Source organism: Sardina pilchardus, chromosome 16 (genome assembly GCF_963854185.1).
Source record: "Sardina pilchardus chromosome 16, fSarPil1.1, whole genome shotgun sequence".
In the NCBI taxonomy this organism is placed as follows: domain Eukaryota; kingdom Metazoa; phylum Chordata; class Actinopteri; order Clupeiformes; family Clupeidae; genus Sardina; species Sardina pilchardus.
This window is the reverse complement of record NC_085009.1, coordinates 11,675,341-11,793,608: the sequence shown is the minus strand read 5'-3', so window position 1 is coordinate 11,793,608 and position 118,268 is coordinate 11,675,341. Positions and strand designations below refer to the sequence as shown.

Genomic DNA, 118,268 nt, shown 5'->3' with positions numbered 1-118,268 from the left:
CAGCGTGGAGAAATATAATGAGGATGAATAGGCTATGTCTCAAAGCTACTGCAGTAGAATTAAGCACACATTAGTTAAGACTATAATTCAGGAATAAGCCATCACTCATACAGTGGGGTTCAAACGTCTGGGGTCAAAAATCGTAGGGGGTGCACAAATATCCATATTTCTGACCATGCATGACATGAGAACAATAAAACAATAGCCTACAGTAGGCCTAGCCTTGAAATACTAAAATCAGCAATCAACAGGCATTGCAGGAAGATACGTTAAAACATGTTAACCTGCTTACTGCAGGTTGTCAGATCAGTTAAAGCACTAGTATGATTATGAAAACTACTTTAGCATAATAAAATTAAGTGTTTAAAATAAGCATTTATGCATTATGATTTGTATATCATAGTATTTTATCTATTTTCATTGGACTATTGATTAAACTGACAGTAATTATCATTTATGTTCTCCTTGGTGCAGTCTAACCAACTTTTTTAATTGTTTGTTGTTATATTTCACTATAACATTGTTATTTGTATGTCACTTTGGACAAAAGTTATTTTACCATAAAAGGAACTGGGAGACACACTGCTATGGCCCAGGCAATCAAATGCACAATGTGGCATAGACTATATTACTCTTTTGTGCAAGGTCATACTGTATCTCCCTGAGTTTTGACTCCATTTAACCCTTGCAAGGTGTTTGGGTCTGTAGGATCCGTTTTCGATGTTTGCTAGAAAAATAATATTTATAAATATAAAAGAAAAAAAAAACTATTGCTTCTGCAAACTCAGACACATTAGCCTTGGCTCATTTTCTGTGAAGAACATAACAATAACTTGATTTCAATGACTTTGCATGGTACACCCCCCCTACACATTACTATTATATAATGTGATGTTCAGGTCTACTTGGACCCGAGTGTAATAACTTTAGGTGCTACAGTATGTACCTTAATTGTGTCCTCCTCCTAACTGGGCCTTCTGAGTGTGTGTGTGTGTGTGTGTGTGTGTGTGTGTGTGTGTGTGTGTGTGTGTGTGTGTGTGTCTGTGTGTGTCTGTATGTGTGTGTTTGCTTGCAGGAATGTTGTCTTTCTGCACCTGCTATTCCAACACATTGCTACAATCCAAGCACTTGCACCTGTTCTGATTAAGTTCTAAGAAATACGCATCAAGTAATAATAAAAAAATCTTTTCCCCACCCTTACAATACCTTGTTTATGATTGAATTGAACAAAATAATTAATATTATCATAAATGCACTTTCACAGGGGTAAATGGCAAATATGAACCATAAATGATGTTTTACATCAATTGCTATGGCTGTATTGATTTAAAAACCTAATAATGTGGTGTATCCATCAGACCCAGGAACATTGGCTGAGTAACAAAAATGTGAACACCTTACCATACCAGGGTAAGGCCTGCATTCTGGTGATATTCTTGTGGGCTACTTTATTGTGAGAGGCTCATTAAGTATTATCATATAGTTTATAGCATATGGTTCAAGTTTTGAATACGGCTATGGCTAAAGTTTACAGAATATTACATAGGCTAAGAACTTGTTTAAAGTCCCTTTCATATTCTGGCAAGCAGTAGTCTGACTATCACAATACTATGCTCAATCTTTTAAGTTACAATTGACCAAGAACTTCTACTCAATAGTCACATAAAGCAGATCACAAAAACCTCATTTTTCCATTTAAGGAACATTTCAAAGATAAGGAAGTCCTTATCCTTACCAGACGCTGAAAAATTAATCCACGCTTTTGTCACTTCCAGGCTAGACTATTGTAATGCGCTATACGCCGGCTACAATAATACCTGTCTAAAAAGCCTACAGCTTATACAAAACGCAGCTGCTCGCACACTCACTAGGACCAAAAAATATGAACATATTTCCCCCATCCTAGCATCTCTACATTGGTTACCTGTTAAAAGTCGCATTGACTTCAAAATTCTACTTCTCACATACAAAGCCATAAATGGCAGAGCACCCGAATATATTAAAGATCTTCTAGTCCCATATAATCCACCTAGACCCTTACGATCACAAAATACTGGACTTCTTGTAATTCCAAGAATTTCAAAAACTACAGTAGGAGGCAGAGCCTTTTGTTACCGCGCACCCCTCCTCTGGAATAATCTTCCTCCCTCAATTCGATTAGCAGACACCCTCCCTATTTTTAAGTCTAGACTTAAAACATATCTCTTTAGTGCTTCCTATAGTTAGGTATGGTGCAGTGTGGAACTTCAACCACCTCAGGGTCTTACTGGAACGGACCACCTCTGCTGTGGGCTTGTGTGACTGGTGCCCCAGTCATGCATCCCATGGTGGCTACTGACCACACCTGAGCTGGTGCTGACCACCCTCCACCATGCCTTAGTTATGCTGCTTTAGCATTGCGCTGTCATGGACTTCTTATGTGGCATGCCGTACAACTCCTCTTCTCCCCTCTCCCTCTGTCTCTCTCAACTCTCCCTCTTTCCTTCCCTCCCTGTCCTGTCCTCTATAGTGTAGCTTGGGGGGGAGGGTCCCGCGTGCTGTCTGTTGCGCGTGCGGGCATTTGTTCATTCACTGCGCATGCGGGCTTTTGTCCAATTGCGCCGTTTCGGTCATGGGCCTTCCCCGGGTGGGCTTGCGCATCATGTCTGGGCTGCGCGCCCGGGTGGTGTGGCTGGGTGCTCTGGGCCGGTCGGGGTCCGTTCGCGGGTGGCGTTGCTCGTCCGCGGGGGGCCTCCCGTCGCCGTCTGTAGATGGGGGGGGGTGGGGTTCGTGTCGGCTCCATTCGGCAGTGGCTCTGCGTGGACGTATATTGGCGGTCTGGCTGGGGCATGCGGTCTGATCAGATGTGCACGGCTGTGCATTTTGTGGGATGGGGGGGACGGGGGAGGTGGGATTGCTGGGAGTGGATGGCGGAGGGGAGGGCTATGTTGCGGCATTGTATTGGGCTTGCGGCCCGGGCCTTCTTGGGGTGGTGTTTCTAGAGTGAAAGTCCAATGGTTTTAACGATTTTAATTACAATACACCAATGTCCAATGATTTTAACGATTTTAATTACACTACATCGCCTCCCTACGCCTCCCGACCCTGTCAACAGGATGACAGGATGACACGTCCAAAGACATGAAGCATTCTGGACTTTTGCTCTGGGGGCGCTGCTACCAGGGGGCCTGGGCGGCGGGGCGGATCAGATTGTGTGTCCTGGTCGGGCCGTGGTGTGTGTTCGCGCGGTGTTGTGGTTGGGGTGGGGCTGGCGCGGGCCCCGTTCTCTCTGCTCGCGGATGGTGGTGGGGGGTTGTCTGCGGATGGGTGGCGCCGCCTGTGGGCGGACTCTGGCTGGCCATGCTCAGCCATGCTGCTCCGACGCGCGGTTCGGGGGTGGTGTGTGGGTTCGCCTGGGGGGGAGGCATTGGGGGGGGCATTGTGGGTGGGTGGATGTTGCGTGCGTGGTGGATGGGTGGATGTTTGCATGCGTGGTGGATGGGTGGATGTTTGCATGCGTGGTGGACGATGTGCGGGATGCCTCTTCGGGTTTAACTGGGTAACCTATTCCTACGCACCTGTCCCCACAAAAGAGGTGTGTAAAAGCGTTTTGTAAACCCTCTATAGTATAACCATTTATATCACCATTGATATACTTATTAATACTTAATATGACTTACAGTAATACTAACACACTCTATTTCTCTTCCCTTTCCCCTATACCTCAGCTGTGAGGTAAACCATTACCAGCCATCAACCATCTCTGTGCCTGTCCCTCATCACACCTGAAGTCACATCCCTATGACTGCCCTACCATCGCCTGCTGTGGTTCCCTGCCCGAATCTTTGGCCCTCGGATCTCAGCGACCCATCACCTTCCGAAATAACTAATGGATTACTAATGGACAATTTATTCCCTACACTGGACTATTTGAACGTTCATTCTCATTGTAACTTTCAAACTACAAATGACTGTACTGTAACTGACCCAAGGCAGATGGGTTGGGCCCTTGAGTCGTGGGTCTGTCTGAGGTTTCTTCCTATATGTATCTCCAATTCTAGGGAGTTTTTCCTTGCCCCTGTTACTCATGGGCTCTCTTTGAATGTCTAACACTCTGTAAAGCGCCTTGAGACATGTGTAATGTATTGGCGCTCTATAAGCGACATTAAATTGAAAATTGAAATCATTAGTCTGGGGAGTCTGCACTTTATCTCTACTGCACAAGAGGCATAATCAATGCATGACTGTACGCTTTTGGATAGTTCTTCAACCAATCAGACCAACAATCCAGGTGCACATTTTGGATAAGCTAGTTTGTGGTTGGACCCAGAAGATGTGGACAGGAGGCAGGAGAGATAGATGTGCAGATTTCCAGCCTGAGCTGCAGGGCGAAATGCAAATTGCCGGCAGATCAGATAGGGTTCACCCAGCCTTGTAAGCGGCGCTTTCTAGTGTCAGGTCATGGCTAGATGTAGGGGTCAAGGGCAGGCACTCAGTAATGTGGTAAGTCAGTGATAAGAGTAGGCCTACCAGTAGAGCTGAAGCTTACTGAGTTTTTAAAAATGTAGACGTTGATGAAAGATTGATTGATTGATTGATTGATTGATTCATTGATTGATGATGGACAAGGAAATATTGTCCATACCAGTTTATGATCTCCTCAGTTGGCTATGTGAAACCAACATAGTGTGCTCTCTCCCATGCCTGAGTGCACTATAATTCCTTGTATTAAAAGTCCGGCCTTCCTCACATAATAACTGAGTACCTTGGACCAAATCGATGGCTTTGCCTTGGACTAGGAACAGAGATGGTTGGAAAAGATGTTCTCCAAACAGTGAAAAGATACAGTGTTTCGAATGGTATTTTTATGACGCGAAGTTTATTTGAGGTGCAGTGACAAACATGCTCATTTTGGCGGGCTTACAGTAGCTCACTATTACTTCAGTGACCTGACCTCATTGAAGACATACTTTTCTCTCTCAAAAAAGGAAAGAGAAACGCAGGAATGAGTGAATCTGATCACATAAGCGATTCCGAAAATGAGGAAACGGGCGATAATATTTACCAGAAGAGGTAACAGTTGTGACAGGGATAAAGTTAACTTCAGTTAGGTTGAAGGTGGTAGGCTAGCGCAAAATATTTGTATTGACAGAAAATTAATAACGACAGAGTTTGCCTTTATTGTACTGACACTGTAAAGAATAAATTACAAATTTGTATTTATCGCAGCGGTAATAATATTCGTTTCAAATGTTAACATTCATGCTAATACAGTTGACCCTTTAGCTAATTTCTTAGGTTACCTATTGCTTGTAAGCTAATGCTAGCTACATTACCGCTATGTACCAAATTGAACAAATGGGTGAAAAGACACAGGTTTTGTCACTTTTAAAAAGAACATTTGAGCACCTAATCGTTGACATTAGGCATCCACATAAAGTTTAAGTGTGCAGCAGCTGTTGTCACTTTGCTCATTAACTTACCAGTATTTCCCATTTGCAGGTTAATGCTAGGTCAAAACTCACCCCTTCTTAACTCCTGTGTCAGCTTCATGTTTAACGGTAGGATGCTATGCAAAACCTGACTGGGTTTTTTTTTTTCGAGTAAATGTTTTCCGAAGTAATGTTAAAGTCTTTATTGATGTGTTTTCTTAATTCTCTGGGGATATTTTCGCCGTTTGTCCACCAGAACCTTCTCCCCTGATTGGACTCTTGAATTCCCACATGTTGAAAATGAAAATCCCTGGTGCTCCACCTGCAGTAAGTCGAGGTTACTGCTTTTGGCACCTACACTTTTTTTCCAGTCATGAAAACGGTATTCAATTCTCGGTCTTTATTATTAATACTGAAAATGCTGTTGGTCTATCCTACTTAAAGCATACACTTACTATAGACACACAAGTGCCAAGTCTCTAAAAAGCGTCTGCTAAAGAAGGAACACCTGTAATGTAAATGTCTCACCAAGAAGGAACTCACCCCTCAATCTATAGCAGATTTCTATAAATTCCCATTCAGATTATCACCATTTTACTTCTTAATCTATCAAACACCTTGTGTCTCAGGCCAGGTTCTCGAGAACTTCAATTCTGTCAATCTGAAACCCATGTCAATCTGTATAGTTTCTGTAAAATGTTATTAAAGTTGGCGGTTCAGGGACGTTTTACCCACAGCCTAGACTGGTTTTACCACCTCGAAGATGCATTTATTTCTGTGAGCCAAATGCCGTGTCGTCCATTATCCCTAATTCAGTTAAGATGGTATATAATTTAGAAATGTTAAGAATTTTGAATGACAATCACTAATATTCTGTCGCAGCAAAATTAATCTCTGGATATTCACGTGTTTCATCAGGTCCCTTTCCACAGGTGTGTTAATCAAGCACCATGCAGTCTGCATTCATAATCTACAGTAGGTGCTTGGTTTACACACCTGTGGGGACCTGGGACCTGATGAAACCAGTCAGCTGTTGCGCTAACTTCACCTTGAACTTTGCTTGGCCTTGAAAAAGAGTGTGTTCTATTGGGTAAAACTGAGTAGTTTACAAACCTCTATGGAGGCATATTAATGTATTGTGTTTGATTTGTTACCCAAGGTCAACCAGATGGCTTCAGTTTTCCACAGGTACTGTATAAGTCCAATTACACAGTATTAACAATGTAATATTAGATTGATAGTATTTGAGATACAGTTTGTATGTAATATTATAAAATGGCTTCATTTTTTTTCTGTCTGCGAGCTAGGTCTGCAGAGACCTCACTTTGGAAGGATAAACTGAAGGATGATATGGGTAAGCTGAACCAGTGATTACTGCAATACCTGATTAAAGAACAAGAAAACATGAGCATATCATTCAGTAGTCAAGGTCAAATATTTCTCCTTCTGAAACCTTTAAGAACCTTGGTTTGTTCCAAAGCACAAAGTCCTCTATCACATTTCATGTTTCCCTTAAGGTCAAAACATCTGTTTTGCCAAATCCAATTGCCACAAAATGCAATTGACCATGTTGGGCTTTGAAAAGATTTGTGTAGTTGAAAGTTCACTCAGAAAAAGTGAGATTCTTTTAAATGTCATCTGTCAACAGTGCTGAACAGATTTAATCAAAACAGGTTTGTGCGGAATAGAATGACAGTGACATCTCAAACAGAAATACTTTGGAAGTGACTGCCACCTACTGACAGTTTTTAACATTACACTGTTTGCCCCATGGTGTGTTTTGGCCTGCCAGCCGAATTAATTACATTTATTAGACTAAGCCTTTTCAAACTAGCTAAATGAACTAATTTAATATAGTATGTAGAGTGTGATAAAAGCTATTGTTGCAGTACTGAAAAAAAAACTAATGTGTGTGACCTAATTACGGTAAGACTGCTGTTGTTGAACTTGATGCATTTGAGGTAAGTGTCAATTTCCATATAAAATCACATAATTTTGGTAGTTGAGAATAGTACAGTTTTATGCATTGACTTAACGTATTAGCACAGGGAAAAGCAAGACAGCAAGTGACCTTGTTGTACTGCCCAGTGTTTGAACAAAGCTTTCGTTGTGAACTCTGAATGTTTTGGCAAGATGGAGACAGCGGACAAGCGCTGAAGTGTCAGCAGCCTGTCATGAAAAGACGAGCCTCAGAGAGAACCAGGGCCGTAGAGAGCCAGACGACCTCCAGACAGGCCTCTCCAGGGACGCGCCAGTCTGACGAGTCTCCCACCACACCAAGACAGGCAGCACAGTGCGCAGGGCTCTCTCCTCCAGCGTCTGGCTCCAGCCAGTCAAATCCATCCACAACAAGACGCTCTTTGAGGAAGAGAGCGGCTGCCAACACTGAAGTCAACCACCGTGTGGCGCCAGAGGCCAACACCCCCCCTGGCCAAAAGAGCAGTCAATATAACAGGTTCGTAGTTAGAACTAGGAAAGTTCTGGGTTGTTCATTACACCATACAGCATCTTTCAGTGAATATATGGTACACCACAGTATGTTTACTGTATGACAATAGTTCAATAGTCTCAAAACTGATGTAATTCAGTTGGTACTTTATACTTTCCTAGGACATGGGTTGATGGAATATCTGTGAGAGAGGCCTTTCAAGCCTCAGTCTCTCATACGTACTTCATACTGAAAGCCCAGGCCAAGAGAGCTGCCAGTATAACAGGTTTATAGTTATGTAAGGGATAATGTATAGATTATCGGAAAATAATTCCCGACAGGACGGACAGAACCCCGACGCGCAGCGGAGGGGTTTTGCTTCGTACTGAAGGGAATTATTTTCAGATAATGACCGGCGTTCTATACATTATCGCGCTTATTATATGGCTACTTGCCAAAACGAGAAAATCAACTTATCTCAATGTGTCTTTAGCAATAACTTGGCTACCGTTTCGTGGCTTCCGCAACAACTAGCGGAGTGAACCCGTTGCTATTGGCAGCGGTCATTATACCTTCGGAGCGGTCAATATGCAGATATAACGGACCGGTAGAACGTTGAGAGGCCCATTCAAAGTGAATGGGAGCTCCCTCAACATTCTAGAGAGCCATATAATAAATAGTTATAGTTTATAGTTGTCCATTAGTGCATACAGCATCTTTCAGTGAATATATGGTGCATCAGAGTATGTTTACTGTATGACAATAGTTCAGCAGTCTCAATAATTCAGTGTAATTCAGTTGGTACTTTATACTTTCCTAGGACATGGGTAGATGGAATGTCTGTGGGAGAGGCCTTCCAAGCCTCAGTCTGTCATCGGTCTGAAAGCCAGCAGACCCCCGCCACAGCACAACGCCACACCAGGTTCACAGGCAAGTACACACAATATGTATTAATAATTCATAGTTCATCTCTCCTGTGTAGCACAAGTGCAAACAAAATTGTTCAAACAGCGTGGGGATATTTGACATTTAATAAAGGCATTACATCTGATACCTTAGTTGTGACCAGACAACTTAGGACACCCATGGGTTCATCTCAAAGCTCTGTTCGCATACAGCCTCTCTCCTCGGTCCTTAGTCCTCCAGCTCGTGCCCTGGAAATCGCTCAAAGCTCAGCATCATTGAGGATGCCTCATTTATCTAACTGCAACCAGAGGTTGCAGTTAGATAACTATCTATCTATCTATCTACTGGAGAAATATCAATGCAAACTAATGCAGAGGCCTATATGTGTTGACTAAAGCATGATGTGATTAGCCTCAAAGGAGTAAAGATAAGCATGTCCTTTAGACATTTGTTTTGACGTCATAATTACAAGTAAGAAAAGGGAGCTAGAGAGAAATTAGACAGTGGTATGGTAGAATACAGAGGCAGACATCCCGGGTTCAGAAAGTAAAAGTCCTGCCAAGTATTTGATCCAACCATTTAGTAAACCAGCCCATCCTAATTAGCTGTCGGGTAGATCAGATAATTAGTGATATCACCTGTGTTAAGTGCACAGGTAGAAATCATATATGGCAGGGCTTTTACTCTCTGGAACCAGGAATGTCCACCTCTGGGACTGAAGCACCAACCAGAGTGGAGGAAAAAAACTTAACTGGAATGCCAGGAGAGGGCGCTATTTTGCTTGACCTGTGAGTGAGTGATCACAGACTTGGATGTTCACTGACAAATACTTGGATTGAGGCCAAGTAATTTATGTTTTTTTGTTCAGAATTTATGTTTAATTAAGTAGTAGCATGATCACAACAATCTACCATGAAATATGGTATTTTTTTACAAAGAAAAAAATAATAGTGTTAGAGCAGAGCAGAGCATAGCATAGCTTTGTTGGCTGACATCTGCTCATGATTGTGCATAGTCATGCAAATGTGGAATTCCATGCCACTGTGTCAACAAGAATGGCAGCCTATCCAGACGTCTTGGTGCTTGGTAACAGTATGTTCTCTTGCCGTGTGTCCTGCGTTGAGTAGCAGTGTATTGTCGTGTAGGAGTGGGCAGATGGGATGAATTCTGAGTGTAACATATAGGCAGAGGAAACAGTGCTCTGTTTATAGCCTAGCCTGGGCAGTGGTCTCAGAAATGTCCGTAGTGGCATACAACTGCCTGGGGTCCTTTACTCAGCAGAACAAGTCCCCATACAGCACAGTGTCACTCTCCTTTTCTATAAATCTTCTTAAGTAAAGAAAAGCTAGACGTGCGTGCACAAGCAGGACATTGTCCCGTGACAAATGCGTGTTAGGTTGCAAATTGTTCATTGTTCAGCGTAAAATGTGAGGTGTTGTTTTGGCTGTCTAATTCAAATAGGGCATGAACATGACAGCATCTTACAGTGACAACAAAGAGGTTAAGAGCTCCACTCAAAAGTATGCTGTTAAGTAAATAAAGAGGGTTAAGAGTGGGAGTATCATGGAAATTCCACTTTGTTCAAGCATATACTGTACATGCCAAGCGTATACCGTATACATGCCATACGAATACTGTATACAGTGATTTCCTGTGTATTAGCCGCATTGTACAGTATACCATGTTAACTGCCCTCGCGTATTAACTTCATAGAAGAAATGTATAAGCTGTAGCTAATAGTTGAGAAATTATGGTACATGCCAGACAAATACTGTATACATTACATGCCAACATTACATGCCAAATGTATACATGGTGTCTAATGATCAAACATGGTCAATGTTTTCAATGTGAGCATCATCATTTTTCAGTGTATCTACATGTAAATATCAGTGCATCATTTTTTTTTAATGTGCGTTTGGTACTTGAGTGATATTCAGATCAATGTGCTGTGTGTCTGGTGTGGGTGCGTCAGAATCAGCTTTATCGGCCAGGTTTGTGTAAACACAGAATACAGAACAGTAAAGAATAGAATTTAGGGCAGTCGTGGACACCTCAAGAGGCATACAGGCAACAGGCGTCATACTTTTTCTTCCCCCTTCATCCTCGTCCTTGAGGATGTTGCTACTCTACAGTTGACAGGAAGGGTGGAGGCCAACGGAGAGGTGCCAGCACCTGCAACGCGTCATTGGGGCCTCTGAAAATGATGGCGCTGGGTGTTTCTCAAATATTTCAGCGATTCAGTGGCGTATACTCCCAATGACTTCAGCACTTTCACTTGTGTGGTCTGGTGCTGAATCCAACAGAGATTTCACTTCTTTAAAGAGTCGCATGAGTTTCTAAACTTAAGTAATAGATGCTGTATGTATCACAAAAAATAACTTAACCAACAAAGACTCAATGCTTGATGTCTTATCTTAACATGTGAAAGCTGCCTGCCACAAATTAATATTGCTCAATAATGAGTTATTCCACCAGAGGCCAGTAATTCTTGATTTTTTTAAAATGACAAGGCTTTGCCCCCACCCCCACCCACCAAAAAATATATTTATTATATCATATAATAGATAAGTGCAAGTAAAATTTTTATAATAACATAATAAAGTGTATATCTTAGTCATCTTCTAATAATTATGGTCAAATATTCAGTTTTGTTGTTGTTGTTGTTTGAAGACAAATAACATTGATGAAATTATATTATTGATATAATAAATGACACAAATGACTTTTTGTTGCTGATTTCAGTCTGTATCTGACAGCCTTCCTAAAGTAATCCCAAAGTGCCACATTCAATCGTTTGTTTGTCCGCTTCTGTAGGAGCACGAAGCAGCCAAAGTGAGAGCAAGACTAAACTGGAATCTAAGGAGAAAAAGATGTTGGCCGTCAGTCAGATCAAGAGGAACCGTTTCGAAGAGACAAAATTACATTTAGCAGTGATGAGGCAACATGAGAAAGAAGTCCGAGACATCATGAGGTTGGGGACCTCCATCAACATCCAAGATTATGCAGGTAAGAGGGGTCCAGCCCTTTTCCTGTTGCCATATGGGTGTCAGAGTCTTCCTCAGTGACGCAGTTGGGAAAAGATTTTTAGGAGTTTCTGTGAGGTACATTAACATTTCTAGATGTTTCTTTGTTGGCTCTCACTGAATCAAAGTCCACGGGTTTGAGCAAAAAAAGTATTTCTAGGCTGACGCATGCTTTTGAATTCTGATACGCATGGCTTGGCTTCTGGATTAATTAGTGATGTATTGGAAAGAGCCATGACTCCAGAGACGCTGCTTCGGGCCTTGGGCAGCATGACCGCTGTTGGACTCACTGTGTTTCAGGCTGGACTCCTCTCCATGAGGCTGTGCTCACAAAACAAGTGTCCATAGTGCGCCTCTTACTTAGAGGAGGAGCCATGGTTAACATCCCAGCCCACAATGATGTCACTCCACTACATGATGCGGTACAGCTTGGAGCATATGAGGTGACTTTTTTATATATATATATATATATATATATATATATATATATATACAGTATATATATATGAAAATCATTCAGGGTCATAGGTACCTATTTTATTACACCACGGCACCAATGCAGTAGATCTGAGGGGAAGGCGAAGATACTACTAATTAAAATGTGCTCTATAAATGATGAAAACAAAACTAGTATACGTTTTTAAACATTTCCCAGTTATATCTTTTAGGGTTGCAGCTATTCATTGGCAGCTATTTTGGTAATCAATGAAATAAATGGTTCTCCTTCCAGCTTCCTAAATAAAATGGCTCCCTCAAATAAAATTTGACAGTGTCATCTTGGAACTTGGGAAACCCTGGTCAACATTGACAGATTAACAGTCTATGAAAATGATCATTAGTTGCAACCCTAATATCTTTCTGTCATAGTTGTTTGAAAATAATTTCAGTTGCAGATAACTGTCAGTAAAAAGTAAGCACTCGTAAATGTACATTTTTGCACCCATTTCTCAGATGGTTGATCTTCTGCTAAAGCATGGTGCTGACCCAAAGCTGAAAGATGCAAGGGGCATAACACCTATAGACCTGGTGACAACAGCTCCTATTGCAAAACTGTTAGGTGAGAATGTTTTCCACACTGTGGCACCTGTTGAGGAAATTAAACTGTTGAGGGGCTTAGGCCTGAGGCCCGCTGTGAGCCCTCAGAAATGACACCCAGCCTTCAGATATCACACACTGGCCTGACACACCCAATCAAACCCACAAACGGAAAGCATAGCAAAACCACACACCTCAGAGGTCTCTCTGGTGGCTCTGAAACACAAACACACACAACTTGTGCTTTGAATAGCCCCATAAATGTTTGCTCTTGTAATACCTCTGAGAAACAAAAGATTCAGTGTTTCATCCTGTTGTACTTCCTCAAGTAGTCGCTTTCTCTCTGTCAACTAACTGATAAAGCATGAACATGCCACGAATTCAGTATGTACTGTAAGGATTCTGTCAGCTCTTCAGCGTATCATGTTGTGTTGTAGTGCGGTTATTTGTGCTTTTGTTCTGTCTTGCTGCACTGGTTACTTTTCACAGGTGCAGTACATTTACCTCTGAATCTCTGGTATGTAAGCTATTTGTATTTCAATCTCCAGGCCATCCTGATATGAAAATCTGCCCGCAAGGAGATGTGGTAAGTTCCGGTAGATGAAGTGAGCTGGAGAATGCAACCTACTTCACAACCTACTTCCCTGCTTATGTTAGTATATTAGTAGCAATCTTATAACCTGACTTTCGCCAGATCCTGTAGTTCGCTGTCTGCTTCACACAAGGATCTGGGACTTCTCGATAGGAGATGTATTTCTGAAGGCGGGTCCTTGTAAAACATCCTCGCATGTGATTCGATAAACCACTTGCCTGTTATCTTGAATGACGTGCTAGGCTTCTTCAAGCTCTTGCCAAACCCGGTCGGAAGAAGAGTAAAAACATCCTTGCCACCAATAAATGTCTTCAAAACTATTCTCTGTTAATCTTTTAAAGAATGAATACTCGATAGATTCGACAAAACGGTTGAAATAGCAGAATCAATGTCAGCACAAGACTCCTCGCTGCGTGCCGCCATTGTTATTTGAATCAAACACTCGCTTCGGCGCTCCTGATTGGTTGCTTATTTTTTGAGCACTGGCCCAGGGGTTTGGATTGCCCTCGCGTCCAGACCCTTGTGTGGAGCTCAGCGAAACGCCTCTGGTGGAGCATGGCGAAACTACAAGGGTCTGGCGAGAGTCAGGCTAGCAATCTTAGGCCCTGGTTTACTAAGATTACAAATAAAGAGTACAAACATAACAGCGGCAGCAGTATTTTTGCTTGTTTTAACCATCTGACAGCAGAATTAAAGGTCAAGAATTATTACAGCTGAGTGGAGAATGCTGTGACAGTTTTAGTTTCATTTGGCTACAAACTAGTATAATCAAATGTGCCTATTACTTTTAGAGAACCATGCAGTTGTAATATAAGCCGTGCTTTCGTTCATTCAGTTTGTACCGAGTATGTGGAAACCTTGTGTAGTCTGCGTGCCATGCCCATCCTGCATAAGCATTAAGGAATTAGGATAGCACACCTGAAAACCTGCTTTGGGTGACAGACCCCATGCAGGAGACACAGCTGCAGTACAGCTGCAGTAAGGAAATGTAGACGTTCGAGGGATTCGATGTCATGTATTGCATGACCCCTTCTCAACACTGGCTCCAAATCAGCCATTAGATCATCCAACCGCTCCAACAGAGTCACATGTCTGAATTATGTTACTTGCAGCAATTCAAAAATATTAACAGGAACAGAAATCTCCCTTATCAGCATTGTCTTTCATTATACAGATGTCTCCTTGCAAAAATAACAGCAACCATGTATGCTGAGCAGAGAGCTTGGCCAGTTACTGTAATTTCCTGACTATTATCCGCGGCTTATACATTGATTTTGCTAAATTTCCTCAGCTATGAGGTTAATATAGGGGGCCAGTTAATATGGTGTTAATATGGTTTCGTTTCTGTCAACTTCTGTCAAGCATAAAACACTGTCCTGCGGCTTATACACAATGCAGCTTATATGCGGGAAATTACTGTAGCACCTTACTTTCAAACATTCAATATACTGTAGATGCAGTCAATCAACTGCCTCAGGACTTGGTAAATCAGAATGCGTGTGCTAAATTCATTCATTTGGATGTTGACCTCCTAATATTTTTGCAGTCAGTAGAAAATCCCCAAACTTTATTGATTGAGGCAAACGTATTGAATTGACAATGTGAGTAAAGTTGTTCATTTAAAAGAAGTAATCCTCAGTGTGCACTGAAAGTAGATCATATTACACATTCATGTTTTTTTATACATGCAAACCGTAGTAAAGCCTTTTGCGTCCTCTACATTCAATGTCCAAATTCAAGAGGCAGGCAAAGTGCAAAGACTTAAAAGTCTAAGCGAGCAATTGAGTGACAAGGCACAATCTTTTCGTGAATTTTATACGACGAGTGAGATCCTAGGCTCAAACATTGGTTGATCAGCTCAATGCTCCCACATGCCAGATGATAGCTTTAGTTTGTGCACGAGACACTGTGTTCACTGAGTGACTTTGCACTTTGTTCATCATTGAGATTAGCCCCCCCTGATACCACAACTAATGACAACTAAACAGGGGGAGAAAAACTGCTGCATTGTAACTGAACGGAAGGACCTGTTAGCTGTTAATGGAAGTGTTGTGTTTTTTGTTGTTGTTGTTTTTGTTTGTTTGTTTGTTTTTTCTCTGGAAAAACTGTGTATTACTGTATTACTGTAAAATGGGAAAATTCAAATAAAAACTAAAGTTTTTATTTGAATTTAAAAAAAAAGAGTAGAATTTAAGTGGTGTTCACTGAAGAGGTGCACATTTTAAGTTGCTTTGTTTTTGTTTTTTTTCTCCCTTTTGTTTTGTTTTCTTTTGATTTTGTGTTCCACCCAGAAATCCCCTGGCCGCTGCCCTACCGAGACCTCAGATGCGGAGAAGAAAGAGACAGCTACATTCCCAGGCACCGCTGAGGACTCGTGCAGCAGCAGCGATTGCCAAGATGACCAGACGGCACTCTCGGTCTGTGGCACGCCTGCTGAAAAAAAGATAAAAATCACTGACAGCAGGAAACAGAGCAGCCCTTTGAACCGTCCCCAGCGCGGCACCATCCGCTCAGATATGAGCGAGTCAGGAAATGTTATCGAAAGCTCTGGCGACTCCTCGCCAACCAATGGAAAAACAGAGTTGCCGTTAAATGATGAAAGAGGAGGGAGAAACATTGAATGTGGTGTGGACCTCAACGTGAAGCCTTGCAGGCCTACACACAACAGCCTGGTTGAGGCAGAGGCAGGCCAGGGCGATGATGAAATTTTAACTAACACGAACGTGATGCAGCCCCCTAGACCCATCAGGGAGGACGAGCAACTCAGGGAAGTTGCCATGGAGATGACCTCTGACCTTTGCACAGGATCTCATGCCGAAATGTGCCTGAATTCGGTAGGAAATGAGTGTGTTGGAGTTGGAGACAAAGTGAAATATGAGTCACTCAGGACTCCGGAAGTCTCAGGGGAAGCATGGGGGAAGTTTGCAGGAAACACTTTCTGTCAAGTGAATCCTACAAGTGACGAGGAAGTCAACATCCTAACGGCCACAGACTACACAATGCTTGAAGGCTGTGACATTAGTACCCAATTCTCAGAGGGTGTGGATATGAAAAAAACTGTGGAAAGCAGAACCAACTACTTCGGTTTCAAAGATGCTGTTACAGATGTGTGCATTTTGGACGACACAGAGGAGTGCAGTGTATCTTTACTTGTGTGTCACACAGACACAGCAAAGCAAAGTGCTTCCTGTGCAAGGGAAGAATTTGAGCCTGTTGACCACGCTAAATCAGTGGGGCTTATTGGGTCATCCGTGACCGAGTCACCTGATTCACGTGACAGCGACTCTCCGTCCCTGCTGACAGGAGCGATCCGAAAATGCGAGCAGAATGAAGAAATTCAGACAGTGGCATGGCGTCCCGAGGAACGGCCTGGAACGCCCCGGAATGCCAGGCCTGAGGCGCGCGGCGCGCCCTCAGAAATTACACCTAGCCTTCAGATATCACACGCCGGCCAGCCGCACCTGGATGAAACCCACACAGGGGAGGCATCGCAAAACTCACACAGGCCTCACACACACTGTCTGTCTGACGGCTCTGAGACACAAAGAGACACAACTCACGCTTTCAACAGCCAAACAAGTACTTGGATTTCTCCCTCACGGTCAGCGAAGCGTGACGTTAAATGTCACACGCAGACAAGCCAGTTGAATCAGTCTGTCGCAACGTGTTTTTTTGGTGCAACAGAAAAGGGTAAGACCGATGAGAGTGTCTTTTTTGAACCGTGCAGCAGCAGCAGCAGGAATGGCCCTGGTACACCAACGAGCAGCTATCTGTCTGTGGACTCCGACGCAACCATGCTCAATCGGTTTGAACTCGAAATTGTGAAATCTGCGAGTAGTCAGGGAGTAGTCAGTGAAAACACCCCTCGCAGGAATTTGTGTGATGTGCAGTGCGAGGGAGCCAGTACCCTCCGTGCCCTGGTGCCCGCCGCTACCAGCACGAGGGAAGATCTGGCAAACGGTGTCACAATCACCAGTCAGGTCCAAACCGAAACCAAAGCAGATGAACTCAGCTGCTCCAGTGATTCTGACTGCACCATGATATCTGAGTCTGAGTACACCCAGGCCAACAAGTCGAGGCGTGATGTTATTACCGAGACTGAGCCAGCAAACCCCAGCCTCTGTCTAAGGCCTTGTAGTCAGAATGATGACATCGGAAACGGGAATGAAAATCTGCTTCCTAATGGCAGCGAATCAGAGACGTTCGGTGGTATCGTCACTGGGAGCAATGCTACCACCACTAACACCTCTGTTACCAGCCAGGGTATGCCGAAACACAAGGCTAAGATACCAAAACAAAAGAAGAGGCGGAATGTGTCAACAAAGTCACAGGGCAGTTGGAAACCATGGCAGCTGGGCAAAACATTTGGGACCCAGTGTGACTCACCAGTGGATAAAGGTACTTGTTTCTCGCTCGAGCTCGGATGTTGACCCGGGCTTTTGTCATGTTCACGCTCTGTATCACGACAGATGGTTTCATGGTGTTTCAATATTCTCATTTATCTCTCTCTTTCAACATGTGTGTCAACGCTAGGCCCTGTGGAAAATGTCAAGGTAAACCTGAGAACTATTCATAAGAGAAATGGATTGGGAGAGACTCAGCTGCACCGAGCATCCAAGAGAGGGGACCTGGCCTCAGTCAAAGCTCTGATTGAGGCGGGTATAGATGTAAACATCGCAGACTATGCAGGTTAGTGTGTTGCAGCGCTGCAGTGTCAGGCCAGCATCTGTCACTTGACTTGACTTGAATCGTCATCTTCCAGCTTAATTGCACAAACATTAACCCGTCAATGGGCTGGTTTCATCATTTGAACATTTGGCCTTTGTGACTAAAAGAGAACATGAAAATCTCCATTGAGCTTTTTAGTCGAGGATTTACCTTAATCCGTGTATTGTAAACTGGTCCAGTCACGTGCGAACGTCTTCTGAGAGTGGCACGTTATTGCTATTGTATGAGGCTATTCAGCAGTCAGGAGGAACGGAACTCGCACACCACTATAGCCGATGCAAAAAGTCGTTTTTTATTGCATTAAAAAAGTGCTACCCAAAAAGAAAAGTGCGTGCAAAACGTTTTCGGTCCTATTCAGACCATCCTCAGTGCAGACTGGCGCGACACCCTTCCTGTTTTACATTATTGTATGAGGCTCAAATAGTTGACACGCTGCATAGTGCGCCCGCGTGTCATTGGCGGACTCGTGAGCCGTTTTGGTTTAATCGGCCCGCTCTCCTGTGGGCAGGGTGGACGGCCCTGCACGAGGCCAGCGCCGGAGGCTTCTCCGCCGTGGTGGAGGAGTTGCTGTGCGCCGGCGCCGACGTCACTAGCCGCGGACCCGAGGGACTCACTGCTTTGCATGATGCCGTGGTGTCTGGCTGGTCTGAGGTACAGTATACTGTAGTTACCGCCACACCCATGACCTTTTTTCCCCAGCCGTTCCCCAACCCAGGCTGTCAGCAGATGAATTGATCCCTAAAGCCTCTGTGAAAACAGACGCACGGTAGGAGTGTCCTTGTTTGTTTTAATGGAGTGTGATGATGAAGTGTGGACTCTTTGTGCCCCAACTGGCTTGTCAGACACATAAAGATCTCACTAGATAGGACTATAAGGAAGTTTTCCCACTAGATAGCGTCGGATTGTTGGATTGATTGAGTAGCCCAGTGAATGTTGTGTTGTGTTGCATTCAAATAACACTTGATGAGTGGATCAGGATCATTAACAACGTAATTTATTGTAGATGGTAAAATAGCAAAATAGTAGTCAGGCTGCAGAATCTTATGAGGCTATTTTGTAGTTGCTGAAGTCCGTCTTTGCATTACAGGTCCAAAGTTCTTACTAATTAAACATCCAAAATTATTGGGGTTGATGATTACAGCGATATAAAGCAATAACCATTGCATTGTCATTATTGAACAGGTGGTCAAGCTTCTTCTACAGAATGGAGCCAACCCTAAAGATAGAAATGCCCAGGGAAAGAGCGCCTTGGACTTGGCGTGGGTTCAAGACATCAAAGAGATGCTCTCAACGTTCAAGGGACCTCTGGTACAGCCTGTGCGCCCACGTCAGCCTGCCAATGGTGACTACTGTTTGTTTTTACTGTGAGAGGGAAGAGAGAATCAGAAGCTGCTTTTTAATTCATTTAGCTGACCACAGGGTTCAAATTATGATCTGATCTTTGTGGGGGTCGCTAAAAAAAGGAATGGTAGCCCATGGGCGGGGTGGGCAAATTATCAGGTGAAGCACCGGACCTAATTTCACTCAAAGAGCAAAGAGCGTTCCGTATCAGTTCAATACGGAACAAGACTTTTATGTGTCAAATACGGGACGATTTCGTATTATACTGATATGGTTGGCAACTCTAAGTCAGGGGCACAAAGGCCACTGTGGCCGCACGATGGGTTTTTTTTCACGGGGCATCAAGGCCAAAGTGTAGGGCAACGGCGGCCATGGCCGCATGGCCTTGGTATAATTCCCACCCTGTTTCCTTGAGTAAGAGCTTACATTGTTCATCATAATGAATTGGTATACCTTGTATATGTATCCTGTTTTTGTTTTCTATTTTGGTAAAACAATTTGTTTGAATGCATAATAGTGTGGTGGAAAAAACTCACACCAACCAGTCTAGCTTACTCTAAAACCAATCAGCACTTTTGAAAAGCCAAATATACAGTAACTGTGGAGTTTTGGTCACAGCCCCATTTACTAACTGTCTAAAACCTGAGAAATTGAGAGGAAAAATAAATAGCAGACTAACAGACTGCTGGTTAGTAGAAACCTGAGTCATGGAAAAAATAGCTGATGGACAGACAAACGTTTCTCTGACCGCAAACACTTGTGGTGCCCAGATGACCAGAGAGAACATCTCTGTCCTGCGCCCTCTGTGTATATTATTTTTGGGCTATAATACTATACTATACTATAATACTATTAAGACACATTTCCACGACTTGGAGTTAGACTCATTCATGTGTTTTGTAACATATACCGTATGTACCAACCTTCACACAGTACATGCGTAGTGTAGTGTCTGTTTCACAATGGCTTCTGCTGCTCAGCAGTGCATACTGTAGGCCTTTTTGGACATTTACTACAATAGCCAAGGAAAAAGTAAAAGCCACCCTCTTAGATTAAATAAGATTAGATTAGATTTAACTTTATTGTCATTGTGCAGAGTACAAGTACAGAGACAATGAAATGCAGTTTGTGTTTAACCAAAAGTGTAAAAAAAGCAGAAAAGTGCAGTGTGACATACACACCCCAATGAACGGATCTGGGCTTTTTTTTTTTTTTTTTCAAATAGAAAAAGAACGTTTGGTTGCCAGACAATCGTGTCATTGAGAAGTGGTAGATGCTAGCCAGGCTAATGGTTTACAGTAATATAAATTAAATATGGATATGTGCAATGTGTTAGCAGTAGCCTTTCAAGAGCAGAACAGTATGAACAATGTATGAACAACATGCACAGCTATGTGCAGTGTACAGTAGTAGCAGTAACATTATAAGAGTAGTAATCATAGTATACCATCACACAGACAAAATAGACCCAGGTTTTGGTCTTTATGGTACTGTAGGCATTTCTTTCTATCCTCTGTCTTTCTATCTTGAAAATTAGCTAATTGAATGTTGGCAGGTTCTTCTTTTAACCAGAGCCCTAGGCTATTTTCAGTGTAATTTTACTACCTTCAGTTTTAAGCTCTTGTCTCGGGCATTGTAATGTTTTGCCTGAAAATAGCACCGAAACAATGTATCTATGGTTTTAGGGATATGGATAGTGGGGAGGTGTAGGCTTAGAATGTAAGCATCAAAATGAAGTGGCTTAAGTGGGATGCTGCCCCCCACAAACACACACACACACACACACACACACACACACACACACACACACACACTACTGAGAGGGTTTATTTCCAGCGTTCCGGTAAATTTGATTTTCCATGTCTCCGAGACAGAGTGCACATACCAGATGAAACCAAGCCACTCTCCCGTAACACCTCAGCGCAAACCAGAGAGAGACCCAAAGGACCAGGAGCCCAGCAGAATCACCACCGTGAAAAGCAACGTGAGTGCAGTATATGGCTCCCGTAGAGATCATTACAAGTACAACCATGATAACATCGACAACAACAACTACTCATGTAGCACCTCTCAGGGTTCCCACGGGTCATGGAATTTCTGGAATATCATGGAATTTTGGAAAGTCTATTCCAGGCATGGAAAGTCAGGGAACTGTATCATATTTTGGGGCAATGTCATGAAATATCAGGGAACTTTTGTTGAAGCAGTTTTAAATGTACTTCACTTTACTGCAAAAATACATTAATACAAATGCTTTCACACAGAATTGGTGTATATCTGGTTATTAGCTTCACTGCTTGCTTGAGCAGCCAGACTTTGTTTATTCAATTATCATTTTAGGTCTAAAAAAGTAAAAGATGCTTCAATGCTACAGTACATGGCTGCTCTGAAATTATTGTTCGGTATTTTGCACCATTCATTACAGTATATAATAAGTCATGGAAATTCAGGTTTTTTTGCCAGGGAAAGTCAGGGGAACCTTTGAACCTGACCTTTGATTGTGTGTGTGTCTGTGTCTGTGTCTGTGTCTGTGTCTGTGTCTGTGTGTGTGTGTGTTTGTGTGTGTGTGTGTGTGTGTGTGCGTGTGCGTGTGCGTGTGCAGTGTAAAGTGCTTTACAAGTAACCAAATATGGCAGAAATACAAGTGTCTCCATTGAATAGGCATTGGACGTTTGGAGTCTTTATGGTTTAATGTCATTTCTCTAATGTCCTAAAACCAAACCCCATGTGATGGTGTTGCATTCTTTAGGTCTGTTTCAACAAGGCAGCCCACCCAGACTCCATCATGGTCATACTAGATGAGGTTGACAGAAAGCAGAAGGACTTGTCAACCTGGCAGTTAGCTCATTCAGAAGACAAAGGTGAATTGCAGGCACATCCGTATCAACACATTCTCTTACCCAAACCATGTTGTAATAATGTCTTTCAAGATGTTTCAGGGTCATAACTTGAAATCTGTACCATATCATACAATTGTATTAATACGTTTTTGAACCTCGCCATTGGATCTCACCATTACCAAAATAACGTTATGTGATCTCCCAGACAGAGTAGTATTTATGATGCATGTATTTAAAATACGTAGTTAAAATATAAAATAGTATTTTGTAATTTGTACATTTTACATTTTAGCCAAATATTTTTGGTAAAAACAATACTTTTGGTGATGTGATTACGCCATAAAAGTTCAAAGCAATGAATGGAGCCTCTGACTGGTGCTGATTTAGTAATTTGCAGTTATATATAGTCAGGATGAGTATGTAGGTCGCTCACGCACACACACACACAATACACTCCATCATAAACCAACCAACAAGTTCCTGGGCAGTTGAGTTTATCAGTGGCCGCCCAGGCTCTGATTGCAGAAGTAAGAATCCAGTTTTCATTAACAGGCAGGTCAGCAGTTGATCTGTTGACTGTTTGCAGAATTACAGAATTCATAGGCAGAGAAAAGCTGTTTCTCTCCAACACTGTCTCTACTTAATCAACAGAGTCAGTGTACAGTGTAAATAGAGATTTAATGGACAAATATGGAAGGTTTGCAAAGTGATTTCATGCTCCCTTTAGTTTCTACTAAAGGTGGAACACATAAATGCAAAACAAATGTCCTCTGGTACCTACAGTTTAATGCATTCAACAGAATGAGTCATTCGTCACTACTTGGGCTTCTTCACTCTTCAGTTCGCCCAAAACTTTCGCATTTCCCACATCCCTCTAATGAATACATATGACTAACTTTTCAAGTGTAAAGAACATAATATCATAATATGTTCTTTACATTATGTTCTTTACACTTGGCTGATTGGTGAGAGACAGCTCAACGTGGAAACCTTGTACACAAAACAGTTACAGCGCATAACTTTCCATTTTAAGTAACAGTTCCCTTTTATTGCCAACAATAAGCAAACCCACTTCTCCTCTCTAGGCGTAGATTTGCAATCCCTAACTGCTGAGCAGAAAGACACAGAAACAGTTTTGTCCCTGCAGCCATTAGACAGAGGAATAAGTCATAGCTTTACTTTGCACAGGTTTTTATTTATTGTTGCTTTTATTTATGTATTTATTGTTTTTTATATATATTTTAACCTGTATTTAGGATTTTGCAACCGAAACATTTCTTTACTGATTCATTTTCTTTTGTTTTTCTTTTTACTATTAGTTCTGGTTCACATCAATATCTAATAATTATTCGGACCTGTAAGAACTTTTTCTTTTTTTTGTTTGCCATTTTTTATTTTGAATGACATGACATGTACCTCTTTGTTTTCCCCATATGTGTATGTGTATGAGGACAAAATCTACCTCTGGGTACAAATAAAGTAACTTGAACTTGAACTTGAGCTCAAACCCGGTCTATTGTAACATGCCTACCTGCCTAAATAAGTCTGTCCTCATACTGTACCTATCATGCAAGCATACCAAAAGTTCATAAAGGAGGTCTATCTGTGTTGATGTTTTCTGGCTATGATGTTTATATTTGTTGGTTGGATTTTTTATGGTAAGGTTCGTTAGCCATGCATCCAGGCAGCACCACACCAGATAACATTTAATTATTTGAAACATGATACCAGTTGATGGTGTGAGTCAAAGGAGGTGTGGCAGCCCGTTGACAGCACAAACATTCACAAAGACACAAACCCTTACAGTATGTGTTAATTATAAATCACATTTTCATATCAGTTAAATAATAAAAAATGTATTTATATATATTTTTTCCCAGACAAATTCATGGAGGAATGGTCACAGATGCAGACCAAGCTGAACGAAGTGCTTATTAAGCAACAGTCGGCTAAAGATGACCTCACAAACAAGTACAGGTATAGGGTGTGGCCTCCGTTGAATTATTCAGTAAAACCGAAGAACAGTGTAGCACAGAACATATGAGCATGCAAAATGTTCACAACCACTCTAGAAAATCGTGGTCTTGGAGGAGTTAAGACATTTGGAAGCAATTTGTCCCCCCCGACCCCCCCCCCCCTCCGCCCCCCCCACACGCACACACACACACACCCAGGACTATTATTCTTGACGTTCATCTGCGTGAAGTGCCTGTTTTCTCTCTGTTGTGAGAGCGTGAGTAAACTGCCATAAATGTTGCATGCTGTGTACTTTTTTTGTCTCATACCAGGATGGCTCCTGACTCATTTGAACAGGGCACTTTGAGAGAGAGCCTCACGTCTCTGGCCTCCCGTCAAAAACGCCTCTTGGGTCTTCTACAGAAGCAGAGCGAGCTAAAACTCAAGTACCACACTCCAAAAGGTAGATCCGGACTTCAGAATCAGAAAGTTCCAAACCCTGCCGCCCCCAAAAAGAGAAACCCCATTGTCTTTCCAACCGGCCGCGTGAACAACCATGCCGTCACAAAGGATCCCACGATAAGTAACAGTGTTTCCACTTCCTCTGGGCCGGCACCCACAGACAGAAAGATACAGCCGAAAGGAGGAGGCAGCCTCGCATACCAGACCACCAAACTCTTGTCTGGGACCAATCTTTCAGGCTTGTCATCAGACAGCATAAGAGCTCCAGTCTACACTGTATCGCTACCCTCTGATCTCTCACAGGGCTCGTCGCACATTGTTGTGATCGACCACGGAGGGCAGCGCTTTGCCTTTGTTGACCTCTCCACAATGAGTGTCCCCGCTGCGGCGCTTAGCAAACAGCCCGATCCAAAGCGCAGGTGTTCGACACCGCCCCATTCCACAGACAGCTCTCAAGCGAGCCTGGCTGACCTGGAGCTGCCTGAGAACCCTCTGACCCTGGCACAGGGCAGCGTGGGCACCACGTCGCACCACGCGACCCCGATGCCCAAAACCGGAAGTGTCAGTAGTGGCCCTGGGAGAAAATCGCTAACGTCGAAAACCAAGACGTGCTGTTTGAAATCCAGCACCGGCCCTGAAGATGCTGCTGGAGGTGCCAAGGGCATGTGTTTGACCTCGGATTACACCACCAGCCGTGGCTCTGAGGAGATTCAGCAAGACGGGGCATCTGAAGCACAGGGTAGCAGTGCTTCAAAGGGAAATGAGGGCAGTGCAAAGCAGACCAACCAGCTTGCTAGCCTCATGAGACAAGGAATCCTTACACCGGCACAGAATGCACTGGAGTTCAAACTGAAGGTACAAGTAAAGCCAGTAAGATTTTTTTTTCAGGTATTAGAATATTAGAATTAGAATTAGAATATCATGGAAAAGTCCACTGCACTGCCCTGCCCTGCCCTGCCCTGCCCCTGAGAGATTAAAAGTGCAGGTACAAAAAGTACAACAAAAAAAGGCTTTAAATATGTCACTTTCACATTTAATGAAGATAGACTACATGAAGGTGTCACTTTTCTAAATGAATTCCAGAAATGTAAATAAACCTGTAGGCCCTGATCCTTTGTGACTTTTAGCCTGCAGTCATATTTGAAGAACGTGTGCTACTGTATGTGTTATGTCATTTTCAGGGCTCCTGCCACCAAGCATCCCTTCTCCCGGGTGGCTTCATCCGAGACGGAAATGGCAAAGACTTTGTCACCCCCGAGCAGTGGGTTGACTCCATTCTAGGAAACAACATTCCTGTGTCTTCAACATATGCATGGGAAAAGGTTATTTGTCCTGTCCACCTACAGTATACCGTCGAAATACTTTTTTCGTCAGATTATTCATAGGCATATTGGAGATGGTGTACTGTTAATTCTTCATTTAGCCAATCAGAAGGCGTGCAGTAAAAGCAAAGATCCGTGATCCTCCGCTTGCCTTCATTTAACCCTCTCTGGTAAAAATGTCACAGTTGAACGCGCAGCTAAAAATGGCGTGTGGAAGTCAAAAGGGTATTGCGGATAACACTAGAGTGTGCTTTTATGTCGCAGTTCTCCCAAGTCCAAGTGATGCTGTCAGTGCGAGTCTATGCAGACAGTGCAAAGGAGAGCTTTTGGAAATGAATTATTTAGAGGCGCACTGCAGAGCCATGCGAACAGCTACAGTAGACCATAGCCACCCCGGTCTTTCCGAAATGATCACATCAGAGCCAGTTGCAAGATGCATGCCAAGAAATGTAATAGTTAAACCAGGATATATAACAAGGAGACTAATATTGATTTTGTCACTGTCTGTAAATTGGGTGTGTGCGTGTGCGTGTGTGTGTGTGTGTGTGTGTGTGTGTGTGTGCGCGCGCGCGCGTGTGCGTGTGTGTGTGTGTGTGTGTGTGCGTGTACAGATAACTTTCAGGTCCAGGTCCCTCAGTGCTTATGTGAATGTTGATGATATCAGGAGAGCCCAGGCTGCAAGTCTGAATGTCAATGAACCAGACCCTCTGCCTCTTGCATCACAGCCAAAAGGTCCATCAGTGATTTATGACTTAAACAGTCCGTCTCTGACGAGATATTTGTCGATGATTCTTGGCAGTGACATAGATAAACATTATCTCTGGCATCGAGTTAAAATAAACTGGTTAAACAACACTGGTTGGTTGAAGATGACTGCTGTTTTCTCTCTCTCTCTCTTTTTTGACACAGAAATCAAGAAAAAGATCAGTGGGAACTACATGGAGATCAAATCCATCCAGCTGATATCCAATGATGAGTTTGCACCTACACACATCATTGATCAGTACTGGGAGGTTATCACAAAGTTTGAGGACTGGGGCCTAATTTGAGGCAACATCTCTGGTCAGATGTTCGAGCATTTAATGTTTTACATTAGTATTCATTTGTATTTAAATTGAAACATTTTCAGTTGTACGGACAAGATTGATGAAAATTAATATAATAAAAACATTTTCCAAAAATATGAATTTGTTATTCTTGTTTCAAAACGAACATGTACGCATATTGTTTGATAATTGAAGTACTTTTTTTACATCTGGCATTTAGCCAAGACTTCCTTTAGTTGATCAGACATGTGAGAAGGTATCCTATATTATATATTGGCTAAGATCCATTATAACTGATGCCTAGTCATTTTGTTAAGCAAGATAGAAGATAGTGAAACATGTTTTCGCAGGTCAATGTTTATTTCACGCGTGTTAGTGAGCGTTGTCGATTAAACGGAGTAACGGCAGGAGGTGGAGAGGACGCACGCACGCACTTCGTCGAGACTGCAGTTCGGTTCTTTGCCACACCTCCTACTGCTGAAGTCACTACCGACCACTTCGAGTTCTTAATTTGTCAACTCGCCTCTTCCATGAGTGGATCAAGTCATGAGCCCGGACACGATGTCTGTAAGTATAGCGTTTTTCTAGTTTATGTTTTCAGCTTTGAACCTTCATGGTTGTTTGCGTTTTTGTTGCTTAGTTTATAGCCTACCCAGCGTTGCTTTGATAGAAAAAAAAAAAAAAGAAAGAAACAACGGGACGTGATGTGTAACTTCAACTTATGAATTATGTCTGTATCACTGTGCGTCCATCTAGACATATTTTAGAGTAGCCTACTCTATTACTAGTCTTCTGCTTTCCCAGGTGGCGGGGGAAGATCTTTTCAGTAGCTTAGCTTAATTATTTTCTTGATGTGTGCGATTATGATCTACAGGAGCTTACTTGGTCGTGTATCCATGTTATAGATAGGCTACAGTTGATTATTCTCCAAAGCTACAGTATAGCCCTAATATTACGATTTATCAGTTGTATGTCCCTCATGATCGGGTTACCTGAAGAGTGCAACTGATAAGAAGTTAGCGACATTTAAGCCAATCTGAGATGTATCTGTCTGTACTCAGGTTGTCTGAAGGCAAGACGCAAGTTTTTAATGGCATGTGACAAAGTTTCAAACCGTGTAAGAGTGCAAGGTAAGCGATGTATGACTACTGCTATGGTCAACTTCCCTCTTCACACAGCCTATGCAAATTGTGAACATGACTGGTTCGTTATGCTTAGGCTACCGTCAAAGTATAAAGCGTTGATTTGAACTTGTCATTTTTACATTGTCAGCCTTAGGCTACATGCAAAACACAATTTAACATACCACTGATAGGAATTTCGGCCTAATCGTAGTCTTTTAAAACACTTTGTCCAGCATACTCTTGGAACATGGGAGGATAGATTTAAGATGTATGTTGTCTTATAACATAAGTTTAGAACGTGGTATAGATTGTAGTTGTTTGTTGTCTTAAGTGCTTTATTGACCTGACACATTGATTCTTGTTCCCTGTCCCCCAGAATGCTAAGAAGATGGTCTGTCCTAAAGAAGTTGAAAAAGAAATGCCTCATCTTTTCTTTCTCCATACTGGTTGTGTGCGTACTGAAGCTCGTCCACATCAAGGTAGTGGAAAAGAACACCTTTTACATTGAGCCTTATGGAATTACTTCCGTCCCCATAAACAGCCAGGCTGACAAGCCTGACATTGACTGCTCAGCCGTATATCAGCTTGATCCAGTGGAAATTGGCAAGTCTTTAGAGATACGGCGGAAAGTTATAGTGGACTTGGAGGATGAGACTATTGTCAAGTTGACAGCAGACTGTCCGAGGTACATAGAGGCAAGGGGCTACAATGACATAACTGCTTCGGAGGAGGAGAGGCAGTTTCCACTCGCCTACTCCTTAGTTGTACATAAGAACATTCCCATGGTAGAGAGGATCCTGCGTGCTATCTATGCCCCCCATAACGTCTACTGTATCCATTATGACCAGAAGTCTTCCAAGTCCTTCATCGCTGCAGTGAGGAGTCTCGTGAAGTGCTTTCCAAATGTATTCGTCGCTAGTCAATTGGAGTCTGTGCAGTATGCCCATGTGACGAGGCTAAAGGCAGACCTCAACTGTCTGTCAGACCTGCTCCATTCCTCGACCCAGTGGAGGTATGTCATCAATCTTTGTGGGCAAGATTTCCCGTTAAAGTCTAATTACGAGCTTGTGTCCGAATTGAAGAAGCTTAACGGCGCGAACATGCTGGAGACGAGCCGGCCCAGCGACCTGAAAAAGAAGCGTTTCCAGTTCCAGCACGAGCTGAAGGACGTGCCTTATGAGTACCAGAAGATCCCGGTGAGAACCACGCGCGCCAAAGACTCTCCTCCCCACGGCATCGAGATGTTCATCGGCAGCGCGTACTTCGTGCTGTCCCGGGACTTTGCGAGTTACGCCACGGGCAGCCAGCTGGCACTGGACTTCCTGGCGTGGTCGGTGGACACGTACTCCCCGGACGAGCACTTCTGGGCCTCTCTGGTGAGGGTGCCCGAGGCGCCCGGCGCCATCGCCCGGTCGCAGCCCGACGTGACGGACCTGATGAGCAAGACGCGGCTGGTCAAGTGGAGCTACCTGGAGGGGAACCTGTACCCGGCGTGCACCGGCACTCACCTGCGGAGCGTCTGCATCTTCGGGGCGGCCGAGCTGCGCTGGCTCCTCAACGACGGACACTGGTTCGCCAACAAGTTTGACCCCAAAGTGGACCCCATCCTCATCAAATGTCTGGAGGAGAAGCTTGAGGAAAAGAGACAACACTGGGCTAAGTTAGCATCTTAACAGAACTCTGCTGAGGAAAATGTTATATGGGAATCGAGGGGGTATGTGCTTATTTAATCTCGTCTTTGAAACCAATGTACTATTAATTACACCACTTACTACAGTGTAATTCACTACCAGCCATATTTAATACTGGAAGCTCCTCTCCGCTATCTCAGAAATGGCTGCCACTGTCTGGACAGATGACTCAAAATGGTCGGTTATGCCAGAAGATAATCCTTGTGCCTTGCAGTTTAGTTTTCAGAGTTTTTCATAGTAAAAATAATAAGTACACACGGCAATAACTCTTAAGCATAGAGAATTCTTCTACCTCTTTGAGCTTGGCTTGGTGAAGATTGTGCCTTCAAATGGCTCTGAAAAGAAATGAAAGAGAAAGCGTTTCAGGCGCAGATTCTTTGAGAAAACCATTATGATTGTATTTCAGCATCTCAGAAGATGGTAATGAATACCAGGGCCTAATCTTTGATACACTTGAACATAAATTTGATGAATTTCTGGCGACAATCATTTTATTCTGCAGCGATTGTACAGCAGTTTTATTTACTGTTGTGAGACGGTGTATTTATTTATTTTGGGTATTTATGTCTTAATAAAGCATTTTCGACTTTGCAACTCAACCTAATGAAATGCATTCATGATTAGGTAACACTCAATGAGAGAGCTTGGGAGGTACTGTACGATTATCTCTACATCTGATGTAAATCTATGTGTAAGGTGAGAAGCACTCCTCTAATGGCAGCTAATGGTATTATCCAGAGACCAGTTAGATATATGACCACCTGCTTGAGAGTAGTCGCAGACAATTAAGCCCACTTTCATTAAGCTTACTCTCTGTCTACAGTACAACAGCATGCCTCTGTAGGGAACCTGAACGCATCTAAAAAGGAAGTGGCAGTGGCATCTATTTGATTAGCTTGGGAAAATATATATACATCATTATTTTTTACTCCACCAGGGGCCCTAATCAGTCTCAGAGGGCTGAAGTGCACCAAATCAGTGCATCTCTGCGTCATGGTGTGCCACATCTGAGGCCACTGTGGGATGCGCATTGCTGGATTTCATGACTCGGCATGCAGATAGATAGCCATGGCTTCCTCCTGACAGGTGGTTTCCGGTACTGCACTGCCGATATTAAACATTAATCAGCATGTTGTGTCTCTGAAAGCAAGCGAGTCGGGCCAAAGGGGCTAAGAAACGGCATGTGACGGCTTGATACACACCTCATCTGAGGGGATTGAGTATTGGTTCATTTCAGGTACCAGCCATTTATAGTTGTGCACAGTGCGGTTATTGCTTTGTTAGATTCCCTCTGTTAGCCATTGAAGTCACATGTCAGTGTATCATCTTCTTTCTCATTTGGGGAGCAGGTCTCTATGCCGCCTGTGTAAATTGCTGTTTAGACAGATTACAGGACAATGCTGGTGATTGTTCACATAGATATCTGTTTCCTGTGGTCACCGAGTGCTGTCAGTACAGAAAAAAAAAAAAACGATCTTGCTGTTAGCTGCAGCAACTCGAGATAGGTACTATTTGTTTTGTTTGTTTGGTGGAACAGATGTCTACGTGAAGAGTTGCCGGAATTCTCCTTTCATGTGCATTCACCATTAGCCTGGATGCCAGACCGAAGTTTAGCCCCGCCTACATCATATTCTGACAAGAATTGAGTATGATCATGCCTGATCATCTTTTTTTTATTTTTTATCTTGGGACCATTACGTATATAGACATTCAGCATTTAGGTGGCGACCACCCACTGCAGAGCATCTCTTTTGACCTTTGGTGCCCCATTTGAGCGCTGACAGTAAAAGCTAGCGTGGCCTATTATGTGGATGCCACACATTTCACAGAGGGGCCACGCAACCAGAGTCTTGCCCTGCTTATAATCACCGTATTAACATACGGCGTGCACAACATCTCATCTAACATCACCTGTCCACAAAACTACTACTGTAGATGTGGAAGAGGGTGTTGTTTGTTTGGTCAGCATGAGTCAGATTAAAGCAGTGCCTTACTGTGAGGATCCTTGTTTAGATATGAAACCTTGATGTGATAGGAATAAATACATTTCCAATGAACAAGGTGACATCCTGGTATTGTGTGGAGTGGACAATGGATGGAAATGAAGAAGGGAAATATGTTGACAGATAAGACTAAAACAAAAGAAAGAAAATTACACACATCAAACAAGACAACACAATGCAATGTTATTTCATTGTTTACAACTGACCTTTCCACATCCCTATATGCTGCAGAGTTGATTGCAGTGACCATGACCATGCAGGCCTGTCGGCTGAATTATTTTTGTTTGCTGGTCTGCACCGCAGACTTCCTCATTATGGGGTGTTGTGCGGGCCAACTTGCAAAGCTCATTTCGCCTCGGCGCTCTGTCAACCGCACAGCAGAGAAAAGAGGTATGTGAATTGCACTGCCTTCTTGTGTTGCGTGTTACCTATAAAAAGTATTTATTAGATTTCTCTGACTCTCAGTATGTACCAATCAAATTGGCACATGTTCCCAGCGAGACCTGCAGAGAGCAGTAAGCTCGCTATTTGGCACAAAGGTCCCATCTCTCTTTGCACCGAAATGAATAAGCACACTGTGTGTATGAATTAAGTCATTCAGGCTCTCTGTTTTTCCAGTCATAGTTTTGATGCCTTGGTGTGCTGAATTTCTGCTCTCCCCATTACTAGTGTTTGTGTGTGTGTGTGTGGTGATGAAAACTTTGTAATGTTTGACAGTTTGGCCTGTGGAATCAACTTTTAAAACTAATACAGGGGTACAATTCACCTCTTCCTGACACATAATTGCTCAGATATCTGTCTAAAATGTCTCAAGTTGGGAGATTACAGACTTGGTTAACACAAATGGGTGTTAATGTCTGAAATCTCAAAAACACAGACCATGTGGGCAAAGCCAGTGCCACATCATGGGCTTTGGAAATGAGGGACTGGAATACTTTCTCTGTCTTTCACGTCATGGCATGACGTCATCTGCCCAGGGGAGTTTATTCTCTGAGCGAAGACTAGCGTGCTATACGGCAGCCTGTTGGCTTGCTCTTACCAGCTAGCGCACACGTGTGTGTGTGTGTGTGTGTGTGTGTGTGTCCACGGCAGGCAGAGGTCTCTGAGGGGGCTCGTGAAGGGAGCCTGTTGTATCTCATGCTGGAGTATGTTGGTTTTTAGAGACCCACAACTTGTGCCGGATGTGGTTCCATCAATGTCACCTCTGAATCACAAGTAACAGTGTGTGTGTCAGTTGAGAGTTTCATTTTTGCTGCACACACAGACAGCATTGTGAAAAATGAAAGTCTCTACATTGAGGCAAATGTTTAAAAGCACATGCAAACCCACGCAGTAGGAGTCAGGTAAGTGTGTGAAGGGGTGAAAATAACATGTCAGTTAAAATATACTACAGTGGGTGGTTCCAGAAAGCAATAATTTTCCAGGGGCTAAAAGTTTGACTTTAAGTACATGAATGATGCCCTATATTTTATGGATAGCCCTCATTTAACCTAATAAATGTAAAGCAAAACACCAAGAATTGCAGTTTCAATCACATTTACATGTTTAAGCCTTGACAAATTACCTTTTTTGTAATTTTAATTTTGCATAAGCATTCCAGTGCAATGAAAGTGATTTCTGTCACACAACTTCGAGAGCTCTCTACCGGGAAACATTTGCCTCAGAGCAGTCACAGGTCCCAGCGATAATTGTCATCCGGAGCCTACAGTTGTCACTACAGCCCGTCCTCGTTGTGTGTGTGTGTGTGTGTGTGTGTGAGTGTGTGTGCGTGCGTGCTCAGCAACAGAGGCCTCCGATCTCATGGTGATAGAACCGTGCCAAGGCAGCCTGAGAACACTGCTGAGAGACAAACTACATCACTCAGTGTCAACGCAGTGCCCAAACCTGCCAGGGCACACGGACCTTGCCCCAACAAAGGGCCTTTCTTCCTCTCCCCTCGCGGCCCCGGCAGCCTCTGTCTCCATCATCTGCCCAGGGATATCTGCCAAAGGTCGGGGCCCAGACAAGAGGCCAGGGACGGGGATGGAGAGAGGGGGGGGGGGGGGGGGGGGTGCTGGGGGGTGACACAACGAACAGAGGCCTCGGACGAAAAGCCTCCAGAAAATAATTGCTAATTGTTTGGACTTGCACATTTGGAGTGAGTGTTTTCCTGGTACTAGATGTTGTGATCCAAAACAACAACACAGCTCCAAGGCGACATCGATGTTAAACAAGTGAGATTATAAACAATAACACCTTGAATGTATTCAGATGCACGCTTGTCCTCAAAGCGCATGAAATATTTTTTGTTTTTCCATTCACATTCTTGGTTTTGCCCTTTGTTCCCATCGAGGCAATCTCGCAAGCAGTCATGTGTCTTTTCATTATTTTATTTATTTATTTATTTATTTTTTGTTTAATCCAATTACAATAAGCAGTAAAATGAATGTCCTGATTTTACATGTGATTTCTATGTGGAGGTGTTGTTTGTGTCATGGATGTGAAAATACCTTGGTCTATATAATGAGTCATTTGTGTGTAAGAAATGTTCAGTCACAGTCACAGAACAAAAAAGTCCCCCTGAACTCCAGATTAGTCATGCCTTTCAGTTTCGATCCTTCCAGTTTTATATATCCTGTAGTCATCATTTCTTGTCGCACCATCATGTCCTGTCAACTTTTAAAAAGATGTACAACATCCTCAGTCACAAAACACTGTATGCAAATACAAAAGGATGATAAAAACCCACTCGGTCCTCGTATTGTTTGCTCAGCTGATGAAAGGAATTGCCTGAAACAATCTGTGTACTCTAAAGGAAATAAACACAGTGGTCTAAGCTATTCAGTGTTGTGTTCACACACAAAAACAAAACACAACAAACAGCAAACGCATCTGGACGAAAGAAGTTGGTAGGTTGTCTCTTGAGCTCTACAACTTATTGACTTTGCTGTTGAAGTAACTGGCCTCTTGTTAGGAGATGCTGTTGATCATGGATCATAAACATGTATTATTGGTCACTCGAGAGATGGTAAGACGACTTACTGGTGGCTTACTATATTTAGTCAACAAGCTACCACTGCTTTCTGAACCAAATACAGCACACTTGTCAACTTCACCTAACTCACAACTATCTGTCGTTTGTCGACCATGACCATGAGTCGGGTCATAAACCTTTCCATACAACTCAGTGTCATTGCATAGGTTAAATGTATTGTAGTCACCATAGAGATAAAGTGGTCACTTCTGCTTTGCTAATCAAGGTTCAAGGTTACTGTATTTGGTCTCCCAAGGGAGAAATGTGTTTCGGATAAAGGGTAAGCTGCCACAGCAACAATACAAAAGACACCACAGGACATATCACACACATGTTACACATAGAGTAAACCAAACATAAATCATGAATGGGCACACATTCACAGCCATCTGTCATGACATAAATTACACTCGCACCCTCTTAAAAGCACAACGAATACCCCTTAGATAACACTATCTCGCACTCAGTCCCATTAAGCACAGTCACAAGTAGATACTGACTCTCTCTGCACTCTCCAGTCACACATTGCGCAATCAAACAAACAGTAAATCAATCGCATCAATCATACACCACAGCTTCAGCACATTTACACTCAGTCCAGCTCCTCATACACTGCTCCCCTACTGATCCCCAACTAAACGTGCTTTATATTATGATCAGGGCTGGCTCTAGGCAGGGGCTAAGCCCACCCAAGCATTAGTGTCTTACCCACCTTAACAAAGTCAAGAATTTGGGTATTTGTGCAGTGAGCAGCCTCAAACCCAGCTTGGGTGTAGATGAGTTAGTGTTGAGTGTAGCTATAGCTGGTACATACTGTAGCTGTGCAATAGGCCCATGCCTATGTGTGTTAGATAAAGCCTCCTCCTAATGTCTTAAAATAAAACTCTGGCCAGTTTTCACATAGATCTCTGTCTCTCGAAGACACAACTGTTGGTACAAGAAAAAAAAAAGAAAAGAAAACAGTCAGTGCTACTGGTACCTTTATTACCCAGCCTACTGTATGTTATCAGTTCAATAAGGAAATCCAGTTGACAGATTATAGGCCAGTCAATCTAGCTCAAAAAAGGGCCAAACCTGTAACTAATTGCAATAGTAATGGTTCATACTTTTTATTGATCCTTAAACCCTCCTGCATCACATATTAAAAATCTACCCATTTATATTTAGTGGAACATGTTTTTATTCAAGGTCAAAGGTAGCAATTTCCAATGCATTTTGCCATTGGGATTTACTACAGGTGAAATGGGTAAAATTTTAAACTATAGATATCAAATTGAAAATGTCACAGTTGTTTACTCACATTAAGGCAAATATTTTTTGTATTGCAAGTTTTCTGAAATGTGATGTTTAGATATGCAAATGAGACCAGTTTTACCTAAATATGCAATAATTTGCATATATTTCTAGAAAACTAAATCTGAACAATAGGTACAGTCAGCTTCAAAATAATTGCTGCATTTTGCTTCTATATTGGATACCAAAAGCCTATGCAAAGGGAATATTAGATATTACTTCATTTCACCTCAGAAATGAGGAAATCAAGTCAAGTCAAAATCAATGCGTTTCAATGGAAGTACATTATAGAACAAATGATTGTCAATGATATGGTATGATGAAAGTATCTCAATGCATGCCAAGTCACATAAAGAAGATATTGACCTTTAGACATAAACATATCAAGTGAGTTGGCATGCACTGAGATACTTCCATCATACCATATCATTGACAATCATTTGTTCTATAATGTACTTCCATTGAAACGCATTGATTTTGACTTGACTTGATTTCCTCATTTCTGAGGTGATATGAAGTAATATCTAATATTCCCTTTGCATAGGCTTTTGGTATCCAATATAGAAGCAAATTGCAGCAATTATTTTGAAGCTGACTGTACCTATTGTTCAGATTTAGTTTTCTAGAAATATATGCAAATTATTGCATATTTAGGTAAAACTGGTCTCATTTGCATATCTAAACATCACATTTCAGAAAACTTGCAATACAAAAAAATATTTGCCTTAATGTGAGTAAACAACTGTGAAAGTTTCAATTTGATATCTATAGTTTAAAATTTTACCCATTTCACCAGTAGTAAATCCCAATGGAAAAATGCATTGGAAATTGCTACCTTTGACCTTGAAAAAAAGTATGTTCCACTAAATATAAATGGGTAGATTTTTTATATGTTAATTAGATATACCTAGGGATCACAAAAAACTTTGAATGATTACTATTGCAATTAGTTATGGGTCAAACGCTAGATTGACTGGCCTATTAGGTCACCTGGCCATGATTGAGTGTATAAGGTAATAATAGGGAAAGCTAAAACAATACGAGACTGTGAATCACCCTATAGTAGGGTATTGTTAGGCCACCATAGCTCATTGTTAGGCAGTGGATAAGAGCATAATTCACTATGATTCCAAAACTAACATTCAGTGTGCAGTTCTTCCATGCGCTTGCTTACTCACAATTTTTCTGTCCGTTTATTTCCGGAACTAACACCTGTGTTAGGGTTTGACAAAATGCAAAACTTGCCACTTGCCACTCAAAGTGGCCGAGAAATTACTGCTCGTCACGGGCATTCCGTGTTTTTGTTTTTGTTTTTGTTTTTTTTTCTCAATGTTTTTTATTACTTTTTTACATGTATTAGGCCTACATACAGTTGAATATTCTATCAACGGGCATCCGTGTTAATATCCATTCTGTATCAGTTTCTCCGCTATACCTTTTGGTCAATAGCAATATCCAATGAGAGTTTTAAGTGAGAGTTGGCTTACTGCTGTCGCCCCAAATGACATCCTAGAGCTCTGGATAAGTGGACAGGGCCCTTCGCCAGCTCAGGTGTTAATTTGGACAGCAGGCGGGTGTCAGAGTTGACAGAGGTGTAATAGCTGTTATTCTCGAGCCTGTCATCTCTGTCTGGAATGTGGGCCCCTCGTATTAGAACTCACATCTCTTTAATGAGAGAGAAAGAACCAAAAGCAAGTTGACCTGCAGGGAAATTATAAATAGTTCTCCATTCGAATATGAAAATGATGAGCTGAGGTATCTAATCTGATCGCGAGGACACAATGTGGTCAGTAGAGTTGGGTTTTGTCACGATACAGTGACAAGTGCCTTCACCCAGAGCATTGTGTTCCACCACACAAGGGGCGTATACAGAACATTTATCACACCGGCACATTTGCCTAAGATTTGCATATGTCGTGTTGGTCCTCCCTAGTCCATTGTATCTGATCTTTGATCAAAAAGGAGAACATCAGGCCGCACTTTAGATACAACATTTTTTATTGCATTTATATTGAATCATGTTTGGCATAGTGCCTTCTTCATGCTGTAGGGCTGTAGGCTATTTTACACGTTATATTTTTAATCAAAATACATGCACTCCCAATGGCATGAATGAGGACCTGTTTTTGACTTGTTTCTCGTAAAGAATGGACACAGTTACTGCTGATTTACTTGCATATGCTTGCATATGACGTGGTCCTGTTTGCAACGTGATGAAACCAATAAAGTGATGGCCTGTTTTAATTGAATTATCGTACTGAATGACACTGTATATTCACTGGTTGATCATGGGAGTGTATGTATGGGTGTGTGCCTGTGGGTATATGTATCATTGTTGAGTTTGAGTTTATTCACAACTTCAGACATTACGATAATACAGTAGGGGAACAGCATCAGACGGGTAGAATGGGCCCCCCAAGGAAGCTATAGGAAAGCTTCACTTGAAGAAGGCCCTACTTCAAAACATGTGCAATATTGTTGTGTATCAATATTTTGTGCCACTTCCAGCGTGCTTTTGGGTGGCTTCAGTTATGACTCATCCTGCCCAGTTCTGACACTTTGTGCAGCTACACCCTCCTTATCAGAATAGGATGCGAAACTACACTAGTTCAGGAGAGTTGTGGCAAACGGCCAATATAGCTTTTAGAGGGCAGTTTTTGATTATTTCTCTGTCTTAAAATGATCCTTACATCAGTATGACACAACAGACTTTACACAAAGGCATACATGATGAAATAAGTTACCAAATATGTAAAAAAAAAATTAGAACACCTAAATCCTAAAAACCTAAATCTGACAGACAAGTTGTGCATATCAGATAAGACACGTTGATGCTATCAGCCAACGAGCACTGAGCAACTTCTTTGCACGTAGCCTATCTTAATTCAAGTGTTGCATTCTTCAAATTCATTTCCAGAATACTTGTGTCTCACAATAGAGCCCTTTCAGGATCTGTGAGCAGTGGAGTTACCAGGCCCATGCCAATATTGAGCTTCAAAGGCACGAGCCCATTATATCACCAAGGAGCCAGAGGGGTAACACAACACTAGACCCACCTCATGGCTGCACACTGCAGCAATTGTTGATGGCACGTATCACGTTTCGCAAATTTTATTATGGGTCTGTCTATATCCTGTGCCCCTCTGGTATGCAGGAGGGAGTAAATAAAGACCGTTGTTGAGGGGAGGGGGGGGGGGGGTGGCTCATTAATTAATTAACCATCAGGGCAGGATTTCAGTTAATAATTGATATTTAGTCTTGTGTGTCATTCATTCCGACCCCCTACTCACGCTTCCCACCCGCCGTCACTCAGAGCCTCACCAGAGGTGTAATATTTAATGGAAGCCAGCGTCGAACAGTTTAGACTCTCACTCACACCCGACGGAGTAGGTTATAGTCTCCCCCCCTCAGGCAGAAAAGAAAAGTCCTCCTGAAGTGTTTTTGTATGATGGGGAGGGCAGTCCTACAGGGTATATAGCGTGTCCAAATTGCAGTATTCCCGCGTGGCGACGAGAGTTTGGCCAGGGCTTAAGAAAACAAGCATCCAGACCATATCATCATGGTGTGGCCCAAAGCGTTCCATTCACTGGAAGAGCGGGGAGGAATGGACATGTTTGGCAGGTCAGGCATGTTTGATTTACATCGGGAAAACTGGTGAGAGACAAAAACAAGAACACAAAATGCTCTGATGTCTACTCAGTCCTCCTGATCCATGTCCACACATCGCTGGTATGTGCATATGTCCAGAACTTGTACGAGAGTCATTATTACATACAGTAACAGCCCAACAGATTCTGAAAAAAAGGCAAGATATAATGCAACTTCAGTTGTCACAACTGGCTTCAACCACACGTGGCTTACATATCAATGGTTTTGTCACAAAGCATGTTTTGTTCCAAAAAACCTACCAACTGATTCCTGTAAATACAACCAACTAATCTAATATATGTCACTGAGTAGTTAACATCTAAAGCAGATGCAGGCTGCTAAAGCAACAAGAAATTCAGTCAGGTGACTCAGCCACCAAATTACATCTGACCTCCAGATGAAGCATGTGTGTGTGGTGTGTGGTGTGTGTGTGTGTGTGTGTGTGTTTGTGCGCACGTTCACTGAATTACGACAGATTTGTTTATTCAATTTAAAAAAGAGCTTTCAAGAACATGAGCAGTGCTGGCCACTGATCACAAACATCTGACCCACTAGACTGCTGCTTGAAAGACACACTCTGTGTTTTTCACGCTCTGTGGATCGAGGCTGAGGTGAGTGGGTGGACAGAGAGGCATGGGGCCCGAGAGAGAAACAGACGTGTGGAGAGGATGCTGTAAAAGAGAGGGTCCCATCTTGTTATTTCAGCACTTCCTTCCGGTAAGCACGGTCACCCAGCACCCATAGATATGAAATTGACACTTTTGAGGATATCTCTCCAGTGTGAAAAGCAATATAACAGACTTTCACGGACAGATACCAGTGAACTATAAGGCATGGTTTGGAGGGCACAGAGGCAGAGTTGAGTATCTTAGAAGGGGGGGAAGGTTCGTAAAGCTCTTTGACTCATTGTCTTAAAATGCATAAACATGGTTTTGATGGGGACATTGCACCATCTAGTGGTGATGAAGACTATTACAGCCCTAACATTTGGGATATAAAACATGCCAGTCAAATTTATGTGGGGAAACATTTTGAGGGAAAATGGTTGCTATTCAAGACACACAATTGCCATAAAGAAATTTGAGTGTCTGGAGCATCAGAATTTGTGTGTTCGATTACAAGCTCGAAGAAACTTTTTTCTCAAACTTTTCAGTCTACTCTTCTGAAAAAAACATGTCCACAGCACCCTCCGTATGTCTCGGTATGCCTGGTAAAGTACAGTAAACAACAATTTACTTTTTCCCAAAAGTAAAAGTAAAACAAAATGGGGAAATAAAAGTCTCAATGTGTCCATTGCTTTCCGCAAAATCCGGCACAAAAACATTCACGTTTGTGCTCAGGGGCTCATAATCAGCCCATGCAGGTTTGACACAAAAGCACACTTTTTAATAAATAAATATAAATGCCTAGAGATGCCACCCCTCAGGAGTTGTGGGGCTGTTTTCACTCCAAAGGCCCCAAGAACCTCATTGGGGTCATGGTATGAAATTGTCTGTCCGTCTGTCTGTGGCGCAACTGGTTACAGCGCCTGTGCCACATACTGGTCCAAGAACCCACAGGTACTTAGTCTGGCCAGGGTGACATCCTGATCCCACCCCATCTCTCTCTCACTCACTTCCTGTCAATCTCTAACTGTCCAATCGCATTAAAGGCAAAGATAAATGTTTTAAAAAAAATAATAAAAATTTTCTGCCAAGACATTAAACATAGGTCATGACTGGATCATCCAGCAGGTCAATGAAAGTGACTGCCATTGCCATATCTAGACCTCTGAACATACATGTAACTCGATTGAAAAGCAGTGGGGTCAGCCAGACAGAAGAATGCACAAGTGATGACCTATGGAAATCTGGATAAGTTGAGGAGATTCTGTGAAGAGGAAAATCCCCTGCTTTATATTCTTCTATTTTATGGGGTCTAATACGAGAAGACTAAGAGCTATTTTATTGGTAAAGGAAAATGCCAATCATTGCGGCACGTGTTTTTGTGCATTTTTTTAGCCTATTTATTTCTTTATCTCAGACACACGGCATACACACAGTGTTTTGAACTATGAGTTCAAACTATGAATAAGGCAGTCTATCTATACAAACAAAAGAACCAAGACTAATGGATTACTCGAGGAGAAAAAAACTTTATTAATAAGCGCATATGCTCAATACAGAAAAAAAAAAACTAAATAAAAATTCACATCAGTAGCGCCACTGCTGAGCTCCAGTGGTACAGTCACAGTATGGCTAATCTTTTCTCAAAATGGCACTTGGGGGTGGGGGTGGGGGGTCAGAGAGAGAGAGAGAGAGAGAGAGAGAGAGAGAGAGAGAGAGAGAGAGAGAGAGAGAGAGAGAGAGAGAGAGAATAACATTTGTGGATCTGACATCAACTTGTGGAGAGTGCACACTGCAATGATACAGACTTACCAGTAACGCTCTAAGTGTGGGATCTAATTAATCACCACCATCCATTGTCATCAAGTAATCTCAATCATTCTTCTAACTAACTGCATTGACAATGATCACTCTGTAAGTAAAATCTGAGACAGACAAACTTTTTAAGAGAAACTTTTCTAGAGGAAGAGAGGTAGGCAAAGTGGTAAAAAAAAAGGTAAAGAATAACCGAAAGCATAACTCGAGCTCTACGAAACAGGTAGTTCAAGAAAATAATATACATCATTAATATGAACATCACAGCACAAAAATAATTGGTTGCAGTTATACAATGCTGATTTGCAACAATTAATGGACTGACATGAAATGCTGTACATAAAAATATGCTTGTTCATCCTTGTGCAAATTAAGAGAATCAGAATTCTACCCTCACCAAAACTCAAAGGTTAATATTTTATATATTTTTTAACACACTATTTAGCCTGTGATGTACATGTTTATATAAAGAATGGTTATTTATCAAGTACTTCACAGTGAACACAGTCCAACAAATTCTAACAGGACTTTCGTTTCATCTCAATCTCAATGCCGCTGCTGAATTGTTGCATCTTTAGCTTCGGTCTTGTCCCTTTTCTCGAAATTGACAACAAAATTGGATCAAATTAGCAGACCAAAATATATCAGTTTGACAAAGCAACCTCATTATAGCACAGATTGATTACCCTGTTAAATTCCAATAACTGTTCAAAAACACTTTGCAAATGAGTAACACCGCGTTTACACTGTCTACGTCTGTCGACGGATCTCGGAATGCCTGTCTGCCTATGTATATTTGCATATACGCAATCTGATTGGCTGAGGGATCCGTCGCTGCCTGAAAAGTTGAACATTTCTCAACTTTTTTGACGGAGGCAGCAGAGCTGAAGGAACGGACGGACCCACAATACATTTCGAGTCCGCCCCATGCAAAGTCAATGAGATCCGTTGACGGACGTGGACAGTGTGAACGCGGTGTAAGGAAGCCCTCTAACGTATATGATTTACAATGTTGTGCTCATACATGATTCAGTTAATCTGCACAAGGATGCTAACATTGATGACTGTTGTAATTCCACATGTACAGTATGTTTGTATGAATATCAGATAATGAATAGTATTGGAATCAGGTACAGGACACAGGCCTAAGTTGAAAGAAAGTGTATTTACAAAAAAAATTAGAATTTTGATGAAGGGGGGGGGTCTTTAGACCTAAAAACTGATGTAAATGTAAAGCAAGTGACCTACAGATTAGGAGTGAAGGGAAGCACACATGATGTAGCAAATATAAAATTATGATAATAATAATAATAATAACAATAATAATAACAACAACCCTTTTTTCATATTTTGAGTGCTAATGATATTTGATGACAAAAATAATTGCTTAATTTTGATATTTCTTGACACCTAAGACAGTGCTTTGGGGACACAAAATAATTTCACTTTTTACAGGATTACAACTGATACATTCAGTTTTATGTTGCATTAATTTACAAAATACAAAAGGTCAAATCAGTTGAGAAGAATACAACTGCACATTATTTAATTATTTTGTTTTTCATATTGTAGAAAATGTTATATAAAATGAGTTTATCTCAATGTGTTAATTTGTCATGTAAAAAATTATATCAATGTGTCATTTGTAATCCATAAAAAAAATCAGTCTAAAAAGCCCAATGAAAACTGCCAGATATTTTTGGCTCCCTCTTATTCTCCTGGACACCATTTATCTGTTTCTGCTACATCACTGAAAAAAGCTTGTAACTTGATACAAAAATATAATCACAAAACAGACCTCAACTCTGTTGTATCACCATTTCCATAGAGCGTTTTTTGCTATTATCTTCACGACTAATTCTAGTACAACAATGTGGTCCCATGAGCTTGAGTGCCCTTCTAGCTCTCATGCTCTATTTTTTGCGTGAGGACCGTCGCAAAGGTGTAACATCAACCTTAGTCCTCTTCTTTCCCTGAGCAGCGCTATCCCTTGTTTTCTTGTTGGTTGCCTCCTGATCACTTTCCTCTTTCTGCATGGCTCTTTTGCGGCCAGGTGTTTGGATAACTGACCTTCCTCTCAAAACGATCACATCCTCCTCCTCCTCTGAGCTGCCTTCTTTCTCTCCTGCCTCCTGATCACTCTCATGCATGGCTATTTTGCGACCGGGCGTTTGGATAACTGACCTCCCTCTCAAAACTAGCACATCCTCCTCCTCCTCCTCCTCTAGTGCTTCTTCGCCTGCCTCCTGATCATTCTGCTCTTCCTGAATGACGTTTTTGCGGTGTTTGGGTGTTTCGATAACTGACTTTCCTCTCAATACCAACTCATCCTCCTCCTCCTCCTCCTCCTCCTTCTCCTCCTCCTCTTCGGGTTCTAGGGCTAAACTGATATTCACTTCATCACTCTCTGTAGCCTCAACTTGTTGTTCCTCTCTCTCCTCTTCCTCAATCTTATCCTCCACCTCTGTTGAAGCATTAATGCCTTCCTCTTTCTCCATGCTAGCTCCTGCATCCATTTTTTCCTCTTCTGCTGGGGTTTCCTCATCCCCCATTTCTTCGTCTTTGTCTTCCTGCTGGACTTCCGCAGCTGGAGCTGCTTCGGTTTCCTCTTGTTCCTCGGGGGCTCCATTTAATGCTGAGGGAGTGGACTCGACAGCTATAGTTCTACTTCTCAGACGCGTGGTTACCACAACTGGAGGAAGTTCCTCTTTGTCCACATCGCCCACCTCTTCTTTGTCTGGAGAGCTTTGTTCTTGTTTAAGCTTCTCATTCTTATCTGCAGGTTCCTCTGGTTGGTCTGTCTCTTTTGTGCAATCACTGATTGGCTCAGGGGTTTCCTTTTCTACTTCCTGAGATACAGCTTCCTCTGGTGTGGCCTCATTTGCTTCTTTAGTCATGTCGACATCACTGTCCTCTTCCTCCTCTTGTTTTCGAACACGTTTTGACTGTGTTGGTCCAGATGACTTAGCTGCTCTTCGTTTCTTCTTTGGCCTTCCTTTTGACCTCCGGCTTGGAGTTGGTGTGTCATCTGGATCTGAGCTAATCGGTGCCAATTCATCCTGTCCTTCAGGGACTGAGACCTCATCCGCTGCAACATCCTTGTCTTCTTCAGTCTGGCGCTCCATACTTTCAACCGCTGCTGCTGCCACCTCAACTGCTGGCATTTCTGGTTCCTCCACATCAACATCATCTGCTTTAGTCTCAATATCTGTCATTTCTGACGGAGGACTACTTTCATTAAGGTCCACCAAAACAACTGTGGCTTTTTGCAATTTGACGGTCTCAGACTCCTCTGGAGAACTTTCCTCAATGGAAGCTTCTTCCTCTTGTGCTGAGATGGCTTCTTTATCAACTGCGTCTTCCAGGGGTTCGGCGGCATCTGTGTTTTCAGTATTTTTCTCCTCATCCACCACTTTATCTTCTTCCAGCGCATCCTGTTTGTCAGCACCATCCTCATCCAGTCCTTCTTGACCTGTGACATCCTCCGCAATCTGCTCTGATGCAGCTGAGGCATCCGCAACAGTTTCTGCTTGTTTTTCATCTGACACTTCTTCCTCTTGCGTCACCTCATCTGCTGCCTTCTCTATGGGAAGCTCCTCAGAATCTGGAATCTCATCCTTTTCTTCTTCAGGTTCATTTTCTTCCTCAGGCTCCTCCTCTGCCTCCTCCTGCGGCACCTTTCTTGTGCTCCGTCTGGTGGATTTGCGTTTGGGTGTGGCCTTCACTGCTTTTGTTCTGCCTCTGAGGACTCTCTGAGATGTTTGTGGAGCTTCATCTTCTGAGGTCTCCTCAGCAATCCCTTCCTCCTCCTCCTCCTCCTCCTCTGCAGGTTCTGCCACAACTTTCTTACTGACCCTTCGGGATTTGCGTCTGGGAGGCTTTGGGCTTGCAACAGCTCTCCTTCTTAGGACTCTTGGGGTCATGGCTGGGCTTTCCTCTGCCTCATCTGCTCCCATATCATGATCCGATGACTCCTGTGTGGTTGTTCCCACTTCATCCTGAGAGACCTGAGAATCTGTTGCTTCTACATTTTCATCTTGATTATCCTCCTCTTCAGTCACTAAATCTGGTTGAGGTAAATCTTTAGACACATCCACTAAGACAACAGTAGCTTTCTGTAGTTTTGCCTCCTCTGTTTCCTCTTTCTGATTGTTCTCAGCTGAGGGTTGATCTGTAGTGACTTCATCTACAGTCATTTTCTCCTCTTCTAATTTGCTCTCTTTTTCCACATCATCCTGCTCTGTCCCCTCAGGAACAGTGTCTGTGGCACCTTCTTCAATTTGCTGTTCAGTAACTAGAGAGTCATTATTTTCTGGGGCCACATCTTCAGTAGGGGCCACATCAGCTGTTTCTTCTTCTTTTGGTGCCTCATCTGCTACAACCTCTGCATCTTTTTCATCTGATGAGATTTCCAACACCATCCCTTCTGCCTCTTGCTCAACAATATTTTCCTGAGGACTCTCCTCCTCATTTACAGGTTCCTCTTCTCCTGCTTTGTCTTCGGTGTTGTCTGCTGTTTCAGAAATGTCCTCACTTTGATCCTTCGATGGTAGGGGTTCCTCCTCCTTTTCCTCTGTAGTTTCTTTTGATTGTTGAATTTCATCATGCTCCTCCTCAGGTTCCTCATCTGTTTGGGCCGCCTTTTTTGTGCTCCTCCTGGTGGATTTGCGTTTGGGTGCGGCCTTCACTGCTTTGGGTCTGCCTCTGAGGGCTCTCCGAGATGTCGATGGAGCTTCATCATCTGAAGTCTCCTCAGCGGTCTCTTTCTCCTCCACCATCTGCTCTTCTGCTGGTTCTTCCACAACTTTCTTACTGACTCTTTGGGATTTGCGTTTGGGAGGTTCTGTGCTTGCAACTGCTTTCCTTCTCAGGACTCGTGTCTCCATGGCTGGGCTTTCCTCTGCTTCATCAGTTCCCTTATCATGATCTGATGACTCTTGAGTTTCCATTTCATCCTGAGAGACCTTGGAATCTGTTGCTTCTCCTTCTTCATCCTGTTTGTCTGTTTGTGGTACTGTCGTATCCATGTCTTCAGTTGTGCCCTTGTCCTCTTCAGTCTGTGGAGTCTCATCTTCACCAACTTCAACTTTCTCCTCAGCTCCTGATGTTGTGTCTGCACTTTCTGCCTCTAATTCAGGTTTAGACGATACCTTATTTACATCAACCAAGACAACAGTGGCTCTTTGCAGTTTCACCTCTGACGGTTCTGAAGGTTCATCTGTTATGACTGCATCTTCATCAGGTTGCAATTCAGGACTTGCGTCATCTTTTGGTGTCTCCTCGTCCCCTGCAACAACTGGGGGAATTTCTGAAGCTGTCTCCTCAGCTTCCTGTTCTAAACTCTCCTCTGTTTCTTTTGCCTCCTCGATGGTTTCTTGTTTGTCTTCCTCTTGTGTTTCTGCAGCTTCTGTCTCTTCCTTATCCACAGCTTCACCCTCTACTGCTTTATCAGTTTCCATCTCTGTATCAACGGTCTCATCTTCTTTCTCCAGTTGGATTTCTTCTTTGTCTTCAGTAGACTCATCTGCTGCTGCCTGGCTCTCTGCCTCAGTTGCATCAGCTGGAGTGTTTTCCTCTGCAATTTCCTGGGCACCTGAGGGTTCAGTATCCACTTCTCCAGCTTCCTTTTCCTCGGTCAGGGTTTCCAATTCAGACTCAATCTCGGCATTCTCATCTGGTTTTGCTTGTTGACTATCATTCTCTTTGTCCGCCTCTTCCTCTGTCTCAGTTGTGGGCTGGCTGTCTGTTTGGGCCGCCTTTCTTGTGCTCCGTCTGGTGGATTTGCGTTTGGGTGTGGCCTTCACTGCTTTTGTTCTGCCTCTGAGGACTCTCTGAGATGTTTGTGGAGCTTCATCATCTGAGGTCTCCTCTGCAGTTTCTTTCCCCTCCTCCATCTGCTCTTCTGCTGGTTCAGCTTTCTCATCTGCTGGAGCTGCTGGACTCTCCTCCACAGCCTTCTTCCTGCCTCTTTGTGATTTGCGTTTGGGAGTCTCTGTCCTTACTACAGCTCTCCTTCTCAGGACTCGTGTCCCCATGGCTGGGCTTTCCTCTGCTTCGTCTGCTCCCATATCTGATGACTCTTGTGTGGTTGTTCCTACTTCATCCTGAGAGACCTCTGTATCTGCAGTGTCTACAGCTGCATCCTGCTTTTCAATTTCTTCTGTCACATTTTCTGTTTCCTCATTTGCAGGTTCTTCTTCCTCAGCCTGTGGTGTCTTCTCTTCTCCTATTTCACCTTTCTCATCAGCTACAGATGTTGTTAAATCGTCATTTTCCTCATCTTTTGGTACCTCATCTTCCTCAACAATTTCTGTTGGTTTTTCATTTGGAGGAACATCTAATTCCATCTCCTCTTGCTCTGCATCCTCCTTGGACTCTGCTGTTTCCTCATTTTCAACTTTATCATGGTCATCTGAAGTCTCTTGTATTTCTGTTGCTGTTGCATCTTCCTCAACAATCTTTTCAGGTTCCAACACTTTCTCAAGTTGGATTTCTTCTTTGTCTTCAGTAGATTCATCTGCTGCTGCCTGGCTCTCTGCCTCTGTTGCATCAGCTGGAGTGTTTTCCTCTGCAACTTCCTGGGCACCTGAGGGTATGATATCCACTTCTCCAGCTTCCTTTTCCTCAGCCAGGGTTGCCAATTCAGAGTCTATCTCAGCATTCTCATCTGCTTTTGGTTGCTGGCTATCATCCTCTTTATCAGCTTCTTCCTCTGCCTCAGTTGTGGGCTGGCTGTCTGTTCGGGCCGCCTTTCTTGTGCTCCGTCTGGTGGATTTGCGTTTGGGTGTGGCCTTCACAGCTTTTGTTCTGCCTCTGAGGACTCTCTGAGATGTTTGTGGAGCTTCATCATCTGAGGTCTCCTCTGCAGTTTCTTTTCCCTCCTCCATCTGCTCTTCTGCTGATTCAGCTTTCTCATCTGCTGGAGCTGCTGGACTCTCATCCACAGCCTTCTTCCTGCCTCTTTGTGATTTGCGTTTGGGAGTCTCTGTGCTTACTACAGCTCTCCTTCTCAGGACTCGTGTCCCTGTGGCCGGGCTTTCCTCTGCTTCATCTGCTTCCGTGTCATGATCTGATGACTCTTGTGTGGTTGTTCCCACTTCATCCAGAGACACCTGAGAATCTGTTGCTTCTACATTTTCATCCTGTTTGTCTGTTTGTGGTACTGTCGTATCCATGTCTTCAGTTGTGTCCTTGTCCTCTTCAGTCTGTGGAGTCTCATCTTCACCAGCTTCAACTTTCTCCTCAACTCCTGATGTTGTGTCTGCACTTTCTGCCTCTAATTCAGGTTTAGACGATACCTCATTCACATCAACCAAGACAACAGTGGCTCTTTGCAGTTTCACCTCTTCAATCTCTTCTGTCTGCTTGTCTGCTACTGAAGGTTCTTCTGTTATGACTGCATCTTCATCAGGTTGCAATTCAGGACTTGCGTCATCTTTTGGTGTCTCCTCGTCCCCTGCAACAACTGGGGGAATTTCTGAAGCTGTCTCCTCAGCTTCCTGTTCTAAACTCTCCTCTGTTTCTTTTGCCTCCTCGATGGTTTCTTGCTTATTAACTTCCTCTTGTGTTTCTGCAGCTTCTGTCTCTTCCTCATCCACAGCTTCGCCCTCAATTGCTTTATCAGTTTCCATCTCTGTATCAACTGTCTCATCTTCTTTCTCAAGTTGGATTTCTTCTTTGTCTACAGTAGACTCATCTGCTGCTGCCTGGCTCTCTGCCTCTGTTGCATCAGCTGCAGTGTTTTCCTCTGCAATTTCCTGGGCACCTGAGGGTTCGGCATCCACTTCTCCAGCTTCCTTTTCCTCGGTCAGGGTTTCCAATTCAGACTCTATCTCGGCATTCTCATCTGCTTTTGGTTGCTGACGATCATCCTCTTCATCAGCTTCTTCCTCTGCCTCAGTTGTGGGCTGGCTGTCTGTTTGGGACACCTTTCTCGTGCTCCGTCTGGTGGATTTGCGCTTGGGTGTGGCCTTCACGGCTTTTGTTCTGCCTCTGAGGACTCTCTGAGATGTTTGTGGAGCTTCATCTTCTGAGGTCTCCTCTGCAGTTTCTTTCCCCTCCACCATCTGCTCTTCTGCTGGTTCAGCTTTCTCATCCGCTGAAGCTGCTGGAGCTGCTGGACTCTCCTCCACAGCCTTCTTTCTACCTCTTTGTGATTTGCGTTTGGGAGTCTCTGTGCTTACTACAGCTCTCCTTCTCAGGACTCGTGTCCCTGTGGCTGGGCTTTCCTCTGCTTCGTCTGCTCCCATATCTGATGACTCTTGTGTGGTTGTTCCCACTTCATCCTGAGACACCTGAGAATCTGTTGCTTCTACATTTTCATCCTGTTTGTCTGGTTGTGGTACTGTCGTATCCATGTCTTCAGTTGTGTCCTTGTCCTCTTCAGTCTGTGGAGTCTCATCTTCACCAGCTTCAACTTTCTCCTCAGCTCCTGATGTTGTGTCTGCACTTTCTGCCTCTAATTCAGGTTTAGACGATACCTCATTCACATCAACCAAGACAACAGTGGCTCTTTGCAGTTTCACCTCTTCTGTCTGCTTGTCTGCTACTGAAGGTTCTTCTGTTATGACTGTGTCTTCATCAGTTTGCAGTTCAGGACTTGCTTCATCTTTTGGTGTCTCTTCGTCCCCTGCAACAACTGGGGGAATTTCTGAAGCGGTCTCCTCAGCTTCCTGTTCTAAACTCTCCTCTGTTTCTTTTGCCTCGTCGATGGTTTCTTGCTTATCTTCCTCTTGTGCTTCTGCAGCTTCTGTCTCTTCCTCATCCACAGCTTCGCCCTCAATTGCTTTATCAGTTTCCATCTCTGTATCAACTGTCTCATCTTCTTTCTCCAGTTGGATTTCTTCTTTGTCTACAGTAGACTCATCTGCTGCTGCCTGGCTCTCTGCCTCTGTTGCATCAGCTGGAGTGTTTTCCTCTACAACTTCTACAGCTTCCTTTCCCTCGGTCAGGGTTTCCAATTCAGACTCAATCTCGGCATTCTCATCTGGTTTTGCTTGTTGACTATCATTCTCTTTATCAGCTTCTTCCTCTGCCTCAGTTGTGGGCTGGCTGTCTGTTTGGGCCGCCTTTCTCGTGCTCCGTCTGGTGGATTTGCGTTTGGGTGTGGCCTTCACGGCTTTTGTTCTGCCTCTGAGGACTCTCTGAGATGTTTGTGGAGCTTCATCATCTGAGGTCTCCTCTGCAGTTTCTTTCCCCTCCTCCATCTGCTCTTCTGCTGGTTCAGCTTTCTCATCTGCTGGAACTGCTGGACTCTCCTCCACAGCCTTCTTTCTGCCTCTTTGTGATTTGCGTTTGGGAGTCTCTGTACTTACTACAGCTCTCCTTCTCAGGACTCGTGTCCCCGTGGCCGGGCTTTCCTCTGCTTCGTCTGCTCCCATATCTGATGACTCTTGTGTGGTTGTTCCCACAGCTCTACTTCTCAAGACTCGCCTCTCGATGGTTGTGCTTCCCTCTGTATTATCCTCAGCATCTTCATCTGATTGTGCATCATCTTGTGTTTTTTGTGGAGCTGTCTTTGTGCTACTGTTCCCTGTCTCTACACTGACCTGAGTGTGTGTGTCTTCCTCTGCTGTATGTGTCCCAGCCTCTGCACTTTCTAAAGTTTCAGATTTCTTGTCAGGGATCACAACCTCCTCCTCATCTACCTCTGATGTCATTTTGACATCTTCGACCACTGTTAACTGGGGCACATCGCTCACATCGGCTGTAAGAGTGCTAATTACCTGTGAGCTCTCCTCTCCCTCATCTTCCCTTTGCACCTCCTCAACAGGTGATTTACGGGAACTATACTCTTCTTCGGGGTCATTCGATCCTGTAGTTGTCGCTTCCTCACTAGCAGGAATTTCCAAAGCAGGCTCTACAGTGTCAATAGTAGAGACCTGTTCTGGAGAGAAACTCAGTTGTTCTGTGGTTTCCATCGGAGTGTCAGTGTTCTCATGTCCATCCTTGTCAATCACTGTGGCGGTAACATCTGACGCCTGTGAAAATATTGGCAAAACCATAAAATAAGATTTTACAGTCTCTTCATTGCTTTCCTTCAAAACAGTTTGACGGCATTACACTGCATATCCTTTTCCTTTTGCAATTTATAGTTTGCACAGTGCACTTGCACTAGTGTTTCTCAGGGAAAAACACTTACTGTAGATTTCCACCTCGACAAACCATCTCTAGAGTTTATGCTGCTAATCATGTCTAAGCTAATGATAAAGGATGCTTCATGTAGATAAGAAAGTGGCTCCAACTGTCAAAACTCCAAAGTGTATGTCATACAATATGTTTCCATGATGCAAAAAGGAGAAAGATGTAAAATGATTTTTGTACCTGTGTCTCATTGACATCAGACTCATCCAGGTCAAGTTTTTTCTCAACCACTGTGGACACCACATCTTCGGCCTCCACATCTCCAGCCTCCATATCTTCCTCTCCCTCATCTTCCTTCTGTTCCTCATCCGCTGTCTCCTCCACAGGTGTTTCATTACCTGCTTCAATTTTTTCCACCCTACACACATAATCAAATGATGAAAACATACTCATTGCCTTGTTCTGATGAGGAAATTGCTATTGGCCGGGTTTCCTAGATTCGTTAAGAAGCTCTTAAGTGCTAAGAACTTCTTAGGAGCGCTTCTTAACGAATCTGGGAAACCCGACCAATAACAGTCTTTATTGTGGGGTAATTATGACATACCTTATGACTTTCTCTGCAAGGCTCTCATCCACCACCTCAGTACTCTCCTCTCTCAGCCTCTTACGCCTCAGCTGGCTGCTCTTGCTGCGTGAAACCACAGGCGTCTCTTCAACCTCTGGAAAATGTCAAACGAATTCATGGAGGTGTTTAATGCTTCATTAAATCACACCAAACATTTGTGAAATTCCAAATGAATTCATGGAGGTGTTTAATGCTTCATCAAATCACACCAAACATTTGTGAAATTTCAAAATGCACCGATGGTTTCAAAGACTCGAAAAAAGTACCTTTGGTTATGTGAATATGTGTGTCCACCTGCACGACTTTTTCCTAAGAGCAACACAGACATTGGATGGGGTAAGACCTCACACAAATAAAAGAAAGTAGATGTCCGCACACTGGAGACTCTAAAACCGACAAGGTTTATTTAAAACCACATGCAACGTTTCGACCCACCAGGGTCTTCTTCAGGCAGGTGTCCTGCACCTGGCCCCAGTGAGGTGGGATGAACATGCACCTACTTAAACTAAAGACCTCACACAAACAATTATTTCTTAAGGTAAAGGCTGTTGAAAAAGAGAAAAGAGAAAAAGAAAAAAAACCTACCACAACTTCCACGGTGTACTCAACAGTCTCGTGCACCTTGGTCAGCACGTCCTCCATGGACGCATCAAGGCCGAGAGACCTCCGGCCCTTAAGGCCCATCTCCTGAATCTTACTGGCAATCTGTGTCCTCTGGAACGGGCCTCCGACACTCTCAACTTCCCACAGCAGACCCGTGTCTGCTGGATAGGTGCTAAGATATTTGCCACAAACTGGAAAAGGAAATATACACAAGTCAGACAAAACAGAGTTTCCTGTTTTTAATGTTTAAGACATTTGAATATTAATTTGAGATTGGCTACATTGTAAATGTATTTGCAAGTCTTAGTTTTTACTGTCAAGTCCTTACAGTGACTGATCATTACCTTTATACATGGCGGCTGAAAGAGGGTATTTCAAGCCTAAACAATCATTCTTGAAAGAGTCCACAAAGTCTTCCAGTATCTGAAGTCCGTGTCCATTACCACGATGACATTTTCGGACAAACATAGAATCCAAGACAGGAAGCTGATAACGTTGTGTCAGGAAGCTGCTACATAAACTGCCTATAGAATAAACATATGGAAGAGAATGATCCCAAATGCACAGGACTGTAAGTACAGCATGAGAGATCCTGATAGGATATCCTAAACATGGAAGAGATAATGATGACATACCCTCTGGCTTCACTGAGTAGAAACCGATGGCTTCTCCATTCTTCCAAATGATTTTGGCAAAGTCGTTTTCACCGTGACAGAGAAACGGCACCTCATCCTTGCTCATCTCCGTCGCTCTGTAAACAATGCGGTTGAGAACATAGAGCGCCACTCTCTCCCCGACACTTCCCACCTAAAAGCCGAAAAGCAGACAAATAAAATGCAAATAAAATTATTTCCAGAAAACATATTTTCGAGACAGCTGAACACAAGTTGCAAAGCTGCAGCATCACTGTCGAAATCGGAGATACATTTCACTATCACACTGCATTTTAATTTATCACAGAGTTACTGTGAAGAGGGTACAGCAGGGTATTTTCAATCCTGCTATTATCTGACTATATTGTTTCTTAATTAACATTCTCAGAGTATCACAGACTAGAAAATCGACAAAGTAAGAAATAGTTAATCAGAAATAATATCTATGCAAATTAGAAGGTTAACAATGCTGTGAACTAAACTTATGGAGTTGAAAAGTTCATAGGTTAAAGGTTAATTGAGTATTGAGTTTCTCTCCCTCTTGAATGATGAACAGAGGTCAAGTCAGAAAAGGGAAATGTTTCAACCAGTATTCTGTTGATGGAAATTGGCTTGATACTTCCCAGCAGCAATCCACAAACTTGTTCAAATGCTTCTTAATAATTAATTCGCATAAATACACATTCTATTGCATGTGCTATGAAAGTAGATGATCAGTAGTCTAAGTAGCCAAGGACTACCTGATGATTACATACATAATCATCTAGTCTTCATCATGATGGCTCTCAAAAAGTACCCAGTGACCTATACTGTATGGAACAATATAACTTCTGGCAAGCAAATAAAACTACACAACGTATTGCTGGACTGCAAACCATCTTGAATTTCCCCTTGGGGATCAATAAAGTATCTATCTATCTATCTATCTATCTATATATATCTATCTATCTATCTATCTATCTATCTGTGACGATAAAGGATTTAAAGCAGCTGCAAATCTGGCTGAGTACCTCGAGGATCCCTTCCCGTGAGGCATCTGATGTTTTAAGGACATCCTCCACGGGCCACCACTGTCCCTGCAGGTACAGGCCGACAGCTGGAGGAGGAGGGAGCAGGAGAAGAGACAGAAGACAAGATGGTGAACAGGAGAATGCACATGGAGGTATCCTTTATGTCAAAACGTGATGCAGTCACGTGATGGGTGCAACACAGAGTAGTTGGATTGCCAGACTTGCCCGACAACATAATATATCATTTCATTTTTTTTTTGTTACCTGTAAATGGATCTTCAAGTGTAAACAGGGCAAGGATCTTGTGTTTGACATCTGTCCCATGGAGAGGAACGAAGCTCACATTGCAGAGGCCTATTTCAACCTACCCAACCAAAAACAAAAACCAAATGAACAGGGTTTCACAAGTGACTTCTTGTGGCAATTGTGCGTGAATGATTTATGAAAGACAGAGTCATTAAAGTGACATTTGGAATGTGATTTTGCTTGTATGATTTGATTTTGCATGAATGATTTTACTATAGCCTATGTTAACTCTGCATCCCTTCCAAACTCTAATAACTGACTATCACACGCACATCAATGTATCTATCTAAACATCTGTATTAAATTGGTGTAAGTACGTACCTTTTTGGAATTGGGCAAGTTGAGGTATTCAGGTGGTTCAGTGCTCCGGTAGAGCAATTTTGACATATAGTCTTTGGAACTCTGCTCCAGGGATTCATAGTCCACTGTGGTGAGAATATCCACAGGGAACGCCATCCCTACAAACAAGAACGGAAAAACATAAGTGTCCGTCACACATTTCACAACAAGACATCACTTCTATAAAATGACACTTCATAGAAAATACCTTTAATCTAACAATAAATCTAAAATAATAAATCCGGGGTGCACAGAACGGAGTCGCTGGCAGTTCTGACACTTGAGAATCAACCACACACACACGAGTAAGTGATTCCCCTTAATGCCCCATGCACCTGAATCTCTTTTTCAACTCTTTCTTGACTAGATTGGATTGATAGACTGAGAGTTGATTAAGTTAAGGGGATTATAAAGTCACATCCTAATCAATGTGTGAAAGAAGACACTAGCCTCTCTATCTAAAGAGACAACACTGCATTGGTTTCTAAAATGCATTAGTAGAACAACAAATACAACTGAATGATAATGAATGGCAAAGGAAAAATGCTAAAGACAGGATAACACACAAACACAAACTACAGCAACCGAGGGGCAGAGTCTCCAGTGACATGTTTTGGCTCGGGGAGTATCATTACCGCTTGTCGTAATGATTTATTGATATGCCGCCTATGGCCTGTACCGGTGCCATGTGTTTATGTGCTTCAGCTAAGGGTCAGAAAATGTCATGCCAGCGCTTGCTCTCTAGATCACAGACTGAATGCATATAAACAGACCAGCTAAGGAAGTGGCTGTGCCTACACACACAACAATTCGATATACCACCTGAGTGTTGTTGTTTAAAACTCTCACCACCTCAAGTGAAGTAGGCCTATAGGTGTGTGATATATACGACAGACACGTTTACAGCTCGCTATATCATGACATGAGCAGGCTGAGCTAGGCAGAGCTTATCAGGAAACAATACGGCAGATGAACCGCACTGGGCCCCCAGCTGTCTGGTGTCCAGCCCAGCGTTTTGGGGTTTCCACTGGAGCCGTGCCAGCAGGACCACAGTCTCGGCAAAAACCACAGAAACCTCATAAGTTTCTCCGCCACACACAATAATTCTCACTTGTGTGTGTGTGTGTGTTTCTCGCACGACTCAAGACACATGACAGTTCGCTGGCTGACATGTGTGCCTCCGCACGTACAGTATAGGTAGGTGTGTCTCCCGGAGGGTTTCCTTATTTTTGAGGATGCTGAGCTTCCCTGGCAGCCATTTCACATGTGCTCATCCCTATCGTCTGACGATCAATATTTTCTCATATGTCCATGAGCTAATGATCTATCATTTCTATAATTCAAAGCAGACTTTACAGACTTTTTTCCTCTCATGCATTGCTTACTTCTTAATCAAGTCATTATGCATTTGTTTAATAATTCATGGGGAACACAGACATACAAAACACTCATAACAATATTTTAATTAACGTTTTGAAACGTTGGAGGAAGATTATGTAGGGTAAAAGGAGTCCCATGAACATGTCACATGTATCGAATGCTTATTGATCTTGACACATTCTTCCATTTAAGCAAGCACATAAAGAGATAGAATTCACTAGACACCAAATCACAAAATGCCTTCAACTGATCTCTCAATTGTGTGTTCTACCAATGCAAATTAAATGTAATGCAAAACCAATGAAGACATTTTTTCAAAAGACTTTGGTGGTCACCAAACGCGCCAAAAGCCAGCAGATCACCATACAAATCATATATGAATAGTAGGAGCCATTCAACAGGAACCCACCCTGTGCCCCACCCCCTGCAATGTATACAGACTGGCATTCTTTCAAGTCACTCAGCACAACTGCTTGCTATACGTTTCAACAGTCACAGTCCATATAAGGCAGCACAGGAAGTATAGGGTTAAAGCATTCCTGCTCCGAGAATGTATAGAGCTGGGAGGGGCCATATATAAACTGCTCTGACAGCCAGAGAGTCTCTGAGCACACCACAAACAAACATGGCTTTTGTTCCCCAGGGTAAGATCCAAGTAGCCTAATGCCCTGACAAGAACCTAAGTTTCTATTCCTGAGACCTGTGGTAGTGTTTAGGGGAAATACAAACATTCAATTCTTGGCAGGCAGTTCATACAGAAATTCATACAATGGGGAGAGTCTAGTAACAGAAGCCAAAATAGAGTGAATTAATACTTCAGTAAGCATGTTGTGAAGGCATAAATGGAGTCAAACATGGTCGTGTGTTCTGACACAGGTGGCTTGCGTTATTAAGAGCCAGACCATAACTCCAGCAATTAACACTTTTTAAGTAAATGCTTCTATTGTCAGAGGGAGGAACCACTCAAAAACAGAAAGACTAGGCTACTTTGTGTTTCTGTGGAGGACGAGAGAGAGAGAGAGAGAGAGAGAGAGAGAGAGAGAGAGAGAGAGAGAGAGAGAGAGAGAAGGGGGAGTGTATGGTTGTTTGTGTGTATTCATCTACAGTATGAGCACTCGCTGAAAAACCAGCTGAACACCACTCCCCTCTCTGCGCCCCCCTCAGGGCATGGCGGGCCGAATACCAGAGCGCTGTGCACAATTACGCAGCAAATACATGGACACCGCACTGAGTGAACCAGAATTCTCAACTCAACACTGGGCGGGAGACTCCAGTTTGCCTCATTTTCAAAAAATATGAAAAAAAAAAAAAAAAACCCTACTGACTACTAGATAAAGGCAGCTTGAATAAGTGTGTATGGGGGGGAAGAGCTTACTTTAAATCCACAGTAGACATTGTGGTGGATTATTTATTTATTTAGTTTTTTTGCTGATTATGCACTTCGCGGATTGTTATGAACTCCATGAAGTTTGCGCAGAAATCAGCAGCCAACAACTTATTGCGCTGTTTTTGTTTCCTGCAAGGATTGTAGGCGCAACAGCTGCCGCAATCAGGTAGATAGCTTAATTAAACTTCAAAATGGTCAACACAATACTTAACACATGGAATTTCTCATTTTAATCAACACTCAACATGCTGCGCCATAAGAGTACACAATGTTCCATACCACTTGCTGGTGGCTGGGACCAAGAACTTCATGAAGTTTACACAGTAATGAATAAAGTTGAATTTAATAATGTTTAATCTTTTCATTTTTGCAAAACATAGCTACTTGCCTACAAAAGGAATAAGAGCGTCGATTAATTGAGCGTCCTCTTTCCCCATATAGCCTACAGTCCACATGATTCTTTCAACGTCTCTACAATGCCCAAATACACTGCACGCACAAAGTACACAATGTTCAACACCAAATAAATCGCGATGACAATAAAGTTCGAGCTACAACGTTTCACAGTCTCATACTGGATAGCAGCACAATCCACTCACAACAAAATAAAGATGCAGAAAGACTTCAATCGCTAGAATTATTTCAGTAAACGCATGTACATGCCTTCGCGTGGCTATACGTGCGGTTAAACATGCCCATTCTATATGTTCAGAGTTAGAAAGATTCACATGGGCATATCACGGGTACGTGTGACAAACCCCTAGTAAAGTTAAGATCGAACTGCGTGACTGACACAGCGTTTAGTCGAACCTATTCACACGATTTTTGCGCTACAGACTCTGCGAACACGGGACATTTTCTCTTTATTGCCTTCTGAGCCCTCCTAGATAAAACTGCTTTCACACAGACAGCAGCACATCCCTTAGCCTACACTTAACATCCAAAGTAAAACAATACATTAAAAATACGACTTCAGATCAGAAAAACAGAACGGAATGTTTAAATGGCTCTAGGCTTGGACAAAACCAGGGCAATCCCTCTGCGTGGAGTGAGGCAGCCATTCTCTGAACAAAGGTGGGAGTGCTCCCTCCACACCGCCACGCTGCAAGAGGGAATCCAGGCAGCGACAACTACAGACGCCAATCAAAACATTAAAATACCACAGACGCACTGCAAATTTATAATTGTATTTCCAGCGCACATCAGCATGAAGATAAGCTACGACCTACATTCATGCGAATATAAAACTTTCAGATCGATAGCCCATTGCATTTTGTAGCACTCTGAAATCATTGTTGTAGCTTGCTACTTTGTTTTCTTTAGTCGACAGTGCCACACAGTCGTATCCTTGTGCACAATATGATTTTAAAAAGATATATATAATGCACAAAATTGTAAAGGTACGTAGGCTACAAAGAGGTACAGGGCTAGGGTCCGAATGAATTAATTGGCAGATATTTCAGGATAACAGCACACTCTCCAGTCTTGACTAACATTTCATGTTATCTATGCAAAAAGTACAAATTGAATGGTATGTTTTTATCACAGCAATGCCGTTCACACTGTCACGTCTTCCTCTTTTATATTTAGAAGCAGTAAACCCTATGAACTTCAGAGCATGGAGCGAATGGATTAGTAAACAAACTCTAATCCCGTGTATTGGTGATGCAGCTCTCTCTTGTCGCGCGCCATTACGCTGTTCTCATTCGACGGACACAAGTTTACAAAAATTATATGCATATACGTGTGCCAAAAAAAATAATGCCTGAAAGAGTTTTTGTACATACCTTTTTGCCGCTGGAGTCAATAACTCAGCTCAAGTTCACAATCGTTCAAAATGTCCGTATTTTGAATTCCACTGTTACGGTAGTATTGCGTACCGTCGCTCTCACTACAAGCTGTGACGCACGCCCCCGTCGTGCAGCAGTGGCCAACTGAACAGCGCGCGCAAAGATATTGCATAATATTCATCATAGGCCTATCCACATTTACATTCACATTTCACATTCAAAATAATGGGGGGAAATTCACCAGATACATTTTAGCTCATTTTAATGCCAACTGAAAACTCATCATAGCCTACAGGGATTTTATTTTGGTTTAAACCTTTGTTTGAATTCTTGGTATTGTTTTCTCTGCTGTCGACTGGAGCGGGAACTTTACAATGCGTGGTAGTTAGTAGGGAGGGCACACATACCAGATCATATCTAACACACTATACATACGTGTCTGCCCTTATACGTCTGAGATAAGCAAGTGCTATCAGAACAGCTCATGTCCAGGTCAAAGAGGAGCATCACATCAACTGCATCAAAACTGATAATAAAGGGAGGATAGGCTACTCCCATGCAGGAACATCTATAGGTGGGTAGAGTTGGCATTGAGTGTATAGTTGCAGGCGTAGCAGCCACTGGTATTGTGGAGAATTGTTGCCATGTTGAAACTAAAGAGTTTACTCCACATTGTAACATGGACGTGGATGTCCCACTCTCAGATGGGACTTTAAAAGACAGTGTACAGTCTGTTATGACTGCTAATATGTTTTCACTAACTTCTGATTAAGTTCCCTTTACAGTTGAGAGCACCAAAGGAAACGGTTGCAGCTTTGATACTAGCTTTCACATGAGTGTCAGGGTAATGAAAAGGCATGTCATACAAGGATTGACGCTTTATTGCGTTCTGGGTCACCTGTAGCAGACCAACCAGAGTCAGTGACGAGGCTGAGAATATCCAACATTTCAAAGTAATACAAAAAAAAAACATAGTAGGCCTACAGGAGGGGAGTTTACGAATGGGATAAATGCAGAGATCAAATTTCCCTCACAGGATCAAAAGAGCATCTGTACTATACTATTTCCCCTTGGGGATCAATAAAGTATCTATCTATCTATCTATCTATCTATCTATCTATCTATCTATCTATCTATCTACTACTGTCTCTCTATCTATCCACCTTTCCAGTGTGTCGGCCCGCCAGCTATGTGTGCAGCTCACTCATCCATAAGCTCATGATCTGATCTGTCGCAAATTATAGCCAATGAGGTGTAACTGGACACATTCCATTAATTTAGCGGATGTGCCTGAGGTAGAGAGAGCGAGTATTGGGGGTGTGTTCTCATTCAAAGAGAACAATAACAAAATAGCTGAGAATCTGGTACCAATGAGTACTGCGTGACTTAATATGCATATTTGTCGACTTTGTATTCTACATGTCAAAGAAAGACAAAGAAAACGTTTTTGAGGGGAAAGGCGTAGGTACAAGAGCCTCAGGTATAGGGTGTTTACAAGATGGGTTTAGGTCTGACTAGACTAGACATGTAACTAGACAGCTGTGATAGTGAAATAAACATAATTCCCAAAGAATGAATAGGATGAAATTCGGTTTGGTTTGGTAGTCATGGCCTACTGTACATCAAACCAGGACCACAAGACATATGAAAGCAGGGCATCAAAGCCCTCCCATTAAAGACGGTGTTTGTACAGAGATGGGTGTAAAACAGGAAGCCCTCTACAGCCACATGATGCGGTTTGGAGTACCAGAGGCAGCACTCTGAACATAATGTTCCTGATTGACAGCATGCAGAAGTGCGTGTGTTTGTGTGTGTGTGTGTGTGTGTGTGTGTGTGTGTGTGTGTGTGTGTGTGTGTGTGTGTGTGTGTGTGTGTGTGTGTGTGTGTGTGTGTGTGTGTGCGTGTGTTTGTGTGTCCGTGTGTGTTTGTGTAGCATGTGTGTGTGACGGCGAGGGGGGGTTGAAGTTACCTTTTAGAAAGCATCTGTGTTTTGAAACATCCCCACGGGCCATTTGATTTTTGTTATGCACTCTTTAAATGAAAGAGTGGTCCTTTATCTGGACAAGTTGTGCTGTTTTCAACACAAGTTGTGTTATTGTCAACACATATTGTGTAGCAAATAAAAAAAGGAAACAACACAAACTGTGTTGTCCCTATCTGGACACAGAGATGTCTTAAAAAAAAACACAAAGTTGTGCTGTTTTCAACACATTTGTTTTAAGAGTGTGTTGGAAGGGAAGATGTTAATTTCTTGTTACTTGCTGTCTGACAATGGACGGCATATGTATTGTTTTGCAGATAAGATGGCCAGAGCTTATCATCAACGGCTGTTACTTTTGAGACGTTCCTCCATCTGAACTTGTTAACTTGTTAAAAGGCCCCCGTTCTGCAGCTACTACCCTCATAACAAGACAACTTGCGTTGTTTTTAACGCATCTCTGTGTCCAGATAGGGACAACAAAGTTTGTGCTGTTTCCCTTTTGTATTTGTTACACAATGTGTTGAAAATAACACAACTTGCGTTGAAAACAACACGACTTGCATTGTTTTTTTTTTTTTTTAACACATCTGTGTCCAGATAGGGACGCCGCATTCATTTTAAGACTGAACCATGCTGCATGTGAAACACAACAGCACATATTAACACTCCCAAAAGCATCACAGCTAGAAAACACAATAGTTAACAGCTTATCAAGAATGAGCCATCAATAAATTAATGGTTCTTGCTTAAGATACTGTTTCACGTCAGATTTTTAGCTGTTTTCAATTAGTGGACTGGCCGCTCAGGAGAAATATGCGGTATTGCTTGTGATTCTAAACACATTTCCGAAAACAATAAACCTCTTTGAGATCACTCCACTTATTTATACCCCTTCATGGGACCATAGCCATATGGTTCCATTTTCCAGATCTTCGTCACGTTTTGGGCCCATGCAGTGAAATTAGAGGCAGACTTGTGCTTCTTAAATATCAGAATACAGTTCGATAATAACTGCTGATGGAGTTTCCCTCCTTGCAGTCGAGAAGGGAAACTGTTACAGCTTAAGATGGCAGCAACTGTGAGGAAGTTCAATTCTTTTCTCTGTCATTCAACTGTCATGCGTCAAGTAGCCAATGGCCCATTCCTGAAATGCAAGGAATTATTATATGACAGTAGGAAAGAATATGATCTTTATTTACAGTACCAATCTATTCTTCAATATAATCCATGCAACACATATTTGACATCATGTGATATTTGTTGGAAAACTGCTACCATTTACAAAGTCTTTAATAGTGCAACACTTTACCATCTTGTTTTGAGGCATCTTCCAGCTTTTGAAAGATGTGTCCCATGTTATTGTCTTTAAAATATGTCTTCTCTACATTATAATCACACTCTATCCATCCATCCATCCATCTATCTGCTGTATCTATCTATCTATCTATCTATCTATCTATCTATCTATCCATCTACTGTATCTATCCATCTCTATGGCACCTAACCCCTAACTGGTCCCCGAGCGCTGCTGTAGCAGGCAGCTCACAGCTCCGGGTTAGTGTGTGCTTCACCTGACTGTGTGTTCACGGTGTGCTCTGTGTGTTTCACTAATTCACGAGTGGGATAAATACAGAGACCAAATTTCCCTCACAGTATCAAAAGTAGTACTACTACCATCTATCTATATATTCCTCTCTGCCGACTATGTGTGAAGCACGTATACAGTACATCCATAAGCCCGTGACCTGATCTTCGCAAATATAGCCGAGGTGTTTCTGTCACACACCATCTAGCTGGGTGAAACCTTCCTGAGCTCTCCCCTTAATGAGATCAGAGCTGGCCTGGCAATGGCGCTGGGGCTGTTTCTACAAGGCTGCTCATCCAGGCCTAATAAATCCCATTCATTGTTTAAAGCCTGGTTGGTTGTCCTCCGGCTAAGGCAGGCTTTGTGTCCCCCTGACTAGTGTTGTGACATGTGTGGGCTGAGTAAAAAGGTTTCATATGAGTCGAAGCTCGGCTGTTTTAGTCTTTCTGGGAGGAAAAAACACGCATTCAGGGTACGGCCTGTAAAACTCCTGCTGTTTTGTTCTCGGATGCCAGAGCGAAATGTGTTAGAAGGGCAACTGTCGCTTTCTCCCCCCCCCCTTATAACCTCCTTACTTCTGCTCACACCTGCATGAACAGCCACAGCGGGCTGCCCTGAGAGAGACTGTTTGGTAGAGTATGGTACCTTTGGATGTACAGTGCTTCATGCATCACTTTTGGGGCAAAAATCTATCTCCTACATATCACTCCTGAGGTCAGCGGCTTCCTCCACAGTGATGAAACGCTCCCTCTCCTGTAGCCCTCCTACAACACTCTCATCCATGTTTCATGACATTTTGACAGAAACTGCAGGACTACTGAGGCATCAGTAAGACGCATCATTTCCAGCTCAGCGCTCAACGCAGCGCATCTGTGGTCGGAGGCAATATGGCGGTCCCTATCGGGTAAAAAGGATGGTTGATTTTATCAACAAACCGGCATAAAAGTTAACTTTGGTCTGATGTTTGCTGCACCACTAATTCTGATACTATAAAGTTTAAATCCAAGTAAACCTGTCTACAAAACATCCACATCACACGGTCAGAGAGACAGATAAATCTGTTCTCAGCGCAAAGGTAACAGCTGGATCGCCACTGGCTGGCTGCACTGGATTGAACTTTTGGGCCTCCACTGTCATCCTCAAGGCAGCGCTGCCACTGTTGACTACAAAGCACATTACTCTAACCCTTGACTAACCTTAGCTACTTCCAGGCAGCGCTGCCATAAAGTTGAAGGTGGGGGCCCAAAAGACCATAAATAACTGACTGCCAGCAGAAACACCATGTAACTTTGGTCTGATGTTGTTCACTTGTATTCACTCAGTCACCCGTTTCTGATAAAATATACTTTAAACCCAAGTAAATAAATCTAAAAACGTCCACATCATATGGGCAAAAAGAGACAGAAAAATCAGATAACATCTCAGAGCGAGGGAACAATTGGATTGCCACTTGGTTGCCTAGAGAAATAGAGCTTAAGGAGATGGGCTGTTATTGTGGACAGTTTGCGCAGTGATAAAAAGATATTTGTAGATACAGATATACCTGCAATCATTTACACTTGTAATGCGGCCAATGAAGTAGGACGAGAGGTGTCTTTAAAAAAAAAAAAAAAAGCCTGGGGCGAATTCACAGAACATAAAGTGAACTTCAAAACTTCTTTGGTCATATCTGATGGTAATTTTCTTAGTACCACAAATATCTGAAAACTCAAGCCAGACCGATGTGCAATCAGGGAACAGGCTTTATTCAGTCAATGATTCGCATCAAGGGAGAGAGACGAGCTTCATCAAGAGGATTCACCCCTATCTCTAACTAAAACAGGGAAACAACCCAAGCTTAAGTACAGTATGTTACAAAATGGGGTGTGACTTCCTGTTCCAATTCTGTATGAATGTGGAGCAGATGTATATAGATCACAGGGGCTAATTCTCCTAGACGGTCGTTAATCACGAGGACCCCGACTTGTACCTGGCCAAATGTTATGCTAATGAGGTAGTGTTTAGCCATAAGCAACAATGGGAAAGTGTGAGAGACCCCCATTCCTGAACACCTAGAAACAAAGGGTCACACCTGGGAGTAAGCAGAGGTGCTTAGAAAGTCTTCCTCTCAATCCTAAATCTGAATCTAGAGAATTCACAGACATGAAATAAATGGGTACAATTATTCTGATTCACAGCTTCTTCATATCCTAGTTTGAATCTAGGAGATGACATCTAGAAGTTCTCAAAAAATAAATGGATTTCATAACATGAATCCATAAGACATAAGACACTGAAGTTTCATTTCAAGCACTCCAAATTCAATTCATCCAAAACCACTCGACTAAGTAAGGACTACTGAATCCTGTCAACTCGTTGCCCCAACTGAACTGCAACTGAATGTATTGAGCGGAAAAGCAGCATGAACATCGATTCACGTGTTTTAAAGGATTTATTGTGTGTCCCATGTCAGCCATATGATACATGTTTAAAACAAACCGTAAAAATATAAAACAGACTCAGAGAACAGTCATACTGTGTATGTGCCATAACAGCATTGAAATGAAGAGGAAATAATCTTTTGGACAGAGTTACAGTCTCTTGCATCAGGGGCCCTGTAGAAGAATTTTTAAAAGATCCAAGAAAAGTGAAACGTCTCGCTAAAGGGGAGAGAGAGAGAGAAAAAAAAAAAAAAAACTGCTTTCCTGCCACACTCACCATCCTCAACCGGGGACAAAACAAAAAAACAAAAACAAAAACAATCTCGGAACCAATGGATCGTATAAAAGTGGCGAACGGAATGCGGAAAATGAGGGCAGGTCAACAGCGAGCTCCTCACTCCCCCTTGGTGACCAGATCCTCGATGTATGCATCCAACTCGTCATCGCTGCTGATCTCAATGTCCTTAGGGAGGGAAGGGGGAGGAGAGGGGCAGAGAGGGGAAAAGAAAAAATCATCATTCAAATATCCTGTGATCACATCTGCTGATTCATCATTGAGTGACTGTACAAAAACTTTCAAATCAACACAACCAATCCGCATCAAGGGCATGTTTTTAAAATTTAACGCAAGTATGAACTAAGCAAACAAAACCCCAAAATGATAACACTACTACAACCAAGGTTAAGAGACTTAGATTTCCAAACTACTTGATGGACTACTACGATGTCGAACAGAAACATGAAATTGCAACAAAACATGCATCATTCTTTCCTAGTCATTACTGCATCTTTAAAGGCCCTACTATTGCGAGCTTTATGGCAGGTCATCAACCAATCAGGTAGACCTGAAACAGAATGGGCCCTTATTCAAATTATAAGCAAAGGGTCAACTCAGTCTAAGAACAAGTTTTTTCTTTTTTTTGCATGAACTTAAGTGATCATATGCCGTGTAGGAGCCATATGTTGACACACCTATGATCAAAGTACCATGATTTCCCATCTATTAACCGAGTATTATACACTGACTTTGCAAACACGTGCGGCAAATACATGACAATTACTGTATCAAATCACAAACTATTACTATCATCATATTAACTGTATTAAATTATTAAAATAAAATGTTGGCTAGTTTTTATATTAGTTTAAGTCAGACTTAAGACTTTGCTCTTTGTCAGTCATTTAAATTCGGGCCCTGAATGTCTGGGTGACCCAGACAAGTGTGTGTGTTAGTGTGTGTGTTAGTGTGTGTGTGTGTGTGTGTGTTAGTGTGTGTGTGTGTGTGTGTGTGTGTGTGTGTGTAAGTGTGTGTGTTAGTGAGTGAGTGAGTGAGTGAGTGAGTGTGTGTGTGTGTGTGTTAGTGTGTTAGTGTGTTAGTGTGTGTGTGTTAGTGTGTAAGTGTGTGTTCCCCACCTCCTGGACCTTCTGCAGCAGGGCCACGATGTTGGTGCGCAGCTTGCGGAGCTTGTCCTCGGTCTCGGCCAGCCTGGCCTCCGCCCCGCTGCTCTTCTCCTCGATGGCCTTGGCCCGGGACTCCGCGCGGCTCTGGTACGAGTTGCACAGGCTCTGCAGGCCCGCCTCATACTGCTGGAAATACTCTTTCTGTGGAGGGCAGAGCACACACATTTATGTTACATTACCTTTAACATTACATTACATTACATTTGGCCGACGCTTTTTTTAACCAAAGCGACTAACATGGTAAACAGTTAACGCGATTTGCTCAACAATTCTAGGGACAATTTAAAAAAGTTAGAGTACAATAAGAACACACACATCACATTGTGCTTGAGTGACGCATGCGAGTCTGTGTGTGTGTGTGTGTGCACACATGTTTGTTTCTGTGTGTGAGAAAAGTAAATACTGTGACTGAATGCACATGGGTGGTGGTAGAATGTGTGTGTGTGTGTGTGTGTGTGTGTGTGTGTGTGTTTAAGAAGGGTGCTTCTTGTGTGTGTGTAAGAAGTGTGCTTCTTGTGTGTGTGTGTGTGTGTGTGTGTGTAAGAAGTGTGCTTCTTGTGTGTGTGTGTGTGTGTGTGTGTGTGTGAAGGGTGCTTCTTGTGTGTGTGTGTGTGTGTGTGTGTGTGTGTGTGTGTGTGTGAAGGGTGCTTCTTGTGTGTGTGTGTGTGTGTGTGTGTGTGTGTGTGTGTGTGTGTGTGTGTGTGTGTGTGTGTGTGTGTGTGAAGGGTGCTTCTTGTGTGTGTGTGTGTGTGTGTGTGTGTGTGTGTGTGTGTGTGTGTGTGTGTGTGTGTGTGTGTGTGTGTGTGAAGGGTGCTTCTTGTGTGTGTGTGTGTGTGTGTGTGTGTGTGTGTGTATGTGTAAGAAGGGCGCTTCTTGTGTGTGGCAGAGCCGTACTCACAATGGGGAACGCCACCAGGTCTTCTGCCGTCATGTTGTTCAGTGAATCCTTCGGGATTCGGAAATCAGGAGGGAAAAAGTACCGAAGCAACGTCCTGTACAACAGGAAGGATGAGTCAAACACAGATGTATGTGCTAGTATATACACTCTTAAAACGAACGTGTTAAAATCAATGAAATTCAACGCATCTCAGGCACAGGCACAGTTTGTGTCGTTTCCTTTTTTTTTTTTTTTTTAACAAAATATGTGTTGGAAATAACACAACTTGCGTTGAAAGCAACATAACTTGCGTTGTTTTTAACACATCTCTGTGTCCAGATAGCAGATAACACCACAGTTTGTGGTCTTTTTCATTATTTGTTACACAATATGTGTTGAAAATAACACAACTTGCATTGAAAACAACCCAACGTGTGCTTGTTTTTTTTTTAACATATGTCTATGTCCAAATAGGAACAACACATTCATTTTAAGAGCGTAGACTACTAAATAGGCCCAGTGAAGGGCTACGTCCACTCTACTGATGTAAATGAAAAGTGTGCAGCAAACACGTTCGCCTCCTCATTGGGTCTTAATCAGTAACGGTCATCCTTCCATCACAAATGCATTCTCAGACGCAAAGTATGGACAGTATGGACGCTCGCGTGGAGGAAGACCCGCTAGTTTCAAAACGAAAGTATAGACACAGCTGGAAAGCCCTCGTGTGGATGAAGATGCGCTAGTTTCAAAACGAAACCACTCAGGCCGTACATTCCGGTGACTTTTAGAACAGCTGAAGTAGGCGCAGGTCTTGTGTGGTTGTGTTGGGCCAGGTACCCACCTCATCATGCCGACCAGGCCCTCGGTGGTCTCCTTGCTGGGTCCGCTCTGGGTGGTGTCGGGCTCGGCAGCGGTGGGAGGAGTCTGTGAGCGCACGGGGCCCTGATTGGTGTCGGGGCTTTGAGACTCCGGCGAAGCGGGCCGCATGAGACGCACGTCATCACCTCCTTTAAATACCCTGATGGACAAGAACACCATATACCATGTCTGCTGAAAACACCACACGTCTGACCATCCTTGCTAAAAAACAGTGTGAAAGAGTTGCTTATATGTCTGTCCGTCTGTGTGTGTGTGTGAGTCTGTCTGTCGCTCAATAGTGTTTTAAGCCCCCACCGTTGACTTCAAGACAGCGCTGCGAATGTTGACTTCAAGGCACCTAACACAAACTTTAACCCTAAACCTTGTGTCTTCCATGTAGCAATGCCTGGATGGCGACATTAGGGGCTTAAAACACCATCACACACAGATGGACCGACGATGTGTGTGTGTGTGTTTGTGTGTGTGTGTGTTCTTACTTAAATCTTGCTGCAAAAAGGCCAGATGTTGTTGATGAGGACAGCAGATAAGTAACCATTATTGAAGTAGGCTGTGCATTTGACTACAGTCTAGAGGATGTCTACCTCACCAAGCTTTTAAAGTATCAGCCACTCGGAGACATTGTTGTACAGCTTGGGTACAAATGTAAGCTGTTGGCGTGTATATTTGGAAGCTTAGGTAATGTCCACAGACTAGTAGTCAGGGGTTTGCAGATTGCTGGTCTCTCTAAGCCAAGAGCAAAGGCTCTAGCAAAATTCTGCTCAATTTCTGTGATAATTGGCAGTCGCCACATATGGAGAAGGCGTTGTTTTATGTACCCATGAACTGAGACCAGAGGCATAGGCTACTGGGTTTGCAATGCTGGTGTCTAAAATTGTTTGTGTTCAATGAAATTCATTGTAAAATGTGAACACAAATAAAAGTATTAAAATGTGTGTGTTCTTACCATCGGTCTTTTGGCGTGCTCATGGGCACGTAGTCAAACTTGACCTTCCAGCGGACGCTGTCTTTCCCCGTCTCCACAGCGGTTACTCGGCCAGTGAACCACTCCCCATTCACCTTGGCTTCCACCAGCATGCCTTTATCTACAGCACCAAGCACACGCACATACAAACATACAGACATAAATGTATGGATAATATAACTATATGCCAACCTAATGCACTTCCGAGATGATTCAGTGCAGGGGTGGGCCACAATGGGTTTTGACCCAAAAGAATTTCTTTTATATAATTTATATTTATAATTTATAAAGTATATTGGAGAATTTTATAATTCACTGAGTACGGTCTGTACAAAAACAAAAAAGAAACTAAATGAAAACAATTGGTTCTACCTAGCTCGAATTGCTGCAGCCAACAGTTAGAGCCGCCAGGCAGTTACACTGTTACTCTGCTCTGGGGGCGTGTTCATAAGCCCCCTGTGTTCATGCCCCCAGAGTGCAGCACTGTAGTGGCCTGGTAGATCTAGCTGTTGGCTGCAGCAAGTCGAGCTAGGTAGAACAGCCTGTTTTAGTTCCCCCCCCATATCCATCGTACTCAGTGACCTCGAGAAACAAGAGAGATCGAGAGATCTGTGAGGTAAAAAAAGACAATTGGCGGAATTATCTGTTAATTGTAAAACTTATACGAAGATGACACACTGTTATTTCCATACCTTTCTGAGCATCTTTTACACTTGTTTTCACACCCTCATCGGCAAGACTGCTGTTGACCTGGACAAAACACACATCCACTTACGTTAGTTAGCTCCTGGAGGATAGAGCTCACATTCATTCATTCATTCATTCATTCATTCAGGCTTTCCAGTCATTTGACACATTCAACGCAGGCAGAGTGGAATTAATGTGTGCTGAACTAGATCTCTTCAGCTAATGACCCCATACGACAAAACTGGAAAAATGGAATCACTTTTTTTTTACTCAACCAGGCATCTTCTTCTCACTCAAAACCACAAGCCAATCCAGCTTGGGTACAAAGAATGCCGTAACGGCAGTTATGGTTACTGTGGTCTGGCTTTATTGTTGAGCGTGAAACATACTCAACTCAAGGAGGCTTATCAGATTTCAAATTCATATTTTGTTCTGTGTGTGTGTGTGTGTGTGTGTGTGTGTGTGTGTGTGTGTGTGTGTGTGTGTTGGTTTTACCTCCATTTCACTGCTCCCTTTTTTGCTCTGTATTTTCTTGTTCTCCACAGCTTTGGTTCCTCTTTGTACTGGAGCAGCCATTTTGGTTTTCTTGGGGACTGGCTCTTCCTCTTCTTCCTCATCCTGTTCTTCATCATCCTCCTCCTCCTCTTCTTCTTCCTCTTCCTCTTCCTCTTCTTCTTCCTCCTCCTCCTCCTCCTCCTCCTCTTCTTCCTGCTGTACTCGGCTCTTTTGTGCGGCGCCTCGTTTTGGTGCTGTTCTAACCGGGGTTCTGATGGGGGACTTGGCTGATGATGACTAAAGCGGAAAAACAACAGCAAAGCTCAGTTATCTGTTCATACTGAAGTCACTTATTGCCTTACGTTACCTACGAGTGCAGCTTTAATGTGTGTGTGTGTGTGTGTGTGTGTGTGTGTGTGTGTGTGTGTGTGTGTGTGTGTGTGTGTGTGTGTGTGTCTCCACTCTCCAAATAACCACTAACCAATTACAATATCATATCTGGATTCTGTAATATGAAGTAAGTAGTGTCAGCTATTAGCAATCAATTCACAATTTCATCTATTGTCATCTATTGCCTTAAAGGAGAAGTTTCATCACTTCATAAACAAGGTTTGGTGCCAACAAACTGTCAGAACAGGTACAAGCATGTACTAAGTGGCTGTTCCTTTTTTTTCTTCAGTAGAGATTATCTCACAGTATGTGTCATTATCACACTGCCTGTCAAAGTTAATCACTGTTATACAACTCTGACACCATCACAAAAGGTGCTGAAAATTAAGATCAAGTTGCATAATGCTTATCAGAGAGTATGATCTGAGACCTCACAAGAGGACAAAAACCAGAAGAGGCCTCCACACAGGCGGCGATATGAGAGCAGAGGATTCGGCTTTCCACACTGCATTCCGTTATGGCTATGGTTATTTAGCAGACGCCTATTGTCCAAAGCAAATTAGATACAACCTCACACACCAGCGTCAAACCGCCAGCGTTGCCGTGTCGACTAGCGGATTCAGTTCTATTTGTGTCGGCCCGTTCAATAAAATCCATTGTTTATCGAATGCTTGTCAGTTAAAAATTTCAGTGCAGGGAGGCACTGTGGTGCAACTGGCTACAGTGTCCACACCATGTTCAGGTCCAAGTTCGAATCCGACCTGCGGTCATTTCCCGATCCCACCCCATCTCTCTCCAGAACTTACTTCCTGTCACACTTCACTGTCCTACCCAAATAACGACAAAAAGCCCCAAAAATATACTGAAAAACAGTGACGGCACACTCATATTTGCACATACCGTAATCTGTATGTGGAGCGCTGAAAGGAATAATGAACAAATCTTGGGTGGAAACCTAATATCTCCAAATTTCCTGAAAATGAATGGATTTGGTGATACAAGGCTTCCACTCGACAGCAGCGAAATCATGTTGTTGGCAAAGCCAGGGCTCCATATATTACATATAGGAGAACATGTACAAAGTGGTGAATCCAAGATGGCTGCTGTGTGGTAACACCTTCTTATAAGGATTTGGGCACAGTTTTCTAGCAGAACAAGCCTAGAAATAAACCTGTTGAAAGTCTTTAAACCTCATTGTACTGTGTATAATGACCATAAAGAGCATCTCCTTAAAAGTGCAAAAAGTTACTGTGTGCTTTGTCTTTATCCTTATCCTTGAATACCATGTGCTGTGATGAGACGTGTTACGACCACATAAACGTCCTCTTGTGGGATAATAAAGGTTCACCTGGACCTTAGACAGTATGAAAGCTCCCAGTGCGGCGTGCTCGCTTACCGCTGGCACCCGCGTGGTCCTCCGAGAGGCGGCTCTGGAGGACGGACTGGGGGTGGGGGCCGCGGGTTTGGGGGGAGCCCTGGCGGCGGCCCTGGGCGATGACTTGACGGGCGGTGGTGGCGTCGGCGGCGGCGGCGAAGGCTTGGCTCTGGCCGGGGGTGGCGCGGGTGCCCGCGTGGGCCGCGGCGACGGGGACGGCTTGGCAGCGGCGGCAGCTCTCTGGACCACGGCGGGAAGGGGCGGAGAGCGAGGGCGGGGGCGAGCAGCGGCGGAGCGCTGAGACGAACGGGTTCCCTGTGGAGAGGACGAAAAAGGTTCAAAGCATTTACATACCTACAGTCTAGTGCAGTGGTTCTCCAACTGTTGTACAGGTACCACAGGTGGAACGTACAGTAGACTTTCTATGGTGGCACACTGACAAAAAACAGTATTTGCAACGTAAAATATGTAGTTAAATTGGCTCACACTATCGCATTTTAAGTGTAGTGTGTTGGCACAATACCAAAATTATTTTGATAAAATACAATGCCAAAGTATCGACGTCAATGCTGAAACAATACTGTGGCAAACAACTTTTAACATCATGAAAATAGGTAATAGAATATAGGCCTAGATGAGAGAACGTGGAACTTATTATTTTCTTTGACAGATTACGAACATGTATCGTGATATCTATCTAGTATCGGAGCATCGCGCAACACTACCACAATCTCTTCACCAACACCATCTACAGAGCTGCAGCAGAAAGAGAGGCAAAGGGATGATAAATGCCAGTAGCCTTAAAGATAAAAAGGTTCTACAGGGAAATTTCTTCCATAGATTTCCTCAGACAAGTCATAAAGTGTCATTGTCAGAACCACATTTTTTTACATTTCTAAACTAAATAGCTGAATTAAACCAAGACTGTATATATAGCCATGTTTCCTACTGAGGACCCATCTCTATAAGCATGTGATGTAGGGAATCCGTTTCGTGCACCTGTGCATTGCGCTCCTCTGCAGGCTTCATGCTGACCTCTAGAGGGAGCTGTCTCACATCAGCCGCAGACTTTACTGATGAGGTTTTCTGAGGAGAGGAAAGAGAAGCCACACATCAGATTGTCCTCTCAATATCTGACTTCCCATTTGATTTCAGTCTGTTGTCACCCACAACACTGAACCAGCTCCCATGCACACCTGTACAACATCACAAGGCCAAATGACTGCTTTTTAAAATCAGCGTTTCGCTTCACATAATCTCCATCTCATATGGATCCGAGTTAAAGTCTCCTTGCAGTGACACAAAGAGATGGACGGGTTACCTGTAAAGACTCCAGTTTCTCCTGTTGCTGTCGGATCTTGTCGGACAGCTCCTTCTGCTTCTCCTCGGCGCTCTTCACGTCTCTCCTCAGAATACCGACCGGCAGATTCTGCTTCTGCTCAGGAGCGTCGCACCTGAGGAACAGAAAGCAACACGGAACATGAAACAACTAGAAAAGCACGAAACCTCCGCCAAGCGAACGCATAACCGCCTCCTGTATCCAGACGGTGATACGGATCACTCCCAAAATGTAATGGTCTCTTCCTTGGGTCATTACAGACCTTCCCTGAAAAGGTCATCGAAATCCATCCATAACTAACAAACAAACGCCGATGAAGGCTCCTTTCGCCCCTTTCATTAACACACACACACGGTTGCACACACACACACACACACACACACACACACACACACACACACGGGTGGTGTTCTCTGGCAGTCGTGGAGTTACCTGTCTTGCGTGCCATCAGGGTTCATGAGGCACACCCAGCTGTCGGGGTACCTCTTGTCCACGGCGTCCATCTGGAACGGCAGTGTCCGCCACTTCAGACACTTATCTGTGGCACAGAGCATTCTGGGTAAGCTTTTGCCAGGACTGCATAGACCATAAGATCCATCTGTGGCTTATACTTTGTTTGACACAATATGCGCAATGCAATGCATTAAATCTGACACAAACAAACTAATGTTAATTAAATGAACTGGGGAAAACATTTAGCTAATTCAATACCACGCAAGACCGAGCTACAAACAAGCACTGGTGGAACAAAGTAAAGAAAAGGAACTTCTCAATACATAAATTTGTTTAAACTTTAAAGTAACACCTTTTCCAAAACTTCTAAAAATCATTGATGACGGACCAGTCACCTCTGTTATGTTTCTGTAGAGGTTCAATAATAAAAGAACCCGACAAATTACTCCATTGATTTTTACCTCATATCGCTATGCAACATATCAATACATTAGCAAATATTGGCATCACTGCCTGTTTCCAGATGTCCACAGCATGGTAACCGTGCGCACTGACTGCACGGTGTAGAAAAGCAAATGAGGGCCCCCAGTGTTTGTTGGTCAGCTCACCGCACTGGATGGTGACGGGGATCTCCATGGCTCTGCGTCGTCTGTAGCGCATTTCAGCGGCTGGCGGTGCGCTCCAGTTGGCCGAGAGGTAGCCAAACTCGTCCCAGAACTTCACGATGCCCTTCTGAGCTGTCAAGGACCGAAAGGAAAAATGTTTAACACAACAGGTTGTGGTTCTTCTCCCTCAAAATAACAGCTCCAAACTCGTCCCAGAACTTCACGATGCCCTTCTGAGCTATCAAGGACCGAAAGCAAAATGTTTAACACAACCGGTTGTAGTTCTTCTACTGTACCTCAAAATAACAGCTTCAAACTCATTTTGATGCTATACTGCATAACAATACAGCATATAAAGATGCCAGTGGTGTTGTTAGATAAAATGGTTCATGATCGCAAATGTAAATAGGTATTAAAACTGGTAACAGCATCGTTAGGGCAGCTAGATCATAATGATACTGTATGTAACATTACTGTAAATTCACAGGTCTGTAAGTATTTCTGAACAAGCAATTGCAAAGCGATTTTGTTGTTTTAGTTGTCATGCTTTCATCAGTTGTAAAAGTCAAAATGTTAAGCATATCATATCAGAACATGAAATAATAACTGCAATACACCATCATTACCTATCCTAGCTAATGTTTATCATAGCACCTACCTAGGACTAATGTAACTCATCAGTTTGTTTGTTTCCCAGCAAATAAGTAAGCTTATAACTTACATCTCTTGAGTTAAATGGAGAACACTTGAACATTATTATCCATTGACATTCTGATCTTGCCATAGACTGACAAAGACTTTGCCTAAGTGCTTGCTTGGTAGCCTACGGTCCTGTTCAAAGTCTATGGTTGCTATGGCAACAGTTCTTGTGCTTGACAGACTGACAAGATAACCAAACAATAACGCCAACCGTTGTGGAGGGGCATTACTGTGGTTAAATCAGAGCCAAAGCCCTACTATGTAATGTTGTTGTCACAGGTAGGAGCACAGGTGATTTCACTAATTAGCTGATCTTAATCTTGAGCTTAAGAGCTAACTGGAGTCAGCGGAGTGAATGGTTGGACCAGAAATGCAGCAGGACTTTTATTTTCTGAGGCTGGACTTTCACACCTCTGCTGCTGACACGTGGTTGAAAAGGAGGCGTCTCTCACCTATGGAAATGTCTTTCCAGTACTGAGCGAGGTGCTCGCCCATGGCCCTCAGGAGCTGCCTGTACTCCTTGGCGTCGGCAAAGTCTTGCTTGTTGTGGGTCGGCTCCAGGACTAGATAGGGCACGTCCACGACGCCTACTACACCACCGCACGCCCTGGAACAGCCCAAAGAGCCTCGAATCAATCACGGTCAACAAGTACCTCCCACAGCAGTTGGTTCTACTGTATATGCGGGGGGGTGTTTATGTGTATAAATATGGTTTCATTTCACAACAGGCAAACTATTAATGTGGGAACAAAACAGAAAAATAAATAAAATACTGTATTTGTTATCGTTTATTCATGTCACACATTATGCAGACATTAACTGCTACTATTGCATTAGGCCTACTTCACACTGTGCAGTATGATGTTTGTCTCCGTGTCTCTATGCTTGCTGATGCCCTGGTTGAAATGTCACCCGTTTTCCTGAAATGGTTCTTTTGTACATCTACCCTACAAGTCTACATTTGTCTGTGTTTGGCTGTCCATCTCAGCCGTTCCCTCAGCAATAACTGCTCTCCCACAACATGTTAAGTTGCTGTCCTCCTTCTCTCCAACAGCGCTACCTCTGTCTGCCTCTTTCTGGTTCAGCTGTCAGCAACACTGGTTGAAGCCTGGAGATATTGGAAAGAGAGAAGCCTAAACAACAGAATTTGAACAGAAAAGTTGCGCAGCGTGGTCATGATGCTAACCGGATTTAACCGCAAATTTTAGCCAGTCGCCTTGTTGAGGTTTCAATTTCCGCATGCAAATGAAGGGGGCTGGTCTGTTGCGCACGCGAGAGAAAGCAAGAGAGAGAGAGAGGAAGAGAAAGAAAAAGGAAAAGATAAAGTGAGAGAGAGAGAGGTCAAGATGAAAGTGAAGGTGCCGATGATGACCGATTCACACCAGATGTGTGGCGACTGCGTGTCAGCTGCGTCACCTGTCCGTTTCCATTTCGGCGGCCATGCCAGCAGCTTAGATTGTGCACACTGCCTGCGTGACACGCACCTCTTAAGACGCGTGCCCGCTAGAAACAGGACCGACGCGTCTTTTTCACACGACAAGCAAGCGTGTTGGAAGCGTTTTCCAGCCAAAAGAAGACAGCGAAGAGGTGTTTTTTGTAGTCAGACTGGCCACAACAGAGTTGCAGAGACAGTTTCTGGTATGAATCACATCAAACACGATGCAGCAGCCACAGACAGGACACCGACGGGAAACACACGCCACGTCAGCGGTCTGAATGAGTCATTACATGCTCTCCCCTTGGTTGGCTGAATGAGCGTTGAAACTCTTGCTTAAGTATACGTATAAAGCACTAGCAGCAGTCATAGTTTACTGACATCCTGGATAAATCTCTCACTCGGATGTAATAGATTCACACACACACACACACACACCACTTTTTTTTAGCGAAAGGAAAAAAAGTGATTCTAGTGACAAGAAATGTAACCCACTGGCCAACTAGTTTGGAGCCAGAACATGTGTAAAGCATTATACTGTTGGCAACACTGTGATAGTATGCACTTATTTTAGTATGCTTTTATTTCTACACTCAGAGTGCAAGGCCCATACTCACATGCCTCCTTCAAGCTGCGGTCCCGCCTTTTCGTACATTTTGATGAGGCGACTGCAGTTATATACAAACATGCCGTCCTGGTCTCGTCGCTCGATGTTCACCCCAAAGATGAAGTTCAGCTCTTTGGGTTCCTTCAGGGCTCTAGTAACCACACAAACACACACACACACACACACACAACAAAATAGACGTCAGCTGCAAACAAATACAGAGTGGACAGACATTTATTTAGGCAAAAAGTGTGTTCAAAAATACATCTAACTCTTCTTTGTTTTTTCTTAACGTGTTTGTGCCTGTATTGTCATTCTGTCTGTATACATGTACAGTATGTTCCTTCTAATCTGGGTGTGATTTCTGGTTTGATCATATTGTGTTATGGAAAACTTTTAAATAAAGTTTTCAAAAAAATCTCTCAGTTTCAACTGTCAGTCTGAGAGCCCATGGATAGGTGATATGTAACTATACAGGTAAGATGTAAATAAATGTAATAAAAACCTGTGGCCTGGCTTAAAGGGACACTTCACCGATTAGCATTAAGCTTCGTATCTTTAGAAAACCAGTCATGTTTTTGAATGGTCGTGCATCATTCCCTCAGTTTGGGAGATGGGAGAAATACGGATTTCAATGAAACCCATGAATAAAACTTCCTGTTTTCAATGATGTAAAATGATGACTTTTACATCATTGAAAGCAGGAAGTCCAACATTGAAATCTGTATTTCGCCCATCTCAAGGCAAACTGAGGAAATGATGCACGAACATTCAAAAACATGCCTGGTTTTCTAAAGATACGAAGCTTAATGCTAATCGGTGAAGTGTCCCTTTAATGATAACCTGTTAAAGAAGACAATGAGTGGAAAGCAAAGTTAAACCAAAGCTTTAACCTAGGCATTCAAAACTGGGACAAGGAACTGAAATGTGATCGCTTGAGCATTAGCCAGTTGCATACCAATAGCCTCTAAGTCTCTGTTCCCTGTAAGTGTGAAATACAAGCACATGTACGGACTCTGTGCTGAACTGAAACCCCACACAAGTTTAGCCCTTTACTGTGTTGCCAAATACAGTATATTTCCATCCTAGTGGCATATCAAACATGTTTGACTTCACAAAAAAGCTTTTCATAACGGAGGTCTTCAAGGCTAAGGCCATAGAATTTATGGTTTTAGATAAAGCAGCCTTCCTGGGGGATGTACTTCCTCTTCAAACAGCACGCCAACGGCTCTTAGCAACAGCACTTAGGGCTAGCTTTGTTGGGGCAGATGTGGCTTAGGAGAATATATGTGATGGTTGTTCTTGACAGATATAATCTTCCCCTGGCCTGCATATATGACAAATCTATACTTTTCGTCCCCTAAGAATTATAATTGAGTATTTGACATATTCTTATTCTGTGACAAGTCCATAAGGTAAGGTGAGGTGTTTCTTGAAGTTGTTTGCATTTTTGGACATTATATCAAAAGAGTAGTGTTCCACTTATCAATACAACTCTATGGAATTCTAAAACTTTGAAGCTGAATATCTCGGAACTACTCAGAATTCAGTTAGAACCCAATTTGTGCATGACATATCCATTTGGAAAACTTATGAAAGTGTATTCTAGTATTCTACCGATGCAACACGTTAACGACTAGCGCTACCTCTGTTTGGATGCGTGGATGGCGCGCTTCGTATCGGCCTCAGCTCGAATGCCCGCAGCTGCGTCCTGGGCCTTGCGTAACGTTGCCTACAGGAAGAGAACAACAACACGTTCGTAAATCACATCGGTGCCTATGGGTGCCTCTCATATGGGGTTATGGGGTAGTCAGCTGATCAACACTGAGGGCCTCCCTCATTTGTCTTTTTATCTATCCTCCCTTCCTTCCTCGATCCTCGTCCTCACTGATCTACATAAAGAATGATGGGGCAGCAACAATGGGATAGTCTATCCAGTGTTAGTTATTGATCAGTAGGAATGCCCCTCGAGGATCGAGGAGAGATGTTGAGAGGCACCCATTGTTTTCTGGTTTGTTTGCTCGACAGGTCGGACTGGGAGCCTGCTGGTGGCATTACCCGCGCATCTCTGGACAGGTCATTGCCCAGCTTGGCCTCCAAGGCCCGGGCTTTACTCTCCGCTTCTCTGGCCTTCTCTTCAGCTGAGGGGAGAGAAAAAGAGACACAGAGGGGCCATTGTAGATAAGAGCTGTATGGAAGTGCTAGCATTCATACCTTGCAGAGTTTGGGTAAAAACGCCACTAACCAAGACCTTGTCTTTAAATGAAGCTAATCATGGATATGCTAATATCTGTCAGCTCATTTTTAGAACTGACAGAAATTATGTGGTACTTTTAAAGAAGAGAAAACCCCCACAAAAATCAAGACACAGTATATTCTACATAAAAACTACAGGCAACAAGTACAGAAACATTTACATACAATCACATAACAAACAGAAACAGAAACCTACTGTTACATGTAGTCACTATCTTATCTACCTTTGTTTAAAGTCACTCTAAACTGACCTTAAGTTAACAAAAAGGAATCATTACCAAATAGTACGGGTAATCTTAAGAAGAGAATAGAATAGAATAGAATAGAATATATAATTTTTTGATCCCGTGAGGGAAATTCAGTTCTCTGCATTTAACCCAATTTAACCGAATTAGTGAACACACAGCACACAGTGAACACACAGTGAGGTGAATCACACAACCCAGAGCAATGAGCTGCCTGCCCAACCAGCAGCGCTCGGGGAGCAGTGAGGGGTTAGGTGCCTTGCTCAAGGGCACTTCAGCCGTGGTGGACTGGTCGGGGATCGAACCGGCAACCCTCCGGTTACAAGCCTGATGCGCTAACCAGTACACCACGGCTGCCCCACCACCAGAGTTAACTGTTAAAGTGGTGAATGGCTGTCATGGCGGTTCATGGCCTCACATGTCTTATCGTTCTAATCTTTTCCAATTCTTCTTGAACAGATATAAGAGGATGGCCTACCAATCTTAGCCAGATGATCAGACTTCTTAACCTCTTGCTCTGCACGGGTCTTGAAACGCGTTGATGTGTATTTGTACACTCTACAGCCCAAATAAACAAACACACACACACGCACAATAAAACCAGCATGTAAGATGATCTGATAAAGGCATCAATAAATAAGCATTATGTAAGGAGCACGTACGTGTGTGTGTGCGTGTATTTACCTAGGGTTATAGAGGCAGCAGGACAGCCTCTTGGTTCGGACTTTGTGTCCCTGGATGAAGATCCTCATCCTGGGATCAATGTACAGGACAGCAGCGTACGCCCGGAAAGACCGGCGCTCGGGCTTCCTGGGGGGGGGGGGGGGGGGGGGGGGACGACGACACATACACAAAAGTATAAACAAAAACAAAAACAGCAAGTTTTGCCAATTCAATATTATTACACATAATAATATTGCTGATAATATTAATAATATCTGGTCCGGGATGACCGATATTATTACCGCAATATTTAGAACATGTCCACATAATAGTAGGAGTAGAGAGCGATCTTATTGTTAAATGCCATAAAGTGGCGATTTGTAATTTGCTAACTCTTTCATACTGCACAAGGGAACAAACGTCATCTCGACGCTAATGTCTTTCAGCTGGCCCTGGTCATTTCGAAGTGTTAACCACAAGGTTGCATTTTGAATCAGCAGGAAAAGGTCGCGGCTGTATTCATTGGAAAAACAGCAATGTTAAAGAGGAAATTTGGCAATGCATTAGAATGCTCTCCGTTTCTCGAAGTCGCCGGGTTCTGTCGGTAAACAAAACCCCTCGAAAACAACCCAGCTTGAGTTGCTACAGCCAGCAGCTATAGTGCTACACTCTGGGGGCATGTTCGTGAGCCCCCATGTTCATGCCCCCAGCTACAGTGCTACACTCTGGGGGCATGTTCGAGAGCCCCCGTGTTCATGCCCCCAGCTACAGCGCTACACTCTGGGGGCATGTTCGAGAGCCCCCATGTTCATGCCCCCAGAGAGTAGCTCTGTAGCTGCCTGGCTGCTTTCAGTCACTCTAAACTGAGCTTACGTTAACAAAAAAGAAGCAGTACCAAATAGTAAGGGAAATGTTAAGATGCTGTTAATCATGTTCCTTTTTTTTTCACACCAGTACCCGGTGATCTCCAGATACGGAGATGGATGTGAAAAATTGCCAGATTTCTCCTTTAATACTAATAAAAATAATAATGAATTTCATTTTATTTATAAGCGCCTTTCAAGTCACCCAAGGACACTGTACAATTAAAAGGTTAAGGTTGAAGAACAGTCTTTGTGAACCATACTACTCACACTCCCTCTGAAGGGACACCCGCCATGATTATATCCTGATGGTCTGTCTGGACGTCCAGCTCGGTCTCGCCAGTGTCCATTAACTTTAAGTTATAAATCACAACCAGTGTACCTACCAGGAGAAAGAGTCATGATTACAAGTTAAAACGAGTATGCAATATTTCCGTTCAGCAAGGCTTAGGGACAGCATTTATTATATAGTATATACTGTATATCATTTATATAGTATGTGTGCATACTGTATATACGTACGCGCACGCGCACACGCACACGCACACGCACACGCACACGCACACACACACACACACGCACACACACACACAGCACCCAAAGCACCTTACAGAGAAATGCCTCACATTCAAACATTGATGGCGGAGGCTGCCATGCAAGACATGCCAACCAGCACATCGGGAGTTATCTGGGTTCAAAAGGGCAAGAGTCAAGCTTGAAACCAAGCTCAAAATGTCTGGACTGGATGTCAATCTACGCAAAAGCTTTCAATGTCGTGGCCCAGCCAGGGCAGGAATAACAATAGAGGCGCACACAAATGCCATCCGTGACTTACCGCTGTTTCCCTCGATTTTCTTGAACTGATTGAAGAGTTGCTCTTCTGTTTTAAATGGCGAGTATTTGTAGATGAGTTCCGTTTCAATTGCAAACTTCTCTGGATCTTGAGTGAACGGCTGCCTTGTCTTGGCATTCCAACTTGGCAAAGGAACAATCACCTGAGAAGGACAATCAATATTTCATCATGAAAGAGAATTACTGTTCTAGAAATAATGCAGTCACTTGCCTGGGTTAAACTTTCAGTGGGCCGACATGACCCAGAGATAATTGGAGTGGCAGCTGCTCGCTGAAGTATTAATAACACTTTCACACATTTGTTTCCATTTCCAAACCTGCTGACCTTGATATTTTTTTTTTGAGTAGCACCTCAAGCAGAGAAAAGAAAACGCTCACGTCAGCCTTCATGCGTGCAGCCAAAACAGTCATAGCCAAAGCCATACACGCAAGATACATTTTTTTTTCTTAAAGAGACCCTATGCAACTTTTTCATAGTCATAAAATCGCTTAGAAATCGTTGTTTTGCTTGACTGACCAGTTTTATCGAAAACAGTCACATTTCCTCCCGCCCCTAGTGTCCCTATCCGCTATTACAACCTTGCAACTTTCTGATGAACGATCGTCTGCTGTTTACATCTGGAAGTCAGAGACGCGTAAGGAACAAGAAGAACCACGCTTGCAATTTATATATTTATATATAGCCTGCCTATATATGTGTAAATATACACGTTAAAGCTGTCGGGGAAGCTCTGCAGAGAAATATGCAAGCATAAAACGAGCGAAAACGAAAAACGAAACCGAAACCAGAGATGAAATCGCCAATCCTGCATTGTTCCTCTTTAACACATTCAGTGTTCAATTATTACCTGCTGACTAATACAAATTACTGATTGCTTTTAAAGAATTTAACATGCACAGAGACAGTGTATTGCTGCCATCTGTGAAGCCAACTAACATGATGGGTGTGCGATCTCCGCCTGGAAGCCTATTATTTGTTCTGGCTTGTTTTTCACACTGATAATCAAGAAGAATGACCTATATGCTCCAAAGAAAAAGATAATTGAACACTCATCACTGAGCAGCACTTTCAGACAAATTGTTAAAGGAATACGCCACCCAAAAATGAAATTAAGCCAGTCTCGGTCACCCCCAGAGTTTAAACAGTGAAAAAAAACAGGTTAAAATCCGTCCGGGCATTGTCCTGCTTTGGGAGCAGCGTTTTTAGCTTTAGCTTAGCACAGTTGCTGTAAATGAAGGGTGTCAGTTAGCACGTCCTTCAAAAAAAGTGACCGAGACATCTACATTTTTTTCTAAATATATCTTGGGAGCCATGTGTTAAAAACGAGTACACATCATAATGCAAAATCAAACGAGGCTATTATCTAGGCAGATATTTACTTGGAACTATATTCGGCCTCATCACAGGCGAAGCACTGCTAGATAGGCACAAGGTTCTCATGCAGCAGCACTTGAATCCCATTCCGTGAAGTTCCAGTCGCAGTTAGGAGTTTTCAAGTGCTGCGTGAGACTAGCGGTGCTTCACCTGTGATGAGGCTGAATATAGTTCCAAGTAAATATCTGCCCAGGTAATAGCCTCGTTCGATTTTGCATTATGATTTGTACTTGTTCTGAACACACGTCTCCCAAGATATATTTAGAAAAAAAAATAGATGTCTCGGTCACTTTTTTGGAGGACGTGCTAACTGACACCCTTCATTTACAGCAACTGTGCTAAGCTAAAGCTAAAAACGCTGCTCCCAAAGTAGGACAATGCCCGGACGGATTTTAACCGTTTTTTTTTCACTGTTCTAACTCTGGGGGTGACCGAGACTGGCATAATTTCATTTTTGGGTGGCGTATTCCTTTAATGGCTGCATTTGTCCTGGAAAGGTCTGCACTCCCTCAGCAAATGGCTTTTAGTTATAAAAACATTAACCATCAACGACACATTGAAAATATAATTCTAACTGAAATAACTGGTGAACAAGTAACCTTCCAAGACAACATCAAACTATTAGGCCTAGGTGAATTTACAATCGCACTCAGTGGAGGGTTTTTAGTTTTGCAAAACGGCAGCTGGGGGAACATAAATTTGCAAGTGAGGACTTGCATCTCACTTCATCAAGTCCTTAATTTAACCAACCATTGGCTGAATAAAAAACTATGAATGCCTGTCATTCTCACTTATCACTTTCTCACACCCACATACACACCCTCACACCCACATACCCTCAAACAAATAATTTGCGGTTGATTCCAATTCACATGCTCCAGGGAGCTTTCCGGAAAAGTTGTACGTCTGCTCATTTTTGTGTAGTTTTACATGAAAGATTGTACCGGCGCACTTTGATGTAAAAATGCATTGAGTACCAGTGGCAGGGCTGTATTTTAAGGAATTCTTGTTTTTGCCTCTAACAAAATGATCTCCAGTGCTTCCATGAGTCTGACTTTGATTCTGTACAGCCTAATTTACTATAAACGATTGCCAACTTTTGAAAAGACCACCACATCATGGGAAGATAAAAACATGCCACTTACACAACAGTTCCTCAATACAGAAACCACTTTTGCACAACTATTCTCCTCTCAGCTTCTCTCAATGGCACTGCTCTCTCATAGCAACAAATGAATAATTAAAAATGCTCTGAGCAACTGTACCTGATTAAACTGAAAAAAAAAAAAAAAAAACCCAACAACAACAACAACAACAAACAAATCCAAAGACAAACACATGCAGTGGCTAGAGGTTAGAGAACACATGAATTTGAACACTGGAAGAGCAATCAGAAACGCTAGTGCTCACCTCGTCTAAGCCCTCCTCCTCGTGAAAGGTGCGGGACAGAAAGAGACAGGTGAGTTTGTCCTCCTTCTTGGTGAAAAGAATGAAATCTTTTCCCATCCGCATAGAACCCCTGTAAGAATAAGGTAACGCTGTCAGGCCACACTCACTAAAACAGTTTAATAAGGACTAACTATGATATATAAAAACACACTGAAATATAGAGAGTGGGGGAATCAAAATGCTTTTTTTTCTCCTTACGATTTCAGGCCGTTTCCATATTGGCCTATGTGTGTGGACTCAGGAAACCTCTTGCTGGATTTCCCAAACTGAATGACATGAGTGGCCTCGCCTGCAACATGCAACATACGGAATAAGTGATCACACTCCTGTCGTCCTCTCCTTCAGAGATACACGGACAACATCGAAATGATGTTTGCTTGAAAGACTTTACTTTTGCAACACTGTTAACATCTGATATACAGTATACTGTATGTAGGCCATTTTACTAGCCCTTACAACAATGAAATGTTTGCGGCAGATTTTGTCAATGTTGTCAATGTTGGCCACAAGAGAAACTTCCAGCAAAGTTCTGGCAACAATGAGAAGTTTGCCACTAGTGGCAAATGCGTTCACCGGTGATTTGCCACCAAACTTAGTCAATAATGCAAATTTCCAGTGAACCTCTAGTGACAAGCCTAATTTGCATATGCCATTGCTGCAAATTTACTGCAACATTGCCAAAAGTTAACCACACCTGTTTGGCAAAGCCTAATTTGAATGCGAAAATAGGACCTTGCCAGATTTTCATTTTCAGCCAAAAACCTGACATGTCTACAAGGGAGGTAGCAAGAAAGAAAGCTAGTTTAATGTTGAGCGTGGAGCAGAAGGGTTTGAACTGTTTTTCACCTGGCTCCATTCCTGTTCCATCGTCTAAGAAGCAGAGCATGAAGCCTCCTCTCAACTCGGGCCTCTTCTCTGTGGGGAGAAGGAACAGGAGGACAGTTAGGGTGAGTGACCGGATCATTTGCCTACTAACCAACACATTTGTCTACAATAAACATACAGTACACACACCAAACAAAAACACTACATCCACATCGTGACCACACATTCAAGCGGGTAGCAGAATGAAGAGATCCTGTTGTTACAGAAGTTTACTTGACATCACTTGACATCTATACCACACCAGCTATTATGCAGTGAGCCAAAATGTTCACATTATGGAATCACAAGTTTGTTTTACCTGTGTATATATCAATTCTTGTCGCATTTGCATCCCTGTATATCGGGAAGACAGAAAACGAGATTAATAAGAGGCTATGACATAAATGGCAGAAATATGATGAACTGACCTATCACTCAGGTTTAACCACAACGAAACAACATTCACTGCCTCAGGCGATAAGTGAAGTTCACCATTTTGAATACTGTACCTTGAGTTGTCGACAAGCTCGGCCAAGGCCCCAAACAGGAACTCATGGGTTGTACTGTAGAACAAAGTAGACAAATAAATAAGGTATTTAACTGTAATACCTTTGAAGACATTCTTTATCTGTATTTCTTTGGGCTGCGCAAACTATCTATCTATCTATCTATCTATATCACACTGTGTACTTCAATCCATCGTTCACTTATGTCAAGATTATTTGTCACATGATGTCAGTCTGTGCCATAAACAGATGTACTTAAAGGCTCCAACAGACGCTGCTTTGTTATTACCTCGTTGAAGCAATTAAGTTTAAGCAAACTTGGCGTAGAGTTCAAATGTAACGTTGAGAACACAACATAGAGATTTTATTACTGTAGATCAGGATATTAGCATAGACACAGAGCTATGCGATGATGGATGACATATGCAAATGCCTGCAAATCTGTGCAGTCACAAGTTACACTGACACTTCACTCGGGAACTCTCCACGACAGAGACAAGAGTCAGACTTACGAGTTGGTGTGCAGGTACTCAAAGGTGAGTTGGGCGCGATTCAGGCTACCGTACAGGGAATACGCCATTGTGTACTGGATGGCTAACCGTTTCGACACACTTGGATTGCTGATCTTGAATTCTCTCGTTTGGAGAGGTAACTTATCAGTCAAAGTCTCATGAGGGCAGACAGGACGTAGTTACCTACAAATAATGAAAGATCAAACATAATGTGTGGTAGATTACATTGGTTGTTCATGCCATGTTCATCCTTGTCTAACAACGGCAAAAGGTAAACAAATGAAACATGCATATGTAAAGGGATAACTTTGGAATTGTGTCTTAAATTATGTCTTCATAACATCATGTTTTATCCCAGCTTTGCTAGGAATTTTTGTTTGCTGGTTCTTCCTGTCATACATGTGAGAGACAACTACTAATGGATGATGCATGAGAAACAAGAGTCAACAGTAAACACTGAATAGCATTTGGCATCCCAACAGCCAATCCAATGGAGAACACAGACTAGAAACTAAATACCAGGACACAAGACCATGAGAGACCATGAATGAGGACAAACAGGGCTTGAATTCACATCAGCTTCACTTCTATGATAGGGGTAAGAAAGCAAATAGATGAACACATGTCAGATGTATTCATCTCTTACATCAGCTAGCATGGATGCTGTAGCTTGGTTTGCTGTAGCTGTGGAACACAACACATTATGAGAATTGTGACCATTAACCAGAAGGTAGCACTGAGGCACAGGAACTAAGGATTCAGGCCACAGGGATATACGGGTGTTATCTATCAGGTGCAGCATGTGTGTGGATGTATACTCAGCAAGCATCATTTAGGATGCAATTGGATTCTAACTGACACATACTGCCAGAAAAAAAATGCATTTACTGAACTTCAGATCATAATCAGATTCGAACTAGATTTACAGACAGGATTGAGAATCTGCACATCTGCAAGTGGAGCAACAACAGCGACATTATAAGTAAGCCCCCCAGACACTAGTTCACATGATAATCAAATAAACTGTAATATCATGCTTAATGCGTTAGAAAATAACTACTAGAGACCTAACTAATTGTATTGAGTATTTGTATTGAGTAATTTCCCCTTGACGTTGCTGAGACATTGCAGCATAACACAAGTCACAAAACTTGCTAGCAACTTCCTAGCATAACACAAGCCATAAAAAGTACAGGCTACTTACTATTTTCACGGTGTCAATTATTCTGCATGCCACCACTCGGAGGTATGGTGTTTGGAGAGTCCTCACTGGCCTAGTTTTGTAACCACGAAGGCCACAACTTTAGCGTGAAGTCCTCCACTACAGACACCAGAATAAAGCCTTCATCATTTTTCCTGCTTTGCATAGTGTTACAGTTAGACAGCATCTGTCAAGTAGGACTGATCAGCAATACAAGCAAATGTATTGTAAAGTACAATTGTATATCATAAAATGTTAAGAATCCGAAACGCTATCTATCCAACTCACGTTTGCTAGTAGTCCATATTACACATTAACATTAACATTAGCTAGCTATCTAGCTAACATGCTAGTCAGCTATTTTAATAAACACCTGTATAAAGAAATGTCAGACAAACGACCAAGCTTTGATACCAGTTTGCGTCTACCGTTGGACTTTAACAGTGTGGTCTGTCTAAAAAAGCGTGGAGACCTTTTAGAGTGCTATCTTAGGGACACAAATGTACCTCCAAAGGCCGCGAAAAATCTCCAATGCTCTTCATTCCTTGCAGGCTCCTGCGCAAAACACACGAGAACGAAAATACCAAAACCCGCCTCCGATCGCTGAAATATCCAATAGGCTGGGAACTAGTTAATTTAACCGAGTTTGATTCGACAGTACTCCTGCCATTTCAAAAAACGGGAAATTGTTTTCTAAAGTGCCATTACATTGCCACTGCCACTAGTAAAATGGACCTTGGCCATGTGTCGTTGTAATTACTGCAAACTACTTTTGGTCAAGTTTTAAAAAGTTACACTTCAAAATACCTTAGGCATCTGCATGCGTTAACACCAGTTGAAGTTGGAATATCTTTAAAGTGCAAATGTTTGCATTCTCCAGGACAAATGTCAATTTAACAGAATAGTTCTTGTTTCTAATTTTAGTTTTACTTTCACCTACAACGCTCTCATCATCAAATGAGTTGAATCCTTCAGTTACTGGATTATTGCGGGTGAGGCAAAGTCACCAGGTCGCCCCCTGGCGGCCGTGTCTTTAACCCCACAACAGAGGTTGATTGAGTGACTTCCATTAATTAGGTACGATAAGCTTTCTCAGATGGTTCAACTTGCCTCCCCTATGTGAAGCAAGTTGGGCCACACCACTGTTTTTTGTGGGACATCTGATCCTGCCTATTTGAGTCATGCAAAGGATTCAAATAATGACTGAAACCCTGAATATGTGTTTTAATCTTCTCTCTTTGGATAGGTTTACTTAATTAATCAAATTACTTAACTAAATTGCTTAATTAAAAAGTGTCTCAACTTACCCCTTTTTTCTAAATCAAATTAATCAGAAAGTTACCTCTCATGACTTTGCATCAGATAAACAAAGGGAGATGTCTTTGGTTTTTCCAATCTGATTCATTTTTGCTAATGTTACAGTCCTTGGAAATCCACATGTCAAAGAAGGTAAGAACACAGGTGTTCCTGTGGTATCTTACAAGAACTCTGTGTAACTGATGATGAAACTAGCAGTCGTGCTCTCAATGGCTCCTCAAACCCAGTGTTTATTATGATTTTACCACCATGAAGGGACAAAAACAAATGCAGCACCATATGCCTCGCATGTGGCGTTCATGACACAAAGTGCTCCAAGATGGTGGAAAACAACCACTCATTCATCTCTCAAATCCACATGAATTAGCTTAAAGTAAAGTAAAAAAAAAAAGAACAAAAAACAAAAAAAAACAAACAAACAAACAAAAAACAATTAAGTTACACACAAAAGTCAGACAATTCTTAGTTGAATGGATTGTTTCCCCACATGTTCCTGTCTAGGAACCTGAGGCCTTATCTACCCCACCCGCCCCCAGGTCAGGAGACTCAATCAGCATCACAAAGTTCTCATGAGACCAGATAAGACAAAAGAACACGACCAGGATAAGCTACAACACTGTAGGGTCATCATCCCTGCTTTGGCAGTTCCAGCAGAGCCCCCACACTGTTTAAAGCCGTGGAGACTCTGTAACTCAATGGGGTTTGTGACCTGAATAAGATCACTTGATAGCAGAAGTGGTCCATTTAACAATTAATCAAACTAACCATCACATTAACCGTATGGCGCTGTGTTACAAATCAATTCTGAGACTCTGAATAAAATAACATTTTAAATTAGTTTTAAAAGCATTTGTGTCCAAAACATTAGAATAAAAAAAAAAAAAAAAGATTAACAAAAACACATAACACCACATACCACGTATTAAACAGCATCATGATAACAGTAATTATGGACGTACCGTTACATTGTTAAACACGTACATTTGCGTGTATATTAGATGCTTTTCCTATTTTTGTCGTCAGGTGAGGCTTATTTCACAGGTAAAGTCCTTTTTTTTTTACTGACATCTGTATGATGAGTGAAGATATTAGTGACACAGGATTTCTCTTCCTCAAAACAAGAAATAGACCAGAACACCCAAACGACCTCATTGCTGGACCACCACAATTCGCCGTATTTGGTCCAAAAGCAGCTTTCCAGTTCCTTCCCCTCATTCCCAATTCGTGCACCGTCCATCATGCTGGCAAAACGCCATGGAATGGTAAATAGACATTTGGACTTTTGCTAGATGGAATATTGCGCTCACGTTTCATCCTCTTCCATATTCTCCGTTCTCTCTCTCTGTCTTTTTTTAGGAATAAGCTCCGTCTTGGATGCTGTGTCCAAACTGAGGACAGGAGTCAGGACTCCAGTAGTGGCTCCTGGGAATTAAAACCCATATTACATATCCTGTGAACACATCATATTCATGCATGGGCTTTCATGAGAGTCACTTGCACAGAAATGGTACACACATTTTATAATAATTCACAAGTTACAATCATTATAAAGTTATAATCATTTATCATATCTCTATATATCATACTGCAACACAACTTTCTACAGCTTGGCATTCTCAAGTATGTGGTAGTCATGCAAATTTAAACATGTGTGTATAAATTCATTTGAATTCAAATAAAACAATTTCAAAAGGCACTATTCAATATGTATCGTTTAGTCTACCTTACCTTATGGACACCAAGATCGTTTCCATGGTAGCGCCTTGATCGGCTGCAGGGCAGACTTGCACCAATGCAGAGCACTCCACAGATGACCAACAGAGCAGCACTGACAAACAACAAATGTTGCCCAACCAAGATTTTGTCCTCCTGCAAAAGAAAGTTTTCCCAAATTAGCCCTTATTGTGCTAGGGAGCAACCATTGAAATTTACCTATCCTATCTTCTTACCGTTGCATGCATGATTGTCAACGTTCTTTTCCTACTTTTTCAGCCATTTCTGGTTGATTAAATTGAACACTTAACACTTCACCAATCTACATTCAATTTGGTATGGTGGCCCCACATAGCAGAAAGTTTTGGTGATTGTTTGTGTCCCTTCACGTGTGCTTTCCACTCTCCCCAAAATATAAGTATATATATAATGTATATAAATATATGTTCATAAAACGATCAATTCTACCACTATATCTATTATAAATTAGCAATCATCCTGATGCTCACTGGACAGGTCATAAATCTGCAGATGCTGTCAGTGCAGCACTTGCTCATTCGCTCACTTTACACAACAGTCAATGGCCGGGTTTCCCAAAATTGTTAAGAAGCTCTTAAGTGCTAAGAACTTCTTAGGAGCGTTGTAAGAATGTTCTAAGAACGCTCCTAAGAAGTTCTTAGGACTTAAGAGCTTCTTAACGGTTTTGGGAAACCCGGCCAATGTTTTTCTCCACTGCTGGAGGTTTTTGTAATAAATAAGTAATAATACACACAAATTACAATAGAGAACATTTTTTAAAGGCAAATGACGAAGTTAAGGTGAGAAACAAACCTCTGACAGAAAGGCAGTTAACCGTTCATCAGGAGAAAACGCCAGTTTGAGGCAGCGGAATGCAGACGGGACATTCTTGCTCTCCATGTCCGTCGGAAACACCTTTGTGTTAAAATGATCGATGGCTACACCCTGTTGCACTGGACAATCCGGTGGGCTCCTAAGAATAAAAAATTCCAATATGTCAGCCATTTTAACTTACTTTATTCAGCACTTTATTAGTAGTACATCCATCCCTAGTTCAGCCTTGCAGAATGGAAAGCCTTTAGCTACTAGGGCTGCAACAATTAGTCGTTTAATTAATTGTCGACTACAAAATTATTCGTCAACTATTTTAATAATCTAATTCATTGGTTTGTATCATTTTCTAAGGAAAGTACATCAAGGTTCTCTGATTGTCGCTTGTTAAACTTTATAAATTTGGTGTGTAGACAAAAATTTAAGACATAATGGCATTTGAAGACAATCCTTAACTCTGGGAAATGTCACAAACACCTTGGCCCAAAGGGTAAGGGTAACAATGGACATTTTTTTCACTATTTCTACCATTTTTGGCAGATTCATCGAATATGAAAATAATAATTAGTTACAGCCCTATTAACTACTGTACCTGTGGGTTCTCCATTAATGTTATTACTACACTAGAGTACTGGGGGGTATTCCAAGTGTGTGGTTTAGTGTTAAACCTGGGTAAGTGAACTCAGAGTAAGTGGTAAACCTCCTACAACAAAAGCCCTGTGGCATTGTCTTGTTAGGAGAATGAAGCCAATACAGCTCATCTATTAGGAGGTTTACCACTTACTATGAGCCAGGCTTGTCACTAAACCACGTACTTGGAATCAAAGAATCTAGAACAGAGCTCTGTTCTAGAATCTTTGCTTGGAATACTCCCCTGGTTTGAATGCTGGTCATGTGTAGATATTTACGGGGATTTGGGCAGCATGGCGGCTGGCGCTCTCAGCTGAAGGCATGTAAATGGTCCTGGACCGTCCTGTTTGGGATCAGTGGTTTGTGAATGAGGATAGAGGATAAGGCTGATGTTGAGTACTTCTCTTTCAGCAGCTCCTGAAATGCAACAGAAATATACAGCACATGTTCAAGGTGCTCTATACTGTATTTGTTAGAAGGCATTTGGCATATTTTGGCTGTCTACACAGAATGTGCACGGACACATTTCACATTCAAAACGTACAAAACATAATTTCCCGACTATTAGCCGTGGCTTATACATTGATTGATATACATCGGCAAAGTTTCCTCAGCTATGAGGTTAATACACAGGAACAGTTAATATGGTGTTAATATGGTTTTGTTTCTTTTAACTTGCATAAAACACTGTCCTGCGGCTAATACACAATGCGGCTTATATGCGGGAAATTACTGTATTGAACAACGCATCCCAAAGCATGTCTGTTGTCATTAAAAAACACTGCTTCCTTTATTACTACCCCTCCCTCCTGAAAACTAACCTTTGAGACCCACTTGTTTCCCCAAAAGTCTTGTACTGAGGATACTAGGAGTTTCTCCTCCTGCGCTCCCTTGGAACATCAAAGGCACCATCACCAGCCGCTGCTCAACGTCGACTGGGTCCCCACTGCCCTTCCCCTTGGGCACAGGGGCGAGTTCTCCGTCCACGCTTCCATTCACAGACTGACAGTAGTGCAGACTTGCTATGGACTCCAGAAATTCGTTCCAGTCCTGCAACAATACTTCCTTGTCATGATTTACGTTCATGTACCTCCCAAATGTTTAGAAATATCGCTTTGGACAAAGGCGTCTGCCAAATTCCATAACTACAACCACACATGTAACATTCAAAGGAATGTCTATATGCATTCAATGAATGTAGCAATCAAAACCAGGTGCCACTGTTAATATTGTATCAAATGACATGTCATTTACCATACAGCATACACCAAAGATCTGTAGGGATAATAACTCACCGGAGTCAAATCTGGGTTCCTCACTCTGTGCGTCTGAGTGTAGAAGCCAATCCCAATGAAGGTTAAGGACAGCACGAGCATACACAGGAAGAAGATCACTGCAGGGGGATGATGTTCCAGGTAGCTCCGCAGGTTGCTGAGGGGATGCCATTTGCCCATACTCTTTGGATGACCACACACAAGTACACAAAACAGTCAGTTCTCGTTACAATTGACAACATCAAAAACACACAGGCTTGATTCAACGGGCTGCTAAAGATCAGCGAGTTTCAATAGTCCTATCAGACATGACCTCAGTTGGCTTCTGTAAGGTGACACTGAATGTTGTAGTTTAACTTACTGACTGTGTTGGCTGCATGGTAAACACTAGCACAGAGATCCTGAATGTCAACGAACACGTCAAGCAAAGAGGTACAGGAGTTAGACTTTGAACACATAACGTTACGGTGTTTCAAAACTTGCTTGCCGAACTAACATCCCTATCTCAGAGGGACGAGATTAGAGTAGAAAGGGTGTTCTACGGGTTAAATTGACGCGTGACACAGTAGAGTCGACCCGTAAAATATGTTATACACCAGAACAATGCAGAATATAAATAGAGTATACAATATTTGCCAGAAGTAGGCTATAGCTGAAAAAGCTATCTGCTTATCATGACAGTCATACAACAATCACAACGTTAATGAACATAACATCTGTCAAGTTCGCTTCGGTTCACGTTGATAACATACCATGTGGGCAAGATGGATAAGATGGCTAATCCATACAAAAAGAAAGATCGTTGCTCAAATATTTACATGGGAGCTTATCTGAGGACATATTAAACACGGCAAAGTGCCACAAACAACATCAACTGATTGTTCCCCTTCGTCGTCGAGCTAGCTGAAGGCTGAGGAAGTTAGCCACGATTCAACCACAGGAGAAAAAAACAACAACTTCCGGACCAGACCACAAAGGCGTGAAAAGTACTACAATAAAAGTCATTTAAATGGATGCAGAACATGGCGCAGAAACACATTTCTTTTTACACAAAATAAAAAAGTGTTCTTAAACAAGATATGGAGACAAGTGCTGTATAATTTTGGAACTAAAATTAGGTTATATGCAAATATAGTCTAAATAGGAATAACTTCATTGTCTACTTCACGATTTTTATTTTGACAAAGATAAGAGCCGTGTATAACCCGGAAGAGAACATTCACAGTCATTTTAGGTGTTTGGACTTTTTTTGTTGCTTGCTTGGAGCGAAAATTAAAGAATTTGGCTTAATTTGACCAAGGAACTGTTTCGGTTCACGTTATTGTGGGGTTGCAATCTTTCAGTGAGTACAAACATTCGCTATGGTTTAAAGTGTATCGTCCAGTCTCTAATAACCGTGTCTCATAAGTAAGATTAACATTAGCCGATCACTTGCGAGCAGTTAGCTGTACAGGTGAACGAACGAGGCATTCATATGGCATTTAGTAGTGCTCTAAGATGTATGTTGTAGCGTTGATAAAAGGCTAACTTTTAATGTTAATACGTCGAGTTAGCTAACATTCAGTAATTATAGGTAGGTCTTATTTTATTCTGTACCACTTTGATTTGAGAGTTTCGCGTTTGAATTCACACACACTCTTTCTATGCTTTGCTTATACATGTTAATCGGTCTCCTTTTTTTCCAGAATTACTACTAACTCCTCAATTACCCCACAATGGCATCTGAGGTACTGAAAAAGCGCAAACCAAAAGTGCTCCGCAGCGAGGGAGGGACCCCTGAAATGAAACGAGGTCGTGGGGAGGGAGACCAGGTGCAGTAATGCTATTAATTGTTGGTCAGGTCCATCTTGTGCCTGTTCTTGCTCTCCCCTTGGTGGTCTGATTTGTTTAGGTGAATATTTTCTGTGTAGGGATGAGCACTATTTGTGATTAAGGAATTGCTGATGCACCTGGTAATATCAGTTTTGACTCACCACCACCACAAACTGAAGCAGCAAAGTGTGCAAAACAACATTTGTGTACCTGGCAAAACTTTTGGCTACGACTGAAGAATCCATCTGAATCTGAATTTAACTGTACTTATGCAGGATATACGTGTCTACAATGAGGAGGCGGTGCTCGATAACCGGAGCCCAGAGCAAGACTACGAGCAATACAAAGACAAGTGTGATGTCATTGTCAAACTCATGGGTGAAATTCAGGAGCTCAAAGTCAATGGAGCCAAAGAGGGGGTATGTTTTGAATCAACCTTTTCTTCACATCAGGTCTGACTGTTGACTGCTCTATATGTAACTCTTTCACCTTTCTGTGCAGTCAGTGGAGGTCGAAGAACGACGCAGGGAGTGCTGCATCCACTTTGTGACCCTGAAGAAGCTCAATCGACTCGCTCACATGAGACTCAAGAAAGGTCGTGATCAGACACAAGAGGTTTGGCTCTCTTCGTATCTCCATTGTCCTCTGGCGTGTGGCGGTGCAGAGGTTCTCAATAGGAGGGGTAGAGGCACTCATATCCCCATCTTGCTCTTAGGGTGCCTCTCATTCAGCGTTTATACGTCCTCCCTCGCTCCTTGGGCCTCGATCCTCACTGATCTACATAAAGAATGATGGGGTGAAAACAATGGGATAGTCCATCCAGTGTTAGTTATAGATCAGTGGGAACGCCCCTCAAGGATCGAGGATTGAGGAGGCATGTTTAGAAGCACCTATAGTCTCTCATTCACCACTAATATCTGTGCTAAATGCTAAAATTCAATTCAATTAAATGAAAGTAATATCTGTGCTAAATGCTACCCTATGCAGGCTAAGCAGCGGGTTGACGTGCTCCACCTGCAACTTCAGAATCTCCTGTATGAGGTTATGCACCTGCAAAAGGAGATCGGCAAGTGTCTTGAGTTCAAGTGAGTGCAACCGTTTTCCCCTCATGCTTGCTTTACATCAGAATGTTAGAGGTTTTGTTCTGTGCTGGATGTACACAGAAATGTGTTGTTTCATTTGAGTATTAAATTGCACAATCCAGTAAATATTTTTTTTCAGGTGTTGTTTCTGTGAATAATGCTATCTTTTTAGTTCAACGCCATGGATTTAGCTGATTGTGTGTGTGTGTGTGTGTGTGTGTGTGTGCGCACGTAGGTCCCAGCATGAGGAGATCGAGCTGGTCAGCACTGACGAGTTCTTTAACGAAGCTCCGTCTGAGATCTCCCGGCCTCACCTCACTAAAGATGACCCTCATCAGCTCACGCTGGCCCGTCTGGACTGGGAGCTGGAGCAGAGAAAGAGGTGAGACACAAGACATCTATTAATCTGTGGCCTTGCTTCTATCACATCATTCTTTCAGTGGAATGTGTTGTGTTGTTTCAAATTTCACTACCATGTCTTGTTTTGTTTCTTATCTTCATTATTGTACTGTGTTGAACAGTTCTCATGCAAGGAAGATGACGTGTGAATACCAATATGGCAATGATGTCATAGATGATGCAATTTCACACGCTTTTCAGTGAAGCCTAGGTTACAGTAGCACTGAAATAACAAGATATAGTATAAAAATTGTGGTTAAAAAAAGTGGTTTTGTGCTCAAATTAGGTTGGCAGAGCAATACAAGACTTCTCTTGCCAGCAAGGAGAAAATCCTGAAGGGAATTGAGGTGAAGAAGGAATACCTGGGCAACCTTCGGCCTGGACTCCAGTCCATCATGCAGGTAATGCCTACTGATGCTTAAGCACAGCCTGAAACACATGCTCACCTCATTTGTCAACTTCCCTGAATGGGGCCTGATTTGAAGTAAATGGATTTTCAAAATTCTACATTTTCTGTTACACCCCAATGCACGTGTATAAGGAGAGCACACACAGTGTTCTGTTCTCTTGATGTTGTGTTCTCCTCCCAACTTTTAGGAGCACATAGAGTAGTACCAACGATTGCCTAGAACCGTCTCTGCTAGCACTCAAAGTTCTAACACGCATTTCCTGCCTCTTGTCTTGCTCCTCCCAGGCCTCTCTTCCCCTTCAGGAGTATCTGTCCATGCCGTTTGAGCACGTGCAGAAGCAGGCCGACGTGGCCCGGCACCTGCCCCCGCCCCTCTACGTGCTGCTGGTGCAGGCCAGTGCCTATGGCCAAGCCTGTGGTAAGGGCTCGCCTCTGTCAATACTTAAGGGCCCTCATTGAAATGATGCAATGAGCAGTGTGTGTCTTGCTTGAGCTAAAGCTATTGATTACTTCTACCCTCTCTGCAATAACAGTTGTTGAACTGCAACCTAATCTTCTGTGTGTGTGTGTGTGTGTTTCAGATAAGAACCTGTCCGTTTTCATCAGTGGAGATGTTGATGAGGCCAAAGCACTCTCGAAGCCCAGAGAGGATTCACAGGGTCTGTTTGCAATTCTGAAGCCACTGTTCTTTATTTGCGTCTCTATTTCAGGTGTCTTCTTTACAGTACTTTCATTTGTTTTACACTGATGTCCTCTTACATTACTTTTATTTTGTTTTGTTTTACAGATGATGAAAGTGACTCAGATGCTGAAGAGGAGCAGAATACAGTAAGACCCTCTGTTTACTCTAGAGAGGAGCCGTTGTCAGTGCACTGATGCTTCTGAAGCTGCACTGTTACTGGCCGGGTTCCCCAGATTCGTTAAGAAGCTCTTAAGTGCTAAGAACTTCTTAGGAGAGCTCTAAGAACGTTCTAAGAATGCTCCTAAGAAGTTCTTAGCATTTAAGAGCTTCTTAACGAATCTGGGAAACCCGGCCAATCATGCTATCTGCTCATGGCCAGCTGAGTGGAGACGTGTTCACTTCACACACATCAGGATAACCATATTGGCATACATGCAACATACGTACATGATTCTCCCCTCTCCAAAACAGTCTCTGAGCTCTCCGACGCAAAAAAGGCTCTTTTATTAAAGAAAAGCATAGCAAAGCATGTGAGCATGACCTTCGGTCGAAACCTCCCTAAATTTCTTATCTTTGCAGGTGCATAGCTTAACTGTGAGGCACCTCTATGTTTCTGTGAATAACAACTTTGAACACACATATATGAAACTGTGGATTATAACTTTTACGCACACAAGTGAAGTTAACCATGATAATATATACATTTCTTTGTCAGTTCACTTCACACACATCAGAATAACCATATTGGCATACATGCAACATACAGTACGTACATGATGAATACAAACATGAAATTCATACTGAGTCAGTGGAAGATGACAGTGGGTTGAGCCAGAGGTGTTATTAGAACTTTGGCAGAGCCAGCATTCTAAGGTTATTGAACAGCTTTAGCAACAGTGCTCTCAAGGATAACTGACTGAAACAGTCAGAGCTACGTCAATAATTATTAGACATTTATTGTTCGACAGTTTGACTCATGTTGATTAAACCATTACAAGCTGCATTGTGACCCTGTAATGGCTATTTTGATGGGAAATATATTGTCTTAAATGTGTTTTGACATGTCATTGTCTCTAAATTGGTCATAAGGAAATGTTTCCCACAGCTACAAATGTATATTATAGTTGCAGGATGTTAACAGTGTGCGACGTGCTGTGTCCTAGCCTGTCAGATTTTTCCCTACTGTTGCAAAAACAACAACAACAACAACAACAACAAAAACTGAGAAAACAGGATGTCGGCGTCAGTGAATTCTCACATTACATTTGCTTGATATGTGATGACATATAACACCTTTTATTTTATTTATTTATTTGTTTGTTTGTTTGTTTTCTTGCAGAAGCGGCGTCGGCCAACTGTGGGCGGCCAGCTGGACGATAAACGCAAGGAGATGCTGAAGCGTCACCCTCTGTCTCTCTGTATAGACCTCAAGTGCAAAGGTTTGGAATGATCTTTTCTGTTTGAGACGACATGTAGCGATATGCAGACACCTGTAACATGACTCGCTGGCATTGGCTATAGAACTGGCTGAATAATTGGTTCCAGAGTCATGTCAAGTCATGTTTATTTATATAGCACATTTAAATACAACAGGAGTTGACCCAAAGCACTTTATTTACATGGCAAGTCAGGTTTGGGCAGGACAGTTGATACATAAGATAACAAAGAACTGGTTATAGGACTGGCTAAAGAAGAGATTGAGTCCGATCAGATATTTCTGACTCACTTTGTACACTGAAGGCCTTGTGCTGTTGGAACTGTGGAATACTCACTATATCCTGTACATCATTCCCGCTTAACTATGCCCCTTTCTCCTCTGCCCCCTTCTCCTTGTGCCTCCACTCAGATGGGAGTGTGCTGCATCTGTTCTTCTACTACCTGATGAACCTCAACATCTTGACTGTGAAGGCCAAAGTGTCAACCTCCTCACACCTGACCAATGTGATCAGTGCTGGGTAATTCAACATGTGGTCTTATTTTCCTGTGTGTGTGCACGCGTGCCGTGCATGCATGCATTTTGCCCACACTAGAATGTGTGTGTGTGTGTGTGTGTGTGTGTGTGTGTGTGTGGTGTGTTATATTCTCGTTCCTGTGACATACTAATGGCATTTTTTGGCTTATAGGGAGTTGTTGAACGCAAGCACACTGTTGAACTGCCTCTACACCGGCGATCAGGGAAAAGAAACTCCAAATCCGTCTAATCGCTACCAGTTTGACAAAGTCGGGTAAGACATATCACTACTCATCATGCCACTTTACTGGTTTAGCGGTCAGCTAAAGTTAGCAGTATTCCTCTACCGTAGGTTGTTTTGTTGGTAGGTGTTGAAGCTGTCCCCTGTTTGGATTGTTGGTCTGTCTTTTGTGTATTATCAGAGTTTGTTTAACACTTAAAAATGGACAAAACAGTTTGTTATTACAAATACATTTTTTTTACAAAATTGATTTTTACTGGAAGCGGTCTTAAGAAAAAAAGAAAATTAAAAAAGGAAGAAGCTGGAAATGTAAGGGTCACAGAGTAACCACAGGTCTTGGTCAATATCTTTTCAGGATCGTCACCTTTGGAGATTACGTGGGAGATTTAGGGCACCCCTACCTGTGGGTGCAGAGTTTGGGTGGACTTCAGTTTCCCAGCGACAACCCTGAGGTACGTGTCCCTGATGTCGTCGTACGGCTGTCAGCTTGTCCTTTTGGTGTTTTAAGCCCCCAACGTTGTCTTCCAGGCAGCGCTGCATGGGCGGGACTAGGGTTAGGTGCCTTGAAGTTGACTCACTGGGTGCCTCTCAACATGCCTCCTCGATCCTCGATGCTCGCTCCTCAAGGGGCGTTCCCACTGATCTATAACTAACACTGGATAGACTATCCCATTGTTTCCCCCCCATCATTCTTTATGTAGATCAGTGAGGAGCGAGGGAGGACGTATAAACGCTGCATGAGAGGCACCTACTGCCTTGGAGTCGACGGTGGGGTCTTAAAACACGTCGAGCACAAACTTGTCTTCACGTTCCCTTCTGTCAATGAGGCACTGTTAGTCGTTAGAAAGTTTTGGGAGCAGTTCCATAACGGCTGTGGGGGCTGTGTGGATGCGGTGTGTGGGTGCTAATTGGCTGCGGCGTGCCCACGGAGGTGTGATGTGCGATGTGCGGTGTGGTTTGTCCTCACAGAGCGTGGGGGCGGGGAGCAAGCTGAGCGCCAGTCACATGGAGCACACCATGAAGCTGCTCCGGAGCCGCCTGCAGGCCCGCCTGGCCCTGCACAAGCAGTTCATCTCACTGGGTAAGACACACACACACACACACATACACACACCAGCGTACACACACATACACAAGCGTACACACACACACACACACACACACACACACACCAGCGTACACACACACACACACACACACACACACACACACCAGCGTGTACACACACACACACACACACACACACACCAGCAGCATACACACACACACACACGCACACACACACGGACCAGTGTTCGCACAGACACATACACAACAGCACCCACACTCAAAGGCGTGTTCACACAGACTCACACACACACACGCGCACACACACACACACACACACACGAATGTTCACGCACACTAGACTGATAAGGCCAATACGATTGTAGTCTTTTTCTCTGTCAGTGAGTCAGTGCACATTACACAGATTGACACAATGTTGGCGGTGTGTGACGGTGTGCATTGCGTGGTTGATGGCCTTGGACATGATTTGCATTGTGTACGGAGTATCTGCCGACGGGGTTTGCATAACGCTTCACTCTGACGGTCCGGCTCCATTAGCAGACCACAAATGTAGTGTGTTAATTTGTTTGAATACAGTGAACCATGGTTTGCGGTTGTGGTGGCTACGCTTCCATAACACTTGAGGTTTCCAAGGAGTTGTAGCAGTTAGGGGAGGGGCTAGTTTGGGTTGGGGCATTTCAAAGGGGCACTTTATTTTCTTTGTGTGGTAGGTAGCCACACCATATGCAGGTCATATTATGTACACAGTGTGGTACAGTGTGGTAAATCTAGTCTTAGTTTTATAGGGGGTGATTCAAATATAACACCAGGCAGTCTTTATTTCCAATGCACACCTAACAATGAAGTGCTAGAGTTAAAAATAGAGGCAGTGACCAAGCAGCCAACGCTGACTCCTGTTTTCCTGTGGAAACGGCACTTCGGGGTCTTATTGCATCCATTACTGTCACAGCCTGTCTCTTGATGGGCGCATGGCATGCCCTCACAGATGTTCCTCTCCTTGCACATGACATGTTTTGATACCCTTTGGAGCCGCACTCGTGTATCAGGTGAAGCTCCTGCTGGAGGTTGATGGTGCATTCAGTCTCTGGAACCGGGGATTTGTCAGGGATTTGCTGTGCAAGTGACCGTAATGTGGCAGCTGCCTCCAGCCTCCGCTTCAGGTCATTGAATTTTATGTGCCTACCCTGTGGTGCCTCATTCTTTTCTCACCATAGGAGGCTACAGATTGGTGAAGGAAAACTGTTATTTTCAAGTACATACCAGGTGAAATTTCAATAGAACTAGTGGGACATTATTTATTAGTGAAATTTCATTTAAGATGGGAAATGAGAAAAGTGTGTCAACTTTTTGGCGTGGTACATGTAGATGATTTCAGAGGCTCAGGACGGGGCAGTAGAAGACTTTAGCCTTCCTGGGCATGGTCAAGCAGTCAGATGAGTCCATGAGCGTTTCAAAACTCAGCTTAGGCTTTCAGTGACACTGACCGTAGTTCAGGCAGGGGGCAGCGAGACCGATCCAGGGAGATGAGGCAGAGCTGAAGAGGGAAGAGACAGCTCGAGGGTATTCTCAGATAGAGGACACAGGGAGAGGACTCTGGGAAGAGCGAGAGGCAGAGCCTTTTTCCCTACTCTTGCAGGTACATTTCTCCCCAGTCCGAAGAGCCTTCTTCTTAGAGAGTGACTGTCTCTCCCGGTAAAAGCCGTCTCTGGGGTCGGCACCAGGGACACTGGTCCACCTGTCCTGTATACAATATGAAGCTTGGGCATGTATATGGCATATAGGCTGATATGGCCTAAGGCATAAGGCTTTGCACTGTGCACGGGCTGTGTGCATACTGTATTTGCATTAGTATACGTTTTTGTTCAGTGAGGGAATGAACAAAAATGTGTATAAGATTATGGATTGTGTGTCTTGTGGCTGCACTCTTATTTGGTGTGATGCCATAACCTTCACAGACTTCCCAGACGAGTAATACAATCGAGCCAGTGTTTTCGGTTTCTGTTAGAATAGACTTCTGTGTACTGCTCTGCATGCTGTTTGTGAGGTGTTTTAATGGCTAATTTTGCTTTTCTCTGCCCTCTGTTGTTTTGTGGCTGTAGAGCACAGTATCGTGCCGGTGTCTGCCGAGTGCCAGGACCTCTTCCCTGCCAAAGTGATCTCCCGCCTGGCTCGCTGGAGTGCCATCACCTACCAGGAGTTTGAGGTACAGTACTTCCGTCAACAGACCTGCTCATAGACTCTCTTCTTTGTCACTGTCTTAACTGTTTCTCTTTCTTACATATACACACACACACACACACACATACACACACACACACACACACACACACACACACACACACACGTTCTCACTCACTCATTCATCCATGCACCTAGTTCAAATAATGTAAAGTAGATAGATGATTGAACAAGATGAGAACAATGTGCTTTATTGGTTGGTATGTAATTCTATGCCTGTGTGATTGTGGGCATGCATTTTGCAGGAGATGCCAATGGCGCAGCACGTGCTGAAGGCAGGCCTGGCTCACGAGACTGACCTCTTCTTCATGGCGGTGGTGGAAAGAGGAACAGGTGAGACACCGTGATTTGCAGGATAACGAACTGAGCAAGGCCAGGCCGGGCTGGACTGCCATCTGGCATAACGGACATTTTCCCAGTGGGCCGGCGTACCTTTGGGTCGATCAGATTGAATTATTATCTATTATCAGTTCAGCCCAAAGCAAGGACAGTCAGCGGCCCATTGGTTCAGATTATAACTTGACAGTGATGTGCTGAATAGCAACCTTGGCAAGGCCGAGCTCAACTGGCCATCTGGCACATCGGGCAATTTCCCGGTGAGCCGGCGTACTTTTTGTGCCGATCAAATTCAATTATTTGTCATCCATCAGCCAAAAGCAAGGACAGTCGGTGGCCCATTGGTTCATTTTCTAACCTGACCATGACGTGCCGGATAACGACCCGGGCAAGATAAAGAAGGGGAGGGAGGGAAAGGCTGATCTCTCACTCCTCTCCTTTCTCTCTTTGTGTCTCTTCCCTCCATCACGGCTCCAGCTCGTCTGAACGCGATCGTGGTGCTGAACCCCCGCTACCCCGACGTCACGCCCTTGTTCTCCCTCTCGCTCATGTGGAAGGGCGAGCGCACCGGACGCACGGACGACAACCTGCGGGTGAGAGAAGGCTTACCTTAAACCAGTTTGCACCCAGGGGTTAAAGTTCACAGGCGATTTCAGGCATGGGCCAGGCTGAGCTTTGAAAATAGATCATTATAGGCCTACATGTGCATCTCAGGAGGCACTTAAACCAGTTTGCTCCCAGGGGTTAAAGTTCACAGGCGATTTCAGGCGTGGGCCAGGCTGATTAAGCTTTGAAAATATATCATTATACAGTTGCATATCAACATATTACAATATAGTGAAAAGGTCTATTGCCCTGGCCAGACTGATTAAATGTTCAGGGAACCATTGCCAATATTTTGACTTAGCTGATTAGAGTAGTCTCAGGTTGGCACTTCTGTATTATAAATTCTTTATTGAGATACTGGATTCAATCAGTCAAACAATATTGGAATAATCTAGTTGAATTAAAAAAAAGGCTTGCAATATTTCACTTTATGTGTAATCAGCTATGATATTTGACAATGTTTTGAGATGCATTTGTATTGAAGTGTATTGCTTTGATTGAGAAGGGCATTTTCAAAGGCCTTATACATCTTGTACGCGTTAAGAAAATTGGTCCCTGACCCTCACAAAGAGGTTCACCTCACAAAGCCTAAACTGCTTCTCACCACGTCCAGGCCATGGAGAGTGAGGTCAACGTCTTCAGGGCAGAGCTTCAGGGACCCCGTCCTGGCCACCAGCTACTGACCAATCAGCTCCAGCGCCTGAACGTGTGTCTGGACGTGTACCTGGAGACGGAGAGCCAGGTGTGCGATGGGATGGAAGGACCGAGAGAGTTCCCCAGGGAGAAGATGTGCTTACGCACGGCCAGGTAACATCATCGTTGACTGAGCATTAATAATTAATATAAGTTGATTTTACAGCAATGCCCGGAGTTCATACAAGCAACAATCAAATGACCGACAGCAACAAAAGAACATGTGACACAGACGTTAACATAAAAAAAGAAAATACCTGAACATACACAAACACATCTTCAAGTGGTTATCAGTCTTTCAGTGACTGTGAAGGCTATGTGTAAGTGCAGTGCACTTTTATGTGAATCTAATATATTTATATTACAAACAACATTATTGAATGATCCCCTCTTTTTTTTGTTTACAGGGGTCCAAATCGTCTGAAACCCTTCAAGTACAACCATCCACAGGGTTTCTTCAGCCATCGCTGATCCCAGTCACTCTCTCCTGACGAAGCTGGGTCCCAACAAATCCGTTCCTTTCCAGTGACCTATTTTTACACGACTTTTAATGTTGGTTAGAGCTAAATAGAAAAAGAAAAAAAACAAAGCAAATAAATGTTCTTCAGTTTTTTTTGTAAAGCGTTTGAGTTGTGTGCCAGTTCCTGTTGTCGCTGTCTCTTTGTCTTTCCTGTTGCCTGTCTGTCTCCCCTGTTTCGCTCAGTCTGACGTTTATAAATAGAACGCGCAGCTCGATCTGATTGGTGTGTGACTGGCCCGAGCGGGCTTTCGTCATTTCTGCCGAGTCACTTCCAGACAGCACAGGGGAATACTGATGCTCATGTTGTTAACCTTCAGGCTACAGACTTGAAACCAAACCGATATGTCGTGCTTTCGGCTCTCCGCTATCCGGGGCAGAGCGGTTCATCCCGTTAATCCTCTGGTTTACAATTTCACGGTGCTTCCACTATGTTTCCGTAGAAAAGAACTCACTGGATTTGTCGCCTCAAGAAAATGTATAGACATATTCCTTCCCCCATTACACTATTTGCATCATGAAGAGTCAAGATGGTTTAATACAGTTGTTTTCATAAGTAAATGATAGCCTGAACACTTTTTTTTGTTTTGTTTATAACAGACTGAGGTTAAATTTAGAGTGTGAAAATAAGCTTTGATCTGGGCCAAGCAGGAGACAAATCTGTGGGCATTGAGTGGGGGAAAAAAACACATACTCCTAAAACAAACAATTCAGGAATGAATAAGGATGCATAAATATAGTTAGATTAAAATGGTCAGGGCTGTAAGATCTGGGTTGGTTCAGCTGTGCAGATCGAACCACATAGAATACTGAATGTGCAGTTTAGTTTATTGACTTCAGCACCACAAGCATCCCTTTTGTGTTGGAAATTCCTCAGAAATAAATGTTTTAAGTTGTCTCAAGTTGTCTCCTCACTGCAATATGATGTAATGAAAGCACATTTGCGTCAGCTTTGAGCAAGTGACGTTTCTTTTAGCACTCGGGGGGGATGAGTAGATCTTTTACATTTATTTAGACGAGTCTCCTGACAGAGGCACATCAAGGAGAACTCGGGAGGAGACAGCGCGCCTCTGCAAGTGTGTGTGCGTGCGTGTGTGTGGAAGCGTGCATGTGTGGAAGCGTGCGTGCGCGCAGGCACGCTGATTCTGTAGCTGTGCCTCCTGCATTATGCATGAGGGCTGATTTGGGAGGCCTCTAAGCTATTTTTTTTTTGGAACAGGCGAGTGCTCTGCTCCTCAGCCGCATTGCAGTAGTCTTTAAACAGCCCAGCCTACCCCATCCAGCCTCTAAAAGGGTGTAAGCTCCCTCCCTCCCTTCCTCCCTCCCTCTGAACACACACCAAACACACACACAGTTTTTGATTCATGGCCCACAACTTAATCATGCTGATATGTTCTGCCAACAACAACAGCTGCCTTTGATCAATGACTGCGGCCTTGATCAGAAAATGAGACACACTGACATCAGAAAGTGATGTTTGTCTGGCCCAGCCTTTATTAATGGATCACTTTTTCTGTGAAAGCACCCAGCATTATATTGCATTCAAGTTGTGGAGTATCACTGCATTCATGGTTCAGTGTAAAGTGCATGATAAACATTACTTTTGCCTCGCCTTGCTTTGTAATATCAGTAAATAGACTCATTTATTCATTAGTAAATATACTTCTGCATATCAACAAATATATTTTTTTTAACATATCACATTCTTAGAGGAATCCTGACCAGCTTGTACAGGGTAATAGTGCTATCAGGGGTGGTGCGTTCAGTATTTTTTCTTGACATGGATGTTCCCAGCAAATTGGACATTTTAATGCACTTGATAGAACAGCCAGCAAGTTGACTGATTTTTTAAGAGCATTCTGCATTGACTACAATCATACATTGAAGCTATCATTCCTTGCTTTATGAAACTATTGCTTGTCCTTTTCACCGGAAGTTTGTGACACCCTTGTGGCTCAAGGCTCTTTGGTGTTTTCTTTCTCTCCCTTCCTCCCCCTTTTGTACTCCTTGTGGACTTGGATCGTTTACTTCTTGGGCTTCTCGTCGGTGCCCTTTGCCTCCTTTGCTTCGGTGGCTGAAGACTTCTCGGCTTTCTCGGCGGTTTTTGCCGCCTCTTTTGTGGCAGCTGCGGGAGTGTCTTTGGCCTCCGCTTCGTCCGCCTTTTTGTCTTCCTTCTTGGGATCGGCTTTCTCTGGAGATTTCTTCTCCGGTGCCGGTTTGGCAGCAGGCTTGGTCTCCTCCTTGGGCTTCTCGTCCTTTGGAGCAGCTGGCTTCTCTTCCTCTTTCTTAGCTGGTGATGTGTCCTTTGAAGGAGCCTTGGGCTCGTCCTTTTTGTCACCTGCCTTGGAGGTCGCGTCCTTCTCTACCTCCTCCTTTGCGTCCTCCTCTGCCTGGTCTTTGTCCTCGGCTTCAGCCTGCTCTTCCTTGTCTTTGGGCTTAGGAGCTTTCTTGTCTTCTGGCTCTGGTGTGCTCTTGCTCTTTTCCTCCGCAGGGGACTTGGACTCTTTCTTTCCCGCGGTTTTCGACCCGGCAGCCTTCGTAGGTGACTTGGCCTTCTCCGGTGCAGGTGATTTTGGTGGAGACTTGGGCTGAGGTGTTTTAGGTGGTGATTTGGTGGGCGGTGACTTGGATACAGGGGATTTGGTCTTAGGAGACTTGGATTCCGGAGATTTTGTAGCGGGTGACTTTGTTTTGGGAGACTTGCTCTCAGGTGACTTGGAAGCCGGTGACTTGGCAGCCGGTGACTTGGAAGCTGGGGTCTTAGCTTGAGGAGATTTGGAAGGCGGTGAAGTTGAATCCTTCTCCTCAGATTTTTCATCGGTGGGAGACTTTGAATCTTCTCCCTCCTCTGCGGCCGCCTCTTCCTCCTCACCTCCCTCTTCCTCCTTCCCTTCCTCTTCCTCCTCCCCCTCGCCCTCCTCTTTCTCCTCCTCTCCTCCCTTCTCTTCATCCGATTTGGCCTCCCCCTCTACATCCTCAGCGGCCTCTTCTCCTTCCTCTTCTTCCTTTTCCCCCTCTTCCTCACCTCCTTCTTCTTTTCCTCCTTCTTCTCCTCCTTCTCCCTCATCCTCTCCCTCCTCCTCTGCCTCCTCCGTCTCCTCTTTTATGTGAGAGGTGATCTTCCCCTCCAGGTAGGAGTATGAACTCAGACCTGACACATAACGGGTCTCCTCTCCTTCCAGCAACTTCCTGTAGGAGACACAGAACACACAAATGTTCTCAAAACGTTACACTAGTCACTGCTAGTGAAAGTAGACTCCTGCTGGGTTATGGCAACAGACAGGAAGATAAACAAGTTTCCTCTACGGATGTTCAGGCCATTGTGGGCCGAATCAAGTCTATACTCTGCAAAGTGTAAAATGAAAACAATCCCTTTTTTGTTAAGAAAGAAAGATGATATATTTCCACTGCAAGTGCAAAAAAATGTCTACCCACCTATAAGCAGCGATTTCGATATCTAATGCCATCTTCACATTCAGCAGGTCCTGGTATTCCCTGAGCTGACTAGCCATTTCCATTTTTGTGCCCCTCAGCTCACTGTCCAGATGATGAAGGGTATCCTAAAAGGGTAAGAACACACAAGCACATCTCACCATCAGATCTCCAGGGGAAGGCTGAGTGGCATGGGTGGTTTTCTCTTATTTTGAAGTCAATGTATTACATATGAGTTAATGCATTTAATGTTTCCAGCAGCTAAACTGTTTGAAAAGACCTATTATAGGTAGACTATTTTGGTCTACACCGCTGTGTGGTGCAAACGCATCAGAACTTATGTTGTAATTAATGCATGTCAAGTTTTATAGTCATATGTTTGTTATTATTTGTAAGGTAAACAATACTGGTCAATAGAGCAGAGTAAATGAAATAATGCACTAAAATATGCTGTAGAGAACCAAAAATGGTTCTGTTGCATGCTTCATACAGTATATGGCACCCTTAAATGGTTCTTGCAAGCCTGCATGGTTCTATATAGCACCTCAAGAACACTTTTTTTAAAGCGTGTGCATTTGTATAATTAAGAGGTTAAGCCTATGGCCTGCCTGGAGAGATGCCATGTCTCCTTGGTGACGGTCTTCAGTCTCGCAGCACTGCCTCTCCAGCGAGTCCCTAGTGCCCTTCAGGGTCTCCAGCTCCACGATGCGGCTCTGCAGCTGCCTGCGGTACTCGGACATCTCATCCTGGGCTGCGCGGATAGCGTCGTCGTTGAACTGGGCCGCGTCGGACAATTTCTCCATTCGAACTGCGAACAATACACACCCCCAAGTCATGCCACCACTGCGGACATTGTCGTTGCCAACAATTTCATTTGGCCTGCTGGAGACGAGCCAAGACATGCCCACTCGTTTTCTACGGAGCTCCTATGCCTCATTTCTTTAAAATGAAGTAATGGGTAGCAATCCATGTCAATCATACCCTACTTTTACGGCGGCACGACCAACGTCAGTTTATAATTACGCAATATATAAGTTGGCGAGTGAGGTGCTTGACAAAAATCCAACGCTATAAGCCATAAGCTATAATATATTTACGCAATACAATATTTACTCGAACTGTAAACACAGGCCACTTTTATTTACTAGCATCTCAGCTTGTCCTCAGTCCCCCCCTTTCTCCCTGCTGTCCTCAGTTTACCCTGCCTGCGCTGAGCCTGCAGTTTTCAATTGTGCACGGCTCCCCCTGGCGTGACGCCGACAGCGGAGAGCTGGGACAGGTAAATGATTAGATACATGAATAAAACCACATTATGAAATATATACAGCCAAATAAGTCATTTGCCTTTGCACAGTGTTTTATAAAATGGCAAATACGGCTTTTCGTTTCATCAAAAGGGGTCATCTGCACATGTAATTATCATAGCAGACTGTCGAGGTATTAGTCTGCGGCAGAAAAGCTGACTCACGTTACGTTACTATGGCAAGATAGACAACATGAGGTAGACCCAGGTAATACAGGGAGCCTGTGCTACCCCAAATGTTTAATTAAACCATTGTTTCGCATGGTGGCAACGCCTTGCAGTGAACAAAAACTCTCATTCTGTCTGAACTGGTATTTCAGAACCTTGGAGAGAGACTCTCCATGGCAAATTATGCATATGACGAGGACGGCCATTTAAAGTTTAAAGTGTCACACTAGTATGTGTAGGCTAATTGTGCTCTTTTAAAAACAACTTTTCTTATAGTTCTCATCTTGTAAACCCGCCTCACCTCTGAACCATTCCTCCGCCTGAGCTGAATTCATGGACGCATTAGCATCCAGTTGCGCGCGGATTTCACGGAGGGCACTGGTCAAGTCAGCCTTCAGCTGATGCCGGGACTCGACGGTCACTTGCGAACCCTGGATCTGCGTGAGCAGGTCGTTCACCTCGTCTTCGTGATTCTTCTTCTGGAAGGCCAACTCGTCCTGCAGGGACTGCATCTTTTTGTCGAGCTCCAGACGCGCAAGTTCGGACTCATCGATATACTTGGTCACGGCACGGATGGCTGCCTCAAGTTCTTCGCGTCCTCGCATCTCATCTTCAAGCCTTGCCCTCATGTGCTGTAGGTCCTCGTCAATGTGCTGTTGTTCGAAGAAAAACTGAGCCTTCTCCTGGGTGAGTTGAGCGATTGTGTCCCGCAGTTCCCCGAGCTCACGATCATAATGCTCGCCGACGGATGAGCGCCCGGCTTGACTTTGTCGCAGCGCAGTTGCCTCCGCTTCCAGGTGTTTATTCTGCAGCTCAAGGTGTCGCACCTTCTCTATGTAGACGGCAAACCGGTCATTAAGAGCTTGAAGGATCTCTTTCTCGCTGCGGGACCTTGGCTCTCCGTTGAAGGGCTCCAAGCTGTCAGCAGAAAGCCCACCTGTGCGTCGGTAACCGGAGGAGACCGAGCTGCGAGACAGACCCGCAGAGTGGAAACCACTTGACACTGGAGTTGTCCTTGTCCGCATAGTTATTTGGCCCTTACGGTAATAACCGGGCCCGTATAGGTTATCCATAATATAACTCATGTTTCTCCGACCACAATCAGTAGCACTGCGGCACTCCACACAGCATCAGCTTTTATATAGCGAGAGGAAAATAAAGCTTGCGACTCAGCATCATCCAGCGCGCCACAATGAACTCTTCTTAAAGTCATAGGTGCGCCTCACTACCCCCAAGTGACGCCGGTTCCTAAATAAACCAAAGCGATGCCCCCGTTAACCACCATTACATCATCTTTATATTTCTTACAAAACAACTGCTAAATCATTCAAGTGCTGGAATTGTGTGCAGTAGCCCTGTTCCCAAAGTCAAGAGGGAACGTGCATGGGCTGCATGTGAAAACAACTTAAGAATTATTTGAACTATAACCTAGGCTGGGCTATAATCATTGAGGGAATTTTAAGTCAGTAACCAAATGCCTCAACCTTTGTCAATCACATTAACAGTCGCCATTATAATTTGACACTCCCGAAGGCTGTCTGACCAGTCTGCCTATTTCTTCTAGGCCTTACTTGACATATTCTGACATGGCTATAATTACAGTCATTATCATTAATCAGAATGAATAATTAATCAGTTGCTGATAACTGATGACTTGGCCTGCTTATGCCATCCTCAGTCTTTATTGAGTTTTAATGGGGAATAGAGAGGGCGTAGGTGGGGATTTTGGAGTACTTCCCATGGGCTTGGGGCACGGATTCGGACGGATCTCTGTCCAAGCAACGTTGCTCTCAGCAGTAAATGTTTTGCCAGCCTTTGATTTATGGCAAAGATATTAGCGTAAAATAGGCATTTAAAAACAATCAAATACGGGAACTCTGTCGGTTGCTGACTTTGGCACACTCAATCTTATTTCTATAGGGATGCTGAAGAGGTGGTTAAAAACAAAGTTAAGTGATACTTCTGGAGTCTACCTAGCTGTATGATTAAACTTTTGGATATTTACTATGAAACTTTTAAGTGTATTTCCTTCCTAGTCTTTGGCCTAACACGTTTTATGATATGAGTAGTCTTAATGAGAGGGTGGTGGAGGGGGGGGGGGTGCTCTATAGGGGGGGACCTATAGCGCCTTTATATATTCATTGTTAAGTGAAGCATAGTATTCATTTGAATTTGTAGGTGAACTACTCCTTTAAGGGTGATTGAGGACAAGCATTGACTAAATGACACACAGGGAGCCACTCTCGCTGAAAATGAACAAGTGATGAGGAGAGAAGATGGGAGGAGGAAGAGAGGGAAAGGAAGGGGAGGGAAGAGGAGAGGAGAGCAGGGGAGGAACCCAGTCACCTTGCACACACAGCATTACTCTGGCACCTCTCAGCATGACTCAGCACAACATCTATACAGGGGCTATTATATTCGTGTGTGTGTGTGTGTGTGTGTGTGTGTGTGTGTGTGTGTGTGTGTGTGTGTGTGTGTGTGTGTGTGTGTGTGTGTGTGTGTGTGTGTGTGTGTGTGTGTGTGTGTGTGTGTGTGTGTGTGTGTGTGTGTGTGTGTGTGTGTGTGTGTGTGTGTGTGTGTGTGTGTGTGTGTGTGTGTGTGTGTGTGTGTGTGTGTGTGTAGGCTATATATGTGGTTGTCTGAGAGAAGGAGTATTAAAAGAGTTCATTTTGAATGTTGAGCATATGGATATGAGTTTAGTCACAGAAGCCACTGGAACTTTTTTTTAAAGCATTGTTTTCGGGTAGGGTTTTTTTTGTTCTTAAACAACAGGGTTTATATACTGTAGCATGTTTATGAAGAATATACACATGGTAATATTTGTAAATGTTTACATTCAAATTCTATGTTTAAAAAAACAAACAAATTATTGAATGGTCAATCTGTGGCTCTGTGGTTCTTAAACTAGCAAGACCATCAGCGGAGCCAATGACCCCCACTTGACGTGACACCAGACCACCGGGGGAGTGATATCGCCGTTCGTCCCACCTGGACTTAGGTTTGGCCCCAGCAGCACGCCAAGCTCACCCAAGGGTTGTGGTTGTGATGGGGACCATGGCGGAGCCAGCCTTCACTTTCTCTTCGGGCCCCTCGGGGGAGCCAACCCTGCAGAGCCCTGGAGTGGACCATCCTGGGACTTAGTGGGGAGCAATGAAGCAGTGCACTACAATGAGGTAGAGCCACCACCGTGCCTCAACCAGGTGCAGAAAGCAGCCCAGTTCAATAAGGCGTACAGTCAAAGGTACAATCTTAGAAAAAAAAGTGCTGTACAGAAACAAAAATGGTTCTATGCTTCATACAGTATATGGCACGTGTAAATGGTCCTTTAAACCATTTCGAAGAGCTCATCAAAGGAACCCTTAATGGTTCTTATGGTTCTATATAGCACCCCAAGAGACCCCTTTTTTAGGAGTGTAAGATGTCTGAGGTAGCCCTCATCCTGGAGAAACAGGCCCTATAATGCTCATAGACCTCCTCCAGCCAGAGGAGTAGTTCAATGGGCCGGCCATTGAGACACCTATGCAGCATCGGCTGCCAGCCTACACACACTGACGAGGCTGGAGACGAGCTGGATTGGCAGCTGCAAAAAGAGAGCCTGGTGAGACACCCGAGCCTCAGTGCCAAGCCACTTTCTGGCAGGCGCGGGTAATTTCAGCACCAAGAGAGCTGAACAGCTCCCACATGGCCTGACCCAAATCATCAACAACACACCACATTGCCAGATTAGTCAACCTGACGCCCATGCATGAGCTGCCTCGCCAGTGGGGCATCAGGCAGGGGGACTATACAAGAGATCCACCACGGCGAGGGAAGGATAACACGATCAGGCACAATGCGCATTAGACAGACGACGAGGGGAGTAGCAAGGGAGGAAGTGACCTGCCAGACCAAATATCATGCACCCATGGCGACCACATGGGGAAGTCCAAAGGGACAGCTGGACCGTCTTGTTTAGGAGAGCAGGGACACATTGCGCATCACTGCCCAGCGCTGGCATTACCAGAGCCCAGCACCCCCAGCCATGCAACACCACAGCTGTGGCTTACAAGGGAGGTCATCTGGGTCTGACACATGGACTTGGACTGCAACCTGGATGCCACCCCATGCAGAGCCCTGGTGGACAGAGCCTATTCACTCACTCTACCCCGGGTGCTGAGGCTGTGTCTGTGGACTTCCATGTCTTTCAGTGCATTTAAATGTATTCATTTGGCAGACATGGAGTACAATTTAAGTTTTTTTTTTTAAGTTTTGCCATTGGTGATATACAAATACTTAAATATTTACAAAACCCCACACACCTTACATAATCCAACTAAGTGTAAGAAACATGAAACATTCAGCCTACAAGGATTATTTAAATTTCTGGACAGAGCATGTAAGCGCAACATAAAACAAATAAAGACAGCATGACAACACGCTGTGTGTGTGCGTGTGCGCGTATGTGTGTGTGCGTGTGTGCATGTGTGTGTGTGAGTGATGAATGTTTTAGAGTTAAAATCAGTAGGCTATTGGGATAGTTAGTATGACATATTTTGAGCCATGGTACTGTATCATACTCATAAGAGGGGGTGGGTATGAAGTTGGGTTGGGTCGGGTCAGGCTCAACAGATCCAACAGATACCATGGCCCAGGAGCAAGCTGACCCGAGGGTGGGGGGCGAGGCTTCCGAACATGTAAATATTTTAACATTAAAGCTACAGAGCTAAAGTTGCAGCATTAGAATAACATTTAAGCTATATTAACCTTTACACATTTCAACATTTAAGGTACAGAACTATAGCTACAGCAATAGAATAGCATTTAAGCTATATTAACCTTTACACATTTCAACATTTAAGGTACAGAACTATAGCAATAGAATAGCATTTAAGCTATATTAACCTTTACACATTTCAACATTTAAGGTACAGAACTATAGCAATAGAATAGCATTTAAGCTATATTAACCTTTACACATTTCAACATTTAAGGTACAGAACTATAGCAATAGAATAGCATTTAAGCTATTAACCCTTACACATTTCAACATTTAAGGTACAGAACTATAGCAATAGAATAGCATTTAAGCTATTAACCTTTACACATTTCAACATTTAAGGTACAGAATAGCTACAGCAATAGAATAACACTTAAGCTATAGTGCAGAGGAGACAGTAGAGAGGGGTCACTGGCTGCGTTTGCCCAACAAGCTTCCACAGAATGTCTAAACTTTTTTATTTTAATTTATTCACAAGTGAGTAATACGCCTCTTGGATGATCACCACCAGGGTGATTCATTTTGAACACTTGATCACCTGAACACCTGATTGTGCAATTATTCAAGTTAAACATAAGGGAAACTGTATATTTGGCCCTGAATGTGATGCGGTGTCTAGTGAAGACAATCGAAACAATCAATCTGTCAATGAAGACAGTCGGAACAGAGGTTTGCTTGGCGACCATGTTCTTCAAATAGGCCTGGGTTGTTTTCCTGCACATTTTCATTTCATTCCTCATTTGTTGATGATGCAACTGACTTTCTGATCATTTGTTAACACAATCAAGAGGAGGCGCGGCCTTACTTCACAGGTGCCGGGTCTGAAGTGTCAGCATTGAATGGATGATGGAGAAAGGGATGCTGAGCCTTTTACAACAAGCACACATCCTGTGGGTATCATAAGGACACCCTAGAGGTTGAATGGCGCCTCAATGCAATTCTGGTGCCAAACCCTTTCACCCATGGTGGCTGGTTACCTCTCCCAACGAGCGTCTGCGTGAGTGAGAAGGTTCTACTGCGCACAGTGCTGCAGTGTCTACCATAGGTCCGATCATAACGGAATCTGCTGAGTCTCGTGGCCTCCCTGGCTTGCCCACTGCCAAGTTGACCACGTTGACCCAGAGGGTCATGCCAACCGTGTCCTCTTGGCTTCCGTTTTGTTGTAGCCTCTGCTGCCTCTGCAAGCTGATTGTAATAGGAAGACTGAAATGGGAAGACAGTGCTAAAACCAGAGATGTTATGCTACTGTGTTTTATATTTACTGTAGCCTACGTATTTATTTATTTTGCCTTTATT

The 118,268-nt window shown here is 43.2% G+C and overlaps 8 protein-coding genes across 11 annotated transcripts; 3 read left to right on the top strand and 5 right to left on the bottom strand.

Moving 5' to 3' along the window:
- Nucleotides 1-5,695: 5,695 nt before the first annotated feature.
- Nucleotides 5,696-27,178, top strand: LOC134060532 (ankyrin repeat domain-containing protein 31-like). Its single transcript, XM_062517262.1, has 20 exons — nucleotides 5,696-5,738; nucleotides 6,571-6,599; nucleotides 6,719-6,765; nucleotides 7,545-7,866; nucleotides 8,660-8,769; nucleotides 11,563-11,754; nucleotides 12,072-12,214; nucleotides 12,723-12,828; nucleotides 13,355-13,392; nucleotides 15,690-17,796; nucleotides 17,932-18,087; nucleotides 18,635-18,777; nucleotides 19,309-19,468; nucleotides 21,342-21,451; nucleotides 22,217-22,328; nucleotides 24,188-24,284; nucleotides 24,596-25,580; nucleotides 25,907-26,047; nucleotides 26,659-26,779; nucleotides 26,957-27,178. The coding sequence occupies exons 1-20, from the start codon at nucleotides 5,703-5,705 to the stop codon at nucleotides 27,094-27,096; spliced, it is 5,295 nt and encodes a 1,764-aa protein (XP_062373246.1). The 5' UTR covers nucleotides 5,696-5,702; the 3' UTR covers nucleotides 27,097-27,178.
- A 414-nt stretch (nucleotides 27,179-27,592) lies between these two features.
- gcnt4a (glucosaminyl (N-acetyl) transferase 4a) lies at nucleotides 27,593-30,501 on the top strand. Of its 2 annotated transcripts, XM_062517008.1 has the most exons (3): nucleotides 27,611-27,660; nucleotides 28,155-28,223; nucleotides 28,594-30,501. In XM_062517008.1, the coding sequence occupies exon 3, from the start codon at nucleotides 28,595-28,597 to the stop codon at nucleotides 29,888-29,890; it is 1,296 nt and encodes a 431-aa protein (XP_062372992.1). In that variant the 5' UTR covers nucleotides 27,611-27,660; nucleotides 28,155-28,223; nucleotide 28,594; the 3' UTR covers nucleotides 29,891-30,501. The 2 variants fall into 2 exon arrangements, with proteins under 2 accessions (XP_062372993.1, XP_062372992.1); XM_062517009.1 differs by lacking the exon at nucleotides 28,155-28,223 and having other exon boundaries at nucleotides 27,593-27,660.
- Nucleotides 30,502-41,985: 11,484 nt separating this feature from the next.
- On the bottom strand, nucleotides 41,986-60,573 carry LOC134059848 (soluble lamin-associated protein of 75 kDa-like). Its single transcript, XM_062516371.1, has 12 exons — nucleotides 60,459-60,573; nucleotides 55,887-56,023; nucleotides 55,524-55,623; nucleotides 55,260-55,345; nucleotides 54,232-54,403; nucleotides 53,941-54,120; nucleotides 53,579-53,787; nucleotides 53,260-53,302; nucleotides 52,973-53,087; nucleotides 52,609-52,786; nucleotides 52,011-52,265; nucleotides 41,986-42,882 (listed from the first exon to the last, which is right to left on the bottom strand). Exons 2-12 carry the CDS (start codon nucleotides 56,019-56,021, stop codon nucleotides 42,832-42,834), a joined length of 1,524 nt encoding a protein of 507 aa, XP_062372355.1. The 5' UTR covers nucleotides 56,022-56,023; nucleotides 60,459-60,573; the 3' UTR covers nucleotides 41,986-42,831.
- Nucleotides 42,876-51,959, bottom strand: LOC134059847 (titin homolog). The gene has a single exon (XM_062516370.1). The coding sequence runs from the start codon at nucleotides 51,942-51,944 to the stop codon at nucleotides 44,199-44,201; it is 7,746 nt and encodes a 2,581-aa protein (XP_062372354.1). The 5' UTR covers nucleotides 51,945-51,959; the 3' UTR covers nucleotides 42,876-44,198.
- A 5,866-nt stretch (nucleotides 60,574-66,439) lies between the features above and the next one.
- On the bottom strand, nucleotides 66,440-90,076 carry morc2 (MORC family CW-type zinc finger 2). Of its 2 annotated transcripts, XM_062516342.1 has the most exons (29): nucleotides 90,003-90,076; nucleotides 89,500-89,616; nucleotides 88,296-88,478; nucleotides 87,787-87,840; nucleotides 87,597-87,631; nucleotides 87,260-87,328; nucleotides 86,612-86,702; nucleotides 86,375-86,483; nucleotides 83,573-83,732; nucleotides 83,008-83,119; nucleotides 81,896-82,021; nucleotides 81,690-81,769; nucleotides 80,769-80,851; nucleotides 80,357-80,442; nucleotides 78,721-78,861; nucleotides 77,729-77,776; nucleotides 77,121-77,275; nucleotides 75,973-76,101; nucleotides 75,344-75,449; nucleotides 74,894-75,026; nucleotides 74,572-74,658; nucleotides 73,594-73,887; nucleotides 71,808-72,104; nucleotides 71,318-71,375; nucleotides 70,608-70,746; nucleotides 69,627-69,803; nucleotides 68,807-68,900; nucleotides 67,861-68,049; nucleotides 66,440-66,910 (listed from the first exon to the last, which is right to left on the bottom strand). In XM_062516342.1, exons 3-29 carry the CDS (start codon nucleotides 88,361-88,363, stop codon nucleotides 66,842-66,844), a joined length of 3,189 nt encoding a protein of 1,062 aa, XP_062372326.1. In that variant the 5' UTR covers nucleotides 88,364-88,478; nucleotides 89,500-89,616; nucleotides 90,003-90,076; the 3' UTR covers nucleotides 66,440-66,841. The 2 variants fall into 2 exon arrangements, with proteins under 2 accessions (XP_062372326.1, XP_062372327.1); XM_062516343.1 differs by lacking the exon at nucleotides 77,729-77,776.
- A 951-nt stretch (nucleotides 90,077-91,027) lies between these two features.
- On the bottom strand, nucleotides 91,028-96,203 carry zgc:158398 (uncharacterized protein LOC568894 homolog). Of its 2 annotated transcripts, none has more exons than XM_062516349.1 (7): nucleotides 96,032-96,203; nucleotides 95,301-95,462; nucleotides 94,827-95,055; nucleotides 94,284-94,422; nucleotides 93,358-93,517; nucleotides 92,542-92,682; nucleotides 91,028-92,263 (listed from the first exon to the last, which is right to left on the bottom strand). In XM_062516349.1, the coding sequence occupies exons 1-7, from the start codon at nucleotides 96,032-96,034 to the stop codon at nucleotides 92,255-92,257; spliced, it is 843 nt and encodes a 280-aa protein (XP_062372333.1). In that variant the 5' UTR covers nucleotides 96,035-96,203; the 3' UTR covers nucleotides 91,028-92,254. The 2 variants fall into 2 exon arrangements, with proteins under 2 accessions (XP_062372333.1, XP_062372332.1); XM_062516348.1 differs by having other exon boundaries at nucleotides 91,028-92,235.
- Nucleotides 96,204-96,485: 282 nt separating this feature from the next.
- Nucleotides 96,486-107,417, top strand: thoc5 (THO complex 5). Its single transcript, XM_062515825.1, has 20 exons — nucleotides 96,486-96,621; nucleotides 96,965-97,090; nucleotides 97,367-97,510; nucleotides 97,593-97,706; nucleotides 98,079-98,176; nucleotides 98,409-98,555; nucleotides 98,859-98,973; nucleotides 99,267-99,399; nucleotides 99,563-99,640; nucleotides 99,769-99,809; nucleotides 101,003-101,102; nucleotides 101,510-101,618; nucleotides 101,787-101,888; nucleotides 102,211-102,307; nucleotides 102,825-102,936; nucleotides 105,023-105,126; nucleotides 105,407-105,494; nucleotides 105,975-106,090; nucleotides 106,717-106,910; nucleotides 107,204-107,417. The coding sequence occupies exons 2-20, from the start codon at nucleotides 96,995-96,997 to the stop codon at nucleotides 107,265-107,267; spliced, it is 2,052 nt and encodes a 683-aa protein (XP_062371809.1). The 5' UTR covers nucleotides 96,486-96,621; nucleotides 96,965-96,994; the 3' UTR covers nucleotides 107,268-107,417.
- A 1,369-nt stretch (nucleotides 107,418-108,786) lies between these two features.
- LOC134059428 (neurofilament medium polypeptide-like) lies at nucleotides 108,787-113,394 on the bottom strand. The gene is made up of 4 exons (XM_062515821.1): nucleotides 112,518-113,394; nucleotides 111,354-111,553; nucleotides 110,749-110,873; nucleotides 108,787-110,502 (listed from the first exon to the last, which is right to left on the bottom strand). Exons 1-4 carry the CDS (start codon nucleotides 113,299-113,301, stop codon nucleotides 109,338-109,340), a joined length of 2,274 nt encoding a protein of 757 aa, XP_062371805.1. The 5' UTR covers nucleotides 113,302-113,394; the 3' UTR covers nucleotides 108,787-109,337.
- Nucleotides 113,395-118,268: the final 4,874 nt, after the last annotated feature.

Excerpts from the sequence above, each read along its gene's own strand:
- LOC134060532 (XM_062517262.1), top strand. The coding sequence starts at position 5,703 with ATGTTGAAAATGAAAATCCCTGGTGCTCCACCTGCA. Across the intron at positions 19,469-21,341 it reads CCCACGTCAGCCTGCCAATG|AGTGCACATACCAGATGAAA; the intron begins GTGACTACTGTT and ends TCTCCGAGACAG. Across the intron at positions 25,581-25,906 it reads CACTGGAGTTCAAACTGAAG|GGCTCCTGCCACCAAGCATC; the intron begins GTACAAGTAAAG and ends TGTCATTTTCAG.
- gcnt4a (XM_062517009.1), top strand. The coding sequence starts at position 28,595 with ATGCTAAGAAGATGGTCTGTCCTAAAGAAGTTGAAAAAGAAATGCCTC.
- LOC134059847 (XM_062516370.1), bottom strand. The coding sequence starts at position 51,944 with ATGACATCAGAGGTAGATGAGGAGGAGGTTGTGATCCCTGACAAGAAA.
- LOC134059848 (XM_062516371.1), bottom strand. The coding sequence starts at position 56,021 with ATGGCGTTCCCTGTGGATATTCTCACCACAGTGGACTATGAATCCCTG. Across the intron at positions 53,088-53,259 it reads ACATATTCACATAACCAAAG|AGGTTGAAGAGACGCCTGTG; the intron begins GTACTTTTTTCG and ends GACATTTTCCAG. Across the intron at positions 52,787-52,972 it reads CTTGCAGAGAAAGTCATAAG|GGTGGAAAAAATTGAAGCAG; the intron begins GTATGTCATAAT and ends TTATGTGTGTAG.
- morc2 (XM_062516342.1), bottom strand. The coding sequence starts at position 88,363 with ATGGCGTATTCCCTGTACGGTAGCCTGAATCGCGCCCAACTCACCTTT. Across the intron at positions 86,703-87,259 it reads TGGAACAGGAATGGAGCCAG|GCGAGGCCACTCATGTCATT; the intron begins GTGAAAAACAGT and ends TGCATGTTGCAG. Across the intron at positions 78,862-80,356 it reads ATCCACGCATCCAAACAGAG|AGCCCTGAAGGAACCCAAAG; the intron begins GTAGCGCTAGTC and ends TGTGGTTACTAG.
- zgc:158398 (XM_062516348.1), bottom strand. Across the intron at positions 95,056-95,300 it reads GGAACCCAGATTTGACTCCG|GACTGGAACGAATTTCTGGA; the intron begins GTGAGTTATTAT and ends GTATTGTTGCAG. Across the intron at positions 94,423-94,826 it reads GAAACAAGTGGGTCTCAAAG|GAGCTGCTGAAAGAGAAGTA; the intron begins GTTAGTTTTCAG and ends GTTGCATTTCAG.
- thoc5 (XM_062515825.1), top strand. The coding sequence starts at position 96,995 with ATGGCATCTGAGGTACTGAAAAAGCGCAAACCAAAAGTGCTCCGCAGC. Across the intron at positions 98,974-99,266 it reads GACTCCAGTCCATCATGCAG|GCCTCTCTTCCCCTTCAGGA; the intron begins GTAATGCCTACT and ends TGCTCCTCCCAG. Across the intron at positions 99,641-99,768 it reads GCCCAGAGAGGATTCACAGG|ATGATGAAAGTGACTCAGAT; the intron begins GTCTGTTTGCAA and ends TTTGTTTTACAG.
- LOC134059428 (XM_062515821.1), bottom strand. The coding sequence starts at position 113,301 with ATGAGTTATATTATGGATAACCTATACGGGCCCGGTTATTACCGTAAG. Across the intron at positions 110,874-111,353 it reads GAGACATGGCATCTCTCCAG|GATACCCTTCATCATCTGGA; the intron begins GCAGGCCATAGG and ends TTACCCTTTTAG. Across the intron at positions 110,503-110,748 it reads ATCGAAATCGCTGCTTATAG|GAAGTTGCTGGAAGGAGAGG; the intron begins GTGGGTAGACAT and ends TGTCTCCTACAG.